This window comes from Carcharhinus amblyrhynchos, chromosome 5 (genome assembly GCF_965287045.1).
Source record: "Carcharhinus amblyrhynchos chromosome 5, sCarAmb.v2.hapA, whole genome shotgun sequence".
In the NCBI taxonomy this organism is placed as follows: domain Eukaryota; kingdom Metazoa; phylum Chordata; class Chondrichthyes; order Carcharhiniformes; family Carcharhinidae; genus Carcharhinus; species Carcharhinus amblyrhynchos.
Window position 1 is genome coordinate 3,634,244 of NC_137328.1, and position 122,603 is coordinate 3,756,846.

General features: G+C 45.6%; 1 protein-coding gene across 1 annotated transcript; it reads left to right on the forward strand.

The window, feature by feature from the left end:
* The first annotated feature begins 496 nt into the window (after positions 1-496).
* Positions 497-113,930, forward strand: pgm5 (phosphoglucomutase 5). Its single transcript, XM_080188353.1, has 11 exons — positions 497-1,006; positions 32,716-32,878; positions 37,338-37,484; positions 52,949-53,074; positions 55,175-55,365; positions 57,364-57,518; positions 79,091-79,206; positions 97,064-97,199; positions 99,934-100,117; positions 102,359-102,493; positions 113,123-113,930. Exons 1-11 carry the CDS (start codon positions 749-751, stop codon positions 113,210-113,212), a joined length of 1,701 nt encoding a protein of 566 aa, XP_080044479.1. The 5' UTR covers positions 497-748; the 3' UTR covers positions 113,213-113,930.
* Positions 113,931-122,603: the final 8,673 nt, after the last annotated feature.

Here is a 122,603-nt window from a genome sequence, read left to right on the forward strand (position 1 = left end):
ACTCACAAGCTTTCGAGGTTAAATGATCCATGATCTTATTGAATGGCGAGGCAGGCTCGAAGGGCTAGATGGCCTACTCCTGCTCCTATTTCTTATGTTCTTAACCTGTTCCTATCAGGGCTCTGAAAGCCCCTCCACCTACAGTGCTCACTGTGCACACGGACTGCAGCCGTTCAAAAAGGCAGCTCACCAACACCTTCTCAAGGGGAATAAATTTTGACCTTGGCAACCAGTCACATCCCCAAGAATGATTTTCTTTCTTTTAAAAAAAAACAAAATCGCAGAACTGATCCGGCAAAGAATAATTTTAGAAAATGCTTAAGGAAGGCATCAAGTATTTTTGCTGTCAACTTGCAGAGAGGGTTAGCTGCAATTGTTTGGGAGGGGCGGGGACAGCCCTGAGCTGATGAGGAGGTGTCTAGATGGAGCTGTACTTCAGGGATTGACAGCCAGTGATTCTCTCCAACAAGTGTTGCCTGCTGTACCCACACTCACTCACACACTCACACACACACAGCATCCAGTTACAGCACTGGCGCAAGTGCATCACTCTCCAGCCCTTCTTGCAGGGGCTATTTTTGGCTCAAACTGTTAGCAGTTCCTTTCAAAGTGTTCAGCTCCCTCCACTGCTTATTGTTCTCTCGGCTGTTTTGTCGGCAACTCTTTCCTCCCCAGCCTAGCAGCTGACTTAAGGACAGAGCCGTTTCAGAAAGCTCCGCCAGGGCGAAGGCAGCACAAGAGGGAGGGTATGGAGAACACCCCCATCCCGGTGGTCACGGTGCAGACTGTCCCTTACGATGACCAGAGACCCGGCACCAGTGGCCTGAGGAAGAAAACCTCCGTCTTCGAGAGCAAGAGGAACTATCTGCAGAACTTCACACAGAGTGTGCTGTCTTCCATAGACCTGCGGGACCGGCAGGGCTGCACCATGGTGGTGGGCAGTGATGGCAGATACTACAGCAGGACTGCTATAGAGACCATTGTCCAGATGGCAGCTGCCAATGGGGTAAGTCTAACTTCCCCCCCCCAAAAAAAAAACCCCAGCCTGCAGAGATTCCGAACCCAAGAGTGATTGAGACAGAGATAGAACTGGGGGTGGGGTGGGGGGGGGGTAGATTCTCACAGAGCTTTCCCCAAAAATCTCACCAGAAACAAAACAAAAGTTTCTGTTCCTTAACATAATAGAAATTATCCATCCACCCCACCCAATATGGACAATTTCTCTTCAGTGTGATTTCAAGAAGAAGTTAGATATATCTCTGGGGGCTAAAGGGATTTTCACAGTGAGTTCATCGCAATGTAAGTCTAACTTGTGACTAATAAATAAACTTTAATTTCTATGCGGAGGGGAAGGCAGGACCGGGGTATTGAGTTCGATGATCAGCCATGATCAAAGTGAATGGTGGGACAGAATCGAGGGGCCGAATGGCCTCCTACTGCTTCTATTTTCTACGTTTCTGTGCATAATGGGGTGGCACGGTAGCACAGTGGTTAGCACTGCTGCTTCACAGTACCAGAGACCTGGGTTCGATTCCTGGCTCAGGTCGCTGTCTGTGTGGAGTTTGCACGTTCTCCCCGTGTCTGCGTGGGTTTCCCTTTGGGTGCTCCGGTTTCCTCCCACGTTCTGAAAGACACGCTGATTAGGTGCGTTGGCCCAAACAGGCGCGGAGTGTGGCGACAAGAGAGATTTCACAGTAACTTCATTGCAGTGTTAATGTAAGCCTGGCTTGTGACCAATAAATAAACTTTGAAATCATAGAGGGATGGGGGGCGGGGTACGAACAGAAAATGCTAGAAAGTCTCAGCAGGTCTGTCCGCAGCTTTGGGGAGAGAGTAGAGCCAACGTTTCGAGTCTGGATGACTCTGCGTCAGAGGTGGCCAGTTTGCTAAAGTTCACCCTCAATCCAGCTGATACACTGAGCAGAGGGAACATTCCCTATGGAAATATTTACAGGGAATATAGAATACTGCCTAGTGGGTGTGTTTGAAACACCAGTCTGGACCGGAGTGATTCATTATCCCCTCGCTATCCCGACCTGGTTTCAAAGCACTTTTCAAACAGAGCCAGACTAAGTGGAAAGGAATTAAATATTGATTCATTTCAGGTTGGGGGTTATTGTTTAACGCGCGAGAGGCAGCGACAAGCTTACATGACGTTAGCTGGGAGAAGCCAACCTGGTTGGATCTGTCTTAAGCTGGAATTGATGTTTTGCCAGTGCAATAAACATGGCAATATTTCACAGCTAAAACAGATGAGTACTCTGACACAGCTGGATTTGGCATGTTCTCCTGCCTCGGGTGTCATGGGGGTGGCACAGTGGGTTAGCACTGCTGCCTCACAGCGCCAGGGATCCGGGTTCAATTCCGGCCTCAGGTCACTGTCTGTGTGGAGTTTGCACATTCTCCCCATGTCTGCATGGGTTTCCTCAGATGCTCCGGTTTTCCTCCCACGGTCCAAAGATGTGCAGGTTAGGTTGATTGGCCATGCTAAATTGACTGTAATGTTAAGGGGACTAGCAGGGTAAGTATGAGGGGTTACAGGAAGAGGGTCTGGGTGGGCTTGTGATGGGGGCAGATTTGATGGGCCGAATGGCTCTGTTCTGTACTGTACGGATTCTATGATTCTATGCTGCTTCACAGTACCAGGGACCTGGTTTCAATTCCAGGCGTGGGTTACTGTCTGTGTGGAGTTTGCACGTTCTCCCCATGTCTGCGCGGGTTTCCTTTAGGTGCTCTGGTTTCTTCCCACAGTCTGAAAGACTTTCTGGTTAGGGTGCATTGACCCGAACAGGTGCTGGATGTGACGACTAGGGGAATTTCACAGTAACTTCATTGCAGTGTTAATGTAAGCCTTACTTGTGACAAATAAATAAAGTTTTATTTTTTATGATGTTGGTGATTGTGGCTCTCCAATCTTTCAAGGCCTTTGTTAATGGCCAGCACCTTGTTCTTAAATCATGTACCTGTTCTGATTCTGGAGCTGTTGGCACTTTCCCTCTTTCTTCTCCCTCCTACTCTTTTACCCTCATTTTGTACTCTTTACCCAATGCTCTAGAATCACAGAATCCCTGCAGTGCAGAAGGAGGCCATTCAGCCCATCAAGTCTACACTGATCACAATCCCACCCAAGTCCTATCCCCATAACCCCATGCATTTACCCTAGCTGGTACCCTTTAACACTAAGGGGCAGTTTAGCATGGCCAATCCACCTAACCTGCATACCTTTGGACTGTGGGAGGAAACTGGAGCACCTGGAGAAACCCATGCAGACATGGGGAGAACATGCAGACTCCACACAGACAGTGACCCAAGCCAGGAATCGAACCCGGGTCTCCAGTGCTGTGAGGCAGCAGTGCTAACCACTGGGGTACCGTACCAATTCTGTCTCTTAAGTACTTATCCAAGGAATTGCAGCTGGAATTCTGCAAAACTCCTTCCTGGGTGCTGGGTGTTCTCAAAACTTCCTGACTGCTTGTGTGCGTTTTCCAACTGATCCTCCTCAAATGTCTTATTCCTGCTGCCTTTAATCCTCCTTTGTTGAACTCATATGCCAAACTCACATCGATACGGTAACGTTAACCAGATGTAGCATTTTAATCCCAATCTGCTTTCCATCGAGATAGTCCCATTTCAGAAGAGGCCTAACATTTTTTGTGAAGGTTTGTTTTGCAACAAGTTATGTGCTTTCACGTGTCTTGATCACTGTTGGCCACTCCTTGGTGTATTGATCCAACAGAACTAAATCTGTGAAGACAGCTTGGGAGTGTTTGAGGGGGAGAGGGTGGAATTTGGCACTAATTGGATGTTGAGGTGAACATTGAAGGAAGCTCCACCACAGTTTGGAAAATGGCAACGCAACCCATTTACATTTGTACGGTACATTTAACAAAGCAAAATGTTCCCCAGGCATTACACAGGAGCATTAATGTTTAGCACTGAGTCACATAATGAGATATTAGAACAACTGTCCGAACGCTTTGTCAGAGCAGTAACCTTTTAAGGGGTTTCTTAAGAAGGGGAAAGAGGCAATTTCAGAGCCTGATCCCTGAAGATACAGTTACCAGAGCTGGAGTGACAGAAAGTGAGAACGTGCAAAAGGCCAGAACAGGAGGAGTGGAGGGATCCTGGTGGGTGTAGAATGGGAGAAGGTTACAGAGGTTGAGAGGGTCAAAGCCACAGAGGGATATTACAGTGGGTATATGGCACAGAAATAGGCCATTTGGTCCAAGCAGTCTTTGCTGGTGTTTATGCTCCACTCCACTCTCCTCCCATCTTACCTCACCTCAATCTATCAATGCAACCCTCTCTTCCCTTCTCACTCATATCCTTTCCTCACTTCCCATTAAACTATTCACTTCAACCAACACCTGTAGCAGCAAGTTACACATTCTTCGCACCCTCTGGATGAAGTTTCCTTTGAATTTCTTCTTGGATTTCTTGATTACAATCCTATACTGAGTTATGATCTTCCCCACATCATTGGATTTCATTCTATTAACATTTTAAAGACTTCTGTCAAGTCACCTGTGAGCCTTTGTTTTTCAGGAGAAAAGGGACCAGCCTGTCAATATTTTCCTGATTGCCACGCATTTCCGGTATCATCCTTGTAAATCTTCTCTGCACCCTCTCCAATGCCTCTGTGTCCTTTTTCTAACATGCCCACTAGAACTGCAGGCAGAGCTCTAAGCATTATCTAATCAGAGTTCAGCACAGATTCAATGTAACTTCCCGACTCTACAATTCTATCCCTTTAGAGATAAAGCCTAGTGTTTGGTTTGCCTTTTTATGGTCTTGATAATTCATTGCACAACTTTTAGTGTTTGATCTATTTGTACTCCCAGACCCCTTTGCTTCTTCAGCCCACATAGACTCGCACTTCCAAGAAATCCCTACTCCACCCATATTTGTGAATATAGTTATGAAAACAAACAGGCTGACATGTTTGCCTCTGATGTAGATTTTTCATTTTGAATCTTGAGTAAAGCATCAGTGACATTTTAAAAATTGATCAGATAGAGGCCCAAAGGCCATAATGTGGGACATTAAAACCTAAGGGTTTTAAAGAGTGATGGAGATTTATCAGATAGCACCTAAATGATGCTGAATCTTAATTTTTAAAAATGATGGCTAAAGGATGCTTACATGTTGTGGTTAATGTTCTGGAGAACTTGCTGTATCATCAGTCTAACAGTGGGAATATAAGGTGAAGGAAATGTGCTGGATAGAACATTTGCAATTGAAAAGCATTAATTATTTGCAGCTCCCTGCAAGCCTCTTCTCAAACCTTTTCAATCTAAAACCATCAACATATCCTTCTATTCCTCCTCCCTCATGTGTTTAAGAGGCACCCAAGCCGTTTGCCCACCTTCTATGTGGCAGCGACTTCCACGTTCTCACTACCTCTGGGTACCAAAATTCCTCCTGAGTTCCTTATTAGATTTAATGGCCTCTCGTTTAATCTGAAGCCCTTCCATAATTTTAAAGGGGTTAGGATAGAACTAGCTTCTTCAATGTTCCTGGAAAACCTCTCCATTCCAGTATGAAGCTAGGATCTTTGCAATTTCTCAAGTTCCTAAACACATTTTTGTAATATACAAACTGTATTCCAAGTGTGCTCTCACCAAAGATACCATTACTTCTCAGCTGGTTATGAACTGCTTTGCAATGCCCTGAGGTTGGGGAAGGCGTTACATAATTGCAAGATGCTTTTTTTCCCCCATGCAGTCCACAAATTAACGATTGTCTGCAGCCACTTTGTACGATACCTAACGTATGTGAAATGTGAAGGACATTGCTTTCCCCTCAGTGAGCCACTGTTGGTTCAGAATTAAACAAATCTGATACTTGCTTGTTTCCATTCTAAAGCTGTCGTTTGTGACACCCTTTGAGTGAGTAGGGTGAAGAGCAGAAATATGGACCAAGGAATCCTGCTGTATCTGTGCACTAAGCAGGGCTAAGACAGTTTGCAGACAGAAAAAAGCAATGTGACAACCAGAATCGTACTTTGGTATTTTAAACATTATTCTGCAACAGTCTTGCACTATAACACCAACAATTTATATTTGTATAGCTCCTTTAAAGCAGTCAAACATCAAGGTATTTCACAGGAACATTATAGAGCAAAATTTGTCGACAGTGAACCCATGACCTCTTACTCAGCCATGATCAAAAGGAATGGCGGAGTAAGAGGTAAGATAATGAAGGGGCTAGATAGGGTAGAGGTAGAGAGATTCTTTCCACTCAGAAAGGAAACCAGAACTAGAGGGCACAGCCTCAAAATAGGGGAGTGGCAGTTTAGAACAGAGTTGAGGAGGAACTTCTTCACTCAAAGGGTGGTGAATCTCTGGAATTCTCTGCCCATTGAACTGGTGGAGGCTACCTTGTTGAATATGTTTAAGTCACGGGTAGATAATTTTCGACAGACAAGGGAATTAAGGGTTATGGGGAGCAGGCGGGTAACTGGAACTGATCCACTTCAGATCAGCCATGGTCTTATTGAATGGCGGGGCAGGCTCGAAGGGCTAGATGGCCTACTCCTGCTCCTATTTCTTATGTTCTTATGTTCTAGGCTCGAAGTGCGGAATGGGCTATTCCTGCTATGACTCCCGTGAAAGAGAATGCCATTCGTCAAGTCACACTGACATTGTCAGAAACACATTGGCTCTGTGGAGTTCTGTGGCCTTGGTGTAATTATTGGCTCAAGTCTACAGTCTAATACATTCACTTGCAGTAATCTGATATTGGAAAGATTTCCAGAGAGATCCCAGTTCTCACACATTTACTCGCGCTTTAAATGGAATACACAGACAGAAAACATCTATTAGGTCCATTCATGCTCTCTGTGACCTTCCTATCCTTTCTCATCTCACTATCTGCACATCCTTCTGTTCCTCTCTCCTCAACTTCCACTTAAATACATTGATGTTATTTGTTTCAACCGCTCCACACAGCAGCAAATCCTACATTCTCACCATTCGGTAAAAACGCTTCTTACAAACTCGCCTTGATGTCCGTGTTAGGTGAGTAGGAATGATATACTTTGTGCAATTATCTCCTTGAAGGAGATTGCATGGCTGTCTCCACAATTTCCTTTTTCAAATCACCTTGTTGGACACTCTTTTACTGAAACTGCCATCAGATGTCCCTGGTACGTGAGAGTATCAGTAGTAGACAGCATTCCTGATATCACGGGCAGCCCATCCCTGCTGTGGCAGGACCCTTTTCGCCAAGTCTGGCGCAGATAGGACATTGATAGGAATGCCAACATCACCCCCCGCAAACAAAAATGTTAAGTAGTTAGACATAGTACTTGAGATGAAGGGGAGCAAAGGATATGAGGGGGAGGTGGGATTGAGTTGAATTGGATTGAGTTGGATGATCAGTTATGATTATGATGAATGGTGGAACAGGCTTGAAGTGACTGCCTCCTGCTTCTATTTTCTAAGTTTCTGAAACCCAAATTGTGCGGAGAGAAGCTGAGGGAACGTGCTCTCCAAATGAAGATTCCAACCTCCTTATTTCACGCTTTCCACCAAACCAGATTCCACTTGAGACACTGACCGGAATTCTCCCGTCCCACCCACCACGGGGATTGTAGCGGGCGGGGGGCAGACGATGCAGAGGTCCATGAAAAGGCGCACAGATGGTTGTTGAAGTGAATAGTTTAACAGGAAATAGGCAAGGTTATGAGTGAGAAGGGAGTAGAGGGTCAGACTGATAGATTGAGGTGAGGTAAGATGGGAGGAGACTGGGATGGAGCATGAACACCAGCATGGACTGCTTGGGCCAAATGGCCTGTTTCTGTGCCATCGATCCAATGTAATATCTCTCTGTGGCCTGGACCCTCTCTATCTCTGTAGCCTCTTCCAATTCTACACCCACCAGGATGCCTCCACAGACGGGATTCTCCAGTTTTGAGGCAAGTGTGGCCAGAGAATCCTGCCTGGTGTGAAGATTCTGCTTCACACTTTCTGCTGCTCTCCAGTTTGCAAAAGGCAGTGGTGGCATATTAAAAAAATACTGTGTGAATGAAAATGTCAATTCCATGAGCATGATGGATGGGTATTTTCTAAAAAGCAATTTAGAATTTCAATGAAGTAACATTAAATTAGAATCCCTAGAGTGCAGAAGGAGGCCATTTGGCCCATTGCATCTGCACTGATCACAATCCTACCCAGATCCTATTCCCATAACCCCATGTATTTGGGGTCAGCCTGACTCCAAAGACAATTTAGCATGGCCAGTCCACCTAACCTGCACATCTTTGGACTGTGGGAGGAAACCAGGGCACCCAGAGGAAACCCACATAGACACAGGGAGAATGTGCAAGCTCCATACAGACAGTGACCCAAGCTGGGAATGGAACCCAGGTCCCTGGCGCTGTGAGGCAGCAGTGCTAACCACTGTGCCACTGTGCTGCCCCTTCATCAAGTGCTAATTCAACATGTGTTTTCCACGTTGCTGTTTTCAAATACAAGAATAGGATTGTTGCATTGGAGTAGTGACATTGATAGAAAAATGAACTCCACAGGTACTGAGAGAGTGAAACACTGAGTGAGGGCAGTGAGTGCAAGAAAAATATTTTAAATGTCGAATTCGCGTAAAAACTGGAGTAAATCTTGCTGGTTTTTTACAGCGGAAGTTTAAGAACAAAGAACAGTACAGCACAGGAACAGGCTTGCCTCTATGTGGTTCATATCCCTGTATTTCCCACCTATCCATGTATCTATCCAGATGCTCTGGAACATTGTTATAGAATCTGCTTCTACCACCTCCTCCGACAGCATTTTCCAGGCATTCACCACCCTCTGTGTGAAAAACTTGCTCCTTACATCTCTTTTAAACTTTGCCTCTCTCACTTTTAACCTATGCCCTCTGAGTAATTGACCCTTCGACCCTGAGAAAAAGACTCTGACTATCCACTCTATCCAAGCCTGTCGTAATCTTGTAAACCTCTATCAGGTCCCCCCTCATCCTCTGATGCTGCAGTGAAAACAATCCAAGTTTGTTTGACCTTTCTTCATAGCCCATATCCTCCAGACCAGGCAACATTCTGGTAAATCTCTTCTGCACCTTTTCCAATGCATCAACATCCTTCTGTAGTGTACACAATATTTCATTCATACAGCATTTTGTTGATATGCCGCCACTGCCTATTGCAATGTAGAGTACGCAATACTCTAAATGCGACCTAACCAAATTCTTTTATAGCTGCAAAATGATTTTCCAATTCCTATACTCAACACCCCGACTGGTGAAGGCCAGTGTGCCATACGCCTTCTTGACCACCTTGTCCACCTGAGTTGCCACCTTCAGGGAACTGTGGATCTGCACGCCTAGATCTCTCCGTATGCTAATATTTCTAAGGGCTCTACCATTTACTGTATACTTTCCTTCTATAGTAGACCCTCCAAGACTCACATTTGTCCAAGTTAATTCCCACCTGCCATCTCTCGGCCCAGGTCTCCAGCCGATTTATATCCTGCTGTACCCTCTGACAATCCTCCTCACTATCCACTATTCCCTCAGTTTTTGTGTCACCTGCAAATTTACTATTCAGACCACCCACATTTACCTCCAAATCATTTATTTCTATTACAAGCAACAGAGGCCCCAGCGCTGATCCTTGTGGAACATCGCTTGTCATAGACCTCCTGTTAGAAAAGTGCCCTTCCACTGCTACTCTCTGCATTCTGTGCCTAAACCATCTTACCAGCTCACCTCGGAGACCATATGATTTCATCTTCTGTGTCAGCCTGCCATGAGGAACCTTATCGAAGGAGTTACTGAAGTCCATGTAAACAACATCCACTGCCCTGCCCTGGTCAATTTTTCTTGTCACTTCCTCCAATAGCTCAATCAAGTTTGCGAGACATGACCTCCCCTTCACAAAACCATGCTGTCTATCGCGAATAAGCCTATTCTCTTCCACGTGTGAGTACATCCTGCCCCTAAGAATTTTCTCCAATAATTTCCCCACCACTGATATAAGGCTCACAGGCCTATAATTTTCTGGATTGTATCTTCTGCTCTTCTTAAACAAAGGAACATATGTTAGCTATTCTCCAATCTCCCCGCTGGTACCTTGCCCATGGATAAAGAGGATACAAAGATTTTGGCCAAGGCTTCAGCAATTTCTTCTCCCATTTCTCTCAGTATTCTGGGATAGATCCTATCTTGCCCTGGGGACTTGTCCATCTTAATTCTTTTCAAAACCTCCATTACCTCCTCCCTTTTTATCTCGACATGCCCTAGAATATCAACATCCTCCTTTCTACACTCACCATCCACCACATCTCTCTCCTTTGTGAATATTGATGCAAAATGCTCGTTAAGGACCTCACCCACTTCATCTGGCTCCACACACAAGTTCCCTCCACTGTCCTCTGAATCTCCCACACCCTGTGTGCTGCAGAATGCACAAGCGTAAACCCTGTTGAAAAGCCATGGGGGGATCTATTCCCTCCCGAGAGGTCGGCAGCATAGCGCTGTGTGGGCCACTGCGCACGCGCCAATCTGTCAGCGCTGAGATTGGCAATGCGCAATAGCTCCTCACTGCAGCCACCTGATCACTAACAAGCTTGTTACACAGCCTATAGGACTTGTAGCATGTGGCCAAATAATATGTTGGGGTCTTCAAGTATCTTTGATTTGATTTATTATTGTCACATATATTGGGATACAGTGAAAAGTATTGTTTCTTGCATGCTATACAGACAAAGCATTATGTTCATAGACTACATAGGGGAAAAGGAAAGGAGAGGGTGTAGAAGGTGGTGTTACAGTCATAGCGAGGGTATAGAGAAAGATCAACTTAATGCAAGTAGGTCCATTCAAAAGTCTGGCAGCAGCAGGGAAGAAGCTGTTCTTGAGTCGGTACATGACCTCAGACTTTTGTATCTTTTTTACAATGGAAGAAGATGGGGTGCAGGGGTCCTTAATTATGCTAGCTGCTTTGTCGAGGCAGTGGGAAGTGTAGACAGACTCAATGGATGGGAGGCTGGTTTGTGCGATGGATTGGGCTACATACATGACCTTTTGTAGTTTCTTGTGATTTTGGGCAGAGCAGGAGCCCATACCAAGCTGTAATGCTTTCTCTGGTGCATCTGTAAAAACTGGCGAGAGTCGTAGCTGACATGCCAAATTTCCTTAGTGTTCTGAGAAAGTAGAGGCGTTGGTGGGCTTTCTTAACGATAGTGTCGGCATGGGGAAACAGGACAGGTTGTTGGTGATCTGGACACCTAAAAACCTGAAGCTTTCTTAACTTCGTCCCTGTTGATATAACAGGGGAACAGTCTCCTCTACGCTTCCTAAAGTCGATGACAATGTCCTTTGTTTTGTTGACATTGAGGGAAAGATTATTGTTTCCATATCAGTTCACCAGATTGTCTATCTCATTCCTGTACTCTGTCTCGTCATTGGTTGAGATCCAACTTATTATGGTAGTGTCGGAAGCAAACTTGAAAATCAAATTGGAGGGGAATTTGACTACGCAGTCATTGGTGTATAAGGAGTATAGCGGGGGGCTGAGAACACAGCCTTGTGGGGCACTGGTGTTAAGGATGATCGTGGAGGAGGTGTTGTTGCCGATCCTTACTGATTGTGGTCTGTGAGTTCGGAAGTTCAGGGCCCAGTCGCAGGCAGAGGTACCGAGCCCCAGACCACAGAATTTGAAGATGAATTTCGTAGGAATAAGGGTGTTGAAGACTGAGCTGTCGTCAATAAATAGATGTCTGACGTAGGTATCCTTGGTGTTCCAGGGTTGAGTACAGGGCTGGGGACATGGTGTCTGCTGTGGACCTGTTGCCGTGATCGGCAAACTACAGTGGATCCAGACAGTCTGGGAGGCTGGAATAGATTCACACCATGACTAACCTTTCGAAGCACTTCATAATGATGGATGTCAGAGCCACCGGATAGTAGTCATTACGGCACGCTGCTTGATTTTCCTTCAATACCAGCTTGATGGTTGTCTGCTTGAAGCAGATAGGGACTTCAGATTGGTGTAAAGAACAGATGAAGATGTCTGCGAATACCCCCGGCAGCTGGTCTGCACAGTATCTGAGTGCTCGTCAGGGTATCCCCATCCAGGCCAGTCACTTGCCGTGGGTTGACCTTCGAGAAAGCAGCTCTGATGTTTGCAGTGGTGACCCCAGATACGAGTTCATCTGAGGCTTCCAGGGTGCAGGACGTGCTCTCGCTGACCTCTTGCTCAAAACGGGCATAGAATGCATTGAACTTATCAGGGAGGGGTGCGTTGATGCAGGCAATTTTACATGCCTTTTATCTTGTAGCCTGTGATGTCTTGCAGACCTGCAAGAAGACCTGTAAGACAGACTTGTCTGCCTTGAAGAAGTTGAAATAATGAGTGAAATATGTTCCAGGAATCAATTCAGTAAAGATGTTGTGATGGTGTTTTGATTTGTCTGTTCAATAACAATTTTCATTAGACAGAAGAATCCATGTTTTAAGAACATAAAAACTCTGAGTAAAGTAGGGCTTTAGACTTGCGTCATGACCCACAACTGTAAGCATGAAGAGCCCTAAATGGACAATCTGATTTGTCATTGCCTGACAAGCCCTGATCGTCACTTAGGAAAAGGATGAGGTTTTGGCCGTATGGCCTGTTGAACTTGCCCTGTCACTTAAAAGACCAAAGGTGACGTTCAACCTCAATGCCACTTTACCACCCCATTCACATATCCCCCAATTTCCTTAGTGTCAAATATCTATTAATCCCTCTCTCGAATATACCCAGTGATGAGGCATGCACTGAGTAGAGAATTCCAAAGATTCACAATGTGAAGAAACATCTCTCCATCTAACCCCCAAATGGCCAGCCCGTTTCTCTGAGACTCTGGCTCTGTGCTCCAGACCCTCCATCCAGGGGAAATCTGCATTACTTTCATTGCGTTTTGGTTTTGCCTGGTTTTTATTTCTGAAAATGGAAATGACAAATGGGTTTCTGGAGCAAATGCAGATCTGGTCTGAACTGGAGACTTAAAGAATATTTTGCAATTGCAGGTAATGGGGCATCTGTGTTGCGTTATTGTGGCTGTCTCATTAATACAATTGTTGCCCAGGTATAATGACATCTATTTTCAGTAAAATGTATTTTCGTTAATATACAGAGCAAATTCTGGATGCTATAATGGTAAACATGTTATTGAAGAAGCATTGCAACATAGAAGATAGGAGCATGACGAGGCCATTCAGCCCTTTGAATCTGCTCTGCCGTTCATCACAATCATATCTGATTGTCCCAGCTAAGTAGCCTAATCCTGCTTTCTCCCTATGATCTTTAATCCCATTCACTATATCCCAAGTACTATATCCAGCCGCCTCTTGAATGCATTCAATGTTTTGGCATCAGCTACTTCCTGTGGGAATGAATTCCACAGGCTCACCGGGTGAAGAAATGTCTCCTCACCTCCGTCCTAAATGGTCTACCCCGAATCCTCAGACTGTGACCCCTGGTCTGGACTCCCCCCACCATCGGGAACATCCTCCCTGCAAATCACAGGACGTATAAATGTTGGATTCAGCTCAGAATTATATTATCAGATACTTAGGAAGAGGTGTAATTTGCCGATGAATCATTCTTTCGCAAATGCACCACCAAAGTCAAACAATTTAATTCCTAAGTTGTTGGCTCCAAAAATCATCGGCAGCATTATGATTCTGCTTTATTAATGTTATCCCTTACACAGTTCAAATGCTTTTCCCTCACTGCACTGTAGTTTCTACCGTAAGAAGTCTCACAACACCAGGTTAAAGTCCAACAGGTTTATTTGGTAGCACAAGGCACAAGCTTTCGGAGTGCTGCTCCTTCGTCAGGTGAATAGGAGTTGTGTTCAGGGCATATATAGATACAAACACAATTTACAAAATAATGATTTACAGATAATTAAGTCTTAAAGGTGCCAGCAATGTGAGTGGAGAGAGGGTTAAGCACAATTTGAAGAGATGTGTATTGTCTCCAGGCAGGACAGTAAGTGAGATGTTGCAATTTCAGGCAAGTCTTGGGGGTTACAGATAGTGTGACATGAGCCCAAGATCCCGGTTGAGGCCGTCCTCACGTGTGCAGAACTTGGCTATCAGTCTCTGCTCAGCGACTCTGCGTTGTCGTGAAGGCCGCCTTGGAGAACGCTTACCCGAAGATCAGAGGCTGAATGCCCCTGACCACTGAAGTGGCTTTTGCTACCAAATAAAACTATTGAACTTTAACCTGGTGTTATGAGACTTCTTAGTGCGTTTATCCCAGTCCAACGCTAACATCTCCAAATTATGGAAATGCCAGGCTGGTGACAACTGTGGATTTTGATGACTGCCATGCCTTTATACTCCTACATGTGTTAACGCAATCGCAAATGTGGCGTTATATTTACACTTCACACAGTCTTGTTCACCTTAGAGCAGAGGAGATCAAGGAGGATTTGAGGGTGGCATTCAAAATCATACAGGGTTTTGGTTGAGTAAATAAGGAGAAATCAGCAAAAAAAAGATGGAATTTGAAGAGAATATTTAACACACTGGAAGTGCTGTCTGAAAGAGCGGTGGAGATAGATTCAATAATAACTTTTGAAAGGAAATTGGATAAGTACTTGAATTGTAGAGCGATGAATGCCAAAGACCAAAGATTGCTACATAAGATAAAGGTGCACAGTGTTACGGGTAATGTATTAGCATGGATAGAGGATTGGCTAACTAACAGACCACAAAGAGTGGGGGTAAATAAGTGTTTTACTGATTTGTGATCAATGACTAGTGGTGTGCCTCAGGGATCAGTGTTGGGACTGCAATTGTTTATGATTTACACAGATGATTTGGAGTTGGGGACCAGGTGTAGTGTGTCAAAATTCGCAGATGACCTTAAGATGGGTGGAAGAACCAAGTGTGCAGAGGACACTGAAAACCTGCAAAGGGATATAGATAATATAAGTGAGTGGGCGAGGGCCTGGCAGATGGAGTACAGTATTAGTAAATGTGAGGTCATCCACTTTGGTCGGAATAACAGCAAAATGGACTATTATTTAAGTGGTAAAAAATTGCAGCATGCTGCTGTGCAGAGAGACCTGGGTGTCCTTGTGCAGGAATCTCAAGGAGTTGGTTTTTCAGGTGCAGCAGGTAATTAAGAAGGCAAATGGAATTTTGTCCTTCTTTGCTAAAGGGATGGAGTTTAAAAACAGCGAGATTATGTTGCAGCTGTATAAGATACTAGTGAGGCCACACCTGGAGTACTGTGTACAGTTTTGGTTTCCTTACTTGAGAAAGGATATACTGGCACTGGAGGGGATGCAGAGGAGATTCACTCGGTTGATTCCAGAGTTGAGCGGGTTGGCTTATGAGGAGAGACTGAGTAGACTGGGACTATAGTCATTTCAATTCAGAAGAATGAGGGGAGATCTTATAGAAACATGTAAGATGATGAAGGCAATAGATAAGATAGAAGCAGGGAAGTTGTTTCCACTGGCGGGTGAAACTAGAACTAGGGGGCATAGCCTCAAAATAAAGGAAGCAGATTTAGGACTGAGTTGAGGAGGAACTTCTTCACACAAAGAGTTGTGAATCTGTGGAATTCCCTGCCCAGTGAAGCAGTTGAGGCTCCCTCATTGAATGTTTTTAAGGCAAGGATAGATACATTTTTGAACAGTAAAGGCATTAGGGGTTATGGTGAGCGGGTGGGTAAGTGAAGCTGAGTCCACAAAAAGATCAGCCATGATCTTATTGAATGGCAAAGTAGGTTCGAGGGGCCAGATGGCCGACTCCTGTTCCTAGTTCTTACGTTTTATTTATGTTCTTAGTAGCTTTGTCAAAGAGGCTGGGATGCTATCGGGACTTGATGGTTTGAGTTATGAGAGGTTGCATAGGCCAAGACGTTTTTCCCTGGAGCGAAGGAGGCTTAAGGCTGATCTTGTAGAGGTCTATAAAATAATGAGAGGCATAGATCAGCTAGATAGTCAATATCTTTTCCCAAAGGTAGGGGAGCATAGGTTTAAGATGAGAGGGGAGAGATACAAAAGTGTCCAGAGGGGCAATTGTTTCACACAGAGGGTGGTGAGTGTCTGGAACGAGCTTCCAGAGGTAGTACTGGAGGTGGGTACAATTTTGTCTTTTGAAAAGCATTTAGACAGTTACATGGGTACGATGGGTATAGAGGGATATGGGCCAAATGAGACTAGTGATTAAAAAGGGCAGCATAGACAATTTGGGGCCTGTTTCCATGCTGTAAATCTCTATGACTCTGCAGCAGACACCATGGGCTGGATGCCCTCTGCGCTGTATCATTCTATGATAAGATTAATGCTAAAATATGAAAGCTAATCCTGGAGATGTGTTTAGCTTTATTATTGCAGTATTAGGAGGCGGGATTGATCTGGGGTTAGGAGTGTAAACTGGGGATGATAGTAAAACTCACAAACTGCCCAGTTTGATTCTTCCATCAAAGTCAACACGCACATCGAATTCTCTTTTAAGTGTTGGGACTGCGACCAGTCAGTCCCGGTGGAGATAAACATAGAGAGTCAACATTTTCAAGAACTGAAGCTTTAATAATATCCCCAGGACACTAGAATATCCGTCTGACATCACAACCGAGATTATTCAACCCTGGCCAGTTGCATTCCTCGGACGTCACTTCTCAAGGTCACAACAGGCAGTGACTATTATATTCCAAAATCATTTGATCATCTTTGTCTAAACTTATTGTCCTAACCTTCAAACCCCACTCGTATATCCACTCTCAGATATACACGCAGCTTCCTTTTAAAGCATTTGTCCACTCTTAAAACTTCTTCTTGTCCATCACACGTTTTTAAACAATGGATTATCCAATCTTCAGTTTCGTTTCAAACTTGTTAGTTTTTGAGCAGTGAAAATCTGCAAAGACAGTTTAGTGTTCCTTTTATGCCATGCTGACTTTATCCATGCCTCTCAATTTAAAAATATCTCAATCAGCTTCACTTTTCTCCAACAAAATAAGCTCAGGTTAGCAAGAGTGCTGAAGTTTTTAAATGATGGAGGGGTTCATCGCACAGGGTAGATTGAGAGGGATTATTTCCACTGACAGGCGAATCAGCAACCAGTGCTCACAGATTGAAGAGAATTGGCAAAAATTCTGTGGGCAGCACCGTGGCACAATGGTTAGCACTGCTGCCTCACAGTGCCAGGGACCCGGGTTCAATTCCGGGCTTGGGTCACCGACTGTGTGGAGTTTGCACATTCTCCCCATGTCTGCGTGAGTTTCCTCTGGATGCACTGGCTTCCTCCCACAGTCCAAAGATGTGCCGGTTAGGTGGGTTGGCCATGCTAAATTGTCTCTTAGTGTCCCAGAATATGTAGGTTAGGTGGATTTGCGATTGGTAAATGTGTGGGGTTACATGGGTGGAATGGGAGTGGGGACAGAAAGTGAGCCTGGGTAAGATGCTCACTGAGAGAGCTGGTGCAGATTGGATGGGCCAAATTGCCTCTTCCTGCACTGTAGGGATGCCGTGCCTCTGTGGAAGAAATGAAGAGTTATATTAATTATAGAGAGCTTTCTGCTAAAAGGACATCAGGAGGAGATTCAATAGTAACCTTCAGAAAGGAATTTGACTAAAGCCAAATTTTGCAAGGCTACGCAGAGAGAGCAAGGGAATGATGGGACATATTAGATTGCTCCTTCAAATAGCCACCACAAACTTGAAGGGCTGAAGAGCCTCCTTCTAATATGTCTTGGTTCAATTTCCTTCATAAGAAAGTCATAATTCCTGGTACCAGCTTTACCCCTATTCTGAACCCTGGCTCATGCACAGTACTGGGGCAGACCTTTCCCTTCTTGCCTGCCTGCCGTGGGAATCATAGCGGGTGGGGGCAGCAGGGAGGTGGGGGGAGCAAAGGGGAGGATCATGCAAAGGATCATTGACCTCGGAGTGGGATTTTCTGGCTTTGGGGCGAACATGACTGGAAAATCCCGCCCATCCTGGCAAATATTAAGGCGATAAAATTGGTCAGAGCCAAGCAGCAGAACAACACAAGCTCTGAGCAGAATCACAGTCCATTTTGCACATCGTGTCCTGTTCCCTTATCCTCCAAGGAACTTCAGTTCGTGAAGAGCAACTTCAACTCCTCAGAATGATTAAAACCCACAAAATTTCACCCTTTGCAAATGGGGTAAACAACAACAAATGTTCTTGTTTGCACCTCTAACACAATGAAACATCCCAGGGAGGCTCCGTCTTAAAGATGGAAGCGGGGTGAGAGGTTTAGGGAGTGAATTTCCAGCCCAGGCAGCTGAAAACACAGCTTCCATTACTGCAGCAGTGGAACTGGGGGAAGACAAGAGGCTAGAATTAGAGAATGCAGAGACATTAGAATATTGTAGTGTTGGAGGGGGTTTCAAAGATAGGGAGATAACTGCAAGTTCTTGCTTTACTTGTTAGACTGGTGGCCCTAAGCTGCCTAAGTCTGTATCTTTGATGTGAATCAATCAGAGATTTTTGTCAATTAAAAAAGTTAATAAGTGCCCCCTTCTTAAAGAGGCAGTGCTAATAAACTATAACAAAAAAAAAATTCCAAAACTACAAAGGAAACTTAACAAGTCAAACACCTCGGTGGTGTTGATACATTCTGGTCTCCTGCAACTGGAAGGCCTCAAGTATAGCAGTGAACACCACACACTCCCTGACCAGAGACAACAGGGTGTGAATTTAACCGCAGAATAGAGGCACAGTTTGGTCAAATTGCCACCTATTGCCTGGATCTATTGATGGCAACGTAAGTCTACCATATCTGATGTGAAAGATTCTTCTATTTGCAGTTATGTCTTCATTGTTTGCATCAAACATTTTCCTGTCCGCCTCAGACTAAAGTAAAATTGCTGCCAAATCCATCTTTGGGCACTTTTACCATAAGTTTGAACAGTTAGAGTATCTCCACCGTGATGCTGTGGTAATCAAGTCTCTACAGGTGCAGACAATATGAGTAGAGAATGGGTTAAGCACAGGTTCAAAGCCTCTCAGTGTAGTCTGTGTTATAGGTTGGCCTGAGCGGGTTTGTGATGTGTAGTCCTTTCGGTATCTTGTCCGCTTTCTTGCATCTTTGAAGAAACTTGATGTCTGTATTGATATGCGCGATCTGCTTGGAGATCCTCTCCACTTTGAGCCAACAGTTTGCGATGTAGCCATGATGTGGAGATGACGGTTTTGTTCTGGGGTGGGCAGAGTAAGTAGCCTCAGAACACCAGGTTAAAGTCCAACAGGTTTATTTGGTAGCACAAACTTTAAGACACTGCCTCTTTATCAGGTAAGTGGGAGTTGTATCCACAAACAGGGCATATAGAGACACAGACACAATTTACAAGACAATGGTTAGAATGCGAGTCTTAACAGGTAATCAAGTCTTTACAAGTACAGACAATGTGAGTGGAGAAAAGATTAAGCACAGGTTCGAAGGTTGTTACCTGTTAAGACTCATACTGTGTCTACCCAAGCCCATTGCCGGCAACTCCACATCATTGCTCTGGTTGAAGTGGAGTTAGGTTCTGTATCCTTGTCTGCCCCATGCGTGATGTGGAGTGATGCCCCTCAATCAATCACCTCTCTAATAGAGAGAGATACTTTCAATCCCTCCTGGACTATCGCTCCAAGGCCTAGCTGTCTACTGCTTTCTGCCTTGATCCCTGGGCATTTAACTGGCTTTAACACAGTCTAAGGTGAGCATGTCATGCTACTAATAGTTACTACAGGCAGGCTCACTCACTGTTTATCTTTCAAGTCTAAGGTACAAACGCTGCAATGCTACAGTCACAGAATCCCGACAGTGCAGAAGGAGGCCATTCAACCCATCGAGCCTGCGCTGCCAACAATCCCACCAGCCCCTATACCCACGTATTTACCCTAGCTACTTGCCCCTGACACTAAGGGGCAAATTGGCCTGGCCAATGAACCTCACCCACACATCTGTGGACTGTGGGCGAAAACCAGAGCACCTGGAGGAAACCCAAACAGACACGGGGAGAATGTATAATAGAATATAACTATTTAAAACCTGGAAATTAGAGCAACGCAAGCGATTCGAGCCCAGTTAATCAACGTTTAGTTTGGCAGGATTTCCAAACAATGGTTTAAAGTATTGATTTTTTCAAAAATTATTAATATATTGACGTGAGCTGCCAGAGCTGTAAAATATTTACTAAAAGGAAGAATTTAGTCTTTTCATCATTCTACTTGTAACATCTTTATCTAATTTCTGAGATCACCTTTGTTTCTTAAAATATAATTAAAAACCTGGTGATTTATTCTCCAGAATGTTTGACAGTTTCTGGTTTATGTTGTTTGTGCCCAATCAGAATGGACATCAGAAATCCTGGCCGGAATTCTACCATCTCGCCTGCCAATGAATCGGCGCGGACAAGCGTCCGCCAGTGGGAATCTCTGTTGGCCTCAGGCGGGAATTTCCGATCTTGCCCGAGTGAGGCTGTAAAATCCCGTCTCTTGAGTTTTAATTATCACATTTAATAACTTCATTGCTTGTGTGTGAGTATAAATGTCTGATGCAGGAGTGCGCAGAAACTAATAGAAAATCAAAGTTCTTGGGGTGAGGGCAATATTCTACCCTGGACTAGAGTGAGATAGGAACAAGAGGCCATTCAGCCCCTTGAGTCTATGCTACCATTTAATGGGACCATGACTGATCTGTGTGTTAACTTAATCTTTAATCCCTTACCCCTCAGTAACATTGTGTGACAAAGATCTATAGATCTGGATCATAGAAACCCTACGGTGCAGAAGGAGGCCATTTGGCCCATCGAGTCTGCACCGATTCTCCGAAAGAGCATCTTGCCCATCTGATTAGTGATTACTGATTGAGAAAAGAATAGAGAGATACGTTGATAAGGTGAGATGAAGATGGTGTGAGGAGTATAAACACAGGCATAAATCTGATGGACAAAGGGCCTATTCCTGTGCTGTAAATTCTATGTAATACTCTATCTAAAGCACTTGTGGTAATGCAGCACTTCAATAGCACTGACAGTCTGGAATATGAGCTCAGCCCCCTGCTGGGACTGTTGGAGACAGAGCCTTTAAACCTGGCAGTGAGATTGCTGCCAACCCGAATCAGTTTACCATGTTGCCATATCAAGTTAAAATTCATTCCACGGCCAGGGAACAATCCACTGTCTTGTCCGTATTGTTAACTGTTTGGCTTACGGTTGCTCCAGCTTTGGGTATCTGGGGTATCCAGGAATTGAAATGGGAATTCATCAGGGAATTACATGCAATGCGGCTCCCCCTATTTTCCTGGTAACCCTGTCTCTGCACCCAATATCAGAGGAAGATTTTGTTCAGTTTGTTTCACAGTACACCTGGTGTAGTATGTGGGTTCTGGGTGTTGTAGCAGCCAGGTAAGGAACAATCCCTTAAACAAAACTTTGATAAACATTTTGCACTGTTATCTATCCCTAAACTTTTAAAAGTATAACTGCAAGCTAAAACGAATGAGCAGAACTATTCACACCTCCTGTCCAGAAAGAATCAATGATTCTCCCCTTAATGGGGTGATCTCACAGAATGGAGAAGTTGATGGGGGTCGAGGAATGGAAACTGTTTCCTCTGGTGGGGGAGTCCAGAATTAACGGACGTAGTAAAGTTTGAGCCGGGGCGATGTCAGGAAGTACTTGGTCACACAAAGTAGAGTGAAAATGTGGAACTCTGTCCCTCCCCAAAAAGCAGTCAAGAACATAAGAACATGAGAATTAGGAGCAGGATTACAACAACTGACAAAGTGACCTCAACTACTTTGAACACCCCTCACCTACAAATCGTGACCTACGTTTCGAGTCCTATATGCGAACACACAATATAAATATGGATAAATGAATAAAGTTATGACTTTTGTTTTCTGTCAGCTGGACTGACATTGGAAACCCGATACCTTGAGCTTACAGTTCGCCAATGCAACAGAGACACAAGTCAGACACAAAAGGTTGACAAATGATCTGTTTTAAGCAGGTGTCTGAAATGTCCCTTTAACAGGATGGATCAGGACTCCCTCACTCTTTAAAATCAGGGCATGGTTCCTCACTGTTGGAATCTAAAGTGGCTTAAAGATTTATGTTCTAATATTGTGGAGGGTTTTCTTTGACGTGGTATCTTTTTTCCAACTGGCTTTATCTCTTGGCGAACAGAATGCGAAACATTCAGGAATTTGTCTGGACGGCATTCTCTCGTTACAGGTTCTCATTTAAAAGGTCCCCATAAAGAGTGACGTATTGACCATTCCAGAATATCTTGCAAGAACAAACCCCGTCCTCACAGCACCCAGCTGCTTTTAAAATGATTCCAAGGCGCTTTCTTTTGTTTCTATTCCCATCAGATCTCTTCCACGTGTAATTCGGAATCTGTGTGCCCAGAAAAATGTCCTAAACTCAGGATTTGTCTTCCTTTATCCACTAATTCTTGTTTATTGTCTAAATGTATTTGCAAAATTTCAGCAGCTTTTATCGAGCTGGTTGAGAATTAATCCTCACGCACCCACCTTCCAACATCTAGCTCCAATGAAGGATCACCCAGACTCGAAATGTTGGCTCTATTCTCTCTCCACAGATGTTGTCAAACCTGCTGAGATTTTCCGGCATTTTCTGTTTTTGTTTCAGATGCTAGCATCTGCAGTATTTTGCTTTTATTGTGGCACAGTGGTTAGCACTGCTGCTTCACAGCGCTAGGGACTTGGGTTCGATTCCCGGCTTGGGTCACTGTCTGTGTGGAATTTGCACATTCTCCCCATGTCTGCATGGGTTTCCTTCGGGTGCTCCGGCTTCCTCCCTCACTCCAAAGATGAGTGGGTTAGTTTGATTGGCCATTATAAATTGCCCCTTAGTGTCAGGGGGATTAGCAGGGTAAATATGTGGGGTTATGGGAATAGGGCATGGGTGGAATTGTGGTCTGTGCAGACTCGATGGGCCAAATGGCCTCCTTCTGCATTGTAGGGATTCAATGATATTATTTTGTGGTTGCTAAAAAAGTCCCTTTTTTAAAAAATTTCATTGATGGGGTGTCGGTGTCGCCGGCTGGGCCAACATTTATTGCTTGGAATTACTGAAATTGCCCTTTCTCTAAAAATAGCCAATACTTTCTGGTAAAAATAAAGGTCTAGAAAAATTGTGGGTCACCATCATAATGGTTACGTCAGTCTGCAATGCTGACGTGGTGACACAGTGGTTAGCACGGCTGCCTCACAGCGCCAGGGACCTGGGTTCAATTCCAGCCTGAGGTCACTGTCTGTGCGGAGTTTGCACATTCTCCCCGTGTCTGCGTGGGTTTCCTCCAGCTGTTCTGGTTTCCTTCCGCAGTCCAAAGATGCGTGGGTTTATTTCATTGGCCATGCTAAATTGCCCCTTAGTGTCAGGGGGATTAGCAGGGTAAATATGAGGGGTTGTGGGAATAGGGCCTGGATGGGACTGTTGTCGGTACAGACTCGATGGGCCGAATGGCCTCCTTCTGCACTGTAGGGATTCTATAATATTATTCTGTGACTGCTTATATATCATCTTTTTCTTAAAATGAATATGGGATGTGGGTGTCACAGCTAGGCCAGTGTTTATTGCCCATCCCTATTTGCCCTTCAGAAGGTGGTGGTGACCCATTTTCTTGAATAAATGAGTGATTTGCCCAATCATTTAAGAGGGCAAGTGTCAGCTACGCTGCTATGGTTCTGGAGTCACAGAGACCAGACCATGTGGACAGCAGGTTTCCTTCCCTAAAGGACCTGAATAAGCTTGACGGATCTTTAAGACAATCGGTCACCAATATTGATGGTAGCATTGCATTATTTACTTAGCTGAATTTAAATCTTATTGAAATGTATGATGTGGAGGAGGGGGTTTGACAGGGTGGATGCTGAAAGGATGTTTCTGCTCGTGGGGAAGTCTGGAGCTAGGAGGAACAGTTAAAATAATAAAGGGTCTCCTATTTAAGACAGAGAAGAAGAGGGATCTCTTTTTCTCACAGAGAGTTGTTCGAGTGTGAAATTCTCTTCCCCAGAGACTGGGGCAGACAGCAAAGTAGAGTTGAGGCCGCCATCTTGTCAAATGGTGGGACAGTCTCGATAGACCGAATGGCCTGCTCCTGCTCCTATTTCTTAGGATCTTAAGTTTCACAGAGAGCTTAGGACTCCAGTGTATCCAACGCAGCAGTTGAGATGACGGGTCCAGTCACATAGCCGCCACGCTCCTGTTCCTCTCTGTCTGTCTGTTGGTTCAGGAGTGAGTCCTGCAATGGAATCGCTGAATGTTTATTTGTATTTAGCTCTTTATCTCACACTGGATATTTCTGTTGTTGACTCTGAGTATCCACAACATTCCTTTCTCTCAGCTGCTTAATGCAGGCATTAGATAATCATTTGAAATAGCTAATCACCTCTGCTAAAGTACAACAGAGTGACGCATTGCCCACTAATGTCAGAAGGAACACGCCTTAGATGTTTTGTGATTTAACTTTTCTCCACTTGCCTCTCCTCTATTCCAAATGAGGCATTAAAATGGACAGATGGTGCGAGATTTGCCACACAGCCTACCATGTGTTTTAGATGGCAGAGAGAGTCACAGTGGGATATTCTAGTGATAGTGCGGCTCTCCCTCAGTACCGACCCTCTGACAATGCGACACTCCCTCAGTACTGACCCTCTGACAGTGCCGCACTGTCAGAGGGTCAGTGCTGAGGGAGTGCCGCACTGTCAGAGGGTCAGTGCTGAGGGAGTGCCGCACTGTCAGAGGGTCAGCGCTGTGGAAGTGCCGCAGTGTCAGAGGGTCAGTACTGAGGGAGTGCCGCACTGTCAGAGGGTCAGTGCGGAGGGAGTGCTGCACTGTCAGAGGGTCAGTACTGAGGGAGTGCTGCACTGTCAGAGGGTCAGTGCGGAGGGAGTGCTGCACTGTCAGAGGGTCAGTGCTGAGGGAGTGCCGCACTGTCAGAGGGTCAGTGCTGAGGGAGTGCCGCACTGTCAGAGGGTCAGTGCTGAGGGAGTGCCGCACTGTCAGAGGGTCAGTACTGAGGGAGTGCCGCACTGTCAGAGGGTCAGTACTGAGGGAGTGCCGCACTGTCAGAGGGTCAGTACAGCGGGAGTGCCGCACTGTCAGAGGGTCAGTGCTGAGGGAGTGCCGCACTGTCAGAGGGTCAGTGCGGAGGGAGTGCTGCACTGTCAGAGGGTCAGTACAGCGGGAGTGCCGCACTGTCAGAGGGTCAGTGCTGAGGGAGTGCTGCACTGTCAGAGGGTCAGTGCTGAGGGAGTGCCGCACTGTCAGAGGGTCAGTGCGGAGGAAGTGCTGCACTGTCAGAGGGTCAGTACAGCGGGAGTGCCGCACTGTCAGAGGGTCAGTGCTGAGGGAGTGCCGCACTGTCAGAGGGTCAGTGCTGAGGGAGTGCCGCACTGTCAGAGGGTCAGTACTGAGGGAGTGCCGCACTGTCAGAGGGTCAGTGCTGAGGGAGTGCCACACTGTCAGAGGGTCAGTACTGAGGGAGTGCCGCACTGTCAGAGGGTCAGTACTGAGGGAGTGCCGCACTGTCAGAGGGTCAGTACTGAGGGAGTGCCGCACTGTCAGAGGGTCAGTACTGAGGGAGTGCCGCACTGTCAGAGGGTCAGTACTGAGGGAGTGCCGCACTGTCAGAGGGTCAGTACTGAGGGAGTGCCGCACTGTCAGAGGGTCAGTGCGGAGGAAGTGCTGCACTGTCAGAGGGTCAGTACAGCGGGAGTGCCGCACTGTCAGAGGGTCAGTGCTGAGGGAGTGCCGCACTGTCAGAGGGTCAGTGCTGAGGGAGTGCCACACTGTCAGAGGGTCAGTGCTGAGGGAGTGCCGCACTGTCAGAGGGTCAGTACTGAGGGAGTGCCGCACTGTCAGAGGGTCAGTGCTGAGGGAGTGCCGCACTGTCAGAGGGTCAGTGCTGAGGGAGTGCCGCACTGTCAGAGGGTCAGTGCTGAGGGAGTGCCGCACTGTCAGAGGGTCAGTGCTGAGGGAGTGCCGCACTGTCAGAGGGTCAGTGCTGAGGGAGTGCTGCACTGTCAGACGGTCAGTGCTGAGGGAGTGCCGCACTGTCAGAGGGTCAGTGCGGAGGGAGTGCTGCACTGTCAGAGGGTCAGTACAGCGGGAGTGCCGCACTGTCAGACGGTCAGTGCTGAGGGAGTGTCGCACTGTCAGAGGGTCAGTGCTGAGGGAGTGCCGCACTGTCAGAGGGTCAGTGCTGAGGGAGTGCTGCACTGTCAGAGGGTCAGTGCGGAGGGAGTGCCGCACTGTCAGAGGGTCAGTACTGAGGGAGTGCCACACGGTCAGAGGGTCAGTGCTGAGGGAGTGCCGCACTGTCAGAGGGTCAGTACTGAGGGAGTGCTGCACTGTCAGAGGGTCAGTGCTGAGGGAGTGCCGCACTGTCAGAGGGTCAGTGCTGAGGGAGTGCTGCACTGTCAGAGGGTCAGTGCTGAGGGAGTGCCGCACTGTCAGAGGGTCAGTGCTGAGGGAGTGCCGCACTGTCAGAGGGTCAGTGCTGAGGGAGTGCCGCACTGTCAGAGGGTCAGTGCTGAGGGAGTGCCGCACTGTCAGAGGGTCAGTGCTGAGGGAGTGCCGCACTGTCAGAGGGTCAGTGCTGAGGGAGTGCCGCACTGTCAGAGGATCAGTACTGAGGGAGTGCTGCACTGTCAGAGGGTCAGTACTGAGGGAGTGCTGCACTGTCAGAGGGTCAGTGCGGAGGGAGTGCTGCACTGTTAGAGGGTCAGTGCGGAGGGAGTGCTGCACTACTGAATGGTGAGACATCTCGGGGTCTATGCAACCTAGGCTTCCTGTTTGTTATTTTCCTGGGAATTTAGTGGGCAACTAATGTCCAAATTCAGTAAGTTCTAAACAATAATGGGGAGACTGAGGGTGAGATGCTGTTTGAAGCAATTGGAAGAAAGTAATAAATCAAACAGCAAGTTCTGGAGATTTACAACTCACAGAATATTTCTCCAGCTCCTGAACTCACTGAGCTGTTTAACTGGGTGTGACATTAACACACCGTTACTTTACAGGCAAGATCAAGAATGAGCACATTTTGAATATTTTCACTGCGGTTATGGGAAGACACAAAAGTCAGAAGAAAACAGGAATGAATAACCCTTGTATAATGTGCTTTGACACATCTGTTTCTGTATTGCAGTTCTGTTCATGTTTGTGTCTCTCTGACCCCGGAATATCCAGTTGAGAATATCAAGGGGAAAATTGGTTTAGAGGATTCTTAAAACACAGCTGCATATTTGCATGTGCACAGTTCATTCACTGGAACTGTCCCAGTTCAAACAGCAGAATAATTTAACCCTGGCAACATTCATAATAACTGTGACCCTTTCTGATCCACAAAACTGCAGAATTCACAGTTCTGAGTTGAGTGGCTTGTCCATTAAGCCTGTCCCGCATCCTGCACCCTAACTGCACACTACCTTATATCCTTCCTTCTCTATTTCCCCAATCCCACCGCTTGCCCATCGCCCCTCCCCAGCTGTGCAAAACCCCAATTGTCATCAAGAGAATACATTCCTCTCCAACCCCATCAGCCAATCCAAACCATTCTCAGAGGTCACAGAGAACCAAGATTTGGAGTGCAGAAGGACAGTGGCCACTCAGCCCATTGCCCCTGTGCCAGCCCATTGTCCCTGTGCCAGCCTATTGTCCCTGCGCCAACTCATTGAGTTATCCACTCTCTTTACTCTTTCTGCGGTGGTCCTGCATGGTTACCCTCTTCGAAAGTGTGTATCCAGTTCCCTTCTGGGAGTTCATCTTGAATCTGCCTCCACCACCCTTTCAGAGAGCACTACTGGAATTTTACCGTCTCACCCACCCAAAGCATGTAAGATCCTGCCCAAGACCCACTGTGAGCCCTGCCCACCCCGATTCTGAGGTGGGCGAGGCGGTAAAATTCTGGCACACATTCCAGATCACAACAGCTCGCTACTTGGAAAAACTCTCTCTTGTTGTTTCTGGTCCTTTTGCCAATTATCTTAAATCTGTAACCTTTTGTTTCCGACCTTCCTGTCGCTGGAAAAATTTTTTCCTATGTACACTATCACAATCCTTCATGATTTTGAACATATCTATCAAATCTCCCCTTAACCTTCTTCTCTGTAAGGAGAACAGCCCCAGTCTCTCCAAATAATGGAGTCTCTCATACCTGGTGCATCTGGTGAATCTCCTCTGCACTCTCTCCAAGGCCTTGACATCCTTCCGAGAGTGTTGTCTGTAGAATTGGATGCAATACTCCTGCTGTGTCTACCCAGCATTTTGGAATAGGTTTTGTCATTTATGCCTTTACTTACAAAAGGATCCCTTATACCTCATTGACAACTTCTCAACTTGTCCTACCACCGTCAAAAATGTATATACATACATCCCCGGTATTTTCCTGCACTCCTTATGACCATTCACTTTATATTGCTAATTGTACAGAGGGATCTGGGTGTCCTTGCACACGAATCACAAAAAGTTAGCATGCAGCCAACTAGGAAGGCAAATTGAATGTCGGTCTTTATTGTAAGGGAGATGGAGTATAAAAATAGGGAAGTCTTGCTGCAACTGAACAGGATATTGATTAAACCACACCCCTTGGTGAGATTGTTCATTTTGAAAGAAAGAACAAGAAGGCAGATTATTAGTTAAATGGAGAGAGACTGCAGGAAGCTGGAGCACAAATGGATTTGATGGTTCTTGCTTATGAAACCCAGAGAGCTATCATACAAGGACAGAAGGTAATTGGGAAGGCAAATAGAATGCTGGAAAGAGGTTGTTGCTTCAACCATACAAGTTGCTAAAGAGGCTACATTTAGTGTGTAGTTTTGATCCCATTAGTAAAGGAAAGATACATCATTGAAGGCAGTACAGAGGAGGTTTACTCGGATAATCCTCGGTGTGGAGGGACTGCCGTATGAGGAAAGATTAAAGAGGTGGGTCTGTACTCCTTGGAATTCAGAACAATAAGAGACAATATGATTCTTACATGGGTTAGACAGGGAGAATGTTGAGATGATGTTTCCACTCATGGGAGGGTGTGGGACCAGAGCGCAGAATCGCAAAATAAGGAGGAACTCATTTAAGACGGATTTGAGGATCTCTTGATTGGTGAATCTTTGGAATTCTTTACCTCAGGAATCTGTGGAGATTGAGAGCTTTAACATTTCCAAGGCTGAGATCAATAGGTTTTTAATCAGTCGGCCAATTAAGGGTTATGGACATAAGACAGGTAAGTTTATTTAGTGAGTGTCAGATCAACCATGATCTTATTAAATGGCGGAGCAGGCTCGAAGGGCTGAATGGCCTCCTCCTAGTCCTATTTCCTATGGTGTGCAGCTTTGGTCTGCTTACTTAAGGAAATATACTTGCATTGGAAGCAGTTAGGAGTAGATTGGCTAAATTGATTCCTGGGGTCAAGGTTTCTTAGGAGGAAAGGTTGGACAATGGGGCCTAAACTCATTAGAAAAATGAGAGGTGATCTTACTAAAAGATTTGAGATTCTGGGAGGCATGGCTGGGTGGATACCGAGAGGATGATTTCCCCTCATGGAGGAATCTAGAACAAAGGGACACAGTTGAAGAATAAGAGGTCTCCCATTTAAGATGGAGACGAGGAGGAATTCCTCCTCTGAGTTTGTTAGTCTCAGAGAGCAGTGGGGACTGGGTCATTGAATATATTCAAGGCTGAATTTGATTTCTGATTGACAAGGGAGTCACGGGTTAGGAGGATGGGATAGGCAGAATGTGGAGGTGATACCATTATCAGAAAAGCCAGGATATTATTGAATGGGAAAGCAGGCTCGATGGGATGAATGGCCTATTCCATCCTTAAGCTCTAATGTTCTCACTTCCCTGGAAATAAAGCCATGATGTTGATGAACTAAGAGGAATCAGGCCAGACGTTAATGTAAAGGACCAAAGAATTATCTTCAGTTTGTAGCTTAATTTAAGTTATAGTTTATATATCAATGTCACAAGTAGGCTTACATTAACACTGCAATGAAGCTTCTGTGAAAATCCCCTGTTGCCACACTTGGGCACCTGTTTGGGTACACTGAGGAGAAAGGCCAGTGCATCTAACCAGCACGTCTTTCAGACTGTGGGAGGAAACCGGAGCACCTGAAGGAAACTCAAGTAGACACGGGGAGAATGTGCAGACTCTGCACAAACAGTGACCCAAGCTGAGAATCGAATCCAGATCCCGGGCACTGTGAGATAGTTGCTGTGTCACCATCCAGTGTAAATGTAGCTTCCAGGAGCCTCAAGCTAATCCACCTCGACATCTCAGCATAGTCCTCAACGGAGATGGGCAAACAATACACAATTGCGGAGAATCTGCCACTTAGCTCCATGCCAACTGACGTCAGCGATGCCAAATGACCCGAAATGCCAGGGTCCGCTGTGCTGTGAAAAATCACTGACACAAACAAGTGGGCCTCTGTGACAGAACTGTAATGGACCAGAAAAATAAAAACACTTGCTCTCTTACAACTCCAACAAAAATTGACAGAGAGGAAAGAGACATCCGTTTATTTTGTCTTTTTGTTTTATGACTTCCGAAGTCCGGAACTCCGGAATGTTTTTGTTTAGTGCTGGGGGAGGGGACGGTTGGATAGGTTTGAGGATAAGTGAACATGCTGACCCTTGTCCATGTAACAAATCATTCCAAGTTCAGAAGGTGTATCCACATGTCGTTTGTGTGGAGGGAATGAGAGAAGGGGGTGCTGCTTCCCCTTGTTCTGAGAGCAGTATGCACATACGTTCAGTCAAAAGTAAAATCAGATCGTGCCGGGGGAGGCTACTCAGCCCACCATTGTCTGTGCCAGCCCTTAGAAAGTGCTATCCAAATAGTCTCATTTTCCTGTTTTCACACAATTTTTTTCCCTTCAAATATTTATCCAAATCTCCTTTTGAAGATATTATCAAATCGGTTTGATTTGATTTGATTTATTATTGTCAGCTGTATTAACATACAGTAAAAAGTATTATATCTTCCATGCTGTACAGGTAAAGCTTACCATTCATAGAGAGTGTAGAATGTAATGTTACAGTCATAGCTAGGGTGTAGAGAAAGATCAACTTAATGCGAGGTAGGTCCATTCAAAAGTCTGACAGCAGCAGGGGAGAAGCTGTTCTTGAGTCGGTTGGTACGTGACCTCAGGCTTTTGTATCTTTTACCCAACAGAAGAAAGTAGAAGAGAGAATGTCCGAGGTGCGTGGGGTCCTTAATTATGCCGGCTGCTTTGCCAAGGCAGTGGGAAGTGTAGACAGAGTCAGTGGATGGGAGGTTAGTTTGCGTGATGGATTGGGCTACATTCACGACCCTTTGCAGTTCCTTGTGGTTTGTGCAGAGCAGGAGCCCATACCAAGCTGTGATACAACCAGAAAGAATGCTTTGTATGGTGCATCTATAAAAGTTAGTGAGAGTCATAGCTGACGTGCCAAATTTCCTTAATCTTCTGAGAAGCTTCCAACAGCCTTCGAGGCAGCGCGTTCCAGATCACAAAAAGACATTGACAAATAAATCTCATCTCCACCCCGGGCTCTGTGTTCTCCGGTTACCGATCCTCCTGCCACTGGAACATTTCTCCTTATTTATTCAATCCATAGAACCATAGAATGCTAACAGCACTGTGGGTGTACCCACGCCACATGAACTGCAGCAGTTCAAGATGGCAGCTCACCACCACCGCCTTGAGGGCAATTAGAGATGGGTAATAAATGCTGGAGTAGCCAGCGACGCTCACATCCCAATGAATGGGTGGGTACAGAGGATTTCTTGTTGGGACAGTGGAGGAGCGGGAGAAAGATGATTCTGCTCCTTTTGTCCCATGAGCAGTACTCATGGACCCTGCCCTTTCTTGCCTCTGTTCACCTGCCAAGAATATGCAGGGATGGCTTCTCTGCAAAGAAAAGGAACATTCTCAAGCATGGAATTTCCCAGGAGCCTGAGGAGCCAATGGTTCCTCATGACCTTTTCTATAACAACTCCTTGGCCAATTGCAACCAATCAGCAGCCTTTTCCACTGTATTTCCATTGTTGTGCTGATTTGAAATTAGGCACTCTTGCATTTGCCCTGATGAGTGCAAGACAAAAAGCTTCAGCAACACATCACTTTTCAGCAATATTGAGAAAGGAATAGAAGGTTATGTTGCTAAAATGAGAAGAAGGGGTGGGAATTTTTATTTATTCTTTTGGGGGATGTGGTTGTCACTAGCAAGGTCAGCATCTGTTGTTCATTCCTAATTACCCTTGAACTGAGTGGTTTGATAGGTAATTAAGAGTCAACCACATTGCTGTGGAGTCACATGTAGGCCAGACTGGGTAAAGGCAGCAGATTTCCTTCCCTAACCGGACATTAGTGATCCACATGGGTTTTTACAACAGTCAATGGTAGTTTCATGGTCACCATTGCCGAGACTAACTTTTATTTAATTCAATTTGAATCCCATCAGTTGCTGTGATGGGATATATTTCCAGAGCATTAGCCTACCTAAAAGAGGCCGGAGCATTAGTCTGGATCTCTTGATTACAGCGTCACAGCCTCACTCCCCATCACCACAGGAGCTATGAAGAAAAACGTAGACCAGCGGAACAGTTTCTGTAAACTCTTGGCCATTTAATGTGATAGTAGTGAACTTGTGTCAGCTCAGCACTGACCTTATCGAAGAGGAGTTTGTGGGTCGATTCTTCAATGCTGTTTTAATGTTGTTCAGATCGGACGATTGGTGATTGGTCAGTACGGGATCCTGTCCACGCCAGCCGTGTCCTGCATCATCAGGAAGATAAAGGCCATTGGAGGAATCATTCTGACCGCTAGCCATAACCCTGGAGGCCCAGGCGGAGACTTTGGAGTGAAGTTTAATGTGGCCAATGGGGGTGAGTCCTACCAGATACAGCTGGTTATTTAGGAGATGGTGTACTATCCCGATGTGGGCTAGAACAGAAACAGAGGAAATATCTTCTAAAACATGCATTTTAAAATTTAATATTAATAAAAGAAAGAAATTGTCCCAAGCCACTCCATGAAAGTGTTATTAAGTGGACATTGTGGAGCTAAATGGCTGCCTCCTGTTCAAATGTCCCACTTCCCCGAAAAATCGTTTCCTAATTAATTTTTTAAAAATTCATCCATGGGACCTGGGTGTCACTGGCTGGACCAGCATTTATTGCCCATCCCTAGCTGCCCTTGAAAGTCAACCACATTGCTGTGGCCCTGGAGTCACATGTAGGCCAGACCAGGTAAGGACGGCAGATTTCCTTCCCTAAAGGACATTAGTGAACAAGATGGGTTTTTCCTGACAACGTTTTCATGGTCATCACTGGATTCCTAATTCCAGATTTTTTTTTATTGAATTCAGATTCCACCACCTCCCATGGACGGGATTTGAACCCACGTCCCCAGAGCGTTAGCCAAGTTTCTGGATTAACAGTCTAGCAATAATACCACTAGGCCATCAGCTCCCCACAATTTATAGCACCATAAATCATAAAGATGTGCTACAAAAGTGTCAAACAACAGCAATGTATTTAAATCACTAGATGTTTCTTTGGGATAATTCCAAATTTCGGCATTCCCAGAGGGAGTTGTGTTCGGAAGTACAGGGGTTGCAGAGTTTCCGCTCTATTTCTGGCTCAGCTTTTCCCTTCAAGCACAAACAGCTTCCCTATTGAGTGTTTGGAAACATGGAATAACCCCCAACAGGAGAAAATCCAGTCCTGCCAAGTATGTAACCGTGGGGTTTCCTGAGTGAGCAGGCTGCAATTCCAGGAGGAACTTTTACTTCAACCACCAAGGTCGGGTAACAGATTCATCAGGGTTAAGACAAATCTGTCAAATGATTGTCCTGAACTGAATATTACACCAGGTAACCAGTTGTACCATTCGCAGATTTCTTATTATAAATTCTCCGTTCTAATTTGGTGGTTGGAGGGCGGGGGGGGGGGGGGGGGGGGGGGGGGGGGGCGGGGGGGGGGGTGCGGTGTGGGGGAGCGTGGTGGTGGTGGTTAGCTCAGTTGGCTGGATGGCAGGTCCGTGATGCACGGAGATGTCAACAGGGGGTCTGGACAGAGTGGATAGAGAAAAACTCCACCCCACTGACCAAAGAGTCCAGGAATATGGGACTTAAGATGAATGGTATTGGAATCAGAGATGACATGAGGAAAAACGAATGGCTAGAATCTGGAATGTACTGTCTGACAGTGTGGTGGAGACAGATTCGCACAGTGAGTGATTAGGATCTGGAATGCACTGTCTGAGAGTGTGGGGGAGACAGATTCACACAGCAAGTGGTTGGGATCTGGAATGCACTGTCTGAGAGTGTGGTGGAGACAGATTCACACAGCGAGTGGTTAGGATCAGGAATGTACTGTCTGAGAGTGTGGTGGAGACAGATTCACACAGCTAGTGGTTAGGATCTGGAGTGTACTGTCGGAGAGTGTGATGGAGACAGATTCACACAGCGAGTGGTTAGGATCAGGAGTGTACTGTCTGAGAGTGTGGTGGAGACAGATTCACACAGCGAGTGGTTAGGATCAGGAATGTACTGTCTGAGAGTGTGGTGGAGACAGATTCACACAGTGAGTGGTTAGGATACAGAATGCACTGTCTGAGAGTGTGGTGGAGACCGATTCAATTGGGGCATGTAGGAGGGACTTGCATACGTATTTGAAGGGAAAACAATTGCAGGGTCACAGGGAAGAGGTAGGGGAGTTAGGGTTAGCTGAATGGCCCTGGCTGAGAACCAGCACAGAAACAAAAGGCCGAATGACCTACTGTACTGTAACCATTCAGTGATTTTAAGTCTTGTTCACCTATTGGCCATGTGCTCGCCTATTTACATTGGCTTTCAAACTCTCGATTTTGAAATTCTCATCCTTGTTTTCAAATTCCTTCCTGCTCTTGCCCCTTCCTTTCTCTGTAACCTCTTCCAGCCTTATCTACTCTCCGCAATGTCTGCGATTTCTCATTTCTGGTCTCTTGTGCATTCCTGATTTAAATTGGTCTGTCATTGGTGGTGGTGCCAACATTTGCTTGGTTCCGAAGCTCTGGAACTCCCCCTCTCTCCCTCTTTCTTCTCCTTTAAGGCGCTCCTTTAGAATCTATCTCCTTGACCCAGCTTTTGGAAACACATCGGAATATCTTTTTGACATTCCTGTAAAAACCCTTTGCGAAGCTCGACCTTGCTGAAGGCGCCATATGAATGCAGCTTTTGTCACGAGTCCAGTGCAGTGCTGAGGGAGTGCTGCACTGCTGCTGTTCAAATGTGACACCAAAAGCGAGACTCCATCTACCTTGTCAGGTGGACGTAAGAGATCCCACCAGACACTGTTTTGAAGAGGAACTTCTTCCTAATGTCCTGGGCAATATTTATCCCTCAATCAACATCACTGAAACAATGGTCTGGTCATTATCGTTTTGGGATCTTGCTGTGCGAACATTGGCTGCTGTGTTTCCCGCATTACAGGAGAGGCAATACTTTCGAAGAACCTCATTGGCTGTTAGGTGCTTTGGGACAGTTAATACAGCTCACTGCATAATTGCTAATCTTTACAAGACTCTAATTCTTGTAAATGCTGCGAGTTTTGCAGAAAACAATTTTATTACCATGCGAAATTACTGTTAATAGTTTAAACTATTATTGCGGGTAGCTTTAGCTTAAAAATAAAATGCCTGTAAGCTTACCCACATCTTTTTATAATGTGATCCACACCCATCTTTGTTACAATATTACTTGGACCAGCCAATGGTGATAAGGTGAGTAAGAGATTGGTAGAAATATCCAGTCAGCAAAGAACAGCAATCAGACATCTCATTAAATTTCTCAGTTAAGAAATCAAGATTAACCAGACAGAAATGAGAAAAAGATTGTTACAGAGTTCATTTTTGGTAACAACTTGCATTTTTTTTTATTCATTCATGGGACATGGGTGTCACTGGTTGGCCAATATTTATTGCCCATCCCTAGTTGCCCCAGGGCAGTTGAAAGTCAACCACATTGCTGTGGCTCTGGAGTCACATGTAGGCCAGACCGGGTAAGGAAGGCAGATTTCCTTCCCTAAAGGACGTTAGTGAACCAGATGGGTTCTTCCGACAATCAGCAATGATTTCACAGTCATCAGTAGATTCTTAATTTCAGACTTGTTTTAAATTGAATTCAAATTCCACCATCTGCCGTGGCAAGATTCGAACCAGGGTCCCCAGAACGTTAGCTGAGTTTGTGGATTAATGGTCTAGTGATAATACCACTAGGCCAACACTCCCCCCTGAGCACCATTATGTAGCACCTTTCCTGCAATAAACTTTCCAAAGGTGCTTCCCAGGAACTTTACCAAACAATTCATGACATCAAGATGCATAAGTTTAAATTTATTTATTAGTGTCACAAGCAAGCTTACATTAACAATGCAATGAAGTTATTGTGAAAATCCCCTAGTCGCCGCACTCTGGCTCCTGTTCGGGTACACTGAGGGAGAATTTAGCCAACGCACCCTAACCAGCACGCCTTTCGGATTGTGGAAGGAAACCGGAGCACCCAGAGGTAACCCACGCAGACACAGGGAGAACGTGCAGTCTCTGCACAGACAGTGACCCAAGCCAGGAATCGAACGCAGATCCCTGATGTTGTGAGGCAGCAGTGCTAACTAGTGTGCCGCATTTGCCAAAAAAGGTAGATTATAAGGAAAAAGGGGGCAGTGGATCAGCGGAGATATGCGTGGAGGGGAATTCCAAAGTTGCAACATCATTCACCAGGGGTTGAGTGATTAAAATTGGGGATATGCCAGGATTAGAGGAATGCAAAGATCTCAGTGAAACACTAACAGAAGCTCAATCAAAAAAGAAATGGTTCTTTAAAAGTCCAGAATCTCTCATCAGGAAGGAGAGCATCACCCTCGCATGTTCATTCTAATATAAAATTGGATTTTTATGCTTGTTCTACCGACCCAATCATTTGCACAGCGTTTAGCACTGCTGCCTCCAGGGACCTGGATTCAATTCCCAGCTTGAGTGACTATCTCACATTCTCTCCATGTCTGCATGGGTTTCCTCCGTGTGCTGCAGTTTCCTCCACAGTCCAAAGATGTGCTGGTTAGATGCATTGGCCATGCAAAATTCTCCCTCAGTGTACCTAAACAGGCGTTGGAGTGTGGCGACTAGGGGATTTTCACTGTAACTTCATTGTGGTGTTAATGTAAGCCTATTTGTGACGCTAATAATTAAACTTTAACTTGTAGAAATATATCATAGCTGTTCCGTTTGCTCATTTTGAGCCTGCATGCTTACTGTCCATTCACTTTTATTGACCTATTTGTGGCTGTCTCTCCTTTGTTTGTGTAGGTCCAGCTCCTGAGTCGGTGACAGAGAAGATCTACCAGATTAGTAAAACTCTCGAGGAGTTCGCCATCTGCCCCGATTTGAGGATAAACCTTTCTCGACTGGGCAGACAAGAATTCGATCTGGAGAACAAGTTCAAGCCCTTCAGAGGTATTTAGTGTACGCTGCACAACCAACTCCAAATTCTCATCCAAAAGCAAAATGTTGCATTTTTTTGACTTTTATTTCCATTGTAAATTTGTCCGAGTTGTCGCCTTTACGGGAGGAATTTTGCCAAGTTTGCCTCACTTTAAAAGAGAACTGGAATTCCAGGGGAATGGACAGCTTCTTCCCTTTCCATCTGAAGCATTTAAATAGCCCGTTCATGGAAAGGTTTGCAATGCTTTAGGAGAATAACATCTTTCCAGTCAGATCTTCTTGAGTGGGAGCAGAAGTGTACTCAGAAGGTGAAAGATGGGGAACAGGAAGAGCAGATTGTTTGTAATCTTGACACTAAAGATGGTTGGTTTTTGGAGTAAAGTTTATTTATTTGTTAGTCACAGGGCTTACATTAACACTGCAACAAAGTTACTATGAAATTCTCCTAGTCGCCACAGTCCAGTGTCTTTTCGGGTCCATACACCTAACCAATATTGGAGAAGTAGAAGCTTAATGTATTTCACCTTTTGGTTAGTTTTCTATACTAATTGGGCCAGGGTTTGACCCACTGATCATGGCTCAGTTGGTGTCTTCCATCTTTGAGTCTAAAGCCTGTGGGTTCAAGTCGCACTCCAGTGGTTGGAACAGCCAGGCTAACATTCCCAGTGAGAGAGTGCTGCACTGTCACATGTAAGGTTAAATTGAGGTCTTTTCTACCCATTCCAGTGGACATAAGAATGGACACAGGTTCCATTCCTGGCTAGAATCGCTGTCCGTATAGAATCTGCACATTCTCACCATGTCTGCGTGGGTTTTCTCAGGTGCTCCAGTTTCCTTCCACAGTCCAACAGCTGGTTAGGTGCATTGGACGTGCAAAATGCTCCCTCAGTGTACCCAATCAGGCACTTGGAGTGTGGTGACTAGGGGATTTTCACAGTAACTTCATTGCAGTGTTAATGTAACTTGTGACCAATAAATAAAACTTTAAAATTTTACAAACCGAAGTGGGTGTCTGGAACGCACTGCCAGAGGTGGAAGCAGGCACATTAGCAACATTTAACTGGCATCAGAATGGTACGTGAATAGGGAGAGAATAGAGGGTTACCAATCGAGTAAGGGCAGACGGTCTTTTTTAAGTGAGTTTGAGCATCATGATTAGCACAGGCTCGAAGGGCTGAAGGACCTGATCCTGTGCTGTACTTTTCTTTGTCCTTTGTTCTTCGATTTGACGATGCCATGACTCTATCCTGGCCAATATACATCCAATATTGCTGCAATACATTATCTTGGTGTTTAGTGTGTTACTTCTTGTGGGATCTTGCTGTGCATTAATTGGCTACCAAGTGTTTTACATTACCACTGTTAAAGCTGGAAGATGCTCTGGAGATGTCCAGAGGGTGTAAAAGTGCAAGGTAAACGCAACTTCTTTCCTTATGTCACTCATACAGAAAACCTTCCTTCAATTGTTTGATCATCACTTCCTAGGATTGTAAATTATTGACTTTCCCTTTTACTGTTTGCAGCGATACAGAGACTGAATACCTTCCCTTGCTCAGGCATGGCCTTGTCTGACAGCTCGGGAGTGAGAAAGGGGGCGCGATGTGCTTCTTATCCGTGATTATCTCTCTCTGGAGTGGTGTGACTAGTGACATCTTCCAGCCATCAAGGAGGATATCAGTTGTAAATAGCTGATTAACCCGAGTAGTCGCAGTTGTCTCAGGAACCTCCCTGGAGAGTTTGTCACTTTGAGGTCCAATTATAGCATCTATTGTCCAATGGGTCCTCGAGCTACGTATTTGCTCTTTTGTTTATACGGTGCTTTCAGCCAACTCTCGAAACAAATTGTTTTCCACACCCTCTGTCCCTATCTCATGGAAGGCAAACAAACCTAATGCAAGTGACAGAGAGTAAATCTTACATTTCTATGACGCCTGTCACAGCCTCAGGACGTCCCAGCGTGCTTTACAGTAGATGAAGCACTTTTGATGTATAGCCATTGCTGTAGTGTAGAAAACATGGCAGCTGATCGGTGCACAGCAAGATCCCACAAGCAGCGATGTGATAATGACTGGGTAATACTGATGGAGGTTGAGGGATAGATCGCAGCTATCTGGGGAGAACGGCCTAATTCGAAACCTCTGGTGAAGACCAGTATCATTTCCAATATGGGCGCGACCAGTGCTATTTTCAAATTCAAAGAAATTTAAAGAGAATTTGGAAGGTTGTTCCATAGAGCATTTACTTAGAAACATAGAAGATAGGAGCAGGAGGAGGCCATTTGGCCCTTCGAGCCTGCTCCACCATTCATGGCTGATTGTCCAACTCAATAGCCTAAAACGTGCAATTTGAATGGATTTCTTTCTTAATCACTAACATCTCCATCTTCTTATGTCTCCTTTTGGAAATGGGACTTCCCTAAAAATGTTTAAATTGGTGGTAATTATTGGGATATGTTTCTAATGGAGATTTATTGTGGCTAGATTTTCACTCTCCCAGGGGTTACCACTACCCAGAAGTGGAACTGCACTAGCCATATAAATACTGTGGCTACCAGAGCAGGTCAGAGGTTTGATCTGATTTATTATTGTCAGATATATTAGCATACAGTGAAAAATATTGTTCCTTGCGCGCTGTACAGACAGAGCATACCGTTCATAGAGAGGGAAACAAGAGTGCAGAATGTAGTGTTACAGTCATAGCCAGGGTGTAGAGAAAGATCAACTTAATGCAAGGTAGGTTTGTTCAAAAGTCTGATGGCAGCAGGGAAGAAGCTGTTCTTGAGTCGCTTGGTACTTGACCTCAGACTTCTGTATCTTTTTCCCAATGGAAGAAGGTGGAAGAGAGAATGTCCGGGGTGTGTGGGGTCTTTGAGTATGCCGGCTGCTTTGCCGAGGCAGTGGAAAGTGTAGACAGAGTCAGTGGATGGGAGGCTGGGGATCCTGCGGCGAGTAACTCACCTCCTGACTCCCTGTCCACTATCAACAAGGCAGATGTCAGGAGAGTTGTTTAATTGGGACGGGGGGAGGGTGGGGACCCCTCTATCTCCCCCACCTCCACCCTGACTAAGTCCCTGATGGGGACAAGATTATTTTTGTGACTTACCTCACTGCTCCCCACCCCAGCCGACTAAATTGAAACATGGCTGACAGGACAAAGGGGTTAAATTTTTGAATTGCGCGGACAGCCTGCATATTCAGGGTTTGGATTCCCTCTTGGATGGGAGATTGAGGAGTGACCAGAATGAGGTATGTACCATTATTACAGGTGTTGATAGGATAAATATTTCCTCTTGCGTAGAGAGCCCAGACAAAGGGAGAAGAACCTTAAAAAGCTAGGATATTCAGGGGTGATGTCGCAAAGCACTTCTTCACACAAAATGATGAGGAAATCTGGAACTTTCTCCCCCAAAAAAGCTATTGGATCTTTGGGGGGTGGGGGGGGGAGCATGGCAAGATCAACTAAAAATGTCAAAACTGAGATTGATAGGTTTAGGGAACCAAGTTGAGTTGATGGAGTGAAGATTGGAATGAAATTGAGTAGTAGAACAGGATCGAGGGGCTGAACCACACAATCCTACAATGTAGAAGGAGGCCATTTGGCCCAGCGAGTCTGCACCCAGACCCTATCCCCATAACCCCATGCATTTACCCAGTTAGTCACCCTGACACTAAGGGGCGATTCAGTATGGCTAATCCACCTAACCAGCACATTTTAGACAGTGGGAGAAAACCTGGAGGAAACCCACGCAGACATGGGGAGAATGCGCAAACTCCACATTGACCGTGACCGAGGCCGGAATTGAACTTGGGTCCCTGGCGCTGTGAAGCAACAGTGCTAACCACTGTGCCACCGTGCCGTGCCTGAATAGCCTCCTGCTTCTCTTCTGTTCTAACACCTGTTGAATTGGTCTAACCTCTAATCTTTTCAAATGAAAAGTTCTGTACGTGTGTGTGTGTGTGTGTGTGCATGTATGTTTGCGCGTGTGTATGTATGTGTGTGTTTGCGCGTGTGTGTGTTTTAAGTTTGTGTGCATGTATGGGTGTGTGTGTTTTGAGTGTGTGTGTGTGTGTGGGGGTGTGTGTGTGCGTGTATGTGTATGTGAGTGTGTGTGTGTGAGGGTGTGTGCGTGTGTGTGAGTGTGTGTGGGGGGGGAATGTGGGTGTGTGTGAGTGCGTGTTTGTGTGTGTGTGAGTGCGTGTTTGTGTGTGTGTGAGTGCGTGTTTGTGTGTGTGTGAGCGTCTGTGCGCATGTGTGTGTTTTGAGTGTGTGAGTGCGTGTGTGTGAGTGTGTGCATGTGGGGGTGTGTGCGCGCGGGTGGGGGTGTGTGTGTGTGAGTGCATGTGTGTGATTGGGTGTGGGTGTGTGTGTGATTGGGTATGTGTGCGTGGGTGTGAGTGTGTGTGTGCGTGTGTGTGGGTGCGTGTGTATGTGTGGGTGCGTGTGTGTGGGTGCGTGTGTATGTGTGGGGGTATGTGTGTGTGTGTGTGTGTGGGTATCTGTGTGGGTGTGGGTGTGTGTGTGTATGTGTGTGTGGGTGTGTGTGCGCGCAAAGCTCAGTGTCAGCAATTTTCACCCAGCTGTTACCCTGGCAGGCGATTGCAAGTGACTCCCGAGGGTTGGAAGGTCACATACCTCTGCCTCCCACTTGGCCCATACTTCCTCGAGGCAGCACCGAGTGGACTTGACTTCAGACAGCTGCAGCCAATTGGCCGCTGACATGCCCGTCAGTGGCAGGTCTCAATGAAAGCCTGCTACTGATTGGAACCAGTGGCTGGTGCCTCTTCACAAGGGACAGAGAGGCAACTCACGTCTGTCAACACATCTGTGTCATAGCAGACAATTCCTGAAATACCTGTCTTTCATTGGGGGGGTCAGCTCTGCTCCTTGGAAAACAGATGCTTTGAAATTTGCTGATCTTAAAGCATCCAATCTATTCTGAAAGTATTTGATGATTTGAGAAAAATAATAGCTATCGAGAACTATGACCTGAACTGAGGTTCATTTCTAAGAAAGATCCTAATCCTTGCTGTAGATTTCAAGATATGTATCTGCAGGAATTTTTAAATTTAACAATATTCTTTCTGCTGTGTCTTTTTCATTTTTCTTTACTTTTATTTTCTCCACTCCGCCTTCCTATCTCTTTCTTCTCCACTTTTTTTTAAATTTCATTTCCCCTCCAAACCTTTTCCTCTCTCTGATTTCCCCACTAGTTTGGACCTGAGGACTTGCATTTACATGTCTGATATTGACGAGAGGCACAGTGGTTAGCACCAGGGACCAAAGTTCAATTCCGGCCTCGGGTCACTGTCTTTGTGGAGTTTGCACATTCTCCCCATGTCTGTGTGGGTTTCCTCTGGGTGCTCCGGTTTCCTCCCACAATCCAAAGATGTGCAGGTTAGATGGATTGGCCATGCTAAAAATTGCCCCTTAGTGTCAGGGGGGATGAGCAACGTAAATAGGTGGGGTTATGGGAATGGGGCCTGGGTGGGATTGTTGCCGGTGGGGCAGGCTCGATGGGCCAAATGGCCTCCCTCTGCACTGTAGGGATTCTATGAGAGGAAGTTTGGTGTTGGGAAGAGGCAGATGGCCGTGACTGATGTTTCTCGCCTCTCATCAGCAGAATTGATCTGTCACAACCTGACAACCTGACCCCAGTGACCTTCTCCAGACCTACAACCCTCTGCGAGCTCTGTCCTTCTCCAATCCCACCTTCACTGAATACCTTTCACCTATTGTTAGCAGCAATGCTTTCCACTAGACTCCAAAGTATAGAGTTCCTCCCCCTAAATTTCTCTGCTTCCTCCACTGGCCCACAAAACACTCCTTCAAACCCTCCTCCACAGCCATGATATTGTTTTCCCTTCTTAATATCTCCTTACGTGAGCCGGTGTGGATTTTTATCTAATTTCCCCGCTTCAGAATAGTGACTACATGTTCTTTAATGTCCACCTGAGAAGGCAGACAGGATTTACTGAAAGACAGACCTCTGACAGTGCAGCATTCCCTCAGTGCTGCACTCAGGACATTCGCGTAGATTTTGCCCTTAAGTTATAGGAGTGGAACTTAAACACCCTGACCTTCATTGCACTGAGGTGAGAGTGTTCCTGGTGAGCCGTGCCTGATGCCTAGTTGTTTTGAACAGCACAATAGCAATGCACTGAGTGTTCCCTTTCGAGTTCCATATCTCCAAGCTGGCACAGGCTCAATGGGCTGAAGGGCCTCACTCTGACTCCATGGGGGGAATTTTCCAGCCACCACGACAATTATAGTGAGGTGGGGGAGTGTGGGGGGAGCGGATCATGCAAACGTTCGTTGACCCTGGGCGGGATTTTGGGGCGAACATGGCCAGAAAATCCCGCCCTACGACTCTTTAACCATATCTACACTGCCAGCTTCTAAAATTCTCCACATAACTAACGGAGGAAGCTCCCCCGAGAGTTCTGTTACATCATCGATGATCTCCCAGTTTGGTTAAGTGGAGAGGCAGCTGCAGAGGACGGTCGTACTTGTCAAAGTGACAGCGGCAACCTTGGCAAAGAAGTAAATAATTGTAGAAATAACCTAGAAATGTTGACTGCCCTGTGACCTGTATACTTGAGATGGAAAGACTGAGGCTGCACAGGTGTTGGATTCAGCTGTTTCTGCTGTAAGTTCATCACCCACTGTCCCATTCAGCAAAACCTAACACTGATCAGGGTGTCAAACTAGAACAGAGCATCTGGAATTGGTCGAAGGTAGCTTTAATGTTGTTGATTGCTCTTCAGGTTTCATATCATTGGATTACATGGTATCATATAAAATATACACATCAGGCCATTCAGCCCAACCATCCTGTGCTGGTGGTTATATCCCACATGAGCTTTCCCTCTTCCATCTACCATTTCTCACCCTTCTGGCATGTCTTTCTATTCCCTTTTCCCATATTTCCTTAACCGAGAACATCTAAGCTTTTTACCTTCACCATTTACTATAGATTTGTACAACCTTCTGGCTTAGAGTCAGAGAGTCATTGAGGTTCACATCATGGAAACAGACCCTTCAGCCCAACTTGTCCATGTCACCCATTTTGTTTTAATCACTAAGCTTGTCCCAATTTCCTGCATTTGGCCCATATCCCTCATATCCATCTTACACATGTAACTATCTAAATGCTTTTTAAAAAACAAAATTGTACCTTCCTCTACTACTACCTCTGGCAGCTTGTTCCAGACACTCACCACCCTCTGTGTGAAAAAAATTGTCCCTCTGGACCCTTTTGTATCTCTCCCCTCTCACCTTAAACCTATGCCTTCTAGTTTTAGACTCCACTACCTTTGGGAAAATACACAGTAAGTGTCTCACAACACCAGGTTAAAGCCTAACAGATTTATAGGGTAGCACAAACTTTCGGAGTGCTGCTTCTTTATCAGATGAGTGAAAAGTTGGGTTTCATGGCCAATGTACCATGTCTCTGGATAGTCTTTCCTGCAGTGTATCAGGTAGATAACGTTAGTTGAGTCGCAAGTGTGTGTACCGTGTACCTGGTGGATGGTGTTCTCACATGAGATGATGGCATCTGTATCGATGATCCAGCACATCTTGCAGAGATTGCTCTGGTAGGGTTGTGTGTGGTGTGGTGGTTACTGTTCTCTTGAAGGCTGGGTAGTTTGCTGCGGACAATGGTCTGTTTGAGGTTGTGTGGTTGTTTGAAGACAAGTAGTGGGGATGTGGGGATGGCCTTGGCAATATGTTTGGCTTCATCGATGAGATGTTGAAAACTCCAGGGAAGATGTCGTAGCTTCTCCGCTCTGGGGAAGTACTGGACGACGAAGGGTACTCTTCGTCGTCCAGAGGAGAGACTGAGGGATCTAGGGTTGTTTTCGTTGGAAAGAAGGCGGCTAAGAGGGGATCTTATTGAAACATATAAGATGATTAGAGGTTTAGATAGGGTGGATAGTGATAGCCTTTTTCCTCGGATGGAGAAAGCTAGCACAAGGGGGCATGGCTTTAAATTAAGGGGGGGTAGCTACAGGACGGATGTCAGGGGTAGGTTCTTTACCCAGCGGGTGGTGAGGGATTGGAATGCCCTGCCTGCTGCAGTTGTAAATGCGTCTAGTTTGGGGGCATTTAAGAGATCTCTGGATAGGTTTATGGACGAAATGGGATTGGTATAGGCTAGTGGGTCATTGTTTTTGTAACTGGTCGGCGCAACATCGTGGGCCGAAGGGCCTGTTCTGCGCTGTAATGTTCTATGTTCTATGTTCTATGTTCTACTCTGTCCGCCATGTCCGTTGTTTGTCTTCTGAGGAGGTCTGTGTGGTTTTTCCCAGTGGCACATTGGAATTGTCGATCGATGAGTTGAACGCCGTATCCTGTTCTTGTGAGGGGGTCTTTCAGCATCTGGAGGTGTCTGTTGCATTCCTCCTCGTCTGAGGATCCTCCTCACTTGTTAAGACTAGCATTCAACCAGTATCTTGTAATTGAATCTGTGCCTATGTCTGCCCTGTTTGTGAACACAACTCTTCACTCACTTGATGAAGGAGCAGTGCTCTGAAAGCTTGTGCTACCAAATAAACCTGTTGGATTTTAAGCTGGTGTTGTGAGACTTAACGTGTCTACCCCAGTCCAATGCCGACATCACTACATTTTTGGAAAATATGTTGACTATCTAGCTGATCTATGCCCTTCATTATTTTATAGACCTCTATAAGATCACCCCTAAGCCTCCTACGCTCCAGAGAAAAATGTCCCAGTCTATCCAGCTTCTGCTTATAACTTAAACCATCAAGTCTGGTAGCATCTGCACTCTTTCTAGTTTGATAAAGTCCTTTGTATAATAGGGTGACCAGAACTGTTCACAGTATTCCAAGTGTGGCCTTACCAATGTCTTGTACAACTTCAACAAAATGTCCCAACTCCTGTATTCAATGCTCTGATCAATGAAACCAAGCATGCCAAATGTCTTCATCACCACTCTGTCCATTTTCAAGGAGCTATGAATATGTACCCCTAGATCTCTTTGTTCTGTAACTCTCCCCAGTACCCTACCATTAACTGAGTAAGTACCCCAGCTTGATCTACCAAAATGCATCACCTTGCATTTATCTAAATTAAACTCCATCTGCCATTCATCAGCCCACTGGCCCAATTGATCAAGATCCCCTTGCAATCCTAGATAACTTTCTTCACTGTCCAGTATGCCACCAAGTTTGGTGTCATCTGCAAACTTACTAACCATGCCTCTTAAATCTCATCCAAATCATTAATATAAATGACAAATAACCGTGGACCCAGCACTAATCCCTGAGACACACCACTGGTGTCAGGCCTCCAGTTTGAAAAACAACCCTCTACAACCACTCTCTGTCTTCTGTCATCAAGACAATTTTATATCTGTTTGGCTACTCTGGATCCCATGAGATTTAACCTTATGGAACAACCTTCCATGCAGTACCTTGTCAAAGGCCTTGCTAAAGTCCGTGTAGACAACATCAACCACAGTGCCCTCATCGACCTTCTTGGTTACCCCTTCAAAAAACTCAATCAAATATGTGAGACATGATTTTCCACTCACAAAGTCATGCTGACTGTCACTAATCAGTCCTTGTGTCTCTAAATGCTTTTTTAAAATTAATTCTTTTGGCTGTAGTGCCACTGGCTAGGCCAGCATTTATTGCCCATCCATAACTGCCCTTGAGATGTTGGTGACAAGACAACTTCTTGAAACCTGCAGTCCATGTGGCACAGGTATACCCACAGTGCTGTTAGGAAGGGAGTTCAGGATGATTTTTGACCCAGCAGCAGTGATGGTGATATATTTCCAAGTTAGGATGGTGAGATTCCCAGGATGAGAGGGTTGTCTTATCAAAGGAGAGACTGAATAGTCTGGGTCTGTATTCTTTGGAGTTTAGAAGAGTGAGGGGTGACCTTCCTCAAACATATAACAGCCTGAGTGGGCAGCCTGGACAGGATAGATGGTGAGATGTTTTCACTTGTGGGAGAGTCTCAAACAAGGGGACATAGCGACAAGATGAAGGGTCATTTAAAACTGAGGTGCGTAGAAATTTCTTCTCGCACAGGGTGGTGAATCTCTGGAATTTTCTGCTCCAAAGGGTGGTGGAGGCTGGACCATTAGAAGTATTTAAAGTGGCTAAATATTTGAGAGATGGAGGAATAGAGGGCGATGGGGAAATGGCACAGAAAAGGATCCGAGGCAGGCATAGATCAGTCATGATCGATTAGAATGGTAGGGCAGGCTTGAAGGGAAGGACTTTAAAAGCACATCTTTTACCATCTCTGCACCTGTAAGGAATGGAATACAATTTTAGCACTGCTGCTTCACAGCACCAGGGACCCAGGTTCAATTGCCGGCTTGGGTCACTGTCTGTGTGGAGTTTGCACGTTCTCCCCTTGTCTGCCTGGGTTTCCTCTGGGTGCTCCGGTTTCCTCCCGCTGTCCAAAGACGTGCAGGTTAGGTGGATTGGCCTTGCTAAATTGCCCCTTGGGCGACTAGCTAGAGTAAATGCGTGGGTTATGGGGATAGGACCTTGGTGGGATTGTGTTTGGTTCAGATTCGATGGGCTGAATGGCCTCCTTCTGCACTGTAAGGATTCTGTGAATTTGGAAAGCTTTCCAGAACCAATCCCATTGGAGGATTCCCTCAATATTGACCTAGGGAATGGGGCCAGTGATGTGGGTGGGTCTGATCAGGGAGAGTTGGATCTAAAAAGCTGTGTAAAAGATAGTGAAAAATGCAAGTATACGACAAGTGGTTTTAGGCGTAACTCGCTTATGTCTTTAAACTTTCTGAACTTCTGTGCCAGATTGGAGGAGAGAATTGATATGACAGCAGAAAGAATCGAGGACTCAATCCCCCCATTGTTTGTCTATCACAGAACCATGATATCAATTTACTAGATACTGGCACGGTGTCATCTTCCTACTTGTGATATCTGCATGAAATAAATTTAAACCCACACTGAAGCAGCGAGTCAGCTCCAGGCAAAACGACGCCCAATATTTGATAACAAATTGTTAATTTAGTTCAGATGACTGATGTGGGGAAAGTCACTCTGAGGCAGGAGGGTGCATACTCCATGAAGGCGGGATTGAGGCAAAGCTGCGTCTGGCTTCATTCTGCCTGACCAGGGAGTGCTCGGTGCTGACACTTTTACAAAAACTGTTCCATTACATGACCACAACATCCATTATTAAAAACAGAAAAGTGCTGGAAAAGCTCAGCAGGTCAGGGAGTATCTGTGGCGAGAGAAGCAGAGCAAAGGTTTCAGGTCGACGATCTTTTATCAGAAATGGAGATGTAGCAGAGGCAGAGAAAAGGGGAAGAAAGAAAGGGAATGTTGGTGAATTTGCCGGAAGGCAGGAGAAATTCAGTGAGATTCATTGGGCAGCACGGGGGCACAATGTTAGCGCTGCTGCCTCACAGCACCAGGTACCCAGGTTCGATTCTTGGCTTGGGTCACTGTCTGCGTGGAGTCTGCACATTCTCCCCGTGTCTGCGTGGGTTTCCTCTGGCTGCTCTAGTTTCCTTCCAAACTCCAAAGATGTGTGGGTTAGGTGTATTGGCCATGGGAAATTGCCCCTTAGTGTCAGGGAGACTAAATGAGTGGGGTTGTGGGATACAGTTTGGATGGGATTGTGGTTGGTGCAGACTTGATGGGCTGAATGGCCTCCTTCTGCACTGTAGGGATTCTATGATTAAAAAGGGATGATGGTACAGTGCAAAAGGGGGAAAATAATGGGACAAGTAAAGAATAGGCCTAGAGGAAGTGATAATGACAGCAGTAAAATCATCACTGATTTCTGCTGCCCAGAAAATGGACAGATGTTATGATCTGAACTTATTGAACTTGCTGTTGGCACGAGAAAGTGTTGAATTGAAGTCTTGTTTCTTGAGCTTACATTGAACTTCATGGTTACTCTGCAGGTGTCCAAGGACAGACAGAGAGTTCAGAATGGCAAAATGTCAGGCGTTTGCAGTCACTTAAAATCTCTAACATTTCTTAATGATTTCCAGTACTGGCGAAAGGTCAACGACCTGAAATATTAATTCTGTTTCCCTCTGGGGACGCTGCCTAATCTGCTGAGTGTCTCCAGCATTTTTTCTGCTTTTATTTCAGAATCTGCAGCCTTGAGGCGAGTTCTTGGTTAACACAGACAAGTGGATAATGATGCATTAGTGCAATTGTTCAGCTTTGGAGTAATAGATAACTGGCATTGTGACGATGAGGGATTCACCTTTCAACGCTCTCTGTTGTGTGCTCAACAAGGCAATACTGCTAACAATATAGTAACAGTCATGCCACGCAAGTGCCAGGCAATGACCATCTCCGACAGAACAGAATATAACCATTGCCCCTTAACATTCAATAGTATTACCATTGCTGAATCCCCCATTATCAACATCCTGGGTGTTACTGAAATTGAACTGGACTAACCCTGTAAATACTGTGGCTCCAAGAGCAGGGCAGAGGCTGGGAATCCTGTGGTGAGTAACTCACCCCCTGACCCCCAAAGCATGCCCACCATCTACAAGGCACAGGTCAGGAGTGTGATGGAATACCCTCCATTTACCTGGCTGAGTGCAGCTCAAACAGCACTCAAGAAGCTCAACACCATCCAGGGTAAAAGAGCCCACTTGTCGCATCTTATCCACGAACATTCACATCCTCCACCACCAATGAACAGTAGCAGCCGTGTGTACCATCTACAAGAACTCACCAAGGCGCCTTAGACAGCACCTTCCAAACCCATGACCACTACCATCTAGAAGGACAAGAGCAGCAGGTACCTGGGAACACCATCACCTGCAAGTTCTCTTCCAAGTCACTCACCATCCCGACTTGGAAATATAGCAGCAGTTCCTTCATGGTCGCTGGGTCAAAATCCTGGAACTCCCTCTTAACAGCACAGTGGGTGTACCTACCCCTCAGGGACTGCAGCGATTGAAGAAGGCAGCTCACCACTACCTTCTGAAGGGGCAACTAGGGATGGGATTGGGTCTAGCCAGCGATGCCCACGTCCCGTGAATGAATATTGAAATAAATATTTATAGTCCCTGTGAAGGAATAAAACATCCCATGAGAAGAATTACAGTGTCTCATATCTGGTTATCCAGCAATGTGTAAAAAACAGGCATTTCTCAAAGTTTAATTATTATTCGAGCAGTAAAACACCTTTTGTAAAACTGTTTTTTGCTCGGTCCAGTGTTACAGTGACGTGGTGGCACACTGACCAGTTCTCAGCTTCACACACCTGGCTATCCTTGTGCTGTGAATTGTCCTAGCAATTGTCCTTAACTCCACCTGGCTTGGTCAGAACCTGACCCAAAAGCAAGCACGATCCAGCATAGACCCATTCCAAATGTTGGCAGTTTTGAGACGCTGAACCTGTGTAAAGCTAAATGTGGCACCACAGTACAGGAGATATCAGGTTAAAGGACCAGAAAAGCTCGGTCAAGAAGTTCGGAGAAGAAAAGAAATGGAGAGTGGAGGAGAGATTTAGGGAGAGAATCCCAGAGCTTGGGGCCCAGGCGGCTGAAGGCATGGCCACCCATGGTGAAACCAATGTTTGTTGTATGAGGAACGGTTAAAGGATTCTGGCTCTGTACTCGTTGGCGTTTAAAGGATGGGAGGGGTGTCTTTTTGAAACCTACAGGATACTGCAAGGCCTGGATAGAGTGGATGTGGAGAGGATGTTTCCACTAGTTGGAGAAACTAGAACCAGAGGTTGCAACCTCAGGCTAAAGGAACAATCCTCTAAAACAGAGATGAGGAGGAAGTTCTTCAGCCAGAGAGTGGTGAACCTGTGGAACTCTTTGCCGCAGAAGGCTGTGGAGGCCAGGTCATTGAGTGTCTTTAAGACAGAGATAGATAGGTTCTCGCTTGATAAGGGGATCAGGAGTTATGGGGAAAAGGCAGGAGAATGGGGATGAGAAAAATATCATCCATGATTGAATGGTGGAGCAGACTCGATGGGCTGAGTGGCCTAATTCTGCTCCGGTGTCTTATGGTCTTATAAGTAAAATCAGGGTGCTGGAGAGGCCAGATTTTGAGGAGAATTATTCTGGAGAGCTATAGAATCCATCACTGAAAAAGGAGGCCTTTCAGCCCATCAAGTCTGCACTGACTATCATAACAATCATTCACATACATCTCAGGATGGCTAGTTTAGAGAACAGTGACAGAGATGATCAAGTTCCTCAGTAGTAGGGGCTTTCTGGCTGATGGAAGTGAGGAGAGTGGGGGTTGAGAGAGAAGCTTGAATAAAGATTTCACATCAGAGGATAAGATGGTTAGCTTCTTTCAAAAAGCAGTCAACATTTTTGAACAATTTTTGTGAGATTATCAGCACAGAAAATGCAGTTCACTCCTTTGTAGATGTGAAGGTTCTATCAAACGTGGTTCTCTTATAGCTTTCCACGTATGGTTACTTGAACACATTACTTATTTACATTGTATTCTTCAAGATTTACTACAGTGATGAACAACAGCTAGATTTGTTAAATGGAGAGAAAAGGGAGAGAATGGTGTCAAAACAGTGCAAAGCCCCTCCCAGTAAGATAATAACATCTTTTCATAATTTCTTTCAGCTTCCACGGCTGCAAACTCTGGCACACATCATTTATCCTCGTAACCCGACCTTGCAGAGTTCTTTTCCTTCTCTGCGCAGAGATAGATCCATCACACAAACCAGCCTCCCATCCATTGACTGCGTCTACATTTCCTGCTACCTCGGCAAAGCAACCAGTATAATTAGGGACCCCACACGTCCCGGATATTCTCTCTTCAACCTTTTTCCGTAGGGAAAAAGTACAAAAGTCTGAGGTCACGTACCAACCGACTCAAGAACAGCTTCTTCCCTGCTGCCGTCAAACTTTTGAATGGACCTACCTTGCATTAAGTTGATCTTGCTCTACACCCTCGCTATGACTGTAACACTACATTCTGCACTCTCTCCTTTCCTTCTCTATGAACGGTATGCTTTGTCTGAGTCACATCAAATCAAATTCAACAGAGTGCTGCAAACCCGCTTCTCTCAAATCCTGCATCTGACACCGCCCTGACTAATTGCTCAGCACTGAGAGAGGTAATTATCCCTATGAATGTCTCACTTTGAAGAATTTTTAGTAAGCGGCAGAGATTCCTGATGGTGTGCAGTTTTATTTTTGGGATGCTGAGGAATGGATAGATCATAGATCGCAGAACCCTACACAGTGCAGAAAGAGGCCCTTCGGCCCATTGAGTCTGCACTGAACACAATCCCACCCAGGCCCTACCCCCATATCATTACATATTATACCCACTAATCCCTCTAACCTACACAACCCTGGACACTAGGAGCAATTTATTAGCGTGGCCAATCATTGTCTCCCTTCATTGCTTACACAGCTTAGGAAGGTTGATGCTGATGAATGAGCTGCGCACAAATGTTACTCATGTAGATCTTTGTTACAATTGATTATTTCCCTGTCTTCCCAGTTGAAATTGTGGATGCGGTGGAGGTTTACCTCAATATGCTGAGAACCATCTTTGACTTCAGTGCTATCAAGGGATTACTAACTGGACCCAATCAACTGAAAATCAGGATAGATGCCATGCACGGAGGCAAGTATTAGCATCATTTCGATTGGATTGAGTTATTTCATGCTTTGCTTTTAATGTGTTGTTGACCCTTTCAGTTGCAGAGTTGGGAGTGAATATAAATAATCCAAAATAAAATGAGTGTTATTCAATGATCTCAGATGTCTCTCTGCTCACCATAATGGAAGGTTTTTTTAATAAAGTTTATTTGTTAGTGTCACAGGTAGGCTTACATTAACACTGCAATGAAGTTATTTTGAAAATCCCCAAGTCGTCACACTCTGGCACCTGTTTGGATACACTGACGAAGAATTGAGTCAGTGCACCTAACCAGCATGTCTTTTGGACTGTGGGAGAAAGCCAGAGCTCCCAGAGGAAACCCACACAGACATGGAGAGAACATACAGACTCCGCACAGACAGTGACCCAAGCCGGGAATTGAACCCTGGTCCCTGGCACTGTGAGACAGCAGTGCTAACCACTGTGCTACCCTGTCACCCAGTGAATATCAGGTGTCCTCTTACCCCCCTCCCTCTCTATCTGAGACCAACATGTCTTAGCCTCAGCTGGAGTTGTACATCCAACTCTTGATGGCAAGCTCCAGAGAGGATGTCAAAGCCTCGGGGAGGGTGCACAGTAGATTTGTAAGATTGGTGCCAGGCATTAGGGGCTTCAACCAATCTGGAGAGACTGAAGAAGGTGGGGTTGTCCTCCTTAAAGCAGAGGAGGCAAAGAGAAGGGTTTAAATGGAGCAAATAAAAAGAAACTATTCCAAATGGTTAAAAGGTCACTGCCAGAGAGCACAGATTTAACGAGAGTTGATGTGTTGGAAAACACATTTACACAATCTGGCAAGCACTGCTGGGTATTAGAACCAGATTCAGCTGGAGTGTTCCAAAGGGAATTGGATAAATTTGAAAGAGAAATAATTACAGGGCTATGAGGTAAAACCAGTGAAGTGGGACTAACGGGATTACTCTTCAAAAGAGCCAGTGAAAACTCAACGGTCTGAATGGCCTCCTGCTGTGCTGTACTATTCTATGATTCTAATGAAGTGATAAACCAGTATCTGAAATGGCCACCAATCTGAATGATAATTATTTTTTAATATTTAGGTTAAACTGATGTATATACCGACAACAGTGGAGTGAATTCATTGGGCCCATCCTCATTAATAAGCTGACGTTGGAGATTTAGGACACCACCAAGTCTGAATGAATCCTTCCCCCTCCCCTCTGAGGCTTCCATTTGTGCCAGCCCTGTCTGAGCTGTGACAAGGAGCTATTGAAGAGTTCCCACAGGACGAGGGGGATTCGTTAGGAAGGGTTCATAGGATATAACTGGAATTGCTTTACTCTTCCATGGGATGTGGGTGTCACTGGCTGGGCCAGCATTTGTAGCCCATCCCTAATTATCTTGGAAATGAATGGTTTGCTAGGCCATTTCAGAGGGCAGCTAAGAGTCAACTACATTGTTGCAGAGCTGTGGATCATCAGAGCAACTTTTGGCACTGACTTTGTTCTTAAGATTGTCATTAACGGGACATTCCAAAATGTTAGTCAGAACAGAAATATAGCTTTGAAAACAGAATATTCTGCGATGATGGGTCAGAGTCGATGCTGAGAGGCTGTTGCAACTGAGTGGAGATTAGCGCCGGAATTTTACCACCCTGCCCACCATGGAATCGGAGTGAGCAAGTGGCGGACAACGGATATCTCCAATCATCTCAGGTGGGATTTTCCAGTCTCGGATTGAGCGAGGCCATAACATCCCACCCAAAAAACTCAGGGGACACAGTCTCAGGATGAGGGATCCACCATTTAGGATTGAGGGTGAGGAGGGGTTTCTTCACTCAAAGGCTTGTGAATCTTAGGAATTCTCCACCCTGGTGGGTTGTGGATATTCCTTAAATGAGTACATTCGAAGTTCAGATCGATAGGTTTTGGACATGAAGGGAATGAAGGGGATGGTGGGGGGGTGGGGGGAAATGAGAGTTGATGTAAAAGATCAGGCATCATCTCACTGAGTGACACAGCAGGCCCAGGGCCTACTCCAGCTCCTAATTCTTATGTTAATCAAAGAGATTGTTGGACAATGACCTTAACTGGCTCTTTGTTCTTCCAGTTATGGGACCCTACGTGAGGCGGATTCTCTGTGATGAGCTCGGAGCTCCCGCAAACTCTGCTGTCAACTGTGTTCCACTGGAGGATTTTGGTGGGCAGCACCCAGACCCAAATCTCACGTACGCTACCTCCCTCCTCGAGGCCATGAAAGGAGGAGAGTATGGGTTTGGAGCAGCTTTCGATGGAGATGGGGTAGAATTTTATCGACATTTATTACCTCGAGTGTTTTTATTATTGCAGCTTGATCATTTCATTAATAACGGAGAGGGAACAGGGCTAACATTTCGAGTCTGGCTGACCTTTTGTCAGGAGACACAGTGGCACAGTGGTTAGCACTGCTGCCTCACAGCACCAGGGACCCGGATTCAATTCCAGCCTCGGGTCACTGGCTGTTTGGAGTTTGCACATTCTCCCCATGTCTGCGTGGGTTTCCTCCGGGTGCTCTGGTTTACTCCTATAGTCCAAAGACGTGTAGGTTTGGCCATGTTAAATTGCCCCTTAGCATCCCAAGATGTGCAGGTTATGGGAATTAGAGGGGTGGATATTTGGGTAATGGGGTAAGAGGCTTGGTGGCCTGCACTGAAAGGATTCTATTCTATGAAGACTCAAATCGTTGGCTCTGTTCTCTCTCACAAATGCAGACTTGCTGTGATTTTTCCACCATTTTTTGTTTTTGTTTCAGATTCCAGCATCCGCAGTAATTTATTGATAATTGTTACAAGTCCATTGTCTTGCCGAAGATATTTCCTCATTCACAAACACTTCCATCAGTGGTTCAAATGTTTTGTGTTTTTAAGGGCTGTATCTGAACTGCCCAATGTCTAATTGGACCATAGCTTGAAATCGGGGCATCACCACAGGACCATTGCAATCGGATCTGGATATCTGTGTCTTTTGCATATTCCCTGCTATGTGTCACTTTGATCTTTTGAAAACAGAGTGAGAAAATTAAAAGTTCACATCTGAATCATGAAGCAGTTTTATTTCAGAGACAGCAAGTTAATGTGCAACGTAACAAATACATTTGGATACACTTATTTTAACCAATGCAGCTTTTATTATGGTCCCAGCTGGTGCTACTTTTGGACAAGCCAGATCCCAGAGTGAAATCTGGCTTCAAAGTTACTGAATAATTTTTTTAGAAACCGTGGAGAAAAGTTACTGAACTAATTCACTGGAGTCTGCAGATGTACTTTTAACATGGAATAAATTATGTAGTGAAATAAGGAAACTGAATTTCATCAGACAAAAAGGTTGGAAAGATCACAATACAAATGCAAGATGACTTAGATTCTAACTACCCCTTTAACCAGCAATATCTTTACAAACACATAAACCAGTGAAGGGTTACCACTAACTTGACACAAAGGCTCCTTACTTGGAACTGGATGACAGGCAATTCAAATGAATTCTTGAGAATTCACTTGGTGCTTTGTACCCAACTCAGGTCTCCTGATGTAATGTGTGTGTGTGGGGTTTATTGGCCAAGACAAGTTAATAGATTATTTGTTCCTTGCAGTTTATGGGAGAAATCTGTTCCATCACCTTAACCACTGTTCAACTTTAAATTTGTGTGAACGCACTAAACATTCCGTTTATATCTAATGTTTCTCCTTAATCATTTCAGTGATCCAAAAATATGCGATTGAGAATATGGAGATGTGGGAGAAGCAAATGGAAACTCTTTGTGTGTTGTAGTTCTTTTACATTTTGAAAGAAATGGCAAAACAATCGCTTAAGCACCTCTGGAAAGAAATAAAGCTTGGTGACATTTCTTAGCTGTGCAGTTATCTTCCTTAATTGAAACTTCAAAGCAATACCAGACACCGTTTGAAGGGATTTATTTTCAATGTATCTGCATTGCAGCGTTGATGTCTCAAAACAAGTCGCCAAATTAAACCATTCGTCCCTCCTTGAATAAGGCACCCACTGAGTGTTAAAATGGGCGGTGCGGGCTTGTAGGACCAAAGGGCCTGTTTCCTGTGCTGTGTTGTTCTTTGTTCTTTGTTCCTAAGACGGTTAACTCTCTCCTTTCCCCAAACAAAATAATGAACTGAATGTGGGACAGCTTGTTGGAATCCCACAGGTGCACTTGGTGGTTGGAGAACAGGGTGGAGAAGGTGAATGGCAGGATTTAAGACAAGACATAAGTCGTAAGACATTTACAGGAGATCACTCTCTTCTTAACAGGACCGTAACATGATTCTGGGAAGAAATGGGTTCTTCGTCAATCCCTCGGACTCTGTTGCCGTGATTGCGGCAAATATCTGCTGCATTCCATACTTCCAGAAGACAGGAATTCGAGGATTTGCAAGAAGCATGCCCACCAGTACAGCATTGGACAGGTAAAAAAAGACTCACTCTAAACCCTGCTGAATAATTCAATCTTGAAGCATTTTCAGGAACATTCATCAATTAGAGAAAAATTTATATTTGCATTTTCATGACTGATATCAGGATAAAACAAAGTGCTTTACAGCCAGTTAAGTGCATTTGAAGTGTGGTCTGTTTTGCTTGCACACAGGTCCCACTATCAGCAATGAGTTAATAAGTAGACATAAGAACATAAGAAATAGGAGCAGGAGTAGGCCATCTAGCCCTTCGAGCCTGCCCCGCCATTCAATAAGATCATGGCTGATCTGAAGTGGATCAGTTCCACATTCCCGCCCTCTCCACATAACCCTTAATCCCCTTGTCTATCAGAAACCTATCTACCCGCGTCTTAAATATATTTAGCGAAGTAGCGTCCACCACTCCAATGGGCAGAGAATTCCAGAGATTCACCACCCTTTGAGTGAAGAAGCTCCTCCTCAACTCCGTTCTAAACTGCCCCCCCCCCCACCTTATTTTGAGGCTGTGCCCTCTAGTTCTGCTGTCCTTTCTCAGCGGGAAGAAACTCTCTACCTCTACCCTATCCATCCCCTTCATTATCTTGTAAGTAAATCAGACAATCTGTTATAGTGATGTTGGCATTAATATTGGCCTGGAGAACAGAAAAAACTCACCTGTTCTACTTTGAAATAGTGACGTGGGATTTTTATTACCCACCTGAGAGGGCAGAAGGGACTGTGGCTTAACTCCTCATCCCAAAGACAGCACTTCTGACAATGCAGTGCTCCCTCAGTGTTGACCCCAGTAACGATGCTGCACTCTCTCATTCGACTGGAGTGTCTCTTCAGATTCTGTATTGGCCTTTTGGCTAAGATTAAATGTTTGATCAAGCCCAAGATCAGGTGTCTCGCTTTGTGAGCTTGGATTTTGTTTGTCTCTGTTGTGGGGGCCGTGAATTGGATTCAATTTGTATTGGGTTTGTGGAGCAAACAAGGAGATGGATTCAGATGGCCTGGCCATTCTGTGTATTGGTTTTATGAATGGAGTAAATGTTTTTTTTAATTCTGGTGGTGTGGGACCTGAACTCACAACCTCTGGTTTCAAGGTGAGGTTGTTACTGATCGCAATGGCTGCTCAGTGCAATGGAAGTTCTCATTGGCTGAAAGCAGTGGTGAAGTGAGCAATAGGCTACACAGGTACGGCAAGAAGCTCCTCCCTAGTTATCTGGCCTTTGAAGGAAAAATCATAAAAAGCTAATTATTAAAAGAAGTGATATTAATTTGAGTAGAAGCATCAAACAGAGGAAGTCCCCCCCACCCCCTGTGAACCCAAGCATGAGCAGTTCTTCACTCGATGAAGAGATTGCAGCCAAACCTCCAATGGCAGATCCTAACATGGACCAATTCCAGTTACAATCAACCTCTGTACTCAATGATTTACACCGGCTCTCAGTCCAGCAACACCTCAGATTTAAAGATCTCACTCTTGTGTTCAAATCCCTCCATGGCCTTGCTTCACCCCAACTCTGCCACCTACTCCTGCCCTGCCACCCTCTGAGATCTCTGCACTCCTCCAATTCTCACCTCCTGCGCACTTACTGATTTTCTCCACTCCGTCACCAGTGGCCATTTACGCAACAAGGTGCAAGCTGGGAAGGATGGAAGGAAGTGGGGAAGGGTTGGAACAGAGGAGCCTGGGAGGGTGACGAAAGTCTGGATGAGGAGGTTTTTGAGCAGCAGAGAAGCTGAGGCAGGGGTGGGGATGGAGTTTGAAGTAGATGGTCTTGGTGATGGAGAGGAAATGGGGTTCAGGGTCCATGCCAGCGACACCTTCATTCTCACAATCGGTTTGGTAGCAAAACAATTTATTACAAAAGCCTTCAAAGTCATGCATGCTGTGTGGTGTGAGCCATTTCTTGAGGCGTACAGCTTTTGCGGAAGATTAGGGAAGCTCTTGGGGCATCTTGACAAATATATGAATAGGATGGGGATAGAGGGACGTGGTCCCCGGAAGGGTTGGGAAGTTTTAGTTCAGTCGGGCAGCATGGTTGGTGCAGGCTTGGAGGGCCGAAGGGCCTGATCCTGTGCTGGAATTTTCTTTGTTCTTTGTTCTCTTGCCATCAGCAATGGGTTGTGGGGTTGGGGCGGAGGAGGGGGGCACCTTTTTGGAAACATATTGGCTAAAAGTAAGCCTTCAGTGTGGCTGCTTTTTTCCCTCTGGCTAACTCCACCTCATCAATAGCATTTGGAATATTGTATCTACTGATGGGAGGCCACCTGAGGCTAGGAAGATTACCTGCGGTAGGAGAGAGGTGATTGGAAGAACAAGACTGCGCACTGATTGATTGTACTCTGAGACGAAAGCTCACTGGAAAGTAGGAGTCTGAATGGAAAAATAACCAAAGAAAATCTAATTTTTCTGTCAGTTGAAGATGGAGCATTTTATATCATTTGTTTCTGGCTCACTATTTCAGTAAGAAGTCTCACAACACCAGGTTAAAGTCCAACGGGTTTATTTGGTAGCACAAGCCACTAGCTTTCAGAGCTCTGCTCCTTCATCAGGGACTTTAACCTGGTGTTGAACTTTAACCTGGTGTTGTGAGACTTCTTACTGTGTTTAACCCAGTCCAACGCCGGCATCTCCACATCATCACTATTTCAGCCAGCTGAGTAATAATGAGTAATAGATAGACTCCACCTTTCAGTCAATCTTTTGATATATTCCTCCTCCTCCTTGAGATAGAAGCCCTACAGTGCAGAAGGAGACCATTTGCCCATCGTGTCTGCACTGATCACAAATCCCATCCCAGCCCTATTCCCATGGCCCCACATATTTACCCTGCTAATCCCCTGACACTAAGGGGCAACTTAGCATCAATCAATCCAACCGCACATCTTTGGACTCTGGGAGGAAACTGGAGCGCCTGGAGGAAACCCACGCAGACACAGGGAGAACGTGCAAACTCCACACAGACAGTGATCCAAGGCTGGAATCGAACCTGGGTCCCTGGCGCTGTGAGGCAGCAGTTTTAACCATTGTGCCACTGTGCTGCCCTAAGAGGGTGTTGGCAACCATGGGCTTCCATTGGATTGACAAAGAACTGCAGCGGTTTGCCATTACCCTCTGCAATGTGGCTGACTAGGAAACTCTTCTCTTCTCTTCCCATCTGCTATCAGGTGTATTGGAAGGATTTGCAGGCTTCATACTCGGTTTGGCCGCGTCAGAAACACACCTTCTGTGGCCATCAAGTCTTGAAATGGGACTTGAACCCTGGACATCTGGCTCAGAGGTAGGGACACTACCCAGTGGGCCACAAAGCCTCCACTGCAAGCTCCGAGTGTCTGGCAGAGAGATTCTTAGTGATGATTCTTCAACCTGATTGAAGAGTCATTCTGTTGCCTGCTGTGCCACAGATCCCCAGAAAGAATTCATAACTTACGCTTCAACTTGATAGCTATTGGCCATTATTTTGAATCAGAATGCTCTCATGATCACGTAAGGTTCTATAGCTTGATAGAATCTTACACCACAGGAGACTGACTCTTGTCCAATTTAATTCCGTCCCCCAGATGTTCTCCATAACCCTGCACACTAATTCTCTTCCAGCACATGTCCAATTTTCTTCTGAAAATTCCTACGGAATCTGATTCCACCATCCGTTCGGGCTGTGTGTTCCAGATCTTAACAACCTTCTGGGTGGAGGTGTCTGTCCTCATTTCCCCTTAGCCATTTATCTCCTTATTAACCCTTTTGCCAGGGGAAACAGTTTCTCTCTCATTCTTCTATCAAAACTCCTCATAATTTTTGAATACCTCCTAAGGGGTCTCCCTTCAATCATCTCTGCTCTGAGCAACAGGAAGCCACCCTGTCCAGCCTCTATCCGTAACTGAAATCCCTCGCTCTTGGTAGCTCTGCTTTGTGCCCAATCGAAGGTTTTCAATCCTAGAGTGTGGTGCCCAGAATTGTGTACAGTACTAATGAACCAAGGTCTGGCATTGCAGACCTTATTCACTGTGCACTTAAGATGCTTCACACACTTGGGCTGATGATGGATTCACTTTTTGTAGCACATGACACCTGTGGTGGTGTTGCCCCTTTAAGGGGCAAGTGATTTGTGACCAGTTTGGAGCATGCATATCCTGGTGCCAAGCGTGTGTTTTTATGGCAGATAGGAGTTTGGAGCTGTGGAGTATGGCAATCTTTATATCACCATCTGTATATGATTATTTACCTTAATAAACTGTTCACTCATGAACCAGAGAATATTAGAATCCCTACAGTGCAGAAGGGGGCCATTCAGCCCATCAAGCCTGCACCAATAACAATTCCACCTAGGCCCTAACCCCATGTATTTACTTTGTTATTCCTCCAAAACACTCAGGGACAATTTAGCAAGGCCACTCAACCTAACCTATACATCTTTGGGAGGAAACCAAAGCGCCCGGAGAAAACCCACGCAGACACGGGGAGAACGTGCAAACCCCACACCAGGAATTGAACTCGGGTGCTGTGAGGCAGCAGTGCTAACCACTGTGCCCCCGTGCCACCCAATCTACTTGGTTGCAAGATATTACTGTGCCCGAAGCTCCTCCGTGGTAAAGTTATAGTAGGTCTAAGAGATAAAGATATTTATTGTACAGGGAAATTGCTGAACAATAATAGTTTGCACATTCTGGGATACGACAAGGGCATTTCTGAGTTTGGCAGTGTTTTCCTGGGATATAGTTTGTGTTTTTTGCAGGGGATTCCTGGGCTATTCCCAGGAAATGCCTGGCATTAAGCAATGACAACAAGGAATGAAACTGTTGAGCCACATTGACACAATGATGCAAAACATGTCATGCTGTGTGAAGGCTGCTCCCCTATAAAAGTGGAATGAAATATGTCCCTCGGGAGTCATTCACAAACCGAGAGGAAACATCTGCTTTTGTCTATTCCAGAATCAACATGTTCTGCTGCGCATTGCCGGGTTCACTGCAGGACTGGTGGTTCTCTAATCCGCTCATCAAAAACCACGGAAAAAGCAATCATCTGATGCTTATTCACTTGCAGTTACACCATCAATCTGAGAGGCAATTCCAGTCCTGATAACTCACTAAGAAATCAAATTGTCCGGTGATTTGATTTAAGTTGCGCAAGAAACTTATACCGAATTGAAGAGAATTGTATTATCAGAGTCTTGAGTGGGCAGCACGGTGGCACAGTGGTTAGCACTGCTGTCTCACAGCGCCAGGGACCCAGGTTCGATTCCAGCCTTGAGTCACTGACTGTGAAGAATTTGCATGTTCGCCCCATGTCTGCGTGGGTTTTCTCCTGGTGCTCTGGCTTCCTCCCACAGTCTATAGATGTGTGGGTCTGATTGATCCCGACCATGCTAATTGATCTAATGTCAGGGTGATCAGCAGGTTAAAGGTGTGGGGTTGCAGGAATAGGACCCGGGTGGCATTGTAGTCAGTACAGACTCGATGGGCCAAATGGCTTCCTTCTGCACTGTAGGGATTCTATGATTCAAAGATCTTACACTTCCCCGAGAAGACAGATGGGACCTTGGTTTAACAACTCATCCAACAGCCCTCCCTCAGTGCTACGCTGGTGTGTTAAATTGTTTATGTGCTCAGATTGATACTGGGACTTGAACCACAACCTTCTGACTCATGGGCAAGGCTTTCCAGAGATATTAAACTAAGACCTAGTGAGCCCTGCTCACTGAAACCAGAAGAGAAAATGCTGGAAAATCTCAGCAGGTCTGGCAGCACCTGTAAGGAGAAAAAAGAGCTGATGTTTCGAGTCCAGATGACCCTTTGTTAAAGCTGATCACTGACCCTCAGCGCAGGGGAAACAGACCTTTCCTGCCTACCCTGTCTAGGCTCCGCAAACTGTTGTACACCTCAATCAGATCACCTCCTAGGCTTCGTTCTAAGGAAAACTCTCACCTATCCAATATTCCATTCCATTGTGGGGAAGCTGTCCCCACAAGGACAGCAGTGATCCACCAGAATAGTCACAACCCCATCACTTGAAATCTTCAAGATCCATTTCAAGCTTTTCGTTATAAGGTCAGGCATCTCAGCAGGTTTGTGCGAGTCATATTAATATCAATGGAACATGGATATCAGTTGGCACAGCTCAAACAGAACGTGTGGAAGAAGAACCAGTACTTTCTCAGGACAGCCTTGGGATGGTTAATAAATGTCAACTTTCTCCAGATTGCCCACATCAAAAGAAGGGATAATTTCTAAAACATGTGGGTAATATCATTAAAGGTATCGCTGGCAGTATAGCTCTGATCTGCTGGCTCAGTGCTCTAAGTCGAGAGCGTCATGTTAAATTGCCCCTTAGTATCAGGGTAAATTATAGGGTAAATACATGGTGTTACAGAGATAGGATGTAATGGGATTGGGCCGAATGGCCTCCTTTTGTACTGTAATGCTTAGCTGAAGCTTGTAGAGACAGTGCAATTACAGTACATGAACCAACTCAAATCATTTAATGCCATTGCGATTTGAACTTTTTAACTTGTTTTGCTATCAAGGAATCTTTTCTGATATACCAACTGTATTCAGGAAGTTGGGAGTGTTTGGTAGGGTCTGTCCAAAATGACTAATAATCCCATTCATTTTAAGGAGGCCTTGGGGGGATGTTTGATGCAAAGATATCAACACAATGGACTGTGTATCCTACTTCCAAACTTTAGCACTGCTTAGGGACACTTTAATAATCGTTCCTGACCCATCACTAGCTTATCTTTCTGTTGCGATCATTTTTATAACATGTGAGAAATGGTTTAAGATATCAGGTTCACGCCCCAACTCCACTGCAAGCGAGGATGGAGAATTTGGCACTCGACCAAATCTCCACTCTGCAGCAGGACTGGAGAATCCCGCCGGTGTGAACTGCTGGAAAATTCCACCCATAATTAGTTTGATCTCTTTCTTAGTACTCCTTGTTACTCCTTCCTGATTGGCTATAATGTAAATACAAAATTTCCCACAGAAGGTGATCACTCATTGCAGAATTCCCAATTTCTGAATGACTCTTGTAAGCAATGTATTTCTGTGGCTGGTCCAGTTAAGTTTCTGATCAGCGTGGGGGATTTGTGATGGCCTTGCCATTGACCATCAAGGGGAGATGGACAGATTCTCTCCTATTGGAGATGGTCGTTACCTGGCACTGGTACCAGTGTTACCTATCACTCATCAGCGCAAGCTGGAATGTTGCCCAGATCTTACTGTATGCGGGTAGGGACTGCTTCAATATCTGAAGAATTGCGAATAGCACTAAACATTGTGCAGTCATCAGTGAACATCCCCACTTCTGACCTTATGATGGAGGGAAGGTCATTAAGGAAGCGTCTGAAGATGGTTGAGGACACTACCCTGAGGAACCTCTGCACCAAAGATGATGAACCTCCAACAACAAACACTGGGGTACAAACTGTGCGTTTCTTAAATGACAAGAATGTCTTCACTTCAGAAAAGTGGCTGTAAAGTGCTTTCAGATGTCTGGAGGTTCTGAAAGATATGGGATAAATCTTTGCATCGGAGACAATAGAGCAAAGATTTATAAGATTGGACCCTGGGATAAGGGGGTTTTTCTGTGTTGAGCAGCTGAGTAAATTGGCCTTATACTCCGTGGAATTTAGAAGAATGAGAGGTGATCTTACTGAAACATTCTGAAGGGGTTTGACAGGATGGGCACTGAGAAGTTCTTTCCCCCTGCCTAGGAAAATCCAGAACATGGGGCACAGTCTCAGGATGATGGGCTGATCATTTAGGACTGAGATGAGGAGAAAGTTCTTCACTCAGGCCTGCAATCGTATACCTCAGAGACTTGTGGATGCCGCATTATTGAAGATATCCAAGGTTGATTGATAGATAAAGTTTATTCATTAGTATCATAAGCAGGCTTACATTGACACTGCAAAGAATCATAGAACTCTACAGTGCAGAAAGAGACCCTTCAGCCCATCGAGTCTGCACCAAACACAATCGCACCCAGGCCCTACCCCCATATCCTTACATATTATACCCACTAATCCCTCTAACCTCCGCTATCCTGAACACTAAGGGACAATTTCTTAGCATGGCCAATCAACCTAACCCGCACATCTTTGGACTGTGGGAGGAAACTGGAGCACCCGGAGGAAACCCATGCAGACACGAGGAGAATGTACAAACTCCACACAGACAGTGACCCGAGCCGAGAATCGAACCCAGGACCCTGGAGCTGTGAAGCAGCAGCGCTAACCACTGTGCTACCATTACTATGCTACTAAGAAGTTATGATGAAAATCCCCGACTCACCACATTTCGGGTACACTAAAAGAGAATTTAACATAACCAGTGCACCCAACCAGCACGTCTTTCAGACCGTCGAAGGAAACCAGAGCACCCAGAGGAAACCCACGCAGACACAGGGAGAATGTGCAAAGTGCACACAGACAGTGACCCAAGCTGGGAATCGAACCCGGATCCTTAGCACTGTGAGACAGCAATGCTAACCACGGTGCCACCATGATCTGTGGTCTATGAAATCCAGGGAAATGGGGAGTCCAGTTGAGACAGAAAATCAGCCATGATTGTATTGAAAAACAGAGGAGGCATGAGGAGCCGTACTATCCACTCCTACTTCTTATGTTCTTAACCATTACCATCTTCCATTGTGTAGCTATGAATCTAACCAGCAGAGAGTTTACCCCAGATTCCCAATGGCTTCAATTTTCCTGGGATTGTTGGACATCATGTTCGGTCAATTGCTGCCTTGGAGTCAAGGGCACCCACTCAGCTTTGTTAAGCAACACAGATAAATCTAACTCATGGTACAGACTTTAATTGTGGAGTATTTTAAGGTTATGCCTTCCAATATAGCATTGGCCTGCAATTTAATACCAGGTTATTTTTACACTGAGCTAACAGTTGGTCCATTTTTGATCCAAACAGGCTCCATAATGTGACCATTATCCATTCCCCGACAAATAGACGGCTTTGTTGTATCAGTGAATCTTCCAATTGGAATTTAAAAACGTGAAACAAGTTCCCTCACACTGTCCTGAGTTAGGATGAGCTGCATGGGGCTGCAGCTTTAATGCTGTACGTGTGCAGGGCAAACTGAACTTAGCAAGTGTACTTGCCGAGGTGTTACAATTAGCTTCAGTGCCCGTTGGGACGGGGGATGTGTTAACCCAGATTCTTTCTGTGGATACTATTTCCCGCCTTTTGAGCCTACCAGGTCAGATACAAACAAGGTCGGGTGCAGCTGTGATGGTTGAGAATGATAGATGTGACAGGGAAGAGAGAGGCAGCTGGTCTTATGAACCTGGCCCACATCACAACGTGCAGAGTATCATGACTAACCACTCTGCGTAGCCCCCCGCTCCCCACACCCGCCCATCCGCTCTGTCCTCCCCCACCCCACAATGCCTGCTCTCCCACTTTTATACTCCAAATTGTTTTATTGTTATAATTTGGTGTGGAGTGATGGTGGAAGCAGATTCCAGAGTAACTTTGCATGAAGGGAATTAGATGAAGGAAAACATTTGCAGGACATAGGGGGGATGGGATTAATTGGGAAGCTCGTTCAAAGAGCCAACATCGACATGAAAAGAAATGTCTTCAACCAGAGGGTTGTGAATCCTTGGAATTTTCTGCCCAAGACAGTGGTGATGCTCCATCACTGAGTATATTTGAGATGAGGATTGAGAGATTTTTGGACATTTACTGAGTCGAGGGACAGGGCGGGAAAGTGGAGTTGATGTAGAAGAACAGCCAAGATCTTATTGATTGGTGGAGCCGTCTTGAGGGACCATTTAACCTACTCCTGCTCCAAATGCTATCTACATTGTTTTAACGATTGCACAATGTCTCCTGTTGGGAAATGGATACAAAAGCCTGAGGACACGTATCAACCAACTCAAGGACAACTTCTTCCCTGCTGCTGTCAGACTTTTGAATGGACTTACCTCACATTAAGTTGGTCTTTCTCTGCACCCTAGCTATGACTGTAACACCACATTCTGCACCCTCTCCTTTCCTTCTCTATGAACGGCATGCTTTGCCTGTACAGTGCGCAAGAAACAATACTTGCGGCAATACATGTGACAATAATAAATCAAATCAAATCAAAATGTTAATATGCGTTTGTAGGGTTCTCAGGGATGTGAAATGTATTGGCGATACTTGGTGTCTGTGCCTTTAGTACAAGTGATTTTCGGGTGTAAGGCATGCAGTGATGTGGAGAGAGGGCAGTGAAGGAGTGCTGTAGGGAGAAACAGATCACAGCTCAACTGTGTCCAGCAATCTCGCCTCCTCACAACCCCCCTCCCCCATTGCTGCACTACACCAGTGAGATTATAAACTGGACGGAAACAAGAAACTTGCTTTTTGCCCAGTGGGAGTTTCTGAATGTCTGGCAAAGCAGTGTGAAGCCTAACCCTTTGCAGCAATAATAGTGCGGGTAGTGAGAGAGAATGCGAGTAATTAAGCTTCAACACTGCCAAAATACATCATAAAACTCTCAGGAAAATGCTTCATCCTCCTCACACTGAATACTCTGCTTTTGTTAAAATCCTGACACCACATGGGGATTATATATGTTCATCTTGGAGATAGAACGCACAGTTTTGGGACCCTCTGTTACAACTGGCGTGCGGAAAACCTGTAGAATAATTAATCTCGGTATGCTTTCATTATTAGTCAGAGGCTCATAAAGCATGCATGCAAAATCTGAGCAGAGCATAACAGATGATCTTAAAGGGGTGTTGCCTTTATTGAAAATGTGGCAAGCATTTTGTTTGTTGGGAAAAAAAATCTGCATTTCTGTAGCATCTTTCCTGATGTCAGGATGCACCTGCTTTGCAGCTGATAGATTTAAAGAAGATTTCGGAATAATGTCAGAGATCCTGCTGTCATCGAAACACATTATCAGCTTTTGACCCTGTCGGTATCGTTTAGGAGGCTGCAGATTTGAGTCTCACACCCTGAAGCACCGAACCTGGGCTGATACTTTGATTTGATTTGATTTATTATTGTCACATGAATTAACATACAGTGAAAAGTATTGTTTCTTGCGCGCTTTACAAACAAAGCATACCGTTCATTGAGAAGGAAAGATTAGAGTGCAGAATGTAGTGTTACAGTCATAGCTAGGGTGTCGAGAAAGGTCAACTTAGTGCGAGGTAGGTCCCTTCAAAAGTCTGATGGTAGCAGGGAAGAAGCTGTTTTCCAGTCGGTTAGTACGTGGCCTCAGGTTTTTGTTATCTTCTTCCTGACGGAGAAAGAGAGAATGTCCAGGGTGTGTGAGGTCCTTAATTATGCTGGCTGCTTTTCCGAGGCAGTGGGGAGTGTAGACGGAGCCAATGGATGGGAGGCTGGTTTGTGTGATGGATTGGACTTTTTATCGTTCCTTGAGGCCTAGGGCAGAGCAGGAGCCCAGACCAAGCTGCGATACAACCAGAAAGAATGCTTTCTATGGGCCATCTGTAAAAGTTGGTGAGGGACGTACCTGACATGCCAAATTTCCTTACTCTCAATGTGGCACTGACAGAGAGTTGCACGATCGGATGTGCCACCTTTCACAAACCAAGGCCCCATCCGCCCCCTGGTGTGAATGTTAATGACCCCGTGTCCCCATTTCAAAGAAGAGCAGGAGAATAACTTCCGGTGTCCTCAGAGAATATCTATCTTTCAAACAGGATCACTTGAATGAAAATCTGTTCATTTGACACAATTCTGCTTGTTGTACACAGATTTGAGGGGGAGAGCAGTCTATGATCATCTGGGACTATGGTGACTTTACCTTTAGTGTGCTATATGAACGCAGTTTTTGTTCTCATTGGTCTTCTTCCATCCTGATAGTCACATATGTGATGAGAAAGCCATGCACAAGTGAACATATGTCTATGAGCATTGTATTATAGATGATAGTTGGGCCACGTTAATGAAAGCGTCAACTCGAACTTGCTGTTGGCACATTTCAACCTTTCTGTGAAAGATTCAAGTGCCTGTGAATTCCAGTCTTTATCACCTCATTAATCAAAATCAGCTAGCTGTGACATTGTTCCTGTAACATTAGTGCAATATTCAGGTATTTAATAAATGATATACAGACATTCGGAGAGGCCTACCTTACTGAGAGAGTTGGAAGAATGTGAAACTCGCTACCACTGGAGCAAGGTAGAGTAACACTAATTTGATTTGATTTATTATTGTCCCATGTATTAATATACAATGAAAAGTATTGTTTCTTGCGCACTATACAGACAAAACATACCGTTCATAGAGAAGGAAACAAGAGAGTGCAGAATGTAATGTTACAGTCATAGCTAGGGTGTAGAGAAAGATCAGCTTAATGCAAGGTAAGTCCATTCAAAAGTCTGATGGCAGCAGGGAAGAAGGTGGAAGAGAGAATGTCCGGGGTGCGTGGTGTCCTTAATTATGCTGGCTGCTTTGCCAAGGTAGCGGGAAATGTAGATAGAGTCAGTGGATGGGAGTCTGGTTTGCGTGATGGATTGGGCTCCAGTCACAACCTTTTGTAGTTCCTTGCAGTCTTAGGCAGAGTGGGAGCCCATACCAAAGAATGCTTTCTCTGGTGCATCTGTAAAAGTTGGTGAGATGCCAAATTTCCTTAGTCTTCTGCAAAAGTAGAGGCGTTGATGGGCTTTCGTAACTATAGTGTCGACATGAGGGCTCAAAACAGATTATTGGTGATCTGGACACCTAAAAAATTGAAGGTCTCGACCCTTTTTACTTCGTCCCCGTTGATGTAGACAGGGGTATGTTCTCCTTTATGCTTCCTGAAGTCGATGACTGGAATGGGACACCACCTGGAAAATCCCAATTAATCTCCTTTTACGATGGATAATATGGCTCTTTATGAGTGTAAGTGGCCACCAGCCGATGGGGATGGGTAGACCTGACAACCCTGAACCCACTTCAGCGCAAACAGCTGCTTGGATACAATAAATACTCAGCCCATACTGTGTAGCCAAACGAATGTGCTGTTTGATAATGTTCCGCCAGTTGTTGGGATTGTGGCATCCATTTTGAGATAGAGTCACTGTTGTAATGAAGGAAATTCAGAAGCCAATTTGTGGACAGCAAGCTCCCACAAGTAGCAATGTGACATTGACCAGGTAATTTATTTTAGTGATGTTGATTGAACGATAAAAATTACCCCCAGGATGTGAGGGAAAACTACCGCACTCTTCCTCAAAAAGGTGCCATGGGATCCTTTAGAGAGCAAGGTGTATTCTCAATGTGCTGGCCAACATTCATTCTTCAACAGAAACTGTTGATACACATTATCTGGACTTCATCCCATATGTTGCTGCGTACATATTGGCTGCCTCATTTCCCTTCAAAACTGTGAAGTCTTGCAAGGAATATCTTTAGTAAAATGTGCTATATAAACATGCTGTATAAATCAATTTATTTCTCTCTCTCTGCTTCTGTAAATATCTAACTCCCCCTCTCTATTGATACATATCTCTCTATCTTACACCCTTTTTCTCCATCTAACTATCTCTATACAGTTCCCTCTCCCTCTCAGTCTTGCCCTCTCTATCCCTCTATTTCTATCCTTTTCTTCTCCATCACCCTATACCTCAGTTTATCTCTATCTCACTACCTATCTTTGCATTTTTTTTAAATTTCTATATCCCTCCTCCCATGTCCCTCTCTCCCTATCTCTCTCTCTATCTTTCTCTCACTCTCTCTCTATACATCATTCTCTGTCCCTTTGTCTCTCTTCCCCTCTATCTGTCCACCTCTACCCCTCTCTATCTCCTCTCTCTCTATAGCTCTTTCTACCTCTCTTTGTCTTTCGCTCAGGATGAACGAACCTGTTGATACCATGTGCGTAATTACAGTAACATAATCGTAATACAATAGCAGTCAGACTTACAATAATTATCAACAACAAAAGCAAACTAATGGTCTTTTCCCATCCATCTTAATTCAGTGGAACAAAAAACAAAAGTCACAAACCTTGTGGGAGAATTGGGGGTTGCAGAGGGGGTTGGTGGGGGTGCTGGGGGGAGTGTGGGAGGGAGGTGCAGGAGGGACGGTGGGGGGGCAGTGTGGGGGGGGGTTCTGGGGTGCTGTGGGGTGGGGGTTTTGGGGCGTGCGGAAGGGGGATGCAGGGGGGTGGCGGGGAGGTGCATGGGGGGCACAATTTCAGAATGAAGGGGCCTCCAATTTAAGACGGCGATGAGGAATTTCTCTCCTCAGGGGGCTCTTAACCTTTAGAATTCTCTACCCCAGAGAGCAGTGGGGTCATTGGATACATTCAACTCAGAAAAGCAGCCAGCATAATTAAGGGCCCCCCCATGCACCCCGGACGTTCTCTCTTCCGCTTTCTTCCATCGGGAAAAACATACAAAAATCTGAGGTCACGCACCACCCAACTCAAGAACAGCATCTTCCCTGCTGTTGTCAGACTTTTGAATGGACCTACTTCGCATTAAGTTGCTCTTTCTCAACACCCGAGCTGTAACTGTAACACTACATTCATCACCCTCTCCTTTCCTTCTCTCCTATGCACTCTATGAATGGTATGCTTTGTCTGTACAGCACACAAGAAACAATACTTTTCACTGTATACTAATAGGTGTGACAATAATAAATCAAATCAAAGATTTCTGAAGCAAGTGTGAGGAGCTGAATGGCCTACGCCTGCTCCTATCTTTTCTGATCTTATGTCATCACTCTTGAGTCTATTTCAAGATACCCTTTCCAGAAGTTTCTAAAAATGTAGTAAGTTTAAGGAAAAGTATATATCAGACCATGGAAGAGATCTCTCCAGACTATGAATGACAAGGTGCTTCGAGTAATGAGAAATGGGAATAAGGAAGGAGTTAGGAGTCAGAACGAGCTGAAAGATTGAACTGCAGCTGTGGAAATGATCTTTTGGCGCTTGCAAAAGTGCAGGACTGAATAAGTCTCAGAATTTTAGACTAATTTTAAGATGTTGGCTCGTGAACAGATTTTTGTTCTGTCCTGTTACCTGCTTAAGTGGCTTTAGAGCGAAGTTGAACCCCCCCCCCAAGCTGGAGTCATTCCCTCTGTTGCGCAGTTCAGTTTTTAGAACTCTTGGGAATATTTCTCAGCTGTTTCTTATTACTTGGGGTTTGGTGTACTCCTGCAATGGTGATGGACTTTGCAGGAAATCAATTATAAGCCTCACATATAATTACTCGCCAGAAGCAATAGTATTGCAACTCAACAAAATCCGCAGAGACAGCCCAAGCAATTAGGAGAGAAAAGTGAGAACAGATACGACAGCAGGAATTATTTCACCGTCAGGGTTCACTTTAAAACCCATTGACATGAGCTGGAAAAATGTGTTCTTTTTCCAAAGAAACGGTGCTCGTGGAATAATAAGATTGGGTTTATTTAAGCATAACCTGGAAATTGTGCAAACTCTGCTTTCTATGTCCTGATTTTCACAATTATTTCACTCCAGACATCCCTAAAGTTTATTTATTACTCATAAGTAAGGATTATATTAACGCTGTAATGAAGTTACTGTGAAATTCCCCCTAGTCGCCACACTTTGGCGCCTGTTCAGGTCAATGCACCTAACCAACACGTCTTTCAGACTGTGGGAGGAAACTAGAGGAAACCCACGCAGACACGGGGAGAACATGCAGACTTCACACAGACAGTGACCCAAGCTGGGAATCAAACCCAGATCCCTGGCGCTGTGAGGCAGCAGTGCTCACCATTGTGCCACCGTGCCACCCCAAAATTGCAAAATGCAAGGTACACAAAGGCACTGCCGAGGATCAAACTCAGAAACTTTCCTGTTGATTAGACAGGCGCTCTAACCAACTAAGCCACGGCACCAACGCAACATCACAGCTGCGAAGGATAGAATTGGAGCCAAACTTGACACATTTGTAAGAGGTTTTTTTTTTAAACAGAGATGCCTATTACAAACATGTATCTCCTGACTCAACAACTCCTGTTTCAGTATGTTCATATTTATAGAAGTACAAATGAATCCACAATTAGTTCATAGCACTTGCGTACTATTAAGCACAATGAATACATTTACCCATTACCCAACATGGTAGCACTGCTGCCTCCCAATGCCAGGGACCCGGGTTCAGTTCTCGATTGGGACGCTGTCACACTCTCCCCGTGTCTGTGTGGGTTTCCTCCGGGTGTTCTAGTTTCCTCCCACATTCTGAAAGCTAGTTAGGTACATTGGCCATGCTAAATTCTCCTTCAGTATACCCAAACAGACACCAGAGTGTGACAATTAGGGGATTTTCACAGTAACTTCATTGTAATGTTAATGTAAGCCTACTTGTGTCACTAATAAATAAACTTAAACTTGCCCCTTGTGTTCCCCAACCTACGTTGGCTGCTGATTTGGCAACATTTTAAAATTCTCATCCTGGTGTCCAATTTATTCCATGATCTCAGCCTTCCCTCCCTCCGTAGCCTCCTCCAGCCCTGCAACCCCCAACATCTCAGTGCATCTCCAACCCTGGCCATTTTAGAAACCCTAATTTCCTTCAAGTGTCGCCACTTCAGCTGCTGAGAGAGCCTTAAAGCCTGAACTTCCTTTCTAGACCTCTCCACTTCACTCTCCTTCTTTAGACGCTCCTTAAAAGACTACTTCCTTGTGCAAACATTTGGCCACTTTCCCCAATATCTCTCAATGTGGATGAGTGTCAAATCCTTATCTGATAAAGCTCCTGTGAAATACATGAAAGGTCATACAATGTTAAAGACACTTTACAAATGCGAGTTGTTTTTTTTTAGAAAAATGTTGCTAGACTGGAAACCTATTTCACTTTTATCTGACCAACATTTGCTGCCAATTCCTTTCTTATACAGCTTTAATTCAAACACCTTCCAAACATTCCAATTTAATGAGACAAACAGGGACAGTAATTCAGTTATTTATTTATTTCTTCACTCCTGCTGCCAACTCAAACATAAACAGTATTAACTCTTTACCGAACTCTAACTGAACATCAACTTTCAACTGCACTTTAACGCTTAAACCGCACTTTAACTGAACGCCAATTTTAACTATTTAACTGAAAATAGGTATTACCGAGTTTAAGAAAACCTTGGCCAAGAAATATCCTGGATGTAGAATCTACCTTCTTCTCTCTGAAGCATCCTTCAGGGTACAAGCTTGTTGCGATGGTTGTTCTCTTGGAGTTATCGCTGCCAAACGAAGAACTCACGTGCCTTTTATCCACAATTCTCCGCTTGCTTCTGGAAGGTTCTCTGTCACCCAGCCAACTCTGTGACCAGAAACTGATCACATGGCTTGAACGTCCAGTGACCTTACTTTTGAACGAAAGTTCATTTTACATGTCCCTTACACAGTGGCCATAAATGGGAGCCACAGTATCTCGGTTAACGTGAACAGCTTCCCTCACCTGATCAACACAGGAAGCTTCAGATCACAGCTCCCAGACCACAGCCTCTTTACCACCTGCATCTGGTTTTAATCGATAAGTTGACCAAAATTCCCAGCATGCTTAGCTCTCGGCCAGTGTAGCCATTTTAAAGAATTGCACCCAACACCCAACAATAGGCTTCACTTGTCTGCACCTGGCTGGTTTAAAGGCCAGAGGTCATTTTGATGCAATGGTGGTTCGTGTCATTGTTGTAGCCGTTCCTTCTCCGTCCATCAGGCATTTGCATTGAAAACAAAAATAATATCCTAGTAGCTGAGAATTTGTGCTAGACATTAAGCAGGCATAGAAGAAAACATCATGGTTACCACAGTCCGACATGACACTGTCTACTTTTTATGGACTTGGCTGAATAATTGTAGAAATAAAGAAAAGCAGGCTTCTTTCCTACAATAAATACAACTAAATCAAGTTTTCGTTTCAGCCTGTAGGCTCAGTGTGAGCACACAGATTATTAAAGTGTGTGGGATCCTGGGCTTCATGGGATACGCAAGGAAGGGGGTTATGTTAAAACTTTACAGATCATTAAGCCCTCGCTGTATTGTGTTCAGTTTGACTTCGCACACTTAGGGAAGGATGTCACTCAAGGCGTTGAAGAGAGTATAGAGGAATCGTAGAATCATGGAAAGTGTACAGCACAGAAAGAGGCCACTCGGCCCATCACATCTGTGTTGGATGCAAAATGAGCCACTCAGCCTAACTCCACATTCCAGCGTTGGTCTGTGGTAACCCTGCAGGTTACTGAGCTGGAGATGCGGATCCAGACATCTTTTGAATGAATTCCGGGTATCGATTTCAGGCAGCGAGTTCCAGAACCCCCCCCAGCTCCCTGGCTGAAAAATATTTTCCTCATCTCCCCTCTAATCCTTCCGCCAATCACTTTAAATCTACGCCCCCTTATCACTGACCTCCATATCAACCTAACCTGTACATCTTTGGACTGTGGGAGGAAACTGTGGCACAGTGGTTAGCACTGCTGCCTCACAGCGTCAGGGGCCTGGGTTCAAATCCGGCCTCGGGTCACTGTCTGTGTGGAGTTTGCACATTCTCTCCATGTCTGTGTGGGTTTCCTCTTGGTGCTCTGGTTTCCTCCCACAGTACAAAAATGTATGGGTTAGGTTGAGTGGCCATGTTAAATTGACCCTAGTGTTAGGGAGTTCAGCAGGGTAAATATGTGTGGTTATACATTTGTGGAATAGAGTCTGGATGGGTTTGTGATTGGTACAGACTTGATGGGCTATATGGCCTCCTTTTGTACTGTTAGGGTTCCATGATGGGCTGAATGGCCTCTTTCTGTGCTGTGCAATTCTATGATACCCTTGCAGTTGCCAAATAATTACTACATCCTTTCTCATTTCAAAAATAAATTGGTCTTCTATCGGCCAGATGCCATTTTCATCCCAGGAAGCAGATTCTCTCCTGCGCCAGTTGCCAATGGGAGCAGGAAAGGGTTGGGGGGGTGGGGGAGGGGGTTTCTTAACTGCTGCTTCCTCTGTTGAAACAACTAGCTAGCCTTCTGTGACTGCAGGGCCCTAACTTACAAAGAAAGGACCTGCATTTCTGTAGCACCTTTCACACTCTCTGCCACCTCTGTCTCCTACGTTGTTACCTCAAAATGCTCTGGTCAAGAACTCCTTACCTCACTGATCCTCTGAGCGATTCCAGGAGATGTGAAGGGTGACGTTGCCAAATATGTACTTCAAACATTAGCCACTTGGAGAAAACTAAGCTTTTGTGTTTCACTTTTTTAAAAAAAATACAATTGAGATTCAAGCGGTCCGATGGGAATGATGTTGCAATACGTAATTTGCCCCTCTCTCTGCAGGAACCCTTCGCTTAAAATTAAATCCAGAGCTTTCATTCATGACTTTTTGATGGACGTCTAAACAGAATAAAAGAAAACAGATTTTGGTGCTGTTTCCTTAGAGACAGGAGCCTGGGGAAGATTATTTTGCTTTAGTCCTTCTGATTTATTGAAAGATAAAGTGAACCTTCCTTTTATATCTATACCTCAAGTAAGAAAGGGCCTCACATTTCCTTAATTTCCTCCCAGAATGGTTTGATTTGATGTATAAGTACTGCGTTCAATTTATACCTTATTTTATGCGAGGAATATTAGAACATAAGAAGAAAGAGCTGGAGTTGACCATTTGGATCTCTGAGACCACTCTGCCAATTTAGATCTTGTTTGACTTTTTACTTCAATTCCACCTTCCCACACTATCCCAGTGTGCCTTGATTCCATTAGTATCTAAGAATCTATCAATGTCTTTAATATCCTCGGCCAAATAGCATCCAAAGCTCTCTAGAGTGGAGAACATAAGTTCCAAAGATTCCCAATCCATTGGAGTGGATACATTTCTTCTCATCTCAGTCCAAAGTGGTTGAGTCCTTATTCTGAGTCTGTGACCCTGTGTTCTAGACTATCCCAGCCCGGGGGAGGGGGGCGGAAACTCTTTCTGTCCCTGTCGAGAATTTTTCAAAGCAATCACCTCTCTTTCTTCTCAACTCTAGAGAATATAGTCTTTCCTCATAAGACAATCGCCTCATTTTGGAAACAAGGCTACTGCTCCTTCATTGCACTTCCTCCTAGTGTAAAGAAATGGGAGGGCGGTTTTCCCACCTCACCGCACCTGGCGCAAATCACACCGATCCTGGAAAATAGCTTGAGGAACGCTCCGGTTTACTCACCGTTAACTTTTTGGGAAAATTGCAGCCGTTCTTCCTGACCTCACCCTTGAACGACTTGGCTTTAATTTTGAGGTTCTGACCTCTGGTTCTGGAGGAAATAGTTTCGCTCGATCGACCTCATCAAATTCTTCAATCGTCCCTTCAGCACCTCAATTAGATCATCGCTTAGCCTCCTTTACTCAAGGGATAGTCCGTGTAAACTTTCCTCGTAATTTAACCCTTTTAGCCCTGGTATCATTCTTGGTGAATCTGCACCGCACTCTCTACAGGGTCAACATATCCTTGAAATGTGGAATCTGATGCTAAACATAGTGCTTTACGTGCAATGGAGAGAGACAGTGAGTTGTACATCTGTACCATGGTAACCCCAGTCGTGTGCAGTGTGAGGACAGGCAGGTAAATTTACCCTGTAGTACTTCAGTTGATGATATGAAACATAACCATTTGTTTCAGACATGGACAGTTTAAGTGATTGTTGTGGGGCGGCACGGTGGCACAGTGGTTAGCCCTGCTCCCTCACAGTGCCAGGGACTCAGGTTCAATTCCAGCCTTGGTCATTGTGTAGAGTTTGTACGTTCTCCCCATGTCTGCGTGGGTTTCCTCCGGTTGCTCTGATTTCCTCCCAAAGATGTGCGGGTTAGGTTGATCGGCCATACTAAAACCTCCCTTAGTATTAGGGGGATTAACAGGGTAAATATATGGGGTTGTGGAGATAGGGCCTGGGTGGGATTATTGTTAATGCAGGCTCAATGGGCTGAATGGCCTCTGTGACGCCAAGAGGAAAACACACTGGTCCAGAACGCATCTGGAATAACGTGGCGTGCTAAAGTTCGGACTTGCCTGGGACTGCTTCCGGGGTTCGGGATTAAGGCCGTCAGTGACCCTTGGCCCCTGGAACACCACAGCAATGGGGGGAGGGCAAAGTTATCAGGTGGACCTTCCAGCTTCTGTGTCTTTGAGGAGGTCCACCTCCTCTCTGGTGGATCTGTGATGTCAGGCGCCTTTTCAATTTGGTACCCATAATATTTGGTATATTTGTATACGTAATTAATTATGTCAGGGTTGTAAGACATGGCGTGATTTCCCATCAGCCTGCTCAGCGGGAAGCACTTCCTGTTCCCATCCACGACCCCACCCCAGCCCCCCTCCAACATTTCTTATTCCTGATGGGAGAATTCCATCCCGGTTTCTATCGATTATGGGCGAGGGATAAATAATTGGTCGGGACTCTGGGCAGAATATTCCACGGTTATTCTTCAGAGGAGATTTTTTTTAAGCCCATTTAAAAGGCCCTCAGTTTAATCTTTCATCCAGAGATTAGCACCTCGGGCAGTGCCGCAGTCTCCCGGCAAAGTACAGGGAATGTCAGCGTCGATTTTCTGGAGTGGACTGAAACCTACAACGTGTCACTCAGTCGATTTGCCTCAACAAAATGCCGATGTTTTATTTTCACAGGGTGGGGAAAGTCATGAAGATCCCGGTTTATGAAACGCCGACAGGCTGGAAGTTCTTTGGGAATTTGATGGACGCCGGGAAGTGTTCCCTTTGCGGAGAGGAGAGTTTTGGTACAGGTAACAGACTCGCCCTCAGGCTTTTTGTGCGAAACTCATTGCCACAAACGAGATGCACTTGAGGGGAAAGTAGGGCTGGGATTTTCCAGGCCTTTCCACCGGCGAGGTCTTCCGGTCCTGCTGAAGGCAAACCACATCCCCCTCCCTCCTCTCAACCCCATCACAGCGGCCTGGCCAATGAGAAACACCAATGGGCGTTGGTTGCGGCAGGATTTTGCCATCCTACTAAAGTCAGTGGCAATTGCTTGGCTCACCCTTCCACCCTCAGGAAACCCACGGTGGGACGTTGCCTTCAGCAGTACTGAAGATTCAGCGGTGGGGAACGCAAGAAAATCCCACCCATAGAGTGGATCAAACTGGTTAAAAACTGGCTCGGCTAGAGACCTGAGGAGGAGGCCCAGATTCATCACCCACTCAACACTTCGATTTGAAGATGGTTATAAATGCTTCAGGCTTGACTTTGACACTGATGTACTGGCCTTCTCCTTCACTGAGCACAGGGTTATTTGGGGAGCCTCCTCCTTCACTGAGTTGTTTAAATGTCAACCACTATTCATGGCTGGTCTGTGGTAGAACTGACAAAGAGCACCAAGGAACAAAATAAATTCCAGCACAGGAACAGGCCCTTCAGCCCTCCAAGCCTGCACTGACCATGCTGCCCAACTGAACTAAAACCTCCTACCCTCCCAGGGACCATATCCCTCTATTCCCATCCCATTCATGGATTTGTCCAGACGCCCCTTGAAAGTCACTATCGTATCTGCTTGCACTACCTCCCCCGGCAGCGGGCTCCAGGCACCCATCACCCTCTGTTTAAAAATCTTGCCTCATACATCTCTTTTAAACCTTGCCCCTCGCATCATAAATCTCTGCCCCCTAGTAATTGACTCTTCCACTCTGGGTAAAAGCTTCTGACTATCCACTCTGTCCATGCTCCTCAGAATCTTGTAGACTTCTATCAGGTCTCCCCTGTCATTCCATTGAGAACAAACCAATTTCTCCAATCTCTTCTCCAACATCACCTATGAACACGCCTAACTCTGATTTTAAGGTGATTCCTCCTAGTTCCAGACCAATGGGAAAAGTCGGTCTATATTTCCCCTAATAAATCCCTAAACACTAAAATTAAAACTTCAGTTAGATCACCTCTCAATCTTCTATACCCAATGGAATGCAAGCCCCGTCAATGCAACTTGTCCCCATAATCTAACCCTTTTAACCCCCGTATCATTCTGGTGAACCAGGCCTCCCAGGTCAATATTGCTGAGATTGTCTAAAGATACAAAATAGTTCCTCATCCTTTCAGAGTATGGAAATGAGCTACTTTTAATAACCCTCAGGTGCATTGGCCATGCTAAATTTTCCCCCAGTGTCACAGGAGTGTGGCGACTAGGGGAATTTCACAGTAACTTCATTTAGTGTTAATGTAAGCCTACTTGTGACACTAATAAATAAATTTTAATTTTCGCCAAAGCCTGCTTTGTCAGATGAACTGGCAACCATAAATATATTTAAGGATTATATCGCTACCAATAGTTTTAGATTGGCAAATAGGTGCGGCATGGTGGCACAGTGGTTAGCACTGCTGCCTCACAGCGCCAGGGACCTGGGTTCGATTCCCAGCTTGGGTCACCGTCTGTGTGGCGTTCACACATTCTCCCCATGTCTGCATGGGTTTCCTCCCACATTCCAAAGATGTGTGGGGTTAGGTTAATTGGCCATGCTAAATTGATCCTAGTGTCAGGGGAATTAGCAGGGTAAATATGTGGGGTGATTGGATTAGGGTCTGGGTGGGATTGTGGTCCGTGCAGACTCGATGGGCTGACTGGCCTCCTTCTACGCTGTGGGCTTTCTAGAATCCCTGCAGTGCAGAACAGGGGGAATGTGCAAACTCCAACCTGAGGTCGGAATCAAACCCGGGTCCCTGGCGCTGTGAGACAGCAGTGCTAACCACTGTGTCACCCAGCGGAGAAGGTGTTTTTGTTTCCAGGGTGGGGGGAGACAGTCAGCATGAGGGTTGGCTGTGCTAAGTAGTTTGCTGAGCTTTATCCTGTGTGATTGGCCCATTTACTATTAGTAACATTTACTAATTTCACTGGATAATCCTGCCTTGTCAGTCTCGCTGCCACAGGCACGAGTGATCACATAGCCTGTTTAACACTGCAAAACGTTGGAAAGTGATCCCAGGAGAGTTATCACCCAAACAATTGCCCAGCGTAAGGAGATATTAGGACAGCTGCTCGAAGAGATAGGTTTTAAGGAGCGTCGTAAAGATGGACTGAAAGGTTGGAGGGATTCTTGGGAGAGAATTGGCATGGCAGCCAATGAGGATCTTAAAATCAAGGCACTGTCAGTTAGCTCAGTAAGGATTGCCCTGCCCCTGAAATTGGAATGAATGTCGTTTACCATCTTCAGATTTCAATTGTAAACTTACTGTCAGATTTTGCACGGATAGAACAGGTTTAAATTGTTGAAACAGGTTTTTAGCAGAATGAGTTTAGCTCATGAGAGATTTCGCCAACAGAATTGTCCTGAATCACCAGCCTGTTCCTATTTGTGAATGAAATGTGTTGAGGTGTAATTTTAAGATCGGAAAATATTGAATTAAATGGAATATAAGGGAGTCACGTCAAATATCCTGAGAATAATTCACTCACAGCTGAACTGTCCGGGTCTGAGATTTATCCAGATGTTTGCAACATCTCTATGGAACACTGCCTGAACCAGATGTTGAACAATAATGAAGGAATGCCTTTGCATGTCCTGATAATCCACCCGTGTTAGACTGAAGATTCAACATGTTCATTTTTGTAACAATCTCCAGCAGGCAGCACCTTTCATTGGGTGAATCATAACAACAAGAGAATTTTACCCAGGAAATCACGCGCGCAGAATTTGGTGTTGAAGTTAGTGCCAGATGATGATTATTTGCTCAAGGCCCTCTCAGCTGGACATCAGACACCCTATGGTTAGGGTGGCATGGTGGCACAGTGATTAGCATTGCTACCTCACTGCACCATGGACCCGGGTTCAATTCCAGCTTTGGATGACTGTGTGGAGTTTGCGCGGTCTCCCCATGTCTGCATGGGTTTCCTCCGGGTGCTGTGGGTGCAAAGATGTGTGGGTTAGGTTGAGTGGCCACACTTGAGTTTCCCCCACACTTCAAATATGTGCAGGTTAAGTGGATTGGTGCACTGTAGCAAATCACCAAAGATCCTTAGACAGCACCTTCCAAACACACGACCACTTCCATCTAGAAGGAGAAGGGCAGCAGATACACGGGAACACCACCACCTGTAAGTTCCTCTCCAAGCCACTCACTATCCTGACTTGGAAATATATCGCCGTTCTTTCACAGTCACTGGGTCAAAATCCTGGATATCCCTCCCTTACAGCACATGGACTGCAGCGATTCAAGAAGGCACCATCTTCTCAAGGGCAACTAGGAATGAGCAATAAATTTCACATAAATGAATAAAAGAAAATGGCAATGTAGTTATTTTGGTTTACCGTTCACACACAAGGATGGTGACAGGATGCTAGAACTGAGGTGAGGAGAAATTTCTTCACCTGGGGGAGAGGTGAATGTGTGGAATTCACTACCACAGAAAGTAGTCGAGGCCAAAACATTGTCTGATTTCAAGAAGAAATCAGATATAGCTCTTGGGGTTAAAAGGGATCAAGGAATCTGGGAGGAAGGGAATCAGAATATTGAATTCAATGATCAAAATGAATGTTGGAGCAGTCTCGAAGGGCCCTATGGCCTACTCCTGCTTTTAGTTTCTATGTTTCTATAATCCTTGGGATGTTAAAAGTGCAAGTTGTTATAAAACGATGGGAGGACGCGTTATTCAGCGCTGGCATTACCAAGGTACAGTTTGCTTGCTGGCACAGCATTGCTGCTGGAATTACAGTCTCATTCTGGCTTATTTCTTCACTTATTTTGTCGAGAAATTCTCAAAGGGGTGGACCTGTTGCCCGAGCGATCATTATGAATCCTGCGCTGTTTTTACAGGGAGTGAATAATGGCCTTTGTGGCGCCGTGGGACCTCGGTGCGATAAGCTAGAGAAAAAGTAGCATTGTGCTGAGAACCTAACCAGATCTCTCCTGGCCTTGTTTTAAAACACAGGGTGTGAAAGTTTGCGATCAATTTCCAAAATCCCTCCACACTCCCCTCGTGGAACAGCAGCTTGGCTCATCCCGTTGTTCCATATTACAGCCAGAAATGACCCTGATTAATGCAATCTTCCACAGCAACCAGGGGAGGCTGGGCCGTGATTCACTCACACGTTGGTATCCCCACCAACCTGCCCTAGAATCGTTAGCCATCGCCTGTTGAACCCAATTTTGGAAATGTTTCTGAGAAGCAAGATTTTTATCTGTTTTCCTTCCGTCTAATTCTCAGGTTGAGTTGGTACTTAGAAAGGCAAATGCAAAGATGCGTGGGTTAGGTGGATTGGCCATGGTAAATTGCCCTGTAGCGTCAGGGTAACTACGTAGAGTTAAGGGGATAGGACCTGGGGAGGGGATTGTTGTTGGTGCAGGCTCTACTGGGCTGAATGGCCTCTTTCTGCACTGTATGATTAGCTTTCATTTTGAGAGGACTAGAATCCAAAAGGAGGGATGTATTGCTGAGGCTTTATAAGGCTCTAGTCAGGCCACATTTGGAATATTGTGAGCAATTTTGGGCCCCATATGTAAGGAAGGATGTGCTGGCCCTGGGGAGGGTCCAGAGGAGATTCACAAGAATGAAAAGCTTGATGTATGAGGAATGTTTGAGGATTCTGGGTCCAAACTCGGGGGAGTTTAGAGGACGAGGGGAGATCTCATTCAAACTTACAGAATACTGAAAGGCCTGGATAGAGTGGACATGTAGAAGATGCTTCCATTAGTAAGAGAGACGAGGATCCGAGGGCACAGCCTCAGAGTAAAGGAACAACCCTTTAGAACCAAAATGAGGAGCAATTTCTTCAGCTACAGAGTGGTGAATCTGTGGAACTCACTGCCACAGAAGGCTGTGGAGGCCAGATCATTGAGTGCATTTAAGACAGAGATAGATCGGTTCTTGATTGGTAAGGGGATCAAAAGTTATGGGGAAAAGGTGGGAGAATGGGGTTGAGAAACTTATCAGCCATGATTGGATGGTGGAGCAGACTCGATGGGCCAAATGGTCTAATTCTGCTCCTATATCTTATGGTCTTATGACTGAACATTGGTTGGTATGGTAAATAAGGCCATGTTCTTTCATTAGGTTGAGTCTGGAGAGTTTGATTCCCAATCCAGCAATGCCTCGATCTCCTCCTTGTTTTCAAACATTACCATGGCCTCCTCAGCCCCTCCCTATCTCTGTAAACTCCTCCAGCCCCACAGCCCGCCAAGATTTCTGTACACTTTCCAGTTCTGGGATGTTGCGCATTTTCAATTTTAAATCACTCCACCATTGGTGGCCATGCCTTCAGCTAGCAAGGTCCTACACTCTGGAATACCCACCCAACACCTCTCCATCTCTCTACCTCATTCTCCTACTTTAAGACACTCCTGACAACCGACCTCTGTGACCAAGCATTTGGTTACCTGCACTAATATCTCCTCATGTAGCTCAGTGTTGATTTTATCTGCTAATGCTCCAGTGGACAAACCTGGGACGTTTTAAAGTAAGTTAAAAGTAGTACATAGATGCAAGATATTAGAGGTGATCTTACCAAAAAAATTCTAAATGCTGAAAGTGAGAGACAATCACGCCCATTTATTTGGCGAGTAAAAAAAAATCAAATCTTATGCCACCCGGGGAAAAAAAAGAGGCAAAGTGTGATTCTCGCCTGTGGAGGGAGTGGATGAAGTCAGTTCGTGCCAAGAAGCTGGCTGCTGAATGTTAGAGTGTGCTATTGCACATGCGCCTGATCTCCCAATGGACTATGTAAAGTAGCGCAGGTAACATTGCCCCATTGTTCCCATTGGGTGTTGTAAACGTCACCAAATTCTGTGATTATGTGACCTTTACACTGTTGACTGGAAATTGATCAAAGGCAGGGACTTTGGCTGATTTTAATACTTTTTCTCCAATTGGAGAAGTATGCAGTAGATTCCTTAGCTATTTCAGTGGAACCTGGAAAATGGTGCAGGATTAATCAGGATTAGTCAAAATGCAATTCTGAATACATTACGAAAGTTGAAACATTCGCTTTTGTTGCTACTCATATGCTGTAAAAAGATGATAAGAGATCTTGTTGGAGCAAGACGGAACGTTGGATGAGAATTCTGACAACACGGAGGAGCAGTGGGTGGTGGCGGAGAATTAGTGGACAGGTAGAGCTCGGTGACGCCACATGGAAGTTGACCTCACGTCGAGGTGTTCCTTGAACAACAGCAGCAGCAACTTGCATTTATGTAGCACCTTTTAGTGGAGTGACATACTCCGAGACACTTTGTAGGGGCATCATGAACAGTGAGCCAATGAGGAGACATTAGGACCGGTGACAAGAAGAGTTTGATCAAAGAGTTAGGTTTGAAGGAGCGGAGAGAGAGTGGTGACGATGGTTAGGGAGAGTATTCCTGAATTTGGGCTTAGGATGGTTAAAACAAGGCTCAGACAAGATTAAAATCAGAGATTGGTGCTAACCTGAATCAATGAAGTAATACGGACTTAATTTGATTTTTTTTTAACAGAAGGTATTTTGCTTTTGCAATGCAGGGCTAGTGTTAGAATCGGTGGTGTACAGACATAAAAAAGCTTAATGTAAATATTTGTGTCGTGCTCATTTAGCACAAGCGCTTTTGCAAACCTTGACACCTTTCTGACAGTTTAAAAGTATTTCTTCAAAGTCTTCTGCTATAAAAGGATGAAATAGTCTCCTCGTGAAGCAGGAAGGGTGTTGCATTACTGAGGACAGGCTGGCCAGCAGCCAGCAGCTTCACAACGCAATTCAAAATCACTTCCATTTTTGTCAGAATACGCAGCTCGCCAGTTTTGCAAATAGCAAGTTACTGATGTCACGATTCGAGCCTCACAGCAGAGCAGAGCAGCGAATAGCAGCAATTAATCTGAATTAAGCAGATCCTCATCAATCAAAAAACCCCAACAGCAGGCAGATGCTGAAATTAAACCTAATTGGAAAAGAGGAAAAAGCATCGGACCTATCAGGTCCACTTTGCACACAGATTTAGTCTGGGCTACTACCAGCGCTGGATGCTAACCTCCTGAGGAAATGTTGCACAGGAACAGTCCCTTCTCCCACTGGTAATCAATCATGGTTTACCGCTATCCGTCCCCAGCTGCACAACTCTACAATTTAACCTTCTTCCCACAATCATTCAGACATGAAACCAGACCTCGCAGGTTTTGCGCGCCTGGTGGAGGTTTGTGATTATCTCCGTTTATACCTAAAACGAAGGACCCCGCACACCCCGGACATTCTCTCTTCCATCTTCTTCCTTCGAGAAAATGATACAAAAGTCTGAGGTCACGTAGCAACTGACACAAGAACAGCTTCTTCCCTGCTGCCATCAGACTTTTGAATGGACCTACCTTGCTTTAAGTTGATCTCTCGCTACACCCTAGTTATGACTGTAACACTACATTCTGCACTCTCTCCTTCCCTTCTCTATGAACGGAATGCTTAAAAGTAGGGAGGTCTTGCTGCGGCTGTATAGGGCATTGGTGAGGCCGCAGCTGGAGTACTGTGTGCAGTTTTGGGCGCCGTACTTACGCAAGGATATTTTGGCCTTGGAGGGAGTGCAGAGGAGGTTTACTAGGCTGATGCCGGAGTTGAGGGGGTTGAGCTATGAGGAGAGGCTGAATAAACTAGGCTTGTACTCGTTAGAGTTTAGAAGAATGAGGGGAGATCTCATTGAGACGTATAAGATGATGAATGGGATGGATAGGATAGAGGTGAAGAGACTCTTCCCGCTCAGAAAGGATAGTAGGACTAGGGGGCACAGCCTCAAGATAAAGGGGGGGTGGTTTAGAACGGAGTTGAGGAGGAACTTCTTCACTCAAAGGGTGGTGAATCTCTGGAATTCTCTGCCCGTTGAAGTGGTGGAGGCTGCCTCGCTAAATATTTTTAAGACGCGGGTTGATGGGTTTTTGATAAGAGAGGGGATTAAGGGTTATGGGGAGAGGGCGGGAATGTGGAACTGAGCCGCGACAGATCAGCCATGATCTTATTGAATGGCGGGGCAGGCTCGAAGGGCTAGTTGGCCTACTCCTGCTCCTATTTCTTATGTTCTTATGTTCTTATGTTTGTCTGTATAGCACTCAAGAAACAATACTTTTCACTGTATCCCAATACATGTGACAATAATGAATCAAATCAAATAAATCAATAAAACTAAGGAGGCATAACTATAAGATAACAAATCAATGGAGAATTCAAAGGAGAACCCTCATTAAAGTTTAAGTTTATTTATTAGTGTAACAAGTAGGCTTACATTAACACTGCAATGAAGTTACTGTGAAAATCCCCTAGCTGCCTGTTCGGGTACACTGAGGGAGAATTTAGTACGGACAATGCACCTAACCATCTTTTGGACAATGGCAGAAAACAGCAGCACCCGCAGGAAACCCACGCAGACACTGGGAGAATGTGTAACCTCCACACAGTCACCCAAGGTTGCAGTCGAACCTGGATCCCCGGTGCTGTGAGGCAGCAGTGCTAACCATTACGCCACTGTGCCCAGAGAGTGGTGCAAATGTGGAACTTGCTACCACAGAGATTAGTTGAGGCAAATAGGATGGAGACATGTCAGGGAAAGCTGGATAAACACATGTAGAAGAAAGGAAGAGGATGAATTGATAAGATGAGATGCAGAGGGGCCGCAAGGAGGGTCATAAGGAACTTAATCACCATAGACCAGTGGGGCCGAATGGCCTGCTTCTCATTGAATCATAGAATCCTACAATGCAGAAGGAGGCCAACCACAATCCTACCCATGCTCTACCCCCATAACCTCACACACTTACCCTAGCTAGCCCCCCTGAAGCTAAAGGGGCAATTTAGCATGGCCAATCCATCTAACCCACACATTTTTAGACACTAAAAGGCAATTTAGCATGGCCAATCCACCTGACTCGCACATCTTTGCAATGTGGGAGGAAACCCACGCAGACACAAGGAGGACGTGCAAACTCCACACAGACAGTGACCTGAGGCCAGAATCGAACCCGGGTTCCCCGGTGCTGTGAGGCAGCAGTGCTAACCACTGTGCCACCCACCGTGCTGTAAAGTTCTGTGAAATATCCATTCCATATTTGTCATATTGAATACGCAATCCCCAAATCCCTGGGTGATGTCTGGCTTTCAGAGCTCTCTGAGCAACTCCCGGTTATTGAATGCAGGATGTGAGTCTCTTGTGTTATCCGAGGAGCCAGCAAGTCCCCAGGTTCCAGCCAAAGATACACCCAGCTCCTTTTTAAAAGAGGTGATTGCCTCATCTCAAGCACTTAGCTTCGGAAATTCTTTTTATGGATCGTCTCTGTGGGAAAGAAAAAGTTTCATCTAACATCCAGTCTCGTTCATGGAACATAGATTCTGTCTAAATATAGCTTGTGTCTCCTGGGAACATTTAGATAGATTATCAACTCTTTGCAAGTTTCCCTCCTAGCATGGTGTGCCAAGAATGCTGTCTCACATTTTATAGTTAATTCTATAATCTTTTTACATATTTCCGCACCTCATACTCATCTACAGAAAGTTGAATCTTTTCCATACATTACGGGGTCCTTCCATGTGGAGTGAAATTCTAATCAGTGACTTGCCATTTCCACTCACTTGCTTCTTTCACGCGATTATATTCAGATTTAAAGTACTGGTGGTGTGCACAGGAACACATGCGGTTTTTCAGTAAAACAAGTTTTGTCGTTGGGGAAACCCGCTGTCAATCAACAATCCTGAAGCTGCGGTGGGCTCTGAGATGGCACAGTGGTCGGCACTGCTACCTCACATCGCCAGGGACCCAGGTTCGATTCATGGCTTGGGTCACTTTCTGTGCAGAGTTCTCCCCAAGTGCTCCGGTTTCCTCCCAGGTGCTCCAGTTTCCTCCCACCATACGAAAGACGTGCTGTCTAGGTGCATTGGCCGTGCTAAATTCTCCCTCGGTGTACCCGAACAGATGCTGGAGTGTGGCAACTAGGGGATTTTCACGGTAACTTCATTGCACTGTTGAGATGCTGGAAAATCTGGCAGCATCTTTAAGGAGAGAAAAGAGCTGACATTTTGAGTCCAGATGATCCTTTGTCAAAGCCCACCACTTTCTATACCTTTTAGTTTTGACAAAGGGTCATCTGGACTCGAAACGTCAGCTCCTTTCTCTCCTTACAAATACTGCCAGACCTGCTGAGATTTTCCAGCATTTTTGTGTTTTAGTTTCAGATTCCAGCATCTGCAGGAACTTGCTTTAATTCATTGTAATGTTAATGTAAGCCTACTTGTGACACTAATAAATAAACTTTAAACTTAAAAGAACCTCTTAACCTCTGCACCACAACCAAAACCTCCCCATCCAACTGCATTCCCGTGAACATAAGACATATTGAGAACACAAAGGTGTACTGGGTGTTTTTCAAATTGAAACTTCACTTGTAAATATTTCACATTACATTGGTTCACTTTATTCATGTGTGCAAGATTATTTTTTGTGACTAGCTTAGCCAGAGTATTGACACATCTCATGATTAGCACCCAGAAGGGTAGTTAGAGATATCTCCTTTATGGTGGCAGTAACAATGTTGTGTTTTTGCATTCAGACTTTATTGAATGTTCATATTCACGTTGAGTGTTGTACACAGGACATGGCTGAATTCACAACCCTCCCCTCTGTTACAATGCGAGATGATCGCAACATATTAAACTACTGGAGAAAAGGTACCAACTGATTGGCAAGTCATTGCTGCTTGCTTCCTTAGCCATGGCTGTACAAGGGCTCTTTTCCTGGGTTAATTATAGAATCCTAGCATGCTGAAGGAGGCCATTCGGCCTATCGAGTCTGCACCGATGACAATCCCACCCAAGCCCCATCCCCATAACCCCATGCATTTACCCTAGCTAGTCCCCCTAATACTAATGGGCAATTTAGCCTGGCCAATTCACATCTTTAGAGTGTGGGAGAAAACTGGGGCACCCAGAGGAAACCCATGCAGACATGGAGAGAATGCGCAGACTCCACATAGACAGTGACCCAAGGCTGGAATTGAACCCGGGTGCTGTGAGGCGGCAGTGCTAACCACCGTGCTGCCATGATTGGGAGATGTGAGCACTAATCCTGCCGTGATACCTGGGAGTTTGATTGATGAAATAAAATTGCATTTTCTTCTTAAAAGCCAGTTTCAGTAAAAGGTGACCAGGAAAACCCATCTGGTTCACTCATGTCCTTTAGGGAAGGAAATGTGTCGTCCTTCCCCTGGCCTATCCTACATGTGACTCCAGTCCCACAGCAATGTGGGTGACTTAACTGTCCTCGGAAATGGTCCAGTTATCTACTCGGTTGTGTAGAGATGGTCAATAAATGTTGGTCTTGCCAGCAGCCATCATATCCAATGAATAAAAAATAACATTCTCAATCCATCTCAAAATAAACCAATTACTGAGTCTATTCTTCCGGTGATAAATGGGAAGCAGCAATATTTTTCTCTGAGGCGCCATGTTTAAGTGCTCCTCAATAACAGGTGTGGACAATGCTCACACATGTTTTGAGTTGTGCACTTCCTTGAGTGTAATTTACATTGGCCCTTTAATATGAAACAGTTCCTATAATACGGACCAGCGTGAAGACGCAAATATCTTTTCTACTAAAGAAGCTTATTCTAATATAAACCTGCTGCATTTGTTCTAATTCATTTAAACTTGGGATATTCTTTCTTCTTTGACTTCTCCACAGAAGATGTCCTATTTCTCTTCACGTCCTTTCACCCATGAATGCTGGATACATCCTGCATCATGACTGCTTTCGCCAAGAGTCCCTAGGTTTAGTCTATATGTAGCTTCCCACTGCCTTTTATTCCCCAGTCCTGAAGATGGAATAATTCACGTTCTGGTATATTGGCCTTGTTTCTGTCCATTCTTCACTCTTTCGGTGAAGATGTCAGCAGGTCAATAGAAGCAGCCAGTGACCCATTACAGGTTCTGTGTGCGCCACCCGGTTGTGTGTCCAACCTGTCCACCCAGGTACTAGACAACAGAATCTCTGCTGACACTCCTGTTGCAGTTCGGAGGGAGTGCTGCACTGCCAGAGGACACATCTTTCAGATGAAATGTCCTAGTGCGCATGGAATGATTTGATAAACCAACGGCTCCTCAAAGATGAACAGAAGCTAGAGCTTTGGGCTGGGAATTTTCACCCCTTTAGCCACAGAAAAGATCTGGAAAATAGCTTAATTTTAAATAGTGGTGATATACAAGGTAAAGTGCATTCATACAATTCAACCCCACCCTATCATAAAAATAACAAGTTAGATAAAGGATGGTTGAAATCGCAAATGTACTGACATCAAAACTTTTTTTTGCCAGAAACAGGAAACAACCCAGTAGCCTCTCCGTGACCCTGGACTGCCTCGCATCCCAGGTTCTGATGCCAGAATGCATAAGGTGTTGTGGCAAATCAAACTTGGATAATGCAAGCATTTATTGAAATTCGGAGGGTAGAATACAGCCAACAGCCTTCTCAGGCAAGGTTTAATGGTGGTGGTGTGTTCCCTTTATTCAGCAAATCCATCCTGCTATGGTGACATGTGTGCTGCAGTCTGGAGCTATGGATAAAAACAGTCGAGGCTCCGACTTTCTTTACATCACACGGTTGACCCAGGAATCACTCCCACTTCTACCGCCGGCCATTGGGCAGATGAACAGCTTGACACTCAACCTGTTTGGCTGCCTTATGGTCACACCTTCCTTGGCCATCAAGACCTGGAGTGGGACTCAAACCCAGGAACTCCTGTTTCAGAGGCAGAGTTGCTACCCACTGCACCAAGCAAGCTTCTCAAAATTATTCGTCCCTAGTGATAGCATGAAGAGAATGATTTGATTTATTATCATCACATGTATACAGTGAAAAGTATTGTTTCTTGCGCGCTGTACAGACAAAGCATACCGCTCATAGAGAAGGAAAGGAGACAGTGCAGAATGTAATGTTACAGGTTTAGAGAAAGATCAATGACAAGCTGCAGATAACTAAATATCTTAATATTTCAGGACCTAACTCTTTAAACTGTGAGTAGCCTTGGACTCCTCCAGATTTCGTTGTGCCTATTGCTACTTCTTTACCCGTGGCACTGTCACTGCCTCAACACATCTGCGGCTGAAAACTCATTCCTGCCTTTAGTAGATACCAGCACTCCCCTGACCAGACTCGCACCTTCCATTCTCCGTTTGCCCCAATCCATCCACAGCTCTGCCACCCGTATCCCAACTCACATCAAATCCTGTTCAGCCTGAGCTCACTGATCAACGCTGGCTCTTTGTCCAGGAAATATTTGATTTTCTAATTTTCATCCTTGCTTTCAAATCTCCCATGGCCACACCTCTCCCTTTCTGTTGAATCTCCTCCAGCCCTATTGCCCGACAAGACCCCAGCATCAATTCTGGCCTCCACAGCATCCCACATTTCCAGTGCTCCACCATTGGTGGCCGTATCTCAGGGTCTTAAGCTCCAAAACTCTTTCCCTTAAACACTCAGCCCTCCTTTAGATATTCCATAAAATCTGCGGGTGGGACTTTTCTCCCTCTCTCCACTATGTGTTTGGTGGGAGTTAGCGCACGTGATAGGCAGAGGGATCTGGGCGTACAGGTACACAGATCACTGAAAGTGGCATCGCATCTGGAGAACGGAGTCAAGAAGGCATACAGCATGCTTGCCTTCATCGGCCAGGGCATTGAGTTTAAAATTGGCAAGTCATGTTGCAGCTTTATAGAACCTTAGTTAGGCCGCAGTTGGAATATAGTGTTCAATTCTGATCGCCACACAGCAGAAGGATGTGGAGGCTATGGAGAGGGTGCAGAAAAGATTTACCAGGATGTTGCCTGGTATGGAGGGCATTAGCTATGGGGGAGAGGTTGGAGAAATTTGGTTTGTTCTTACTGGAACAACACCACAGGTTGAGGGGAGACCTGATAGAAGTCTACAAGATTATGAGGGGCATGGACAGAGTGGATAGTCAGAACCTTTTTTCCAGAGTGGAAGAGTCAAATGCTAGGGGCACATGTTTAATGTGCGAGAGGCAAGATTTAAAGGAGATGTATGAGGCAAGTTTTTTTTACACAGAGGGTGGTGGGTGCCTAGAACTCGCTGCAGGGGGAGGTAGTGGAAGCAGACATGATAGTGACTTTAAAGGGGCAGCTGGACAAATACATGAATAGGATGGGAATAGAGGGATATGGTCCCCGGAAGGGTTGGGGGTTTTAGCTCAGATGAGCAGTATAGTCGGTGCAGGCTTGGGGGGTAGGTGCCTGAAGGACCTGTTCCTGTGCTGTAATTTTTTTGTTCTTTGTTTGCGCTGTCATCAGGGTTTCCTGTAAATGCCCCCCTTGCCACTGAGAAACCCGTGGCAGGGGTGTGCCACTGGTGGGACCATAAGATACGGTGGCATGAATGGCAGCAAGATTTTGGTGTGTTTCTTTGACTAAGCTTGTAGATGCCCAACCTAATATCTCCTTATGTGACACAGTGTCAAATATAGTTTGGTAACACTCCTGTGAAGCAGCCATTTTGCCACGTTAAAGGCACTATATAAATGTAAGTTGTTGTTAATGAGTAAGTAATATCTTTGCAGTTATCCAAGAGCAAGTTCTAACAGTGAAATTCATTTTACCAGGAGGCCCCAGCTGGGAGTGAGAGCTGCCTGCGGACAGGCGATTGTGAACAGATTTACATTTACACAGTGGACTGATTGTACTCACATGCCTCAGAGTTGCATCATGTGCTTCCCAATGCAAGATGCTGCCATTGGCTTGTGCAAAAACAGTGTGGCTGTGATGTGAATGCAAAATCTCAATCAAAGTCACTGTGAACTGATTCTTTCATTGCTTGTGGCTGTATCAGCTCCTGTAACCTGTCAGGCATCGACACGCTTACTGAAAGGACACACAGAATGTTGGGCGGCACGGTAGCACAGTGCTAACCACCGTGCTTCACAGCTTTAGGGATCCGGGTTCAATTCCCAGCTTGAGTCTCTGTCTGTGTGGAGTTTGCACATTCTCCCCGTGTCTGCGTGGGTTTCCTCCACAGTCCAAAGATGTGTGGGTTAGGTTGATTGGCCATGTTAAATTGCTCCTTAGTGTTTTGAGTTGTGTAGATTAGAGGGATTAACGGGTAAATGTGTAGGGATATGAGGGCAGGGCCTGGGTGGGATTGTGGTTGGTGCAGACTCAATGGGCCAAATGGCCTTTTTCTGCACTGTAGGGTTTTTAACGATTTCTACGATCTCAAGGTGGCAAGGCCAAGGGGTGATAGTTATGTTGGAGCCGTGCGGGCTCTGGTCACACCCAGTTTGGTGTTCAGTTCCGGGCAACACTTCAGGCAGGACATATTGATCTAGGAAGGAGCACAATGTAGAATTGCCAGCATGATAGCAGGGCTAAAAGGGTAAAATTATAAAGGCAGCTTGCAGAGACTGCTGCCAGAATTTTACCAGCATGTCTGCCCTGGAATGGGGGTGGACACAGCTCACAGAACAGCATTCTCCTTTGGCCTTACACAGGGAGGTGACAAAATTCCAACATAGGTCTTTAAAGTATAGTAGATTAAGGGTGAACTGATTATGAACATAAGAAACACAAGCTGGGGTAATCACTTGATCTTTCTGAAATAACTCCTCAGAGACCAAGGCCCTTTTATTTGTAAACTCTATTCCACTCCTAAGAGTGTTTCAGGTGCACAGTCAAAATCTAGAGTGCCAGTGGGCCTGACACCCCCAGTTTAATATACAAGTGAGGCACCCTGATTGGGCAGGCAATTATAGCCTCAATCAGGGAGCTTATTTGTGAAGGGATATATTGGCCTTGGAGGGAGTGCAAAGAAGGTTCACCAAGTTGATACTGGAGATGAGGGGGTTAGCTTATGAGGAGAGATTGAGCCTGTACTCATTGGTGTTTAGAAGGCCAAGGGGTGATCTTATAGAGACCTATAAGATAACGAAGGGGCTAGATGGGGTAGAGACAGAGACTTTCTTTCCACTGAGAAAGGAAACAAGAACTAGAGGACACAGCCTCAAAGTAAAGGGGTGTCAGTTTAGAACAGAGTTGAGGAGGAATATCTTCTCCCAGAGGGTAGTGAATCTCTGGAATTCTCTGCCCATTGAAGTGGTGGAGGCTACCTCGTTAAATATGTTTAAGTCACTGGTAGATAGATTTCTGATCGATAAGGGAATTAAAGGAGCAGGTGGGTAAGTGGAACTGAACCACTTTCAGATCAGCCATGATCTTATTGAAAGGCGGGGCAGGCTCAAAGGGCTAGATGGCCTACTCCTGCTCCTATTTCTTATGTTCTCATACTCTAAGAAGCCCACCTCATGGGCCTCATTACACCTTCAAGATTACTCTGCCATTTAACAAGATCATGGCTAATTTTCTACCTCACCTCCCCACCCCCTGCCCCCTTTCCTGCACTGTCCCCAGATCCATTAATTCCCTCAATGTCCAAAAATTAATAGATCTTTGGGGTGGAAAGTTCTAAAGATTCACACCCACCTTGAGTAGAAAAAAAAATTTCAAGCTCAACTCAGTCCAAAATGGCTGACCTTTTATCCTGAGACTGTAACCTCCACCGCGCACAGCCCCGCCCTCCCCCCCCCCCACTATGTTCTAGTTTTCCCAGGTAGGGGAAATATATCCAGGCATCTACCCTGTCAAACCCCTTGAGAATTTGAGGATCAAGATGTTTAGCGGAATTTGAAATTTCATAATGCTCTTTGCCCCATCCCACCACCCCCCACGCCCCCCCATTGCCCCCTTATTCCTCTGCTTCCCTATTTTCCCCCTCTCCTTCACTCCCTTCCCTTGTGCTGCCTCCAGCAGCAGCCCTGCACCCCCTCCACTCTAAATCGAAATGTTGGAAATGAGCCAGCGTCCCATGTCAGACCAAAGGAGGAAGCTGCAGGTTGCCACAGCAATGGTTTCAATCAATGTAAATACCCCACAGCCGTCTTGTTAACTGTATAATTTCTCCCTGGATCCAAAAACTCTTTAACTTTAAGCAAAGAAGATGTATTCCTTGTAGAAAATAACCGAGTTGGACATTAAAGCAGATCGCCTGATTGACGTCTGTTGTTGATTCTTGTGTTTTGTGTGGCTCGGCTCACTGGAGTTTGTACTTGCCAGAAATATATTAACAACAGAAGTTTCACCGAGGCTGCCCTCTCTAGGTAAACCCTTCAGAGACTCAGAGCCGAAGGGGGGATGCAGAGAGTTTGGTTTATGTTGCATGAAAGCAAGTTACTGCGGATGCTGGAATCTGAAATCAAAAGAGAAAATGCGGGAAAATCTCAGCAGGTCTGGTAAGGAGAGAAAAGAGCTGACGTTTTGTGCCCAGATGATCCTTTGCTAAAAGGACTCGAAACGTCCACTCTTTTCTCTCCTTACAGATGCAACCAGACCTGCTGAGATTTTCCAGCATTTTCTCTTTCAGTTTATGCTTCAAGTTGCTGGAAGCAGATTCAACAGTAACTTGAAGGGGGAGTTGGATAAATGTTTGCAAAGACTCAGGAAAAAGTGGGGACAATAGCATTAATGGGACAGTTCTTTCAAAAGATAGCGCTGACACGGCAGGTAGAATGGCTGTCTTCTCTGCCAAATAGTTGTGTGTTGGAGGAACTTATATAGCGTGAGACCAGCTACGGATAAAACACAGTAAATTATTTTTTGTCTGTGGCAGGGTCTGATTACATTCGAGAGAAGGACGGTCTCTGGGCTGTCCTTGCGTGGCTATCTATTATCGCAGCACGAAAACGGAGTGTGGAGGAGATCGTGAAAGACCACTGGGCCCATTTTGGCCGGAATTATTACTGCAGGTGAGGCAAACATTGACTGCAGGAGGTCTGGGGTAACATGGTGGCGTTGCAATTGAGGCTGTTACTGACCAGTCTCAGCCCCAGAACTCTGAATGACTTTCCAGTTTCCTCATTCTATAACCCAGTGGGGTTCTGTCCCCAATCACTGGACAGTTATCCTGAGGAACTCCTGTGGTGATGTCCTAGGACTGAGATGATTGATTTCCAATCACCACAACCGTCTCCCTTTCTGCCAGGTATAACTCTCACCAGTGCAAAGGTTTTCCCCTGATTCTCATTGACTCTAGTCTTGTTAGGGCTCCTACATCTCAGTCAAATGCTGTCACTCTCAGCTTACCTCTGCAGTTTTTGTCCATGTTTGAACCAAGGCTGTAATGAAATGAAGAACTGAGTGACCTTGGCAGAACCCAAACTGGGTATCACTGAGCAGGTTACAGATGAGTAAGTTCCCATTTGGAGTTCTGTGTGCAGTTCTGGTCACCTCACTACAAAAAGGATGTGGAAGCTATTGAGAGGGTGCAGAGGAGTTTTACAAGGGTGTTGCCTGGATTGGGAGGCATGCCTTATGAGGATAGGTTGAGGGAGCTCGGTCTTTTCTCCCTGGAGAGACAAAGGTTGAGAGGTGACCTGATAGAGGTTTATAAGATGTTGAGAGGAATAGATAGGATGGATTCTCGGAGGCTATTTCCCAGGGCTGAAATGGTCACATTGAGAGGACACAGGTTTAAGGTGCTGGGGAGCAGGTACAGAGGAGATGTCAGGGGGTAAGTTTTTCACTCAGAGGGTGGAGAGTGAGTGCAATCGTCTGCCGTCGTTGGTGGTGGAGGCGAACTCGTTGGGGCCTTTTAAGAGACTTCTGGATGAGTACATGGGATTTAACAGATTGAGGGTTATAGATAGGCCTGGTAGGTAGGGATATGGTCGGGCAACTTGTGGGCTGGAGGGCATGTTTGTGCTCTAGTGTTCTGTGTTCTAAGTGTACCTCAGTAGTGCTGTCAAAGACCCCTTCCATCACTTTACCACCCAATCAGTCCACTCTCAATCATCAGTAATTAGCTGGGTCACATTGGTTAACAGGACATACCTGAGCAATTTTCCACATTGCCGGTTAGATATCAGTACTATAACTATATTGGGAGAGCTTGGCTTGGGGCACAGCAGGTTCTCACTGGAGCAACATAGGGAAGACCTGATAGAAGTCTACAAGATTATGAGAGGTATGGACAGAATGGACAGTCAGAAGCTTTTTCCCAGGGTGGAAGAGTCAATTACCAGGGGACACAGGTTTAAGGTGTGAGGAGCAAGGTTTAAAGGCGATGTACGAGGCAGATTTTTTTACGCAGAGAATAGTGGGTGCCTGAAACTTGTTGTCGGGGGAGGTAGTGGAAGCAGATATGGTAGTGACTTTTAAGGGGCGTCTTGACAAGTACATGAATAGAATGGGAATAGAGGGATATGGTCCCTGGAAGGATAGGGGGTTTTAGATAAGTCAGGAAGCATGGTCAGTGCAGGCTTGGAGGGCCGAAGGGCCGGTTCCTGTACTGTAATTTTCTTTGTTCTGGAGCTTAAGTCTTCAGTACTGTTGTAGGAGTAGACCATTCATCCCATCGGCCTGCTCTGTGCTTCAATACGAACATGGCTGACCTTGGGTTTCAACAGCACTTTCCTGCTGCTGCCTACTATCCTAATAATGGGTGGCCTGGTGGCACAGTGGTTAGCACTGCTGCCTCACGGCGCCTGGGACCCGGGTTCGATTCCAGTCTTGGGTCACTCTGTGTGGAGTCTGCACATTCTTCCCGTGTCTGTGTGGGTTTGCTACAGTGCTCCATTTTCCTCCCACATTCTGAAAGATGTGGGGGTTAGTTGCATTGACCCAATGAAGTGTGGCGACTCGGGGAATTTCACAGTAACTTCATTGCAGTGTGAATGGAAGCCTTACTTGTGACGAATAAATAAACTTTAATCCCTTAATCCCTAAGAGATCAAAAATCTGTCTATCCCATTCTGAAACATATACAAAGATGGAGCATTGGCAAGCCTCTGGGATCGTTTGGATAAAGAAATTTATCCTCATTTCAGCCCTAAGTGATTATCCCCCTTATCCTGAGCCCATGCCCCGTGTTTTAGATTCATTGACCAGCAGAAACAAACTCTTTCAGAATCAATGGCCAAAACTTTACCAGCATGTTAGCCCCAGAATTGGGGCAGACAAGCATAGCAGAACAGAATTCTCCTCTGGCCTCGGGTAGGATTTTACAAGTCTCACCCAAGCGAGGTTGTAAAATATCGGCCAATTCAGCTGGGGAATCTGTGGAACTCTTTGCCGCAGAAGGCTGTGGAGGCCAGGTCATTGAGTGTCTTTAAGACAGAGATAGATTGTTTCTTGATTAATAAGGGGATCAGGGATTATGGGGAAAAGGCAGGAGGATGGGGATGAGAAAAATATCGGCCATGATTGAATGGCAGAGCAGACTCGATGGGCCGAGTGGCCTAATTTTGCTCCTATGTCTTATGGTCTTAATGTCTCAATGGTTCAACAAGACCCAATGCGACCTCAAGGGGCACCCACAGATAAATACCACCCTTGTCAAGGACATCACGTTCCAAAAATGAATAATGAAGAAAGAATAATCTGTGTTTGAAGTCCTGGGAAACTCCAGTTTTTTTTTCATCTCCCCAATTGTCTCTTTCCTCTTTTCTCCGTTATCAGTGAACTCTCTGTGTTTTTGAGTAGGTTTGATTATGAGGATATAGACCCACGAACAGCTTATTACTTAATGAGGGACCTTGAAGCCGTCATCACTGAGCGATCGTTCATAAACCAACAATTTGTGGTCGGCAATCACAGTTACACTGTGGAGAAAACCGAAAACTTTGAATACACGGATCCCGTGGATGGCATTGTGACCCGGAACCAGGTGAGAGGTCAAACTGCTCCGCACAGACTCTCTCTGGGGATTATTTAAAGGTGGTAAATGAGTGTTTGTTGTGTTAACCCTTCCAGAGAAAGACTTGCATTTCTATAGCACCCCTCTCAACCTCAGGACTTGCTTCACAGCCAGTTAAATACATTTTAAGTTTGGTCACCGTGGCAATGTACAAAATTTGCACACAGCAAGATTCCACAATTAGCAATGTGATAAGACCGGATAATCTCTTATTAGCTATGAGGGATCAATATTGGCCACGGCACCAGGGAGAATCTTTTATTTTTATAACTTTATAAACACATCCTCTTTCTGAACTATTCTGTTTTCTCGATGTAACCTGAGCAAACTTTTGATTAAATTTTCGTTCTAAATTAAAGTAGTGTGGCAAACGTAGATGTTTATGTATTGGAAGAATGCTGCAGGGAACTTTCAACATTTCTGTGGTGAAGTATACTGATGTTCATTAATTACAGCTCTGGTGTGTCCTTGTCTTTTAAACATGTCTCACTGGGCTGCCCTCTCTTGTCAGTGGCTAGCACCCACCCGCTGAATCAGAAGGTTGCTGATTCCACTCCAGAGCGCACAGTCTTGGCTGACGCTGCCAGTGCAGGACTGAGGGAGTGCTGAACTGCTGGAGGTGCCACCTTCTGGTTAAGCTGAGACCCTCTCATGTGAAAGGCCCTATGACCATTCGGCTGAAAAGAAGAAACACTTCTCCTTAACGTCCTGGTCAGTATTGACTCCAGCAGCTTGTCCAGTCGTTGCCTGCCTGGGAGAGCTAACTGTGAGAAAGAAATTAGCTACCCTGACCCTTGCATTACTACAGAAAGAACCTCACTGCCTGCAGAGTGCTCTAGAATATCCTCAGGTTATGAAAGGCACTAAAGAAATGTAGATCTATCTTTAATGCCCTCACCAGAATGGAAACTCTTAGCCACTCTTTCCCTGAGCATGTAAATAAATAGCTGCCACATAGCTCCCATGCGTGACATTCCTTTTCGGAGATCAGCGCTATTGTTTATTATGGGAGTGTGCCAATTTACGCACAGCAAGCTCCAACACACAGCCGTGTGAAAATGGCAAGGTCATCTATTTTGGTGAGGTTACCATAGAATCCCTATGGTGCCAGCCCGTCAAGTCTCTCTGACAAAGCATCCCACCCAGGACTTATACCCGTAACCCTGGGTAATTATCCCACTAACCTACACACCTTGGAACACTAAGGGGCAATTTTGGCACGGCCAATCCACCTAGTTGAGGGGTAAATGGAAATTAGGCGGTCTCTAGAACAGGCAGTCGCTCCACCTTGCCAACACAAGGCCTCATTGGCAAGTTAGACATCTCACATCTTGGTGCCTACAGAAATGAGCCCAATGCCCGATTCGAGTTGCCAACTCCAGTTGGACGTGTTCCAGGAGGTTTTAACACATGACCTTTCACCTCAACCTAATGGTAGCCTGTCTTCCACAGACAACAGGAAAAGCAAACCAATTCACCATTAGATGAAACGTACCTTGACTGCCAATTAAACAGTTGCCCCTGTTCCCACCAAGTCTCCAATATTTCTTAGATTGGAAAAACAATGTTCTTCAAAGAACACGCCCGTTTCATTTACCCCCTCAATGTTGCTCCTGTCAAGTTGGGTAATCTTCAATTCTTCAAGATTCAAAGCAATTCTGGATAGTTGGCTGTCAGTTTTATCCCATAACATCACTATCCTGGGATTTGGGTGTGGAGTAGAAACATGGAGGATAGGAACAGGAGGAGGCCATTTGGCCCTTTGAGCCTGCTCTACTATTCAAAGCGATCATGGCTGATCTTCCAACTCAATAGCCTAATCATGCTTTCTCCATGTAACCTTTGATCCCATTCGCCCCAAGTGCTATCTAATCCACCAAGGGTAGATCTGCCTTGTCTGCTGTGAGGTGGGTGAATCGCAAATGGATGGCAATCTCCAGCCAGTGTTGGAGTTGGTGACTTGTTGATTGGGAATGGTGATGTCCAGGACTTTTTCAGAGCCCCCTGCATCTGATCCATTCTCAGCTGTCAGATGGCACCACAGGAATTCCAGCAATGAGTTCAAGACGTTCGCTGTGGTCGGCCCCTGCTGAAACCTTAGATCGGGAGCCACTCAGATGAACTTGTCTCCGTTACACGCCAGAGTCACCAGTGGCCAGACAGCTCCAGCACAAAATACCTCGTGATGACTGAAGCCTTCTCTTCTCACAGGGCCTGAGGTTGATGTTCACGGATGATTCGAGGCTCATATTTCGGTTGAGCGGGACTGGGAGTATGGGATCTACAATCAGGATCTACGCGGAGAGTTACGTGCGGGACACCAACAGCATCGACAGGGATCCACAGGTAACCTGAGCAACCAAGGCACAGAGCGTGCCAGCTGGTACATTATTCAATCCAACATGGGATGGCATGGTGGCACAGTGGTTAGCACTGCTGCCTCCCAACGGCAGGGACCCGGGTTCGATTCCGGCCTTGGGTCTGTGTGGAACTTGGGATATTCTTCCTGTGTCTGCATGGGTTTCCTTTGGGTTCTCCCGTTTCCTGCCACATTCCAAAGATTTTCAGGTTAGGTGGATTGGCCATGCTAAATTTGCCCCTTTGTCTCCCAAGATGTACAGGCTAGGGGTGTTAGTGGGATAAGCACTCAGGGCTATGGGTAAACCTGGGCAAAAGTTGGTGCAGGTTTGATGGGCCGAAGGGCCTCCTGTAGGGATTCTATAATTCATGTTCAATATCGGAATGAAACTATCCCAAAGGGTTTCACAACAGTATCATCAACCAGAGATAAACACTCAGACCCAAGAAGCTGATATTAACAAGTTTGCTCAAAGAAATGATTTTTTAAGGGGGGGGGATGGTGTGAGAGATGGGGATCGCGGGGAGAAACTGCACATTATTGATTATTAACCCACTTTTGAAAAGATAGACAACTTCTGGAACACTTCCTAATTCTTTCGAGTGATGTGGGTGTCGCTGGTTGAGCCAATATATTTTGCCCATCTCTAATTGCCCCTTGAGAACGTGGTAATGAGCTGCCTTCCTGATCCGCTGAGGTCCCTGAGGTGTAGGCATACCCACAGTGCTTTTCGGGGAGTGGGGGGGGAGGTCCAGGATTTTGACCCAGCAACAGTGAAGGAACTAAGGGAATGGACTGAAACACGTCCATTCGTACTCTCCACTCATTGCTGCTTTTTGTTGTAAGAACAGGTTGCATTTATATAGCGCCTCGCAGAACGGGATTGTTATTAAACACAAACCTTTCAAAGTGAGCCATATAAGGACATGGTGGCACCGGTGACCTAAAGCTTGGGGTAAGGTTTGAGGCGCATCATCAAGGAGGAAAGGGTGGCGGAGAGAATTATAGAATGGTCACAGCACAGGAGGCCATTCAGCCCATTGAGGGCCTGCCAGCTCTCTGTAAGAGTAAGTTATCTACCCCACCCTTTTCCCATAACTTCTCATTTTCCCTTCAGGTGCGAGTCCAATTTCCTTTTGAAAGACACACTTGATACGAACTCCACCACACTCTCGGGCAGTGCATTCCAGATCCCGCACAGGGAATTCCAGAGTTTAGATCCAGGCAGCAGTCACCATGCTCACCTATGAAGGGGCAAAGGAAATCAGGATTCTACAAGAGGCCAGAGTGAGGGGAGTAGGGATACCTTAGAGGATTGTAAAACTGGAGGAGGTTACTGAGATAGGGAGGGTTGTAGGGGCTGGTGGAGGCTGCAGAGATTGGGAGGATTGTAGGGGGCTGGAGGAGGTTACAAAGATAGGGAGGGGTACAGGAGCTGGAGGAGGTTACACAGATAGGGAGGGATGTAGGGGCCAGAGAAGGTTACAGAGATTGGGAGGATTGTAGGGGGCTGGAGGAGGTTACAAAGATAGGGAGGGGTATAGGAGCTGGAGGAGGTTACACAGATAGGGAGGGGTGTAGGAGCTGGAGGAGGTTACACAGATAGGGAGGGGTGTAGGGGCCAGAGAAGGTTACAGACATAGGGAGGATTGTCGGGGGTTGGAGGAGGCTACAGAGGTAGGGGGAGTTGTAGGGATTGGATGACGTTACAGAGATGGGGGGATTGGAGGAGGCTACGGAGATAGGGGGAGTTGTAGAGGCTGGAGGAGGCTACAGAGATAGGGAGGGTTGGAGGAGGTTTACAGAGATAGTGAGGCTTTTAGGGAGGAGGTTGCAGAAATAGGGAAGGAGTGGGCTGATGGAGGAATTTGAAAGCAGGCTGAGAGTTTTAACCTGTACTACAGCAGAATACGATGGAAGATTGAACAGAAGTTCCTGAAACTTTTTCAGACTGAAATGAAAGAGAATGCTTAGGGTGGATTGAAAGTTTTAAAAACACCCTAATTTTTGTGTGGTAATTACATAAATATGGCCAATGGCACATGAATCTGTCCACTAAATCAAAACATGATGGGGGGTCGTTTTAAATTAACCAGAATCTGCCCTCGTGTCAATGGGGGCGTCTAAAACTGTCCCATCCATTTCTCGCTGGGATGTGGGGTTAGGATAACAACAAACCACCAGCAACTCAATCCCCCACCCCCTCTCCCCGTCCCCACCACTCCAGCCCGACCCTGCTTATTCACCAAGGCAATTCTGGTTAAAAAGGGCAGCGAGGCAGCCTGCGCTCCCATGGATGTTCCTTGTGGGGAGTGGACAACAACTGTTCAGAGGCCGGCCTTCGTGCCAGAGAATTTGGAAGCTAGTTTTGGTTCTTTGCCAAGATCTTTGCTTCAGCCTCTGAGATGGTAGTTGCTATGCTGCCAGTGTGCTGGCTCAGCTACACTCTGTACCCCCCGGGCGTGTGAGGTTCGAGCAGTGAATTGTTACAGTGCAGCCTGGAATACGTCGTTTCAGTAATCACACTCCGTTATACGGAAACGCAGAGAGAGGGTGGGAGGACTGGAATCGTCTGGACAATTCTGGCTCCTAAGGCGTGGACATCAGTAACCAGAGCACACAGGGTTTAAGATATTTGACACATGAATCAGAGGGGACAAGAGGAGAAATATATCAACGCAGCGAGCTGTTGTGATCGGAAATGCACTGCCCCAAAGGGCAGTGGAAAGAAATGTAGTGGATTCATAGAATCTCTACAGTGCAGAAGGAGGCCATTCAGCCCATCAAGTTTACACTGACTACAGTCCCACCCAGACCCTATCCCCATACATTTACCCTAGTTAATCCCCCTGACACTTAGGGGCAGTTTAGCATGGCCAATCCACCTAACCCGCACATCTTTGGAGTGAGAGGGGAAACCGGAGCACCCGGAGGAAACCCAGGCAGACACGGGGAGAACGTGCAAACTCCACACGGATAGTGACCCAAGCCGGGAATCGAACCTGGGCCCCTGACTCTGTGAGGCAGCAGTGCTGACCACTGTGCCCCCCAGTTATTTTAAGGATAATTAATAATGATCTTCCTGCTCCTCAACATGTTTATGCTAAGACTTAACAATTAATAGCATTTTTGACAGTCTACATAGGAACATACAATAATGCAAATTAGGAACAGGAATTGGCCATTCAGCCCCATCAAGCCTGCTGCACCATTTGATGAGGTCATGGCTGATCTGATGGTGATTTCACCTTCACTTCCCTGTCTAACCGTAATACCCTTTGACTCCCTTGTTAGTCTATAAATCCAAGTACCCCACATCTACAGATCCCCCTTTATCCACATTGCTTGTTAACTTCCTCAGTCCAGTCTGTGCCGAATCCATGACTGATCGATTTCTTGTTAAGCTGTCTCTTTATTAGCTTGTTTATTAGTCACAAGTAAGCTTACGTTAACACTGCAATAAAGTTACTGTGAAATTCCCCTAGTTGTCACACTTGGGTACCCCCTGTTCGGGTCAATGCATCTAACCAGCATGTCTTTCAGACTGTGGGAGGAAACTGGAGCACCCAGGCAGACACAAGAAGAACATGCAAACTCCACACAGACAGTGACCCACGCCAGGGATTGAACCCAGATCTCTGGCACTGAGACAGCAGTGTTAACCACTGTGCCACTTGGGACAGCAGGGGCTAACTGGACAAACCCAGTAATGGCACCCAGCCTCAGGCTGAAGCTTTTAGTAACTGACTGAAGCATAGGAACAGGAGAGGCCATTCAGCCCATTGAACTGTTCCGCCACTCAGTTAGATCAAGGGCAATCTATACCTCAGCTCCATCTACCCTCTTTACTTTTGTATCTACCTTAACCTCCTTACCTGACAAAAATCTATCAACTCCCCTTTTGGAATTTTCAATTGGTCCCCAGCCTTAATATCCTTTCAGGTTTTGTCTGCCCCTGAGATTCTCCCTGACATTATCCCCGAACTGGTTCTGCTTTCAAGATTATGCTGAGATCTGTAATTAACTGATCCCTTGCTAGCTGAACTGTTGTTAACTGAGCATTAGTTAATTTGGTGTAGGTATGGGACCTTTGGAATTAACCTTTTGACTCCTGCTTGTGAAGGTGTGGGGGGTATGGAAAGGAGCGGGGTGGGGGGGGGTGGTGGTTAAAGGTCACCCAATGGACGTTACCTCTTGTTATTGTTCGTTCAACCTGATGGAAGCTGTAACAAAACAGAAAACGCTGGAAAATCTCAGCAGGTCTGGCAGCATCTGTGGAGAGAGGATGGAGCCAATGATGGGAATGTTACGGCCATTCAGTGCCAGCGGGATTTTCCCATCCTGCTGCAGGGATTTGGTTGGATGCTAAATTCTCCGATCTGGTTGCAGCGGGAGCGTGGCGTGAACGGACTGTGCCCAATGTTTTAAGTCTGGATGACCCTTTGTCAGTATATCTGCTGGCAGCTGTGCCTTCCATAGTCAAATAGCCAACTTTCATTGCTTGGGTTAGTACATCATAAAAATGGGGTAAAACACCAGACTCTGTCTAGTGTTTGTGGAAGCTTTTCAGAGAGTGGAAGGAACATCCGGAATAGCATTTGGAAAATCTTTTCCGGATGTTTTAGTCGCCGTGTTTTTGGATGAGAATGAACTGAGTTGCTGAGTGGTTGCTGCACATATACTTGACCCACCACAAGGAGGCACTGTTGACTCACAAACCAAAATATTTCTAAATCTTCCACAATTTTGTTGTTATTTCGAATCTGTCAGCAATGAATTGGACCAAATGTCACGGGGACGCGTTAGGGCTCGTGACATCAACACCATCCAGATGGAATCAGCCAAGATCCAGGTAAAAAGATCAGAGAATTTTAAAGTATAAGTGAGTGCTGTCCCCTAACCATTTACCCCCATGATTTTTCGTGATCTTTATTTACTTATTAGTGTCGCAAGTAGGCTTACATTAACACCGCAATGAAGTTACTGCAAAAACCCCCTAGTCGTCACACTCCGGCACCTGTTCGGGTACACTGAGGGAGAATTTAGCACGGCCAATGCACCCTAACCACGTCTTTCAGACTGTGGGAGGAAACTGGAGCACCCGGAGGAAACCCACTCCGACACGGGGAGGATGTGGATTTTAGCGCACTTTCAAAGACATTCTTGGCACAATTCTTCTCTAACTGCACTGCGGGTGTACCTACACCATAGAGAAAGCAGCGGCTCGAGGGCACCACTTCCTCGGTGGGTTGGGGGGGGTGGTAATTAGTGATGGGTAATAAGTGCTGGCCGTTTATCCTATAAATGAATAAAGAAAATGTGTAACCAAAGTGGAAACTCTAACATTAAAATGTGTTGTCCATGGAGGGAGGGTATTAGAAGTCAGAGTGCAGCAGTGGGAAATTATTGCTGGCTGGATAATTCACAGCTGCAGAACGAGATCTTACAACCATAATGTGTTCTTTCTTCACAATGAGAGAACACACCAGCGGGAGTGGATCTCTACAATCACTATGACCTGTGACAGAACTGTGTACAGTTCCGGTCACCCTATTATAGAAAGGATATTATTAAACTAGAAAGAGTGCAGAAAAGATTTACTAGGATGCTACTGGGATTTGATGGTTTGAGTTATAAGGAGAGGCTGGATGGACTGGGGCTTTTTTCTCTGGAGTGTAGGAGGCTGAGGGGTGATCTTATAGAGGTCTATAAAATAATGAGGGGCACAGATCAGCTAGATAGTCAATATCTTTTCCCCAAGGTAGAGGAGTCTAAAACTAGAGGGCATAGGTTTAAGGTGAGAGGGGAGAGATAGAAAAGAGTCCAGAGGGGCAGTTTTTTTCACAGAGGGTGGTGAGTGTCTGGAACAAGCTGCCAGAGGTGGTAGTAGAGATGGGTACAATATTGGCTTTTAAAAAGCATTTAGACGGTTACATGGGTACGATGGGTATAGAGGGATATGGGCCAAATGCGGGCAATTGGGATTAGCTTAGGGGCTTTAAAAAAAAAGACAGCATGGACAAGTTGGGCTGAAGGGCCTGTTTCCATTGCTGTAAACCTCTCTGACTCTATGACCTCAGGACCAGGGTGATCAACTATCAGAGAAGACGTAAGGGACACTTTGGAGTGGCAGATCTGGGAGGGTGGGGGTGTGGTAACTGTGACAGTGGAGTGGGGGGGATGAACCTCTGTGAGTGGGAGGGGGGGGGGTGGAATGGGGGACAGACCTGCGTGAGATTTGAGATTAGGCCATTGGAAGGAGAGCACAGGGGCACGCTGCACACGATTACGGGACAAGATGGGTCTCAGAAACAACTACCTCAAATCAGGGATAGTGCTGTAAAATCCTGGATGGCTTGTCACCCTGTCCAGAACGTGACGATGCACTTTACAGCCAATGATGTACTCTGCGGTGTAGTGACTGCTGTTGTTTGGGAAGGTGGCAGCCGTTTTGAGCACAGCAAGCTCCCACAACTAACTGATAATAACTAAATCATCTGTTTTTTTTTTGGTGATGCGAGTTGAGGGTTAAATATTGACTCGGACACTGAGACCTCTTCTCGCAAACTGAATCTTTTATGTTCACGTTAGTGGATTTTAGTTTACCCAAGCAGCACGGAGGCACTGTGGTTGGCACTGCTGGGTTCGATCCCTGGCTTGGGTCACTGCACGTTCTCCCCGTGTCTGCGTGGGCTTCCTTAGAGTGCTCCGGTTTCCTCCCACAGTCCAAAGATGTGCGGGTTAGGTTGACTGGCCATGTTAAATTGCCCCTTAGTGTCAGGAGGACTAGCTGGGGTAAATACATGGGGGTTATGGGGATAGGACCTGGGTGGGACTGTGGTCGGTGAAGACTCGAGGGGCCACCTTCTGGATTTTATCTGATCTGAAAGACAGCGCCACTGACAGTGCAGAGCTCCATCTGTACCTTGTTTCCAATGTCTGCTAGATTTTGAGCTCGTATGTCTGGATTGGTGTACAAACCCACAACCTGCCACTGGGAGGCGAGAGTGAGCCACCACCAATTATTATTCACAACCGTTGTTCCTGATCGATCGCCCTATTCAAGATCCTCTCTCATTCCCATTAAATGGGGAACAACATTTACAATCCTTACTTTGGGATTGTTAGTCTGAAACCTGTTTGTAGCTTTGTGTTCACGTTCCATGCTGGCGTTAGTCATCCCAACATCTTAAGGACACCATTTGGACTCTCGGGCCAGAGTGTTACCACTGTTCACGCCGGTGGGATTTTCCCATTCCCACTGCGGTGAAGGGAGATTTGGATGCATGCCGATTCTCCGACCTCGCTGCAGGGGAGCGTGGCATGGACGGCAGTTAAGATCATGCCCTGGGTAGCTCCGTGCGTTGCGTGCTCCTCCCCTGAGTCAGATTATGTTCACACACCAAGACTTGAGCGTGTCGTTCCAGCGGCTCCTGGGGGAGTGCTGCCCTGTCACTGATGCCGTCTTCCAAATGCAATGTTAAAGTGTTTAAATCAGTAAAAGATACCACAGCCACGATTCGGAGAAGAGCAGCAGAGTTCTGCCCACTATTGTGGCCAATATTTGTCCCACAGTCAGCAACGTTACAAGGTGATCATCAGGTCATTATCACATTGTGGGATCTTACTGTGCACAAGTCGACTGCTGTGTTTCCTGCAGCACAACAATGACCGCACTTCAAAACAGAAGCCCTCCATTGGCTGAAAGTTGTTTTGCGATTCTGTGAAAGATGCTATACTAATGTAAGCCTTTATTTTCTATATTCCCCACTGGGGCATGTTGCTCACTTTGTACCTAAGCTTCCAGGGACTGGTTCATGGGAGAGAGTAGGGGCAAGAGGTGAGCGAGAGACCATAAGACTTGGGGGCAGAATTAGGCCACTCGGCCCATCAAGTCTGCTCTGCCATTCAATCATGGCTGGTATTTTTCTCATCCCCGTTCTCTTGCCTTTTCCCCATAACCCCTGATCCCCTTATTAATCAAGAACCTATCTATCTCTGTCTTAGAGACACTCAGTGACCCGGCCTCCACAGCCTCCTGCGGCAAAGAGTTCCACAGATTCACCACTCTCTCTGGCTGAAGAAATCCCTCCCCGTCTCTGTTTTAAAGGATCGTCCCTTTAGCCTGAGGTTGTGCGCTCTGGCTCTAGTTTTTCCTACTAGTGGATTGTTAATCTGAAACCTGTTTGCAGCTTTGTGTTCATGTTCCATGTCCACTCTATCCAGGCCTCGCAGTATCCTGTAAGTTTCAATAAAGTGCCCCCCCTCATCCTCCTAAACTCCAGCGAGTACAGATCCTCATGACAAGCATATCATCAGGGAAAGCTATTCCCAGTTATCCTGTAGAAATCTGCGGCCTCGACAGTACCACCATGTAACCCGAGGGGGGCAGTGTGGAGACAGACTGTGATGCCAATTCTATTGCCAATCTGCCTCTTTAGCAACTAAATTACATAATTTGAAGGCCACCCCTCAGTGCTGAAGGTGAGCTATAGAATCCTGAACGAGATGTGAATCGAACGATGGCCAAATTGTGTAAAATCAGCCGTTAGAAATAGGAGCAGCTCTGAAGTTCACATTCCCAATGGATAATAAAGAATACTTGGTGTTTGCAGCTCAGTAAATCTGCTACCCGTGTCCTGTCTCACACTAAACACCGCACGCCCATCACCCTGGTATCCACTGACCTACACTGGCTTCCAGTCTGACAACCAAATTTAAACTTCTAGTTGTTTTCAATCTTCCCACAGCCCTGGTCCCTTCCCTTTCTCTGTAATCTCCATCAATCCCCCGAGATCTCTGCGTTCCTCTAATTCGGGAAACTTGTGGATCTCCCATTTCCATCATATAATCCCTACAGTGCAGAAGGAAGCCATTCGGCCCATTGTGTCTGTGCTGCCTCTTGACCAGGCTTACCCCGCAACCCAAGTATTTACCCTGCTAATCCCCTTAACCTTAAGACACTAAGGGATATTTAACATGGCCAATCCACCTAACCTGCACGTCTAGGTTGGCATGTGGCACAGTGGTTAGCGTTGCTGCCTCATAGCGCCAGGGATCCAGATTCAATTCTGACCTCAGGTCACTGTCTGTGTGGAGTTTGCACATTCTCCCCGTGTCTGCATGGGTTTCCTCCGGGTGCTCCAGTTTCCTCCCACAGTCCAAAGATGTGTGGGCTAGGGTTGATTGGCCATGCTAAATTGACCCTGGTGTCAAGGGAATTGGCAGGGTAAATGCATGGGGTTATGGGAAAAGGGTCTGGGTAGGAATGTGGTTGGTGCAGACTTGATGGGCCTAATGGTCTCCTGATGCTCTGTCGGGATTCAATGATTAAATGATCTTTGGAGTGTTTGGGGGAAATCGGCATCTGCAAACACCACGCAGACAGTCACCCGAGGCTAGAATTGAACCCAGGTTCCTGGCATTGTGAGGCAGCAGTGCTAACCACTGTGCCACCGTGCTATGTATTGGCTTCACCTAGGGGCAGCACGGTGGCACAGTGGTCAGTACCACTGCTTCACAGCACCGGAGATCCGGATTCGATTCCCAGCTTGGGTCACTGTCTGTGTGGAGTTTGCACATTCTCCCCGTGTCTGCGTGGGTTTCCTCTGAGTGCTCCGGTTTCCTCCCACAGTCCAAAAAATGTGCTGGTTAGGTGCACTGGCCATGCTGAATTCTCCCTCCTGTGTACCCAATCAGGTGCTGGAGTGTTACGACTAGGGGATTTTCACAGTAACTTCATTGCAGTGTTAATGTAAGCCTTACTTGTGACTATTAAGTGACTCTAGCTGCTCAGAGCCCAACTCTGGAATTCCGTCCCTAAACCTCTCCCCTCCCTGAAGGCACATCTTAAAACCTGCCTCTCTGACTAAGAATTCCATCACCTGTCCCCAGTGTCCTCTTAGACATCTTGACGGCACACTGATGACAATCTTGTGGAAAAACTTGGGAATTTTCCTACAATGGAGGTGCTATATAATTGCAAATTGCTGTTGTAGCTCTCCATCATTCTGCCAAGAATAATGTCTTCTTTATAAGCACTAATTTCAGATCGGTCTTCAAAATGGACCTGCCCTCTTTGTGTAAATGGAAAGAGATGGCGGCTTGGGATGGGGCAGCTTCACCAGGGTTATTACGAGGACTGTTGGCATGGTCTAGGCTCGTATTTCATTGAATATAGAAGATTAATAGAATTTATAGGAGTAGAGAGAGAGAGATTTGGGGGCTGAGGGGAGAGAGTCCAGAACAAGGGGGGGGAATTTTAAAATGCAAACCAGGTTGTCCAGGGGCGATGTCAGAGAGCACCTCATCATCCAAAAGGGAGAGCAAAAAGCTGGAATACTCCCCCCCCAAAAGGCACTTGAGGCTGGGAAAGGGGTGAATTCAAAATTTGAAAGCTAGGATGGAAGAGTTTTTGTTAAGCGAGGGTCTACAGAATAATGGAAGGAAGTCAGACAGATGGAGTTTCGGTACAGATCAGCCATGATCTAATGGAATAGGAGAATAGGCTGGAGGGGCTGAATGGCCCCCCCCACTCTATTGCTATGAATGAACTTTGAACAGAAGGGCTGGAGGAAGGATCCCATTCAGCGGTGGTCTCTGTTTTGCTTCTGCAGGTGGTGCTGGGCCCACTGATCGCTATTGCACTGAAACTATCGCAGATTCACGATCGGACGGACAGGAGGGGACCCACGGTCATTACCTGAGAGGAGCGTGCCGACCACTCCCGAGGGGCCAAGAGAGATTTATTTTTTGTTTTTGTTATTCATACCGGCTGCTCACAGTTTCATACCCAATCACTAATAAATAAAAGGGAAGAGAGAGGTAATGTCTTGCGAAATTAAGAAGTTGTCCAGTTCTTTTATTTGTTGCTTTTATATTAACATTACTGATGTATTGCGGGGGAAAAGAAAGACATCTCTTGTAGAAGCTTTTTATCTTGAACTCATCAGAACATTCCGCAAGAATACCAATGTCAAGGAAATAGACAAGTTTGTATTGTATGAGAAGAGAATTGACTTGCCGATCAATCAGCGGCCTCCCATTCCATGTAACCTTGTTGATTTCTCTGATGAGAGTATGCTTGCGGAATTTCCTGATGAGTTTCAGATGAAAAGCTTCGACAGAAAGGTCTCTTTTCTCGGCAATGCTCAAAATCTTTTCTGCCAAACGACTATTAATATTGATGTACCTGATAACAGCAATTATGTATTTTATAAAGAGCCACTGTGTTATCCTTGCATGAGATGTGTTGTTTGAGTTAGCATTGGCTATGTGAGATGGGTTGTGTGTTAACATTTTAGATTTGATGGTAAAGGTTGTCCATTGGCTGTGTACAATTACATTATTGTAAACCCATCATTGAATAAAACAAACCATCAACTTCCCACCCTACAACTATTATTAAACTGTATTGCTAACAAACATATCACTATGGTTGTGCCTTCATTCACTTTGAGTATTTTCACTGAATAAATTATTCTTTCCATTATACAGGATCGTCAAAAGAGCCAAGATGATCGAAATTTGGAATTAAGTTCTACAAATTAAGGACGGCACAGTGGTTAGCACTGCTGCCTCACAGCATCAGGGACCCGGGTTTGATTCCCGGCTTGGGTCGCTCTCTATGTGAAGTTTGCACGTTCTCCCCACGTCTGTGTGGGTTTCCTTTGGGTGCTCCGGTTTCCTCCCACAGTCCAAAGATGTGCAGGTTAGGTTGATTGGCCATGCTAAATTGCCCATAATGTCCCGGGATGTGTAGGTCAGAGAAATTAGTGGGGTGTATGGGTGGGATTGTTGTCGGTGCAGACTCGATGGGCCGAATGGCCTCCTTTTGCACTGTAGGGTTTCAATGTTGTTTCAAATGGCAATTGATGTTAGGTCAATAGTTAACTCTAATACAGAGATTGATGGAGTGTTGTTAAACAAAGGTGTTGAGGGTTATGGTGTTCCCTGCACGATGGCCACCCATACCTGTCTGCGTATGGGCTGAAGTCCAGTGTTATTATTCCACTGCACCCAGCCTGTACCCTCTGTGCACGCCTCAATGACATTACCATGAATATATATCATCTGCCTGTTTCTGTGCAGCTTCTGGAAATAAAACATTTTTTTATTCCTCCTCCAGGTTGGGTTTATGTTAGTCGTGTCTCGCAATTAATTCAGATATTTGCTATCCTGTGGGATGGTCTTTCACGTGTTATTTGACATGGGCTAGCCTCACCTTTCCTGGAGGCAGCGTATGAAAATACTTCCTGCACCTCAGGAGCAGTTCCCTGCCAGCTATTCAAATGTTTTAAGAGGAACTTGACAAGGGAATGAGTTAATTCTGTTGCAGAGATGTCCGGTCAAACATAAAGGGGAGAAACAAAGTCAGTGAGATACACCAAGCTACCGAGAACACAGCCAGGATGATCTGAGCAGCTCCATCTCTGCTCCTGGTCACTGCCTACTCAGTGATGTAACCCTGTAAAATAACTCAATGTGCACAGTGCTGGCAGCAAACCCAGCCATTATGGATATGTGGCAAAGGTAGATACATGGAGCAAGGTTGGCAACCAGCCACAATCTCTTTGAATGGGGGAATGGGCTCGAAATGCTCAGGGGCTAACTCCTGTTGCTGTGTCTCATGAACTGGTGGGAAGGCGAGGAGAGATTCTTGTTCAATTATAGACAAAGATACAATGTTCAAACAGAGGAAACTATCCATTTATGTAGTAGAATCCTGTGCCTACATTCTCAGTAAGCATTCATGAGATAAAGCAATCTCCATCAGGAGCACAAAGTAGAATCATAGAGTCCTACAGTGCAGAAGGAGGCCATTCAGTCCATCCAGTCTGCACCTACCACAGTCCCACTCAGCCCCTATCCTCATAACCTCATGCATTTGCCTTAGCTAGTTCCCCCTGACACTAAGGGTCAATTTAGTATGGCCTAGCCACCTAACCAGCACATTTTTTGAACTGTGAGAGAAAACGGAGAACCTGAAGGAAACCCATGCAGACATGGGGAGAACATGCAAACTCCACACAGACAGTGACCCAAGCCGGGAATCGAACCCAGGTCCCTGGTGAGGCACCGCGCCACAGTGTAATGAAGCCTTCACCTTTTATGCCAGTGAGCTATGTGCAAGGATTGCACAAATACTTGTGTGCAGACTGTGCCAGTGCCTCTGAGTGTGCAGGGAGATAGCTTCTTTGTAAGATTATGCACTGGAATGAATTAGTATAAGGTGTGATTGGGCTTGATCTGAAATGTTTGTGTTTCCAATAACGGATTCATCTGGGAATGAAAACTGCATATAGTGTGGGACAGTAACACTAACATATACCAGTCAGGCTGGATGGTCTATTTCTGTGCTGTTTATATAGCTTGCTATTGTGAAAATACAACAGAGCGGTCACTTCAGATAAATTATATTAAACATGGTTTCCACTTCAAACACTGCTGAGGATGTAATTCTTCCACTCAAAGGGCTTTTCCTTGCGATTTATTAAGATTGGCAGCACTTCAATGTTATTAGTTCCAGGTGCCAGCCATGTCCAAGTGGCTCGCACTCAACTTAAAAAGAGGAACACAGCACTCAGGAGTAGGCCATTCGGCCCTTCAAGCCTGTTACGCATTATGGTTGATGTCAGGTGTTGGTCTCAATTCCATGTTGCTATCTCCCCATTGCCATCTCCTCCCACCCCGCGCCCCCCTCCCCCCCATAACTCCTGACTCCCGATTGAATATCTGCCTAACTCAGACTTCAGTACATTCAGTGACCCAGTCTCCACAATTCTATGGGGAAGAGAATTCAAAAGGTGAGTAACCCTTTGAGAGAAAATAAAATTCTCCTCATCTCTGTCTGAAGCAGTGGACTTCTTGGTCTGACAAATAATCACCTGGTTCTAGTCCCTCCCTGGAGTAGAGTGGGAATGTCCTACTGGTATCTACCCAGTCAGGTCCCCTCAGCACCTTATAGGTATGATATTACCTTATACTGTGCGTCCCACTCCTGAGATGTGAACTCAACATTCAGACTGACTCAGTGCAGTACTGAGGGAATGCAGGCCTCCAGTTGTGGCTTAACACTGATAACACCAGTAAAAGTTGATTATCCATCTATTAACACATGACTGTTTGTGGGATCTTGCTATGTACAGCAGGGTGGCACAATGGTTAGCATCGCTGCATCATAGTGCCAAGAACCGAGGTTCGATTCCAGTCTCCGGTAACTGTCTGTGTGGAGTTTGCGCGTTCTCCCCATGTCTGCGCGTGGGTTTCCTCCGGGTGCTCCAGTTTCCTCCCACAGTCCAAAGACGTGTAGGTTAGGTGAGTTGGCCATGCTAAATTGCCCCTTAGTGTTAGGGAGAATTAACAGGGTAAATACATGGGTGTTGCGGGTATAGGACCTGGGTGGGATTGTTGTCACTGCAGACTCAATGGGCCAAATGGTTTTCTTCTCTACTGTAGGGATTCTATGATTCTACAAATTGGCTGTTGCATTTATTGTGTTACAAAGTGACCACCCTTCCGAACTACTTTGTTTTATTCTTTCATGGGACATGGGCGTCGCTGGCTGGCCAGCATTTATTGCCCATCCCTAGTTGCCCTAGTGATGGTGAGCTGCCTTCTTGAATCGCTGCAGTCCACGTGCTGTGGGTTGACCCACAATGCCGTTAGGGAGGGAATTCCAGGATAGCGACTGCGAAAGAACGGCGATATATTTCCAAGTCAGGATGGTGAGTGGCTTGGAGTGAAGCTTGCAGGTGGTGGTGTTCCCATGTATCTGCTGCCTTTGTCCTTCTAGATGGAAGTGGTCGTGGGTTTGGAAGATGCTGCCTCAGGATCTTTGGTGAGTTGCTGCAGTGAATCTTGTAGCTAGTACACACTGCTGCTACTGAGTGTCGGTGGTGGAGGGAGTTGATGCTTGTGGATGTGGTGCCAACCAAGCGGGTGTCCTGGATGGTGTCAAGCTTCATGAATGTTGTTGGAGCTGCACCCATCCAGGCAAAACCTCTGACCTGCTCTTGTAGCCACTGTGTTTACGTGGTGAGTCCAGTTGAGTCTCCGGTCAATGGTAACCCCCAAGGACGTTGACAGTGGGGGGAATTCTGTGATGGTTACACCATTGAATGTCAAGGGGAGGGTGTTGGGGGGGCTGGTTAGAGTGTCTCTTCTTGGTGATGGTCATTGTCTGGCATTTGTGTGGCACGAATGTTGCTTGCCACTTGTCAGCCCAAGCCTGGATATTGGGAGCACAGCGCATTGTGATACCAGGTGCTACGTAGATGCAATTTCTTCCTTTCATTAAAGTTCCATCTTACTGCACTGTGAAGAACTAAAGATTTTATAATTTGAAGTGAGTTTGAGTAAGGTTTCTCCTGGAGAAAGCAGATGGCATAAATAATGGATTCTCACACTGATCCTCCCTTGGGATTGGTTTGGATTAATGTGTTTGTGGTATCGAGGAATGCTCTTGCATTTAATGGTGGCGGTATGGTCAGTTCCAGTAGTTAATTTACAACGGCCACACAGAATTCAAAATACAAAAGGCTCAAATATCTCAAAGTCAATTGCTGCACACATTTATTTGCAACACTACCAACCATGTTTCCCTCCTCTGCAATAGACCAACAGCGAATGTGTAAGTGAAGGGATTCCTGAGCATATGAAGCAATCTTGCACCAAACGTGCAGGAAAATCTCACACCACTGAGTTCACACTGAGCAGATTTCATTCTGTCGAACTTCAGTAGTTCAGGAAGAACAGCGTCACCTCGCCATAATATCACAATTTACATAGATGATTAGGAGTTGGGGATTAAGTGTAGTGTGGCAAAATTCGCGGATGACACTAAGATGGGTGGCAGAGAGAAGTGTGCAGAGGACGCTGAAAGTCTGCAAAGGGATATAGATAGTCTAAGTGAGTGGGTGAGAGTCTGGCTGGTGGAGTACAATGTTGGTAAATGTGAGCTCATCTATTTTGGTAGGACTAACAGCAAAATGGACTATTATTTAAATGTAAGAAATTGCAGCATGCTGCTGTGCAGAGGGACCTGGGTGTCCTTGTGCAGGAATCTCAAGGAGTTGGTTTGCAGGTGTAGCAGGTAATTAAGAAGGCAAATGGAATTTTGTCCTTCATTGCTGGAGGGATGGAGTTTAAAAACAGGGAGGTTATGTTGCAGCTGTATAAGGTGCTGGTGAGGCCACACCTAGAGTACTGTGTACAGTTTTGGTTTCCTTACTTGAGAAAGGATATACTGGCACTGGAGGGGGTGCAGAGGAGATTCACTAGGTTGATTCTGGAGTTGAGAGGGTTGGCTTATGAGGACAGACTGAATAGACTGGGACTATACACATTTCAATTCAAAAGAATGAGGGGAGATCTTATAGAAACATAAGATTATGAAGGGAATAGATAAGATAGAAGCAGGGAAGTGGTTTCCACTGGCAGGTGAAACTAGAACTGGGGGCATGGCATCAAAATAAGGGGGAGGAACTTCTTCACACAAAGGGTTGAGAATCCATGGAATTCCCTGCACTGACCACAGTCCCACCCAGGCCCTATCCCCATAACCGTGCATTTATCCTAGCTAGTCCCCCTGACACTAAGGAGCAACTTAGCATCCACCTAACCCACACATTTTTGGAGTGTGGAGGAAAACTGGGGCACCCGGAGAAAACCCACGCAGACACGGGGAGAATGTGCAAACTCTACATAGAGAGTGACCGAAGCTGGGAATCGAAACCGGGTCCCTGGCGCTGTGAGGCAGCAGTACTAACCACTGTGCCACCGTGCCGCCCAGTTTAGGATTCATCTGAAAGATAACAGCTGGAATTGGAGTGGGCGAGGATCCGACAGCAGAAATCTCCCTTGGCCTCGGGTAGGAATTTCCAGTCTCGCCCGAGCGAGGCCGTTAGATGCTGCCCAACACCTCTGACAGTGCAGCACTCCTTCAATGAGACTGCCATCCTGAGTTGGAGCCATTGTAATAACCGCAGTCACTGAGACAATCGCGGCAGAGAGTTGGGGGCTCAGAACCGACATTAGGAAGTTGCTAACTTGTTCCAGAAACATTACTGAAACTTGAAACCTGAATTAATTAATGACGTAAATCTTTTGACAGCCGGGCGTGTGCTGATCTTCCCGGGGCTGGCACTACCTTTGTATCGATAGATACTGAATCTCTGTGCTAAGCATGGATTAAAACGCAGATCGGTTTGGGAAGCATTTGTGCAATAATCACATGGGCCCCTGCCTCGTGACTTTTTATTATTCTGAACTTGTCAATCAAGTTAAATCCTGATCCACACTTCCTTTCTTGAAAACCTGCAGAAATGGACTTTATCAGAATCTAAGACACACTGCAATTGCCAGTCATAATGTACTGGTATTGAAGGCAAAGTATTTAAATGGACCATTCACTTGTGGTTCAGATATGAGTGGAATGCATTCAGGCATCCGGGTGATAAGATATACCCTTCAGGCGCATTCCTGCAGCTCTGTATTCTTCTGTTACCAAGAAACAGGTGGCAAATAACCAATAACTGAATTCAAACTGGAACAGAGACATCAATCTTGAAGATTACCTCGTGTTGCAGAGGAGTTGATGATCTGCTTTCCTCCTTTAAATGTGACAGCTTTCGATCTCATTAAACAGGATGGTTTTTGCACTGTGATGGCCAACTCTAGTTAAAGATTGCCCGCAGGGTCTCCGCTCTGTGTAAAAAATCACCTGTTTTATTCTGAGCTTTGACAAAGTGTCATCTGGACTCGAAACGTCAGCTTTTTTCTCTCCTCACAGATGCTGCCAGATCTGCTGAGATTTTCCAACATTTTCTCTTTTAGTTTCAGGTTCCAGCATCTGCGGTAATTTGCTTTCAACCTGTTTTTATTTATTCATTCCTGGGGCATGGGCGTTGCTGGCTGGCCAGCATTTATTGCCCGTCCCTAGTTGCCCGAGGGCAATTGAGAGTCAACCACATTGCTGTGGCTCTGGAGTCACATGTAGGCCAGACCAGGTAAGGACAGCAGATTTCCTTCCCTAAAGGACATTAGTGAACCTGATGAGTTTTTCCGACAATGGTTTCATGGTCATCAGCAGATTCTTAACTCCAGATGTTTTCTTATTGAATTCAAATTCCACCATCTGCTGTGGTGGGATTCAAAAACAGAAAATGCTGGAAAATCTCAGCAGCATCTATGGGGAGAGAATAGAGCCAACATTGAGTCTAGATGACCCATCGTCAGAGTACTAGTCTCATCATCTCAACTTTAAACGTTGGCTCTATTCTCTCCCCACAGGTGCTGTCAGACCCGCTGGGATTTTCCAGCATTTTCTGTTTTTGTTCCAGGTTCCACCATCCTCAGTATTTTGCTTTTAGCGTGGCGGGGATTCGAATCGGGTCCCCAGAACATTAGTTGAGTTTTTGGATTAATAGTTTAGCGATAATACCACTAGCACATTGCCTCCCCAGTGTGTGGCTCAGGGGCCTCAGGCATGGGACAGCATGGACAAGTTGGGCCGAAGGGCCTGATTACATGCTGTAAACCTCTATGACTCTATTACTCTTTCTTCATATCTCATCTGCAATTTTCCTTGTAGCTGAAGTATGGATGCCCGGGATGGTGACCAATACACTGTATAGAGGATCTTTCGTTATACCACTGCCATCCATAACTGGGGTTGATAGATTTTTGTAGGTGTGTGTAGCAAGGGATTTGAGGCCAAGATGAATGGGTGAAGTTAAGATACAAGTTACCCGTGGTCTGCTTGAACAGCAGGACAGGCTCAAAGGGCTGAATGGCCTCTGCATGTTTCTATCTTCCTGTGACACTGCTGTCCCGACTCGCTCCAGCATCATCATTCCATAAGTTTCTATCTCTCTGACCTCCTTTAACATTGCTGAAATATCACCAACTCCAAACTCATGTTCACTCACACAGAGGTTGCTCAAATTTCTAGGCTAAAAGGTTATAATGAAAGTATACTGATGTCAACAAGCATTTACATCCAAGTCATTGTTGCTGGCAGATACTGGGTGGGTGAAACTTGGCATTGATTGCTGCATTGGCATCCAATGCAGGAACTTTATCCAACGTGTCAGCTACAGGGAACAGAACAAAGGTTTGTTCCAGTTCGCACAGTTAAACAGCATTGTCTATTAGAAGTTGCTGTGCACCAGGTTAAGTTACAAGCCACTGTTTTAGCTGTAAGCACTAAGTTTGGCACCAAACACCCCACACACAGGTACAGGGAAAGTATTTATGTATTTATTGAAAAATCTTCTGATACCCTTCCTGCTCTGTCCAAGACCGGAAGAGACTACAACAGGCTATGAGCGAAGCCCAGCCCATCACGCAAACCAGCCTCCCATCCACCAACTCCCATCCCTTGGGCAGTGCCAGTTTGCCCCATGGGTATTGCCAGGCTGGCAATTCCCATTCTGGAATCTTGAATATCCCCGAATTTAGTCATTCCACCACTGGCAGTCACAGCTTCAGTTCTCTGGACCCGGTGCTCTGGAATTCCCTCCCTAAATCTCTCCACTTCTCTGATGTCTCCCTTTAAGAAGATCCTGAAAACCCACCTCGTTTGGTCATCTATCCAAAATCTCCTTATGTAGCTCAGTGTCAAATTGTGTTTGATAATTGCTCCATAGAGTAGAATACAATTCCTACAGTGCAGGAGGAGGCCATTTGGCCCATCAAGTCTGCACTGACTCTCCAAAAGAGGATCTTACCCAAGCCCACTCTATTGCCCACTCCCCCTCTCCCTATCCCCCAACATTTACTTTGGCTAATCCACCTTATCTACATATCTTTGGGCACTGTAATAAGCCTTTGGAGGCAGAAATCCCTTCACCAAATTCCCTTTATTTACAATTCCAACAGCAGTACACAGTGCTCGCAGTCAGCAGTCTACCTTCGGGAGTGCCAGAGGAACTGACACTCCCGGTTAAATACAAGGAAAAGACTCCCTGATTGGCCCATCAATTGGCTGTTTAATCAGGGAGTTCATACTCCAATAGGCCAACCTCAATGGCCTAATTGAAGTTATTACACACACTAATTGTCAATTTAGCATGGCCAATCCACCTAACCTGCACA

Excerpts from the sequence above, each read along its gene's own strand:
- pgm5 (XM_080188353.1), top strand. The coding sequence starts at position 749 with ATGGAGAACACCCCCATCCCGGTGGTCACGGTGCAGACTGTCCCTTAC. Across the intron at positions 32,879-37,337 it reads GTTTAATGTGGCCAATGGGG|GTCCAGCTCCTGAGTCGGTG; the intron begins GTGAGTCCTACC and ends TTGTTTGTGTAG. Across the intron at positions 57,519-79,090 it reads ACCAGTACAGCATTGGACAG|GGTGGGGAAAGTCATGAAGA; the intron begins GTAAAAAAAGAC and ends TTATTTTCACAG.